General features: G+C 43.2%; 2 protein-coding genes across 6 annotated transcripts; both read left to right on the forward strand.

The window, feature by feature from the left end:
* The first annotated feature begins 30,644 nt into the window (after positions 1-30,644).
* Positions 30,645-81,113, forward strand: LOC121572738 (paired box protein Pax-6-like). Of its 3 annotated transcripts, none has more exons than XM_041884764.2 (5): positions 30,645-30,832; positions 31,615-31,849; positions 32,214-32,420; positions 80,277-80,402; positions 80,753-81,113. In XM_041884764.2, exons 2-5 carry the CDS (start codon positions 31,744-31,746, stop codon positions 80,848-80,850), a joined length of 537 nt encoding a protein of 178 aa, XP_041740698.1. In that variant the 5' UTR covers positions 30,645-30,832; positions 31,615-31,743; the 3' UTR covers positions 80,851-81,113. The 3 variants fall into 3 exon arrangements, 1 of the variants encoding a protein (XP_041740698.1); XR_006001901.2 differs by having other exon boundaries at positions 30,646-30,832; positions 80,273-80,402; XR_006001902.2 differs by having other exon boundaries at positions 30,647-30,832; positions 80,339-80,402.
* A 42,515-nt stretch (positions 81,114-123,628) lies between these two features.
* mmp25b (matrix metallopeptidase 25b) lies at positions 123,629-144,050 on the forward strand. 3 transcript variants are annotated; one of them, XM_041884781.2, is made up of 11 exons: positions 123,629-123,710; positions 123,852-123,981; positions 125,183-125,315; positions 125,428-125,572; positions 125,868-126,178; positions 126,322-126,501; positions 127,759-127,858; positions 130,566-130,648; positions 140,640-140,792; positions 141,069-141,356; positions 143,545-144,050. In XM_041884781.2, exons 2-11 carry the CDS (start codon positions 123,871-123,873, stop codon positions 143,808-143,810), a joined length of 1,770 nt encoding a protein of 589 aa, XP_041740715.1. In that variant the 5' UTR covers positions 123,629-123,710; positions 123,852-123,870; the 3' UTR covers positions 143,811-144,050. The 3 variants fall into 3 exon arrangements, with proteins under 3 accessions (XP_041740715.1, XP_041740731.1, XP_041740722.1); XM_041884797.2 differs by having other exon boundaries at positions 141,069-141,396; positions 143,545-143,615; XM_041884788.2 differs by lacking the exon at positions 140,640-140,792.
* Positions 144,051-144,179: the final 129 nt, after the last annotated feature.

The following is a 144,179-nucleotide window of genomic DNA, read 5'->3' on the forward strand; positions in this document are numbered from 1 at the left end:
TTAGTGTGAATGAAGTTTTATTTTAGTTGAATGATGATGTAATGATTAGAAAGGTGTAGGCTATTATTTGGGGAGAGAAATATGATGGCGCATCTAGTGATGACAGCTCTTTAAAAGTATGGTACTTGAAGAACTATGTAGAATAGGTTTGTATGTATACCTACTGACAGCTAGCTGTAGTTATATCTAATAAATAAACTCTTTAGGCTAAAAGTACATTTCCTGAAGAAAATGTGGTGTGTTTGCTAGCTTGTTTTAAAAATATGTATGGTTTTGAAATACGTTATAGTAGTGGTAGTGTCTGCAGTAGTAATGATGGTGACTGGTTATAGTTGAACAAGTAGGTAGATGAAAAGTTAGGATAGCCTGAACATGTGAAAGTTGGGTTGGTGTCTTTAGCTTGAACGGTTCAAGAATGACTGTTGGTACATTATTTTATGCAAATTTATATAGTTATAGTTTATATAAAGTTTTAAAGAATTTGAAGGTAGGATAGCCTGAACATGTGAAAGTTGATTTGGTGTCTCTAGCTTGAACGGTTCAAGAGTTACTGTTTAGTTGGTTATTTATGCATATATTTAAGCAAATGTATATACACTACCAGTCAAAAGATTGGACACACCAACTTATTCAAGGGTTTCTTCTTTATTTTTACTATTTTTTTTACATTGTAGAATAAAAGTGAAGACATCAAAACTATGAAATAACACATATGGAATCATGTAGTAACCAAAAAACTGTTAAACAAATCAAAATATATTTTATATTTGAGATTCTTCAAATAGCCACCCTTTGCCTTGATGACAGCTTTGCACACTCTTGGCACTCTCTCAACCAGCTTCATGAGGTAGTCACCTGGAATGCATTTCAATTAACAGGAGTACCTTCTTAAAAGTTAATTTGTGGCTCTGGGTGAAAGGATGATCTCTGAATGTGTATTTCCCACCGTAAAGCATGCAGGAGGAGGTGTGATGGTGTGGGGGTAATTTTCTGGTGACACTGTCTGTGATTTATTTAGAATTCAATGTACACTTAACCAGCATGGCACCACAGCATTTTGCAGCGATACGCCATCCCATCTGGTTTGGGCTTCGTGGGACTATAATTTGTTTTTCAACAGGACAAGGACCCAACACCAAAAAAGTGTTGAACATATAAAAAAATATGTTATATTTTAGAGTCTTGATGACAGCTTTGCACACTCTTGGCATTCTCTCAACCAGCTTCACTGGGAATGCTTTTCCATCAGTCTTGAAGGAGTTCCCAAATATGCTGAGCACTTGTTGGCTGAATTTCCTTCACTCTGTGGTCCATCTCATCCTAAAACATCTCTATTGGGTTGAGGTCGGGTGACTGTGGAGGCAAGGTCATCTGATATAGCACTCCATCACTCTCCTTCTTGGTCAAATAGACCTTACACAGCCTGGAGGTGTGTTGGGTCATTGTCCTGTTGAAAATAAATGATAGTCCCACTAAGTGCAAACCAGATGGGATGGCGTATCACTGCAGAATGGTGTGGTAGCCATGCTGGTTAAGTGTGCCTTGAATTCTAAATAAATCACAGACAGTGTCACCAGCAATGCACCCCCACACCATCACACCTCCTCCTACATGCTTCACAGTGGGAACCAAACATGCGGAGATCATCCGTTCACCTACTCTGCGTCTCACAAAGACACGGTGGTTGCAACCAAAAATCTCAAATTTGGACTCATCAGACCAAAGGACAGATTTCTAATGTTCTAATGTCCATTGATCGTGTTTCTTGGCCCAAGCAAGTCTCTTCTTCTTATTGGTGTCCTTTAGTAGTGGTTTCTTTGCAGCAATTCAACCATGAAGGCTTGATTCACAAAGTCTCCTCTGAACAGTTGATGTTGAGATGTGTCTGTTACTTGAACTCTGTGAAGCATTTATTTGGGCTGCAATTTCTGAGGCTGGTAACTCTAATGAACTTATCCTCTACAGCAGAGGTAACTCTGGGTCTTCCTTTCCTGTGGCGGTCCTCATGACAGCCAGTTTCATCATAGCGCTTGACATTTTCCGGATTGACTGAACTTTATGTCTTAAAATGATTGGAACCTTTTTTTCAATTTTCGCCTAAAATGACATACCCAAATCGAACTGCCTGTAGCTCAGGACCTGAAGCACGGATATGCATATTCTTGATATCATTTGAAAGGAAACACTTTGAAGTTTTTGGAAATGTGAAATTAATGTAGGAGAGTATAACACATTAGATCTGGTAAAAGATAATACAAACAAAAAATATGTGTGTTGAATCATCTTTGAAATGCAAGAGAAAGGGCAGACAGTAATGTCGGATTCTAGATGTTGTCCAACAGATGGCAGCAGTGTGTTTGCAAAGTTCCAGACTGATCCAGTGAAGAATTGTATCTCTACACAATATGTTGTATTACAACCAAATAATTGCAGCCTTACCGCAAAAATGGAAGAGGAAAGTGGAAGGAGGAGAAAGTAAGGAACTTGTCTGTCAGCCTTGCATTAAAGAACATAATTGGTTAAGGAAAAATGTGATAAATAAAAAAGTATATCAGTTTCATTTAAGGACCAAAGGATTGACAGCCGTCCCATATAGATTGCAAAATAGTTGGGAAGATATTTTTGACATACCGATCCCATGGCATAGTGTTTATGAACTGATACGCAAAACGACACCGGATTCAAAACGTAGAATTTTTCAATGTAAATTATTATATAAAATTCTTGCTACCAATAGAATGTTATTTATTTGGGGGATACAATCTTCCCAGCTCTGCAGATTTTGCTGCGAAGAGACAGAATCATTAGATCATTTGTTTTGGTACTGTCCATTTGTAGCTTATTTTTGGACACAGGTCCAGGAATGGCTAAAGGATTGCAATATTTACCTGGAGCTAACCCTGCAGATAGCACTACTGGGTGATCTGAAAAGTCATTGTCAATCGATCAATAACATAATAATACTATTAGCAAAATTGTTTATTTTCAATTCACAATCTGTAGAAACAATGAGAATAGAAAGGTTCAGAACTTTTGTAAGACATCACAGTACAGTTGAAATATATATGGCAAATAGAAATCGTATATGGATGGTGTTAAAAGATAGATGGGAGGTGTTGAATGGAATTGAAGGATGGGAGTAATAACAACTAACAACAAACAATAACAAGATAACTACACATTTAGGCACGCTGTGTCCATAATAAGTGTATGGGTTGTAGGTTGGGAGCTTTTGTGAAGGAGCACAGTTAGAAAGATATGGCATATAGAAGCAAACCGGATGGACATCATGAAAATGATCGGAGAGGTTGAGAGTAGAAGAAGTTCAGGAGAAAGAACAAACAAAATGTAATTATTGTAAAATTGACTGTGTCCATAAAATGTAGATAGTGGGTATGGGTAAGTTTTCCTACTTACAAAGCATGTAGAGGTCTGTAATTTGTATCATATGTACACTTCAAATGTGAGAGACGGAATCTAAAACAAAAATCCAGAAAATCACATTGTATGATTTTTAAGTAATTAATTTGCATTTTATTGCATGAAATAAGTATTTGATCACCTACCAACCAGTAAGAATTCCGGCTCTCACAGACCTGTTAGTTTTTCTTTAAGAAGCCCTCCTGTTCTCCACTCATTACCTGTATTAACTGCACCTGTTTGAACTCGTTACCTGTATAAAAGACACCTGTCCAAACACTCTCAATCAAACAGACTCCAACCTCTCCACAATGGCCAAGACCAGAGAGCTGTGTAAGGACATCAGGGATAAAATTGTAGACCTGCACAAGGCTGGGATGGGCTACAGGACAATAGGCAAGCAGCTTGGTGAGAAGGCAACAACTGTTGGCGCAATTATTAGATAATGGAAGAAGTTCAAGATGACGGTCAATCACCCTCGGTCTGGGGCTCCATGCAAGATCTCACCTCATGGGGCATCAATGATCATGAGGAAGGTGAGGGATCAGCCCAGAACTACATGGCAGGACCTGGTCAATGACCTGAAGAGAGCTGGGACCACAGTCTCAAAGAAAACCATTAGTAACACACTACGCCGTCATGGATTAAAATCCTGCAGCGCACGCAAGGTCCCCCTGCTCAAGCCAGCACATGTCCAAGCCCATCTGAAGATTGCCAATGACCATCTGGATGATCCAGAGGAGGAATGGGAGAAGGTCATGTGGTCTGATGAGACAAAAATTGAGCTTTTTGGTCTAAACTCCACTCGCCGTGTTTGGAGGAAGAAGAAGGATGAGTACAACCCCAAGAACACCATGCCAACCGTGAAGCATGGAGGTGGAAACATCATTCTTTGGGGATGCTTTTCTGCAAAGGGGACAGGACGACTGCACCGTATTGAGGGGAGGATGGATGGGGCCATGTATCGCGAGATCTTGGCCAACAACCTCCTTCCCTCAGTAAGAGCATTGAAGATGGGACGTGGCTGGGTCTTCCAGCATGACAACGACCCAAAACACACAGCCAGGGCAACTAAGGAGTGGCTCCGTAAGAAGCATCTCAAGGTCCTGGAGTGGCCTAGCCAGTCTTCAGACCTGAACCCAATAGAAAATCTTTGGAGGGAGCTGAAAGTCCGTCTTGCCCAGCGACAGCCCCGAAACCTGAAGGATCTGGAGAAGGTCTGTATGGAGGAGTGGGCCAAAATCCCTGCTGCAGTGTGTGCAATCCTGGTCAAGACCTACAGGAAACGTAGTATCTCTGTAATTGCAAACAAAGGTTTCTGTACCAAATATAAAGATCTGCTTTTCTGATGTATCAAATACTTATGTCATGCAATAAAATGCAAATGAATTACTTAAAAATCATACAATGTGATTTCCTGGATTTTTGTTTTAGATTCCGTCTCTCACAGTTGAAGTGTACCTATGATAAAAATTACAGACCTCTACATGCTTTGTAAGTAGGAAAACCTGCAAAATCGGCAGTGTATACAAAATACTTTTTCTCCCCATTGTAAACACCATATGTCTGGATTTGATTTGAGATTTGATCAGCATGAAAATTCAAATCTGATGCTACCTAAGCCTGATGAGCCATATATTAAATACATTTTATGAGCCTACATTAAAGACATTTAATGAGCCCAAGCCCAAAAAAGCCCAAATGATTGTGCCATTATCCAATTCATATATGATATAAGCTACTGCACATTACGCACGACAGAAAAACATAAAAGCCCATAGACGTAGCTAGCTATATGCTCTCTTGGGTAAATAAATTAAACTAGCTCCAGTAGGATAGTCTTTTTGAGTGTGAACTGTACAGTGGGGGAAAAAAGTATTTAGTCAGCCACCAATTGTGCAAGTTCTCCCACTTAAAAAGATGAGAGAGGCCTGTAATTTTCATCATAGGTACACGTCAACTATGACAGACAAAATGAGATTTTTTTTCTCCAGAAAATCACATTGTAGGATTTTTAATGAATTTATTTGCAAATTATGGTGGAAAATAAGTATTTGGTCAATAACAAAAGTTTCTCAATACTTTGTTATATACCCTTTGTTGGCAATGACACAGGTCAAACGTTTTCTGTAAGTCTTCACAAGGTTTTCACACACTGTTGCTGGTATTTTGGCCCATTCCTCCATGCAGATCTCCTCTAGAGCAGTGATGTTTTGGGGCTGTCGCTGGGCAACATGGACTTTCAACTCCCTCCAAAGATTTTCTATGGGGTTGAGATCTGGAGACTGGCTAGGCCACTCCAGGACCTTGAAATGCTTCTTACGAATCCACTCCTTCGTTGCCCGGGCGGTGTGTTTGGGATCATTGTCATGCTGAAAGACCCAGCCACGTTTCATCTTCAATGCCCTTGCTGATGGAAGGAGGTTTTCACTCAACATCTCACGATACATGGCCCCATTCATTCTTTCCTTTACACGGATCAGTCGTCCTGGTCCCTTTGCAGAAAAACAGCCCCAAAGCATGATGTTTCCACCCCCATGCTTCACAGTAGGTATGGTGTTCTTTGGATGCAACTCAGCATTCTTTGTCCTCCAAACACGACGAGTTGAGTTTTTACCAAAGTTCTATTTTGGTTTCATCTGACCATATGACATTCTCCCAATCCTCTTCTGGATCATCCAAATGCACTCTAGCAAACTTCAGACGGGCCTGGACATGTACTGGCTTAAGCAGGGGGACACGTCTGTCACTGCAGGATTTGAGTCCCTGGCGGCGTAGTGTGTTACTGATGGTAGGCTTTGTTACTTTTGTCCAAGCTCTCTGCAGGTCATTCACTAGGTCCCCCCGTGTGGTTCTGGGATTTTTGCTCACCGTTCTTGTGATCATTTTCACCCCACGGGGTGAGATCTTGCGTGGAGCCCCAGATCGAGGGAGATTATCAGTGGTCTTGTATGTCTTCCATTTCCTAATAATTGCTCCCACAGTTGATTTCTTCAAACCAAGCTGCTTACCTATTGCAGATTCAGTCTTCCCAGCCTGGTGCAGGTCTACAATTTTGTTTCTGGTGTCCTTTGACAGCTCTTTGGTCTTGGCCATAGTGGAGTTTGGAGTGTGACTGTTTGAGGTTGTGGACAGGTGTCTTTTATACTGATAACAAGTTCAAACAGGTGCCATTAATACAGGTAACGAGTGGAGGACAGAGGAGCCTCTTAAAGAAGAAGTTACAGGTCTGTGAGAGCCAGAAATCTTGCTTGTTTGTAAGTGACCAAATACTTATTTTCCACCATAATTTGCAAATAAATTCATTAAAAATCCTACAATGTGACTTTCTGGATTTTTTTTCCTCAATTTGTCTGTCATAGTTGACGTGTACCTATGATGAAGATTACAGGCCTCTCTCATCTTTTTAAGTGGGAGAACTTGCACAATTGGTGGCTGACTAAATACTTTTTTCCCCCACTGTATTACTGTACTCTATGGTATTATACTGTATTATATGGACTGGAACTACACACATCGTTGAAACCACGATAGAGCAGAAGACAACATGTGATTCTGGTGCAGCACATGCAGCCTGCAAAGTTAAAAGTATAGGCTAGCGAATTTGATTTTAATTTTGAAACATTATAGTGCCTATTTGTACAGTGGCTTGCGAAAGTATTCAACCCCCTTGGCATTTTTCCTATCTTGTTGCCTTACAACTTGGAATTAAAATGGATTGTTTGGGGGGTTTGTACCATTTGATTTACACAACATGCCTACCACTTTCAAGATGCGAAAAAATATATAACTTGAGCGTGCATAACTCTTCACCCCCTCAAAGTCAATACTTTGTAGAGCCACGTTTTGCAGCAATTACAGCTGCAAGTCTCTTGGGATATGTCTCTATAAGCTTGGCACATCTAGCCATTGGGATTTTTGCCCATTCTTCAAGGCAAAACTGCTCTATGTCCTTCAAGTTGTACAGTAATCTTTAAGTCATACCACAGATTCTCAATTGGATTGAGGTCTGGGATTTGACTTGGCCATTCCAAGACATTTAAATGTTTCCCCTTAAACCACTCGAGTGTTGCTTTAGCAGTATGCTTAGGGTCAGTGTCCTTGCTGGAAGGTGAACCTCCTTCCCAGTCTCAAATGTCTGGAAGACTGAAACAGGTTTCCCTCAAGAATTTCCCTGTATTTATCGTCATCCATCATTCCTTCAATTCTGACCAGTGTCCCAGTCCCTGCCGATGAAAAACATGGTGGGATGGTGTTCTCAGGGTGATGAGAGGTGTTGGGTTTGCGCCAGACATAGCGTTTTCCTTGATGGCCAAAAAGCTAAATTTGAATCTCATCTGACCAGAATACCTTCTTCCATATGTTTGGGGAGTCTCCCACATGCCTTTTGGCGAACAGCAAACATTTTTTCTTTAAGCAATGGCTTTTTTCTGGCCACTCTTCCGTAAAGCCCAGCTCTGTGGAGTGTACCAGCTTAAAGTGATCCTATGGACAGATACTCCAATCTCCGCTTTGGAGCTTTTCAGCTCCTTCAGGATGATCTTTGGTACTTTGTTGCCTCTCTGATTAATGCCCTCCTTGCCTGGTCCGTGAGTTTTGGTGGGCTGCCCTCTCTTGGATTTAATGGTGCTCCGTGGGATGTTCAAGGTTTCAGATATTTCTTTATAACCCAACCCTGATCTGTACTTCTCCAGAACTTTGTCCCTGACCTGTTTGGAGAGCTCCTTGGTCTTCATGGTGCCGCTTGCTTGGTGGTTCCCCTTGCTTAGTGGTGTTGTTGACTCTGGGGCCATTCAGAACAGGTGTATATGTACTGAGATCATGTGACAGATCATTTGGCACTTACATTGCGCACAGGTGGACTTTATTTTACTAATTATGTGACTTCTGAAGGTAATTGGTTGCAACAGATCTTATTTAGGGGCTTCATAGCAAAGGGGGTAAATACATATGCACGCACCACTTTTCCGTTATTTATGTACTTTTTTTAAAATAGTTATTTTTTTCATTTCACTTCACCAATTTTGACTATTTTATGTATGTCCATTACATGAAATCCAAATAAAAATCCATTTAAATGACAGGTTGTAATGCAACAAAATAGGAAAAACGCCAAGGGGGATGAATACTTTTGCAAGGCACTATATAATTAGTAGGCTGACGCATATATAACTTTCATAAAATTTTCCCTAATGTTATTAGCCTACTCTTTCTCTCTCTATTTGTAAGTCACTCTGGATAAGAGCGTCTGCTAAATGATGTAAATGTAAATGTAAATGTATTGTTGATTCCTTCCTTCCTCGCTTTCAACAGTTAAATGAAATAAGTTTCATTGTCCTTATCTTCATCTTTGAATATTATAGGACTAGAATTAGATGCAAAAGGCTTTCACTTCTCTCACGAAGATTGAATGGTTATGGGTCTGAATAAATAACTGCTATAGCCTACCACCATCGCACATGCGCTCTTCTTTCAAACTAACTGTGAGTTCTATTGGCTGCTGTATTTAACGTTCAGCAAAAAAGAGCTTGCGTCCCTCTTCGAATAGTCTATTGGTATTCTAGTCTAGCTTTTTCTGCATGGGACTCCAAGAGCTAAGGAGCATTTTTTAAGGTGAGGCAAGCAGAGCACAGGTGCTTGCGTATTGAGCAAGAGACAGAGGCTATAAGTTAGAAGCTCATTATGCATAACCCATCACTAATTAACTAAATATAAGGCTAATACTTCAATGAATGTAATACCTGAAAGAGGTAGCCTAGGACATCTACAGTGGGGAAAAAAAGTATTTAGTCAGCCACCAATTGTGCAAGTTCTCCCACTTAAAAAGATGAGAGAGGCCTGTAATTTTCATCATAGGTACACGTCAACTATGACAGACAAAATGAGAAAAAAAAATCCAGAAAATCACATTGTAGGATTTTTAATGAATTTATTTGCAAAATATGGTGGAAAATAAGTATTTGGTCAATAACAAAAGTTTCTCAATACTTTGTTGTATACCCTTTGTTGGCAATGACACAGGTCAAACGTTTTATGTAAGTCTTCACAAGGTTTTCACACACTGTTGCTGGTATTTTGGCCCATTCCTCCATCAAGATCTCCTCTAGAGCAGTGATGTTTTGGGGCTGTCGCTGGGCAACACGGACTTTCAACTCCCTCCAACGATTTTCTATGGGGTTGAGATCTGGAGACTGGCTAGGCCACTCCAGGACCTTGAAATGCTTCTTACGAAGCCACTCCTTCGTTGCCCGGGCGGTGTGCTTGGGATCATTGTCATGCTGAAAGACCCAGCCACCTTTCATATTCAATGCCCTTGCTGATGGAAGGAGGTTTTCACTCAAAATCTCACGATACATGGCCCCATTCATTCTTTCCTTTACACGGATCAGTCGTCCTGGTCCCTTTGCAGAAAAACAGCCCCAAAGCATGATGTTTCCACCCCCATGCTTCACAGTAGGTATGGTGTTCTTTGGATGCAACTCAGCATTCTTTGTCCTCCAAACACGACGAGTTGAGTTTTAACAAAAAGTTATATTTTGGTTTCATTTGACCATATGACATTCTCCCCAATCCTCTTCTGGATCATCCAAATGCACTCTAGCAAACTTCAGACGGGCCTGGACATGTACTGGCTTAAGCAGGGGGACACGTCTTGTACTGCAGGATTTGAGTCCCCTAGCGGCGTAGTGTGTTACTGATGGTAGGCTTTGTTACTTTGGTCCCAGCTCTCTGCAGGTCATTCACTAGGTCCCCCGTGTGGTTCTGGGATTTTTGCTCACCGTTCTTGTGATCATTTTGACCCCAAGGGGTGAGATCTTGCATGGAGCCCCAGATCGAGGGATATTATCAGTGGTCTTGTATGTCTTCCATTACCTAATAATTGCTCCCACAGTTGATTTCTTCAAACCAAGCTGCTTACCTATTGCAGATTCAGTCTTCCCAGCCTGGTGCAGGTCTACAATTTTGTTTCTGGTGTCCTTTGACAGCTCTTTGGTCTTGGCCATAGTGGAGTTTGGAGTGTGACTGTTTGAGGTTGTGGACAGGTGTCTTTTATACTGATAACAAGTTCAAACAGGTGCCATTAATACAGGTAACGAGTGGAGGACAGAGGAGCCTCTTAAAGAAGAAGTGGTGGAAAATAAGTATTTGGTCACCTACAAACAAGCAAGATTTCTGGCTCTCACAGACCTGTAGTCTGTGAGAGCCAGAAATCTTGCTTGTTTGTAGGTGACCAAATACTTATTTTCCACCATAATTTGCAAATAAATTCATTAAAAATCCTACAATGTGATTTTCTGGATTTTTTTTCCTCAATTTGTCTGTCATAATTGACGTGTACCTATGATGAAAATTACAGGCCTCTCTCATCTTTTTAAGTGGGAGAACTTGCACAATTGGTGGCTGACTAAATACTTTTTTCCCCCACTGTATTACTGTACTCTATGGTATTATACTGTATTATATGGACTGGAACTACACACATCGTAATTTTCATCATAGGTACACGTCAACTATGACAGACAAATTGAGGAAAAAAAATCCAGAAAGTCACATTGTAGGATTTTTAATGAATTTATTTGCAAATTATGGTGGAAAATAAGTATTTGGTCACTTACAAACAAGCAAGATTTCTGGCTCTCACAGACCTGTAACTTCTTCTTTAAGAGGCTCCTCTGTCCTCCACTCGTTACCTGTATTAATGGCACCTGTTTGAACTTGTTATCAGTATAAAAGACACCTGTCCACAACCTCAAACAGTCACACTCCAAACTCCACTATGGCCAAGACCAAAGAGCTGTCAAAGGACACCAGAAACAAAATTGTAGACCTGCACCAGGCTGGGAAGACTGAATCTGAATAGGTAAGCAGCTTGGTTTGAAGAAATCAACTGTGGGAGCAATTATTAGGAAATGGAAGACATACAAGACCACTGATAATCTCCCTCGATCTGGGGCTCCACGCAAGATCTCACCCCGTGGGGTGAAAATGATCACAAGAACGGTGAGCAAAAATCCCAGAACCACACGGGGGGACCTAGTGAATGACCTGCAGAGAGCTTGGACCAAAGTAACAAAGCCTACCATCAGTAACACACTACGCCGCCAGGGACTCAAATCCTGCAGTACAAGACGTGTCCCCCTGCTTAAGCCAGTACATGTCCAGGCCCGTCTGAAGTTTGCTAGAGTGCATTTGGATGATCCAGAAGAGGATTGGGGAGAATGTCATATGGTCAGATGAAACCAAAATAGAACTTTTTGGTAAAAACTCAACTCGTCGTGTTTGGAGGACAAAGAATGCTGAGTTGCATCCAAAGAACACCATACCTACTGTGAAGCATGGGGGGTGGAAACATCATGCTTTGGGGCTGTTTTTCTGCAAAGGGACCAGGACGACTGATCCGTGTAAAGGAAAGAATGAATGGGGCCATGTATCGTGAGATGTTGAGTGAAAACCTCCTTCCATCAGCAAGGGCATTGAAGATGAAACGTGGCTGGGTCTTTCAGCATGACAATGATCCCAAACACACCGCCCGGGCAACGAAGGAGTGGATTCGAAGAAGCATTTCAAGGTCCTGGAGTGGCCTAGCCAGTCTCCAGATCTCAACCCCATAGAAAATCTTTGGAGGGAGTTGAAAGTCCATGTTGCCCAGCGACAGCCCCAAAACATCACTGCTCTAGAGGAGATCTGCATGGAGGAATGGGCCAAAATACCAGCAACAGTGTGTGAAAACCTTGTGAAGACTTACAGAAAACGTTTGACCTGTGTCATTGCCAACAAAGGGTATATAACAAAGTATTGAGAAACTTTTGTTATTGACCAAATACTTATTTTCCACCATAATTTGCAAATAAATTCATTAAAAATCCTACAATGTGATTTTCTGGAGAAAAACAATCTCATTTTGTCTGTCATAGTTGACGTGTACCTATGATGAAAATTACAGGCCTCTCTCATCTTTTTAAGTGGGAGAACTTGCACAATTGGTGGCTGACTAAATACTTTTTTTCCCCACTGTATATATAGGGCTATATATCAAGGTAGAACAAGATTGTCTATTTTGGATTCATTTTGAATGGAGTTGATGGAGAGAGAGAAAGACTGTCAGAGAGTGCTTGAGCGTGCACTGATTTAAAGCAACAATATTTGAGTGATAGGCTGTTTTAAAACTCTGCAGCTGCAATTAAAAAAATTATAATCTTTACTATAAAAAAACAAGGTAAAGCCAGATGGAGATGGGTAAATTAGACATGCATTCGGTCTTTATATTATTGTAGCATAGGCTATGCTGCAGCAAATGTAGGCCTAACTGTCACAAGAAAAAAATTTACCATGAACTGCGCTCCTTACTGAGATGGGCTGTCTGTCCTCACCCTGATCGTTGATTCATTATGCAGAGGTCGTAGAGAAGCCATATTTAGAGATCGCATATCATTTAACAGCTGCAATTCACGCCATACTGTTCATGTAAATAATTTTTTATAATTGACCGGTTTCTCGCAGTTATTTATACTGGGAAAAGGGAGTGGTTTTGGGCGGTAAATCCTGGTAACCGGGTTCCCGCCATTCAACCCTACTGTGTGTGTGTGTGTGTGCGTGCATGCATATCTGCATGTTTGTGTATGTGTGTTTCCCTGCAAAGATTCATGTAGCTCCAAGGCATGCATTTTTGGGGATCTTGTTAGTTCATTCCTGTCACCCATCTCTTTCTCTCTCTCTCTCTATCCCTCTCTTTTTAGTGCTGGAAGGGGGGGTATAGGCGCAGGGAGGAGGGAAGAAGAGTGGTCACCATAGCAACAGTGCCACAACAAATATTCATCAAGTCCTTAAAACAAAAACAAATGGAAGTGCATTATAATGGCTCTTACTGACTGGATCCTGTTATGCATTCATATATTATAAATGAGAGAGCTGAAAGAGAGAGGACACATCATCAGTGTCAATGTGAATAAGAGTCTTTGGCCAAATATTTATTGTACTCTCTAATTTTTCATCATTTTATTACTTATATCTACCACACCATTTCTGCTTCCGTCAAATCAACAAACAACAGATGTAGACTCCAATAATGCGTAGTTAAAGATTTAAAAAAATGTATAATAATTGAAAATTGTCCCTCCATTCTCTCTCTCTCTCTCTCTCTCTCTCTCTCTCTCTCTCTCTCTCTCTCTCTCTCTCTCTCCGCTCTCTCTCTCTCGCTCTCTCTCTCTCTCTCTCTCTCTCTCATATCCTCGGGCGACACTGTGATGCCGCCGCCCTCCATTCCTCCTTTTCGCTCTCCCTCTCTCTGTCCCTGTCACCTTCAATTGCTCTGTGAAACTAGACACACCGCCAGGAGCAGGGAGAGGAATCAGAGGTTGTATGGTTAGGGAAAATACTGCAATGATGACTGTATCTAGAAAGGTAGGGATAAGCAAGGACAAACCTGAGATACAGTGGCCATCCATTATAATAGGCTAGCTAGTGCAAGTCTGGACCAATATATGATATACTATGCCATAAAGACAGATGTACTGTATGTCTACAAGTTAGTCAATATCAGACAAACGTTAAAATGTTTTGCCACTGGAAATAGTACAGTATTCTTTCATATTAATTATTTATTGTACAATGCACATACTGAAACAGAGGCAAATACTCACACACACACACAAAATAATAGTGATTTTTTAATGAATACCTAATCTCTGTACCCCACAAATACAATTATCTGTAAGGTCCGTCAATCGAGAAGTGAATTTCAAACAGATTCAACCACAAAGACCAAGGAAAAAACACAAAGCAAAATCTACACTAGAGTTGCTTACCAAGAAGACAGTGAAAGTTCCTGAGTGGCTGAGTTACAGTTTTTACTTAAATCTACTTGAAAATCTATGTCAAGACCTGAAAATGGTTGTGTAGCAATGATCAACAACCAATTTCAAAGAGCTTTTCTTTTGAAAAGAATAATGGGCAAATGTTGCACAATCCAGGTCTGGAAAGCTTTTAGAGACTTACCAATAAAGACTCACAGCTGTAATCGATTCTACAAAGTATTGACTCAGGGGTGTGAATACTTACAGTACGTACATTTGATATTTCTGTATTTCATTTTCAATAAATTTGCAAAAAACATGTTTTCACTTTGTCATTATGGGGTATTGTGTGTAGATGGGTGAGAATATATATATATATATATATGTGTGTGTGTGTACACTACCGTTCAAAAGTTTGGGGTCGCTTAGAAATGTCCTTGTATTCGAAAGAAAAGCTATTTTTTTGTCCATTAAAATAACATCAAATTGATCAGAAATACAGTGTAGACATTGTTAATGTTGTAAATGGCTATTGTGATTTGTAATGGAATATCTACATAGGCGTAGAGATCCCATTATCAGCAACCATCAGTCCTGTGTTCCAATGGCACGTTGTGTTTGCTAATCCAAGTTTATCATTTTAAAAGGCTAATTGATCATTAGAAAAGTATTTTGCAATTCTGTTAGCACAGCTGAAAACTGTTGTGCTGATTAAAGAAGCAATAAAACTGGCCTTCTTGAGACTAGTTGAGTATCTGGAGCATCAGGTTTGTGGGTTTGATTACAGGCTCAAAATGGCCAGAAACAAATAACTTTCTTCTGAAACTCGTCAGTCTTTTCTTGTTCTGAGAAATGAAGGCTATTCCATGCGAGAAATTGCTAAGAAACTGAAGATCTCATACAACGCAGTGTACTACTCCCTCCACAGAACAGCGCAAACTGGCTCTAACCAGAATAGAAAGAGGAGTGGGAGGCCCCGGTGTACAACTCAGCAAGAGGACAAATACATTAGAGTGTCTAGTTTGAGAAACAGGCGCCTCACCGGTCCTCAACTGGCAGCTTCATTAAATAGTACCCGCAAAACACCAGTCTCAACGTCAACAGTGAAGAGGCGACTCCGGGATGCTGACCTTCTAGGCAGAGTTGCAATCTTAATCTTTTATTTTTATTGGCCAGTCTGAGATATGGCTTTTTCTTTGCAGGGACAAAGGGTGTGCTTATGAAATCTTTTTCTATTCATTTCTGGTTGCTCCCAAGATTCCTACCTGTGTGCAAACACTTTAAAAAGGCATGTCACGCAAATGTGTGTCTTGTCAAACTATGATCAGCTTACATGACTGTGGGATATGCAAAGCCCTATATTGAGAGCCAGTATAACTGACAAATATAAAATAAATATAAATATATGTTTTTATTTTATTTGTATTTGTATTTTATTTATATAACTATTAAATATACATTTCCAAATACAAGGCTATATGGATGGATACTGACTGTTGGCCTACACCTTTTGTGTCAACTCTCAGTTTACATTGTCTTTCTCCCTACAGTACCTTAAATATTTAAAATACATCACCTATTGAAACCCTTTGAACATACAATACATATGGAAATGTTATCGTGTAGACTAGAGGCCTGTAAGCCAATACTCAATGGTGTCACTGCCACTGTAATGGAGACACCCTCGAGAGGTCTATGCTATAGCTGTACACGTGCACATTAGTTTGTAATATTTGCCTTTACTTGTAATACTGGTGTAGTATAATTTTTTGCTGCCTTGTCATTTTTTTCCTACCCAAGTCGAAAACAGAAACATGTTGACATTTTGTAAACTTTTGCGATTATCTGATTTCCAAAATGAAGCCCTCAATAAAATATGCCAATAGCCATGCAAAGTTGTTACATTTTAGGAATTATTCGGTGAAGAAAAGGTACATTAGCCATATGCCACTAAAACCTTCCAGGAGCATATTTTGTGTTTAAAACATTTTACATTGATATTTTCCCAACAATTAGGCTATTATTAATAGAATATGTCTGAAATGATTGTCCAACAAGCTTTTTTATTATTAGTTTGGGAGTATTGGGAGTTTATTTAATTTGTGTAGCTCAGTTGGTAGAGCATGGCGCTTGCAACGCCAGGGTTGGGGGTTCAATTCCCCATTGGGGACCAGTATGAAAAAACAAAACAATTTAATCAATTTTAGAATAAGGCTGTGACGTAACAAAATGTAGAAAAGTCAATTGGTTTTAATATTTTCTGAATGCCCTGTATATTGCATTATTTTATGGCTGGTTATGACACCTACATAAGAGTGTCAAAACCCACATAACCTACCACACAAGAAAAAACATTCCATTACACCTACATGTCAACAGAATATTTATGTTATGTAACTTTTTTTCTAAATTGATCATATTAAATTATCATTGTAATTGCAAACACAATGATATCAGACATGCACCTACCCCAAAGCTCTGATGCTGATGACTGGGATGAATGCAGGACCAGATTTCCGGAGCAGGACAAGACATCCTCTTTTTGAGTGATGACTGATATAAGGGCATGTAGATGATAGTCAAGGGGTCTGAGCTTAGTATTGAGCTTGGAAGGCACTATGATGTTGAAGGCTGAGCTGTAGTCGATAAACAGCATTCTTACATACAGTGAGGGAAAAAAGTATTTTATCCCCTGCTGATTTTCTACGTTTGCCCACTGACAAAGAAATGATCAGTCTATAACTTTAATGGTAGGTTTATTTGAACAGTAAGAGACAGAATAACAACAAAAAAATCCAGAAAAACGCATGTCAAAAATGTTATAAATTGATTTGCATTTTAATGAGGGAAATAAGTATTTAACCCCTCTGCAAAACATGACTTAGTACTTGGTGGCAAAACCCCTGTTGGCAATCACAGAGGTCAGACGTTTCTTGTAGTTGGCCACCAGGTTTGCACACATCTCAGGAAGGAATTTGTCCCTCTCCTCTTTGCAGATCTTCTCCAAGTCATTAAGGTTTCGAGGCTGACATTTGGCAACTCGAACCTTCAGCTCCCTCCACATATTTTCTATGGGATTAAGGTCTGAAGACTGGCTAGGCCACTCCAGGACCTTAATGTGCTTCTTCTTGAGCCACTCCTTTATTGCCTTGGCCGTGTGTTGTGGGTTATTGTCATGCTGGAATACCCATCCACGACCCATTTTCAATGCCCTGGCTGAGGGAAGGAGGTTCTCACCCAAGATTTGACGGTACAAGGCCCTGTCCATCGTCCCTTTGATGCGGTGAAGTTGTCCTGTCCCCTTAGCAGAAAAACACAGCCAAAGCATAATGTTTCCACCTCCATGTTTGATGGTGGGGATGGTGTTCTTGGGGTCATAGGCAGCGTTCCTCCTCCTCCAAACACGGCGAGTTGAGTTGATGCCAAAGAGCTCGATTTTGGTCTCATCTGACCACAACAATTTCACCCAGTTCTCCTCTGAATCATTCAGATGTTCATTGGCAAACTTCAGACGGCCCTGTATATGTGCTTTCTTGAGCTGGGGGACCTTGCCGGCGCTGCAGGATTTCAGTCCTTTACGGCGTAGTGTGTTACCAATTGTTTTCTTGATGACTATGGTCCCAGCTGCCTTGAGATCATTGACAAGATCCTCCCGTGCAGTTCTGGGCTGATTCCTCACCGTTCTCATGATCATTGCAACTCTACGAGGTGAGATCTTGCATGGAGCCCCAGGCCGAGGGAGATTGACAGTTCTTTTGTGTTTCTTCCATTTGCGAATAATCACACCAACTGTTGTCACCTTCTCACCAAGCTGCTTGGCGATGGTCTTGTAGCCCATTCCAGCCTTATGTAGGTCTACAATCTTGTCCCTGATATCCTTGAAGAGCTCTTTGGTCTTGGCCATGGTGGAGAGTTTTGGAATCTGATTGATTGATTGCTTCTGTGGACAGGTGTCTTTTATACAGGTAACAAACTGAGATTAGGAGCACTCCCTTTAAGAGTGTGCTCCTAATCTCAGCTCGTTACCTGTATAAAAGACACCTGGGAGCCAGAAATCTTTCTGATTGAGAGGGGGTCAAACACTTTTTTCCCTCATTAAAATGCAAATTAATTTATAACATTTTTGACATGCGTTTTTCTGGATTTTTTTGTTGTTATTCTGTCTCTCACTGTTCAAATAAACCTACCATTAAAATTATAGACTGATCATTTCTTTGTCAGTGGGCAAACATACAAAATCAGCAGGGGATCAAATACTTTTTTCCCTCACTATATATATATATATATATACACCACCGAAATGTCCTTGTTTTCGAAAGAAAAGCAATTCCAATGACCATTTAAATAACATAAAATTGATCAGAAATACAGTGTAGACATTGTTAATGTTGTAAATGGCTATTGTAGCTGGAAACGGCTGATGTTTAATGGAATATCTACATAGGCGTACAAAGGCCCATTATCAGCAACCAAAGAAAAAGCCATATCTCAGACTGGCCAATAAAAAGAAAATATTAAGATGGGCAGTCTGAGATAGGGCTTTTTCTTTGCAACTCTGCCTAGAAGGTCAGCATCCCGGAGTCGCCGCTTCACTGTTGAGGTTGAGACTGGTGTTTTGCAGGTAGAATTTAATGAAGCTGCCAGTTGAGGACCTGTGAGGTGCCTGTTTCTCAAACTAGACACTCTAATGTATTTGTCCTCTTGCTCAGTTGTGCACTGGGGCCTCCCACTCCTCTTTCTATTCTGGTTAGAGCCACAAAACTACCTCTATACTTCCATTCATTTTTTAAACTGGTAACGGTTACCTTCAGATGAGTCCTGTGACACTTGTGGGGGACGTAGAGCAAAAGGGAGAGCACCACATGTTCGTGAGAATCTATCCTAACTTCGAATTCTTAATAACTTTGATCAACTATACCTATAACAATGTGCATATACTGTATTTCCCTTAAATAACCCACCAACAGTAACTCTTGAACTGTTCAAGCTAGATACACCAAACCAACGTTCACATGTTCAGGATATCCTAACTTCAAATTGTACTTTTTGTAAAAGACTATAACTATATACAGTACCAGTCAAAAGTTTGGACACCTACTTATTCCAGGATTTTTATTTATTTTTACTAGTTTCTACATTGTAGAATAATAGTGAAGACATCAAAGCTATGAAATAACACATTTGGAATCATGTAGTAACCAATAAAAAAAAAAAAAATCCAAATATATTTTAGATTCTTCAAAGTAGCAACCCTTTGCCTTGATGAGAGCTTTGCACACTCTTGGCATTCTCTCAACCAGCTTCATGAGTTAGTCACCTCGAATGCATTTCAATTAACAGGTGTGAATTGTTAAAAGTTAATTTGGGGAATTTCTTTCCTTCTTGATGTGTTTGAGCCAATCAGTAGTGTTGTGACAAGGTAGGGTTGGTATGCAGAAGATAGCCCTATTTGGTAAAAGACCAAGTCCATATTATGGCAAGAAAAGCTCAAATAAGCAAAGAGAAGCAACAGTCCATCATTACTTTAACTTCTATGGAATCAGTGTCCCTTATACGGGACGGTTGTTGCTCAATATTCGTTTTTTGTAGGGAAGCTAATGATCCATCATTTATAACATTCCTGGAAGTGTGCAAACATAAAATGTTGTATTACTATAGTATTTTTGTATGTTCTCTATAGTTATGTACTTGAAAACAAATTTGGCACATTTGGGAAAACTCCCGGCAGACTTGATACAACATATTTTTTATTTTATTTTTCCCAAAAAAAAATTGGGGGGTAGATCAGCTTAATATTGCAGATAGATTGTAACTTCCATCAATGTAAATGTCTGAATCACTTCCAATCCCCCATGTTTTATATGTATATTGACCCGTGGGGTCAAAATGATCACAAGAACGGTGAGCAAAAATCCCAGAACCACACGGGGGGACCTAGTGAATGACCTGCAGAGAGCTGGGACCAAAGTAACAAAGCCTACCATCAGTAACACACTACGCCGCCAGGGACTCAAATCCTGCAGTGCCAGACGTGTCCCCCTGCTTAAGCCAGTACATGTCCAGGCCCGTCTGAAGTTTGCTAGAGTGCATTTGGATGATCCAGAAGAGGATTGGGAGAATGTCATATGGTCAGATGAAACCAAATTAGAACTTTTTGGTAAAAACTCAACTCGTCGTGTTTGGAGGACAAAGAATGCTGAGTTGCATCCAAAGAACACCATACCTACTGTGAAGCATGGGGGTGGTTACATCATGCTTTGGGGCTGTTTTTCTGCAAAGGGACCAGGACGACTGATCCGTGTAAAGGAAAGAATGAATGGGGCCATGTATCGTGAGATTTTTAGTGAAAACCTCCTTCCATCAGCAAGGGCATTGAAGATGAAACGTGGCTGGGTCTTTCAGCATGACAATGATCCCAAACACACCGCCTGGGCAACGAAGGAGTGGCTTCGTAAGAAGCATTTCAAGGTCCTGGAGTGGCCTAGCCAGTCTCCAGATCTCAACCCCATAGAAAATCTTTGGAGGGAGTTGAAAGTCCGTGTTGCCCAGCGACAGCCCCAAAACATCACTGCTCTAGAGGAGATCTGCATGGGAGGAATGGGCCAAAATACCAGCAACAGTGTGTGAAAACCTTGTGAAGACTTACAGAAAACGTTTGACCTGTGTCATTGCCAACAAAGGGTATATAACAAAGTATTGAGAAACTTTTGTTATTGACCAAATACTTATTTTCCACCATAATTTGCAAATAAATTCATTAAAAATCCTACAATGTGATTTTCTGGAGAAAAAAAAAGTTGACGTTTACCTATGATGAAAATTACAGGCCTCTCTCATCTTTTTAAGTGGGAGAACTTGCACAATTGGTGGCTGACTAAATACCTTTTTTCCCCACTGTACATACATACATACATACATACATACATACATACATACATACATACATACATACATACATACATACATACATACATACATACATACACCTACAGTGGGGAGAACAAGTATTTGATACACTGCCGATTTTGCAGGTTTTCCTACTTACAAAGCATGTAGAGGTCTGTAATTTTTATCATAGGTACACTTCAACTGTGAGAGACGGAATCTAAAACAAAAATCCAGAAAATCACATTGTATGATTTTTAAGTAATTAATTTGCATTTTATTGCATGACATAAGTATTTGATACATCAGAAAAGCAGAACTTAATATTTGGTACAGAAACCTTTGTTTGCAATTACAGAGATCATACGTTTCCTGTAGGTCTTGACCAGGATTGCTCACACTGCAGCAGGGATTTTGGCCCACTCCTCCATACAGACCTTCTCCAGATCCTTCAGGTTTCGGGGCTGTCTCTGGGAAATACAGACTTTCAGCTCCCTCCAAAGATTTTCTATTGGGTTCAGGTCTGTAGACTGGCTAGGCCATTCCAGGACCTTGAGATGCTTCTTACGGAGTCACTCCTTAGTTGCCCTGGCTGTGTGTTTCGGGTCTTTGTCATCCTCGAACACCCAGCCACGACCCATCTTCAATGCTCTTACTGAGGGAATGAGGTTGTTGGCCAAGATCTCGTGATACATGGCCCCATCCATCCTCCCCTCAATACGGTGCAGTCGTCCTGTCCCCTTTGCAGAAAAGCATCCCCAAAGAATGATGTTTCCACCTCCATGTTCTTGGGGTTGTACTCATCCTTCTTCTTCCTCCAAACACGGCAAGTGGAGTTTAGACCAAAAACCTATATTTTTGTTTCATCAGACCACATTACCTTCTCCCATTCCTCCTCTGGATCATCCAGATGGTCATTGGCAAACTTCAGACGGGCCTGGACATGCGCTGGCTTGAGCAGGGGGACCTTGCGTGCGCTGCAGGATTTTAATCCATGACGGCGTAGTGTGTTACTAATGGTTTTCTTTGAGACTGTGGTCCCAGCTCTCTTCAGGTCATTGACCAGGTCCTGCCGTGTAGTTCTGGGCTGATCCCTCACCTTCCTCATGATCATTGATGCCCCACGAGGTGAGATCTTGCATGGAGCCCCAGACCGAGGGTGATTGACCGTCATCTTGAACTTCTTCCATTTTCTAATAATTGCGCCAACAGTTGTTGCCTTCTCACCAAGCTGTTTGCCTATTGTCCTGTAACCCATCCGAGCCTTGTGCAGGTCTACAATGTTATCCCTGATGTCCTTACACAGCTCTCTGGTCTTGGCCATTGTGGAGAGGTTGGAGTCTGTTTGATTGAGTGTGTGGACAGGTGTCTTTTATACAGGTAACGAGTTCAAACAGGTGCAGTTAATACAGGTAATGAGTGGAGAACAGGAGGGCTTCTTAAAGAAAAACTAACAGGTCTGTGAGAGCCGGAATTCTTACTGGTTGGTAGGTGATCAAATACTTATGTCATGCAATAAAATGCAAATTAATTACTTAAAAATCATACAATGTGATTTTCTGGATTTTTGTTTTAGATTCCGTCTCTCACAGTTGAAGTGTACCTATGATAAAAATGACAGACCTCTACATGCTTTGTAAGTAGGAAAACCTGCAAAATTGGCAGTGTATCAAATACTTGTTCTCCCCACTGTATATATTTTATAATGCTTTTGAATGATTCTTCCGTTTTTGGCAGGAAATTCCGGTTTTGGCGGAAAATACCGGGTTACCCCGGAGAAAAGTGATTTATTCTCGGGATGGAACATTTGTAAAATACCGGATTGGATCAAGGCACACCTCAGCTAAAATGTTGAAAGACTGGAATACATGTAAGCTAATAGAGTTTTAACTTATAACATTCAAACACTGTTTTCTTCCTGTTTCTTCTTTCCACTCTTTATTTTTACTTTTCCTCCCTTCACCGTCTTCCTCATCACTCCATTTCCCCTTGGTCTCTGTCATTTGTCACATTTTCATTATCTTAGGCCAGTCTTGAAGGCCAGTAACAGAGTAAGAGGGAGAGAGAGAGAGAAAGTGAGCAAGGAAGGGGGGGGTTAGAGAAAAAACAGGCGAGCATGAAAGAGAGAGGGAGGGGGCAACAGAGAGAAAGAGAGCGCAAAGTCTTGTCAACTGGAAATAAAAGAGGTTGGGACCCTCCCCATCACCAAGCCCCCTCAACCCATCCAAAGTCACAGACTTCCTCGTTCTCTCTCTCTCTCTCTCTCTCTCTCTCTCTCTCTCTCTCTCTCTCTCTCTCTCTCTCTCTTCAGCTGCTACAATTTATTCATCCACTGCTTCCTCTCTCCTCTCGTTATTTCGCTCACACGTCATACCTGCGTCATTACTTACTCCTTGCATCAGATTTGGTATCCATTGCAGTGGTATCTATATAATAATAATAATAATTATTATAATTATAATAATAATAAAGTGCTTTTCATTAAGAAAATAATCTCAAAGTGTTTTTGTTTTTTTACACAGCTAGACAGGGCATCTGACACAAAGAACACAGCTGATGCTACAACGGACAAGGACTCTAAGGAGCACAGCTATCAACAGAAAGCCTTCCTAAAGAGAAACATTTTTATGCCCGTTTTAAAGGAGCCCAGAGTATGTAGTGCCTTCAGGTTGTCCGGGAGGGCATTCCAGAGGCTGGGGGCTGTCGAGCTGAAAGCCAGATCCCCCAAAGAGCAGAGCTTGGTCCTGGTGGCGTGGAGGAGCATATATATACTGTATATCCATACATCTACAGTGCATTCGGAAAGTATTCAGACCCCTTGACTTTTTCCACATTTTATTATGTTACAGCCTTATCCTAAATAGTTTTTTTCACTCATCGATCTTCACACAATACCCCATAATGAAATAACAAAAACAGGCTTTTAGAAATTGTACCAAATATATAAAATAATAAAAACTGAAATATGATATAAGTATTCATTTACATAAGTATTCAGACCCTTTACTCAGTACTTTGTTAAAGCACCTTTTGCCAGCGATTACAGCTTCGAGTCTTCTTGGGTATGACACTACAAGCTTGACACACCTGTATTTGGGGAGTTTCTACCATTCTTCTCTGCAGATCCACTCAAGCTCTGTCAGGTTGGATGGGGAGCGTCGCTGCACAGCTATTTTCAGGTCTCTCCAGAGATGTTCGATCAGGTTCAAGTCCGGGCTCTGGCTAGGCCACTCAAGGACATTGAGAGGCTTGTCCCGAAGCCACTCCTGCGTTGTTGTGGCTGTGTGGTTAGGGTTCTTGTTCTGTTGGAAGCTGAACCATCGCCCCAGTCTGAGGTCCTGAGCGCTCTGGATCATGTTTTCATCAAGGATCTCTCTGTACATTGCTCCGTTCATCTTTCCCTCGATCCTGACTAGTCTCCCAGTCCCTGCCGCTGAAAAACATCCCCACAGCATGATGCTGCGACCACCATGCTTCACCGTAGGGATGGTGCCAGGTTTCCTCCAGACGTGACGCTTGGCATTCAGGCCAAAGAGTTCAATCATGGGTTCATCAGACCAGAGAATCTTGTTTCTCATATTCTGAGAGTCCTTTAGGTGCCTTTTGGAAAAATCCAAGCGGGCTGTAATATGCCTTTTATTGAGGAGTGGCTACCATAAAGGCCTGATTGGTGGAGTGCTGCAGAGATGGTTGTCCCTCTGGAAGTTTCTCCCATCTCCACAGAGGAACTCTGGAGCTCTGTCAGAGTGACCATCGGGTTCTTGGTCACCTACATGACCAAGGCCCTTCTCCCCTGATTGCTCAGTTTGGCCGGGCGGCCAGCTCTAGGATGAGTATTGGTGGTTCCAAACCTCTTCCATTTAAGAATGATGGAGGCCACTGTGTTCCTGGGGACCTTCAATGCTGCAGAAATGTTTTGGTACCCTTCCCCAGATCTGTGCCACGACAAAATCCTGTCTCGGAGCTCTACGGACAATTTCTTCGACCTCATGGCTTGGTTTATGCTCTGACATGCACTGTCAGCTGTGGGACCTTATATAGACAGGTGTGTGCCTTTCCAAATCATGTCCAATCAATTGAATTTACCACATGTGGACTCCAATCAAGTTGTAGAAACACCTCAAGGTTGGTCAATGGAAACAGGATGCACCTGAGCTCCATTTCGAGTCGCATAGCAAAGAGTCTGAATACTTATGTAAAAAATGTATTTTTGTTTTTTATTTGTAATAAATGTGCAACAATGTCTAAAAAACCGTTTTTCCTTTGTCATTATGGGGTATTGTATCTAGATTGATTAAGTAAAAAAAAAATCCATTTTAGAACAAGGCTGTAATGTAACAAAATGTGGAAAAAGTCAAGGGGTCTGAATACTTTCCGAATGCACTCTATATCCGTTTTTTATTTGATTTCCTCTAGTCTTACTGGGGTCCGACGCATTACAAAAAAGACATTACAGACAAAATACTTTACAATTTACATACAATACCAGACAAAAGTTTGGACACACCTACTCATTGAAGTGTTTTTTTTTATTTGTACTATTTTCTTCACTGTAGAATAATAGTGAAGACATCAAAACTATGAAATAACACATATGGAATCATGTAGTAACCAAAACAGTTTTAAATATTTCAAATAGCCACCATTTGCCTTGATGACAGCTTTGCACACTCTTGTCATTCTCTCAATCAGCTTCACCTGGAATGCTTTTCCAACAGTTTTGAAGGAGTTCCCACATATGCTAAACTCTTGTTGGCTGCTTTTCCTTCACTCTGTATCCCAAACCATCTCAATTGAGTTGAGGTCGGGGATTGTGGAGGCCAGGTCATCTGATGCAGCACTCCATCACTCTCCTTCTTGGTAAAATAGCCCTTACACAGCCTGGAGGTATGTTGGGTCATTGTCCTGTTGAAAAACAAATGGTAATCTCAATAAGCCCAAACCTGATGGGATGGCGTATCGCTGCAGAATGCTGTGGTATCCATGCTGGTTAAGTGTGCCTTGAATTCTTAATAAATCACAGACAGTGTCACCAACAAAGAACCCCCACACCATAACACCTCCTCCTCCATGCTTTACGGTGGGAACTACACATGCGGAGATCATCCATTCACCCACACCGCGTCTCACAAAGACACAGCAGTTGGAACCAAAAATCTCAAATTTGGACTCCAGACCAAAGCACACATTTCCACCGGTCTGATGTCCATTGCTCGTGTTTCTTGGCCCAAGCAGGTCTCTTCTTGTTATTGGTGTCCTTTAGTAGTGGTTTCTTTGCAGCAATCTGACCATAATCCCCTCTGAACAGTTGATGTTGAGATGTGTCTGTGACTTGAACTCTAATGAACTTCTCCTCTGCAGCAGAGGTAACTCTGTGTCTTCCATTCCTGTTTCATCATAGCGCTTGATGGTTTTTGCGACTGCACTTGAAGAAACTTTCAAAGTTCTTGAAATGTTCCGTATTGACTGTCCTTCATGTCTTAAAGTAATGATGGACTGTCATTTCTCTTCACTTATTTGAGCTGTTCTTGCCATAATATGGACTTAGTCTTTTACCAAATAGGGCTATCTTCTGGTTTCAAAAAACAAATAAATCAATACCTCACGGCGCAACACCTCACGGCACAACACCTCTCCCCCATGTGACCTACTTGTTATATGTATGTACAGACATATATGTGTAACTGATAGATACAAAAACACACAAAACTGATTGGCTGAAACGCATTAAGAAGGATAGTAATTCCACAAATTAACCTTTAAGAAGGCACACCTGTTAAATTAAATGCATTCCAGGTGACTACCTCATGAAGCTGGTTGAGAGAATGCAAAGAATGTGCAAAGCTGTCATCAAGGCAAAGTGTGGCTATTTGAAGAATCTCAAATCTCAAATATATTTTGATTTGTTTAACACTTTTTTGGTTACTACATTATTCCATATGTTTATTTCATAGAGGTGATGTCTTCACTATTATTTTACAATGTAAAGAAATGTAAAAATAAAGAAAAACCCTTGAATGAGTAGGTGTGTCCAACCTTTTGTTTGGTAGTGTACATTTAAAAATATGAACTTGTAGTGTGTGTGTGTGTGCATCTATCAGTTACACATACATGTCTGTACATACACACAACAAGTAGGTCACATGGGGGAGAGGTGTTGTGCCGTGAGGTGTTGCGCCATGAGGTGTTGCTTTATTTGTTTTTTGAAACCAGGTTTGCTGTTCACTTGCGCTATATAAGATGGAAGGGAGTTCAATGCACTCATGGCTCTGTATAATACTGTAAGCTTCCTTGAATTTGTTCTGGACCTGGGGACTGTGAAAAGGCCCCTGGTGGCATGTCTGGTTGGGTAAGTGTATGTGTCAGTTAGGGCTGTGGCGATCATGACATTTTGTCAGCCGGTGATTGTCAAGCAAATAATGGCCGGTCTCACGGTAATTGACCGTTAATTAACGTAAACATTCCATGCGTAGCCTACAAGCCATTGATGCAGACCTTTCGAACATTTACATTTACAAAAAAATCAAATAAATCCATGTAATATAGCCTACACCATCACAATAAATCCATTCTTTATTTTAGACAGGTCTAAAGAAACATGATATAAAGAAATGTAGTCTATTTCAGAAGAACAGAATAACATACTCTGAGTTGTCCTTATTTTAGGCCATGATATGGCTGTGCCATATTGCTGTTGGCTACACTAGTTTATTTAGCAGACAAGTTTTGCTTAGAATTCCGTGGCATTATTTTATATTATTGTATAGTATGACGAATACAATTGAACATATCTGAATAAAATATAATGGATATTTTCTGCAAACTATTTGAGGGAGTGCGCACATGCAGCTATTCTGTGTTGAGCAGTTAACAAAGAAACAGGTCCTCCTATATGCATAACTTAGAGCTATTTATGTAACCTTAGTTGTGATGCAAATGTTGGGCTAAATGTTTAGATTTTTTATACATTCTAAGGCTGCATGATGCGACTCTAATGATGATTTGAAAAAAGTTGCATGAAAGGCATGAGCTCTGCTTTGTCTCTCAATTACAATTTGACAAGCACTTGATAATGCCTCAAATTTCCTGACTGCATCCCGTTTGTGTGGCCGTTGTGCCCTTGGGCTTAATATAATAATTATAATTCCCTTCTCCTGGCTGCATGCCGATGCACCTCTCATTCACATGGCTCTCTCACTCACATGGCTCTCAGTCACATGATTGGGTCTTTTCACAGGCTACAAGTGAAGACAGACACATCGGGAACGTAACTGTTTGGGTCATATTGAAGATATTGGAAGAACTGCCTACATTTACTTTAGTCCGCCAGCAAGATGAGTAGGCCTAACGAACAGCAAAAGCACTAGCCTATGTCAAACTACTATCCCCCATAGTACAAAAGTTGACCTATTCTATTCTCTGCGAGAATTAAGTATTCCAAACATAGTCCGGGACTATATAACCACTAGCATCAAAACACCTGTTTTAAGCTATGAGCCTGACGCAACAGATGACAATGTTTAGCTTAAAATGTTGCTAAACTATTAGGATATTTCATTACATTCTAAGCGCAGCAATGCGCACACGGCAGTAGGCTATATGCGCGAATGTTCCATTAGCAGGAAAACACCATTCTCAAAAGTGAACACAAATGTGATTATGCATGTAATTATTTTATTATAAAGGTGCATTTTTATGGTGAAAATGATCTTCCCCAAACTTGAAACTCAAGTGCTGTATGCCAGTTAGGCTCTACACCAGTTCTAAAGCGGATTAATGTGCTTCATTTTAAGAAGTTATTTGGCCACTTTAGTTGTGATACAAACCTTAGAAAAACATATAGGCCTATGGGCTAGGCTACATGAGGTGTGCGACTATGATTTGAAAAAGTCACAAAAAAAGCATGCAGTTTGCCCTAAGCTGGGCTTCATTCACAAATTATTATAATATATTATGCACAAGTGATAGGATAATATTGTCACCCATCACACTCTTCTTGATTTAATTTTGTTTTTACCTATTCTAAATAATATAGGTGTGAAATTTGTTTTGATTTAGAATGGAGAATTATCATTCACCTGTCTCAAAACAGGGGAAAAAAAGACATATCATCTATGCACTTAAACAGCGAATGGAGGACGCTTTTCCCGTCATTCATTTTCATGCCAGCCAGGTAGGCTATATTCTTGTTCAAAAGAGAAGAAATTGTGCTTAATATTAGGAAAGCTGAGAAATGAATATAGTAGGCCTAGCTGATGGGATCCTCCTCTTTTTAAAGGAGGCCATCACTGTTTTCTCACGCAATTGCATAGCCTATAGAAATGTTGCGCAACATGAGCTCATGGGCTCTCATTAAGTGTTTGATTAGATTTTCAAATACATTTGCATTGATGTCAGAGTGATTAGAGGGACAATCGAGTGCAGAGTACCAGGCAGTTAGCAAATTTGGTAGGCTACTAATGACCATCAGCAGCATCAGAGCTTGGAGAAGCCTAATTAGCGTGACTAAATGGTCACATGGAATTTAACTGCTGTCATGACTCGTGACTGCCGGTGTGGCGGTAATACAGTCACCATAACAGCACTAGTGTCAGTGCTATGTGTAAATTGACTATGCAAACAATTTGGAATTTCCAACACATTCATGTTTCTTATGTGTGATGCTACTGATTTTATGTGTGATGTTACTTTGACATGGTTTTGGGAAACAGACACTATACACAGTGGTCCATCACTGGTTAGAGTATACAATGGTGACTGACAGAATATTGATAGAACAATTTCACAATTGTCAGTGGACGTAATACTCCAACACAAATAATTTCACAGGCCTTATGTTTATTTTAGAAATTAAATGTTCACATGCCATACAAGCACTTCTAAACTGAAATAATTACAATACAAAATCTGAATTTAGATATTATTAAGCAGATTATCTACCCCTCTGCTATTGGTTGCACTGATGCAAACAATACGAGTAATGGTGTTTAAGTGTTAAACATATGATATGACTTTTTGTTTTATACTACCCTCATCAAACAGAAAAATAAAGATCAATTGACAGATAAAAGTAACATATAACATCAGCATGCAGTGATAGTGGTTATGACAAAGTATACATCACTGTGGATGACTAGTTTTATGAAAAAGTGGAGTTGTCCATATCCACATTATTTTACATAATGTCTATTAAACTAATACCCATATCTCTCTGACTATTTACACTTGTTCTATACCTAAAGATTAATTCCTTCTATTTATCATCCACTATCTCTCCATTATCTCTGCTTTTTACCCTCCTCTCTCGTTTCCCGTTCTCCTCTCCCTGGCATTAAGTTCAAACTTGACACTGACGTTGACTTACTTTGTCACCTCTCTCTCTCTCTCTCCCACTCTCTCTCTCTCTCTCACTCTCTCGCGCTTTCGCTCTCTCTCTCTTTTACCCCCCTCTCTCTATCCATCTTTCTGAGGACACTCTCGCATTTCTCTCTTGAGCACTCCATCTCTCTCTCTCTCTCTCTCTCTCTCTCTCTCTCTCTCTCTCTCTCTCTCTCTCTCTCTTTCTCTCTCTCTCCCCATCTCTCTCTCTTTTACTCTCTCCTTTGCACACATAGTATTGTCAACAAAGCCAGAGAACAAGGGAGAGGGGTGAACGAGGGAATAAAAGAGTGCAAAGTGGAGTAATAAGTGTTTTTTTCCATCTCAGAAGTACATATCTTTCACCACATCCTATGGTGAGTTTGCATCTTTTAATCATTTTGTGTCATGAAATACCAATCAAATCAAATGTCGGTAGATTTCGTGGCTATAACAAAGATTTAAGGGAAGGTTTGAGGAGAGACACAACTTAGTGAGACACATCAGATGAACAGACATAGAAAGTAAAAATAAAGAATAATACAGCGACAGAGGACAGAGTTGATTAGTTTTGGTTGAAGCACTTTCGGGAACCTTTCGGCAGCCAAAGCAGTGCGTGACCTTTGACTCTGGCTTGTCAGGGTTGGAGAAAACAGGCTCTTATTGTTACCTGCATACTGTGCCTTTGCATGTGTCTGTTACATGAATTGATGCCGTGTTAGGATTTACAGAAGAGGACACAAGAATAGTTATACTATATGCATGTAAAATGGAAGTGTTTGTGTACAGATGAAGATATATACCGGTGTGTTTGCGTGAAATTATTTTAACCACTGATATGAGTGGGTTTAGAAGGTGGTTTAGTGGTGACTTCTCAAGAAAATACACTGTGTGTGTGTGTGTGTGCTTAGAAGTTATGATGATGGAGCTAAAAGCAAGAAGCATAATAAATGTAATTCCTCTCAGAGTGGGTTCTAATGTACCGCGTGGTTCCCTGTGGTATACTAGCATATGAATGTACAACACACGTGTTATGACAGCATGCCTGTAACTAACTCCATTTCTGTCTGTCATCGTGAGGCTAATTTGCCACAATGCCGGTCATGTCTGAACTCATGTGATATCAACCCCCCTTCTTTCTCTTCTCTTCCCACCCCAGCTTTTCCAGTCTCTAAGGGAAGGCGAGAGGGGCGAGGGTCAAGGGTGAGGCGAGAAGCGAGAGAGGGCTGGAAGAGCTCGGGTTAAGGTGTTTGGCGTTCCTATTTCTGGCGGAGGGGGAGAACGTATCATGTATGAGAAGTTAACCATAATGAACCTGCAAAGCGGCTTGAACTGGACTGAGCCCAACAACTGGTACCATGACCTGACCACAGTACAAACACAACACAGCACAGGTGAGTTGAAATTCAACGCATTCACTAAGGAAGGATAAGACAATGTAACAATTAACATATCAACCCATTACACAACCCTATGAAATGCTGTCTCGTTTTCATGGCCATTGCCTTAGAATTCTTAACCAACTCTCTCTCAGTCTAAATACTGTCTGTTTATTGTTTGTAAATATTACCAGCAGGATTTAGGTCAAATTACATTTTAAATCAGTCAAAGCAATGAGAAAAATTGGAATTGGAATTTCAGTTCACTTCCTGTATTGACTGAAATTAAATGGAATTGACCCCAACCCAGAATAACAGTGCATGTGTCAATGTAATTCGTCTGACATTTTAATGTTTGTCCACCGCCTCTCTCCGTCAGTGCCCGAGGGCTGTCTGTCGGACACAGATGGAGGCCTGGGAGACGAAGGTGGTGGTGGAGGAGATGGGGGAGGAAGAGGAGGAGTAGGAGGAGGGCCGGTGGAGAGGGATGAGGGTGAGGAGTCACAGCTGAGGCTGCAGCTGAAGAGGAAGCTACAGAGGAACAGGACCAGCTTCACTCAAGAGCAGATTGAGGCGCTGGAGAAAGGTCAGACAGGTTTCAGCCAATCACAATTCACCATGCTTGAGCTTCAGCCAATCACAATGTGTCTTGATTGAGCTTCAGCCAATCACAGTGTGCCTTGCTGGAGCCAGAGCGTCACAGAGTCAGTCACTATGGTGGCAGTGTTTTTCCTGCCTCGGTCAGAGGCCTCAATTCATGCATTTGGTACTTGGATCTGTGCATAAGTCAAGATATTCTGACCCGCCTCGTAACGGTTTCAGGGTCTGTAAAATGGGCTATACATTAGATCTGAAAAATGTCAGTCACTCTTGGACAGGGTTCCCCAACTGGGGTGATTTTATTTGGCCCCCCAAGTTTTCTGAGCAAATTATTTTTTATATATACACTACCAGTCAAACGTTTGGACACACCTACTCATTCAAGGGTTTTTCTTTATTTTTACTATTTTTTACATTGTAGAATAATAGTGAAGACATCAAAACTATGAAATTACACATATGGAATCATGTAGTAACCAAAAAAGTGTTAAAGAAATCAAAATATATTTTATATTTGAGATTTTTCAAATAGCCACCCCCTTTGCCTTGATGACAGCTTTGCACACTCTTAGCATTCTCTCAACCAGCTTCACCTGGAATGCTTTTCCAACAGTCTTAAAGGAGTTCCCACATATGCTGAGCACTTGTATATTGTTGGACATAAAACACTGTAAAAACACCAGCAAATCAGCTCTATGTGATTTTCATTTTCCACATTATTCTGATGCATAATAGAAAGATATACACGCAGTGGGCAGTTTATTAGGTACAACCAGATAGTACCGGGTCGGACCCCCCTATGCCTCCAGAACAGCCGGAATTCTTCAGCATGGATTCTATAAGGTGTGGCGTTCAAACGTTGATCAATTGGTATCAAGGGAACTAACGTGTGCCAGGAAAACATTCCCACACAATTATACCAATGCCACCAGCCTGTACCGTTGAAACCAGGCAGGCTGGGACCATGGATTCATGTTGCTTATGCCAAATCCTGACTCTTCCATCAGCATGACGCAACAGGAACTGGGATTCGTCGGACCAGGCGATGTTTTTCCTCAATTGTCCAGTGTTGGTGATCGTTTGCCCACTGGAGCCGCTTCTTCTTATTTTTAGCTGAAAGGAGTTGAACCCGGTGTGGTCGTCTGCTGCAATAGCCCATCCGTAACAACGAGTTTTACATTCCGAGGTGGCGTTTTGCACACCACTGTTGTGCTGCGTCGTTATTTGCCTGTTTGTGGCCCGCCTGTTAGCTTGCACGATTCTTGCCATTCTCCTTCGACCTCTCTCATCAACAAGCTGTTTTCGCCCACAGGACTGCCGCTGACTGGATGTTTTTTGTTTGTCACACCATTCTTGGTAAACCCTAGACACTGTCGTGCGTGAAAAGCCCAGGAGGCTGTCCATTTCTGAGATACTGGAACCAGCACACCTGGCACCGACGATCATACCATGCTTAAAGTTGCTTAGGTCACTTGTTTTGCCCATTCTAACATTCAATCGAACAGTAACTGAATGCCTCGATGCCTGTCTGCCTGCTTTATATAGCAAGCCATGGCCACGTGACTCACTGTCTGTAGAAGCATATCATTTTCGTGAACGGGGTGTTGTACTTAATAAACTGGCCACTTAGTGTATGTGATTGTTTACAAATGAAAGCAAGGTTTGAAATTAGTCAATATTATATCTGTTTGGGCTTCTTGCGGTCAATTTGCAGTCTACAAATGATTAGTAATTGTGTTCCGGCCCCTTGACCATCCACTCAAGAAAAAAATTGTCCCGTGGCTGAATCTAGTTGATGATTCCTGCTCTAGGAGGTAGGGAAACTGGGAAACTGAGGTTATTAGGTATATCTGTTTCTGCAAAATAATAACAATAGCTGGACAAAAAGGTCAAATTCATAGAAAAAAGGGAATGTCCGCTCACTTTTTTGCTGCTCAAAAACCTGCTCTTTTCATTAAGCTTATAGAAAGGGCTCCCGAGTGGCGCAGCGGTCTAAGGCACTGCATTTCAGTGCTTGAGGCATCACTACAGACCCTCTGGTTTGATTCCAGGCTGTATCACAACCGGCCGTGATTGGGAGTCCCATAGGGCGGCGCACAATTGGCCCAGCATCGTCCGGGTTTGGCCGGTGTAGGCCGTCATTGTAAATAAGAATTTGTTCTTAACTGATTTGCCTAGTTAAATAAAGGTAAAATACATTTAAAAAAAATAAAAATAGGTTACAACGTACAGTGGTACAGTGGTACAGTGGTTTGACTGACATGGTCTTCGTCATTTACTTTGTAGCCTGATGTGGACCCGAAAACAATTCCGTGACCCTGGTGTAACTATCCCTTGAGGTGGATGGGGGGGGGGACAGTGTCCGTTATGCGGCCAACTGTAAACATATTGTTATGGTCGCTCCAGGCAAATTACTTTAATGAGACAAACTGGCCTAAATGCAAGTAAGAGGGAGGCACGGTTGGACAGATAAAAGGCCAAAATCAGGCCAAAAATCTGATCTTCACTAATCAGATGGGAAATCTGATGCTGGGTGTGAACACATATCAGTGATTCAAATTAATTAAAATTAGTTTACTTGAGATTTATTCATGTAGTGGCTAGCCTATACATTGGCAGCGAAAAGCTAAATTTCAGTATAAAAGAGACTAAAAGAGAAAAATCCTTTGTGTTTTAGAAATGCTCTATCAAAACCCATCTATTAAAATAAAATAAAGAATAAAAAAATGTTTTACTGTGATACAGTGATTACTGTATCTTTGAAAGACACTAGTTATACACCTCAATTACTTATAATCTGAAACATCAATCAAGACACACCTGAATGACCATCCGAATGACTTAGTCGCAGACACAGCAGTTACACGCTTTTAGAATGCGGCTAGCCGAGTACGTGGCAGGGTCAACAGACAATCACGGACTACAAAAGGAAAACCAGCCATGTTGCCGACACAGATGTCTTGCTTCCGCGCAAGATAAACACCTTCTTCGCCCGCTTTGAGGATAACACAGTGCCACCGACGCGGCCCACTACCAAGGACTGTGGGGTCTCCTTCTCTGTGGCCGACGTAAGTAAGATTTTAAGCGTGTTAACCCTCGCAAGGCTGCAGGCCCAGACGACATTCCTAGCCGCGTCCTCAGAGCATGCGCAGACCAGCTTGCTGGTGTGTTTACGGACATATTCAATCTTTCCCTATCTCAGTCTGCTGTCCCCACATGCTTCAAGATGGCCACCATTGTTCCTGTACCCAAAAAAGCAATGGTAACTGAACTAAATGACTATCGCCCCGTAGCACTCACCTCTGTCATCATAAAGCGCTTTGAGAAACTAGTCAAGGATGATATCACCTCTACCTTACCTGTCAACCTAGACCCACTTCAATTTGCTTACCGCCCCAATAGATCCACAGATGATGCAATCACCATCACACTGCACACTGCCCTATCCCATCTGGACAAGAGTAATACCTATGTAAGAATGCTGTTCATTGACTATAGCTCAGCATTCAACACCATTGTACCATCCACGCTCATCATTAAGCTCGAGACCCTGGGTCTGAACCCCACCCTGTGCAACTGGGTCCTGGACTTCCTGACGGGCCGCCCTCAGGTGGTGAAGGTAGGAAACAATACCTCCACTTCGCTGATCCTCAACACTGGGGCCCGACAAGGGTGCGCACTCAGCCCACTCCTGTACTCCCTGTTCACTCATGACTGCGTGGCCAAGCACGCCTCCAACTCAATCATCAAGTTTGCAGATGTCACAACAGTAGTAGGCTTGATTACCAACAATGACGAGACAGCCTACATGGAGGAGGTGAGGGCTCTGGGAGTGTGGTGCCAGGAAAATAAACTCTCGCTCAACGTCAACAAAACAAAGGAGATGATCGTGGACTTCAGGAAACAGCAGAGGGAGTACCCCCCTATCCACATCGACGGGACCGCAGTGGAGAAGGTGGAAAGCTTCAAGTTCCTTGGCGTACACATCACTGACAAACTGAAATGGTCCCCCTACACAGACAGTGTGGTGAAGAAAGCGCAACAGTGCCTCTTCAACCTCAGGATGCTGAAGACATTTGGCTTGGCACCTAAAACCCTCACAAACTTTTACAGTTGCACAATTGAGAGCATCCTGTTGGGCTGTATCACCACCAGGTATGGCAAATGCACCCCCCGCAACAGCAGGGCTCTCCAGAGGGTGTTGCGGTCTGCCCAACGCATTACCAGGGGCAAACTACCCGTCCTCCAGAACACCTACAGCACCCAATGTCACAGGAAGGCCAAAAAGATAATCAAGGACATCAACCACCCGAACCACTGCCTGTTCACCCCGCTATCATCCAGAAGGCAAGGTCAGTACAGGTGCATCAAATCTGGGACCGAGAAACTGAAAAACAGCTTCTATCTCAAGGCCGTCACTGTTAAATAGCCATCACTAGCACATTAGAGGCATTTTGCTACACCCACAATAACATCTGCTAAACACGTGTATGTGACCAATACAATTTGATTTGATTTGATTTATTAAGCTGTTCTTAACGCAATCAGTGTAGAAAGATTTGTACAATATCAGTAACTGCGATCGAATGTATTGCTTAGACCAGTGTTGTAGGGCGGCAGGTAGCCTAGCGGTTTAGAGCGTTGGGCCGGTAAACGAAATGTCGCTTGTTCAAATCCCCAAGCAGACTAGATGAAAAATGTATCGATATGCCCTTGAGCAATGCGCTTAACCCTAATTGCACACTAAATATAACAATTACATTTGAGAAAAACAATGGCAACACCAGCTATTCTCTCGTGGAATTTGAAAAGCCATAATATTCCTATCCAGCTGTCTTGATATTCTAGCAAGAAACAATGTTGATATAGCAAAGCTCCAAGAAACACACCTGCTCCAAAAGGACACACATAGAAAAAAGAACCATTTGTACAAACTGGCTGCTTTTTCATCAGCCCCAAACAAAACTAAGGGTGTAATCATAATGATACATAAGAAACTCTAAATCACCATCCTTGGTAAAAGCGAAGACCAAGAAGGAAGAATAACTTTCCTTAAATGTATCCATAATGGAAAGAAGGAAACACTTTACTTGACACCCAGAGTCAAAACACGTTATGACACGGTCATAACAATGTCATAACAGCTGACATAACTTGTCATAACCTGTTATAATATCGTAATAACACTGTCATGACACATATTTAGACCTGTTGTGACATACAGTGCATTCAGAAAGTATTCAGAACCGTTGACTTTTCCACATTTTCTTATGTTACAGCCTTATTCTAAAATTGATTAAATAAAACAATTCCCTCATCAATCTACACACAATACCCCATAATGACAAAGAGAAAACAGGTTTTGAGAAATCTTGGCATACATATCAAAATAAAAATATGACTTATTTACATAAGTATTCAGACCCTTTGCTGTGAGACTCGAAATTAAGCTCAGGTGCATCCTGTTTCCATTGATCAACCTTGAGTTGTTTCTACAACTTGATTGGAGTCCACCTGTAGTAAATTCAATTGATTGGACATGATTTGGAAAGGCACACACCTGTCTATATAAGGTCCCACAGTTGACAGTGCATGTCAGAGCAAAAACCAAGCCATGAGGTTGAAGGAATTGTCCGTAGAGCTCCGAGACAGGATTGTGTCGAGGCACAGATCTGGGGAAGGGTACCAAAAAATGTCTGCAGCATTGAAGGTCCCCAAGAACACAGTGGCCTCCATATTCTTAAATGGAAGAAGTTTGGAACTACCAATACTCTTCCTAGAGCTGGCAGCCTGGCCAAACAGAGCAATCGGGGGTGAAGGGCCTTGGTCAGGTAGGTCACCAAGAACCTGAGGCAAAGATGAATGGAGCAAAGTACAAAGAGATCCTTGATGAAAACCTGCTCCAGAGCGCTAAGGACCTCAGACTGTGGCAAAGGTTCACCTTCCAACAGGACAACGACCTAAGCACACAGCCAAGACAACGCAGGAGTGGGTTTGGGACAAATCTCGGAATGTCCTTGAGTGGCCCAGCCAGAGCCCGGACTTGAACCCGATCTAACATCTCTGGAGAGACCTGAAAATAGCTGTGCAGCGATGCTCCCCATCCAACCTGACAGAGCTTGAGAGGATCTGCAGAGAAGAATGGGAGAAACTCCCCAGATACAGGTGTGCCAAGCTTGTAGCGTCATACCCAAGAATAGTCAAGGCTGTAATCACTGCCAAAAGTGCTTTAACAAAGTACTGAGTAAAGGGTCTGAATAGTAACAGTTTTTATTTGTAATACATTTGCAAACATTTCTAAAAACCTGTTTTTGCTTTGTCACTATGGGGTATTGTGTGTAGATTGATGAGGGGAAAAACTATTTAATCAAATTTAGAATAAGGCTGTAACGTAACAAAATGTAGAAAAAGTAAATCGGTTTGAATATTTTTTCCAAATGCCCTGTATATTGCATTATTTTATGGCTGGTTATGACACCTACATAAGAATGTCAAAACCCACATAACCTACCACACAAGGCAAAACATTTCATTACACCATAGCCTACATGTACAGTATGTTTATGTTATATATATTTTTCTAAATTGACCATATTAAATTGTCATTGTAATTGCGCCCACAATGATATCAGACATGCACCTACCTTTGATGCTGATGACTGGGATGAATGCAGGAGCAGATTTCCGGAGCAGGACAAGACACCCTCTTTTTGACTGATGACTGATATAAGGGCATGTACATGATAGGCCTATCTTGCTTATATGATTATGATGGTCATAATGCTTCTTGACAGTGTCATAAAGTTTATTTTCTTAGTCAAAGTAAAGTGACACAGGATAGTCATAATGCTTCTGGACAGTGTCATAATGTGTATTTTCTTAGTCCAAGTGAAGTGACACAGGATGGTCATAGCGCTTCATGAAAGTTTCATAAAGTGTATTTTCTACCAGCTATTTCAATTATTTAAAATATGATGAAAAAACATGTCTGTAAAGAATTCATTAAAAACAACAAAGGATTCGTTTGAAAGGTGCTTCAACAAAGTATTGAGTAAAGGGTCTGAATACTTATAAGGTATTATTTGTATATTTTTTTTATACATTTTCAAACATTTCTAAAAACTTTTTTCACTTTGTCATTATGGGGTATTGTGTGCAGATTGATGATTTTTATTTATTTTTTAAATCAATTTTAGAATGAGGCTGTAACGTAACAAAATGTGGAAAAAGCCAAGGGGTCTGAATATTTTCCGAATGCACTGTATGTCTTGGGGAGGGTGGGGGGCTCTACTAAGCTATATGGAATTACTTTAAGAAGGTCATACCAAGGATCATTTTGCTATTTGATTTTGAATTTTAAGACACCTTGAGGTATAAAGATTGTATGATATTTAATGAACATTATTATTTGGCCTTACTGCTATTAGCCAATGCAAACACATTGAATAACAGATTCATTACATGGAACAACAGATCTAAAGGAAGATTGTTCTGAAGTGTCTGTCCTATATCTTAGAGATACACTCAGTCGCGAAGTGGTAGGCCACACAATCTCACAGAACGGGACCGCGTAAAAATGGTCTGTCCTCGGTTGCAACACAACTACCGAGTTTGGTATTTGGTATTTTATTAGGATCCCAATAAGCTGTTGCAAAAGCAGCAGCTACTCTTCCTGGGGTCCACACAAAACATGAAACATGACATAATACAGAACATTAATAGACAAGAACAACTCAAGGACAGAACTACATACAGTGGGGAGAACAAGTATTTGATACACTGCCGATTTTGCAGGTTTTCCTACTTACAAAGCATTTAGAGGTCTGTAATTTTTATCATAGGTACACTTCAACTGTGAGAGAAATCCAGAAAATCACATTGTATGATTTTTAAGTAATTCATTTGCATTTTATTGCATGACAAGTATTTGATACATCAGAAAAGCAGAACTTAATATTTGGTACAGAAACCTTTGTTTGCAATTACAGAGATCATACGTTTCCTGTAGGTCTTGACCAGGTTTGCACACACAGCAGCAGGGATTTTGGCCCACTCCTCCATACAGACCTTCTCCAGATCCTTCAGGTTTCGGGGCTGTCGCTGGGCAATACGGACTTTCAGCTCCCTCCAAAGATGTTCTATTGGGTTCAGGTCTGGATACTGGCTAGGCCACTCCAGGACCTTGAGATGCTTCTTACGGAGCCACTCCTTAGTTGCACTGGCTGTGTGTTTTGGGTCGTTGTCATGCTGGAAGACCCAGCCACGACCCATCTTCAATGCTCTTACTGAGGGAAGGAGGTTGTTGGCCAAGATCTCGCGATACATGGCCCCATCCATCCTCCCCCCAATACGGTGCAGTCGTCCTGTCCCCTTTGCAGAAAAGCATCTCCAAAGAATGATGTTTCCACCTCCATGCTTCACGGTTGGGATGGTGTTCTTGGGGTTATACTTATCCTTCTTCTTCCTCCAAACACGGCGAGTGGAGTTTAGACCAAAAAGCTATATTTTGTCTCTTCAGACCACATGACCTTCTCCCATTCCTCCTCTGGATCATCCAGATGGTCATTGGCAAACGTCAGACGGGCCTGGACATGCGCTGGCTTGAGCAGGGGGACCTTGCGTGCGCTGCAGGATTTTAATCCATGACGGCGTAGTGTGTTACTGATGGTTTTCTTTGAGACTGTGGTCCCAGCTCTCTTCAGGTCATTGACCAGGTCCTGCCGTGTAGTTCTGGGCTGATCCCTCACCTTCCTCATGATCATTGATGCCCCACGAGGTGAGATCTTGCATGGAGCCCCAGACCGAGGGTGATTGACCGTCATCTTGAACTTCTTCCATTTTCTAATAATTGCGCCAACAGTTGTTGCCTTCTCACCAAGCTGCTTGCCTATTGTCCTGTAGCCCATCCCAGCCTTGTGCAGGTCTACAGTTTTATCCCTGATGTCCTTACACAGCTCTCTGGTCTTGGTCATTGTGGAGAGGTTGGAGTCTGTTTGATTGAGTGTGTGGACAGGTGCCTTTTATACAGGTAACAAGTTCAAACAGGTGCAGTTAATACAGGTAATGAGTGGAGAACAGGAGGGCTTCTTAAAGAAAAACTAACAGGTCTGTGAGAGCCGGAATTCTTACTGGTTGGTAGGTGATGAAATACTTATGTCATGCAATAAAATGCAAATTAATTACTTAAAAATCATACAATGTGATTTTCTGGATTTTTGTTTTAGATTCAGTCTCTCACAGTTGAAGTGTACCTATGATAAACATTACAGACCTCTACATGCTTTGTAAGTAGGAAAACCTGCAAAATCGGCAGTGTATCAAATACTTGTTCTCCCCACTGTATATATTTTTTATAGGCACACTTAGCCTACATATCAATACATACACACAAACTATCTAGGTCAAATAGGGGAGAGGCATTATGCCATGAGGTTTGATTAATCTGTTTTTTTTAAACCAGGCTTGCTGTTTATTTGAGCAATATGAGATGGAATGGAGTTCCATGCAATAATGGCTCTATATAATACTGTACGCTTTCTTGAATTTGTTCTGGATTTGGGGACTGTGAAAAGACCCCTGGTGGCATGTCTGGTGGGGTAACTGTGTGTGTCAGAGCTGTGTGTAAATTGACTATGCAAACAATTTGGGACACATAAATATTTCTTATGAAAAGAAGAAGTGATGCATTCAGTCTCTCCTCAACACTTAGCCAAGAGAGACTGGCATGCATAGTATTTATAGCAGCCCTCTGATTACAATGATGAGCAAGACGTGCCGCTCTGTTCTGGGCCAGCTGCAGCTTAACTAGGTCTTTCCTTGCAGCACTCATCCACACGACTGGACAACATTCAAGATAAGACAAAACTAGAGCCTGCAGGACTTGCTTTTTGCAGTGTGGTGTCAAAAAAGCAGAGCATCTCTTTATTATGGACAGACATCTCACTATCTTTACAACCATTGAATCTATATGTTTTGACCATGACAGTTTATAATCTAAGGTAACGCCAAGTAATTTAGTCTCCTCAACTTGTTCAACATCCACACCATTCATTACCAAATTCAGCTGAGGTCTAGAACTTAGGGAACGATTTGTACCAAATACAATGATCTTAGTTTTAACGATGTTTGGGACCAGTTTATGACTGGCCACCCATTCCAAAACAGACTGCAACTCTTTGTTAAGGGTTTCAGTGACTTAATTAGCTGTGGTTGCTGATGCGTATATGGTTGAATCATCAGCATACATGAACACACATGCTCTGCTTAATAATAATAATAATATGCCATTTAGCAGACGCTTTGCCAGTGGCAGGTCATTGGTAAAAATAGAAAAGAGTAGAGGGCCTAGAGAGCTGCCCTGCGGTACACCACACTTTACATGTTTGACAATAGAGAAGCTTCCATTTAAAAAAAAAAAACTGTGAGTTCTGTTAGATAGATAACTCTGAATCCACGATATGGCACTTTTACACCCTGATCTGTTTCACCTGTCTTTTTGATTGTCTCCACCCCCCTCCAGGTGTCGCCCAATTTCACCATTATCCCCAGTGTATTTATACCTGTGTTCTCTGTCTGTTGCCAGTTTGTTTTGTTACGTCATACCTACCAGCGTTTTTCCCCTTGCTCCTGTCTTTTTCAAGTCCCTATTTTCTATTTTTCCCGGTTTTGACCATTCTGCCTGCCCTGACCCTGAGCCTGCCTGCCTTTCTGTAACTTGTCCACCCTGGATTATTGACCTCTGCCTGCCCTGATCCTGAGATTGCCTGCCATTCTGTACCTTTTGGACTCTGATCTGGATCACTGATCTCTGCCTGCCCTTGACCTGTCGTTTGCCTGCTCCTGTTTTTGTAATAAACTTTTCTTACTTTGACACTGTCTGCATCTGGGTTTTCTCCTGAAACGTGATAAACACATGCGTTTTTTCAACAAGAGGTTATGGTCAATAATATCAAAGGCTGCACTGAAATCTAACGGCACAGCTCCCAACATTTTCTTCTTATACATTTCTTTCAACCAATCATCAGTCATTTGTGTCAGTGCAGTACATGTTGAGTGTCCTTCTCTATAAGCATGCTGAAAGTCTGTTGTTAATTTGTTTACAGAGAAATAGCATTGTATTTGGTCTAACACAATTTTTTCCAACAGTTTGCTAAGAGCTGGCAGCAAGCTTATAGGTCTGAGTTCCAAACTGTCAGCACAAGAACTGTTCTTCGGGAGCCTCACACAAGTCTAAGATCACCATACGCAATACCATGCATCGGCTGGAGTGGTGTAAAGCTTGCCGTCATTGCACTCTGGAGCAGTGGAAACGCATTCTCTGAAGTGATCAATCATGCTTCACCATCTGGCAGTCCGACGGACGAATCTGGGTTTGGAGGATGCCAGGAGAACGCTACCTGCCCGAATGCATAGTGCCAACTGTAAAGTTTGGTGGAGGAGGAATAATGGTCTGGGGCTGTTTTTCATGGTTCGGGCTAGGCCTCTTAGTTCCAGTGAAGAGAAATCTTAATGCCACAGCATACAATGACATTCTAGATGATTCTGTGCTTCCAACTTTGTGGCAACATTTCCTGTTGTCATGTTTAAGCATGACAACACCCCCATGCACAAAGCGAGGTCCATACAGAAATAGTTTGTCACGATTGGTGTGGAAGAACTTGACTGGCCTGCACAGAGCCCTGACCTCAACCCCATCAAACACCTTTGGCATGAATTGGAACGCCGACTGCGAGCCAGGCCTAATCGCCCAACATCAGCGCCCGACCTCACTAATGCTCTTGTGGCTAAATGGAAACAACTCTCCGTAGCAATGTTCCAACAACTAGTGGAAAGCCTTCCCAGAAGAGTGAAGTCTGTTATAGCTGCAAAGGGGGGACCAACTCCATATTAATGCCCATTTTCGAATGAGATGTTCGACGGCAGGTGTTATTATTTTTGGCACTAAACAGTCTCCATATACTTCCATTAATTTTTTCAACTGGTACCGGGGGACCTTCAGACAAGTCTTGTGAGGCCTGTGGACGTCCTAGAGCAAGACAATTGCCATGTACGTGTTTGTGAGAGTCTCACCTTTCCACCTTTCAATAGTGTGTAGCCCAAACTGTTCGGACGCTGCAGACAGAAGTTGGAAGATCGGCTGTATCGACTTCAGATTAGTCCCAAGACGCTTGTGGGGGATGTAGAGAAAAACGTAGAACACCATTGTGTTCATGAGAGTCTCATCTTTCCACAGATGTTTTTGTAGGCCAAACCGTTCGGATGCTACAGACGTTTTTGTGAGAAGAATGGGATGTCTCATGGTCTGACAAACACCGCTCTAGCTCTGTCACCTTTGACCGCAGAGGCGGAAGTGCGACATCGGCGGATGCGATGGATTGAGATGCATCCAATGCAAAAAATATATATATTTAGAATAAATTGACAGATTTTTATGGGGATTTTGTTATTATGCTAATTAGATTTCAGCAGGGGCGTGGACATCGACTCTATAGGTTTTAACCTGTCTCCTCCCCTTCATCTATACTGATTGAAATGGATTTAACAGGTGACATCAATAAGGGATCATCACTTTCACCTGGATCCACCTGGTCAGTCTATATCATGGAAAGAGCATATTGTGTACACTCAGTGTATAACCTAATATGAAAATGATTTGAGGGTAAACATTATTAAAAATAAATATATGTAATCAAACAAGCTCTTGACTGGTTAAGTTATATCATATTTACCTGAACAGGCTTCCTAGGCACATCATGCTGAAATGATGAAGGAAATAAAGCAAAAAAATGTATATGTGATATTTAAAACATGACACACAATTGTTTTTCTCGATCATGTTTTGATTGATGTAAGTTCTAGGTATTAGTTCTAAAATGACAACAGTTCATGATGTAGTAGGCAAAATGCCACTTATAGACAGCGGTGTAGGGATTGGGGCACTCGCAGACACCGTGTAGGGGTGGGGGCACTCACAGAGGCCAGAGGAAGGGTGGGGGCAGTCACAGAGGCTGTAGACAACTTGGCCGGGCTACGGACATTTGTCTGTAAAAAAATATGTACAGTATATAGTTGCATTAAGATTATTTAAGATTCAACAGCTTTTGACAAGTCAGCTTGTATTTTATTTACCTGAGCAGGCTTCCTTGCCAAGTTAAGGTTTGGTCTTCCTGCAGACACATGTGAGCCCCCAAAACCTTTACTTATTGAACTGGAAAAGAGAGAGAAAAACCTAGTAGTCAAAATGAACAGATGAGGAAACCAAGTCACCTGTCAAAAGGATTTTCTGAATCAGTGTTCTATCATGGCAGCAGAGCCATAGTGGTTGAGGAAAAATAATGTGACAAAAAATGTAATATTTACCATTGACAACAAGTTCAATGCAGTCCTCAATGGAGCAGACACAGAGCTGTAGGTGCTGGCCCAGCAGGTACACTGGTAGGTAATGTTAGCTATGGCTAGACATGTTTATAACAAAGTTCGTCCCCTGGATATCAAAGCATTATCTAACTTAGCTGGCATAATAATATAGCTACCTAGAAAAAACAAATTATAATAATTGTTGACACTAACTCTGACAGCTCCCCCCATTGAAAGTGAATGCTACTGTAATGTTACCAAATTATATGAGTGACCATACTGTAAGCTGTTTACATAGATAGCAAACGTTAGCTAAATAGGGAACAAACTTAGCTAGCTGAAGAGCATTTACTAAAATGGGCAATAACCTAACCTTGGTAACGTTAGCAGATTGCATTATATTTTAGATCTCACCAACTTTGACAGTTCTCTTACCTATGAAATCGAATGTTAGAGCTACTGTAACTTTACTGCACCGTTACCATGCTAGCTAGCTTCCCAGGCAGCTAAGCTAAGCAGGAACTATTGATAGCAGCAAGTTATTTAAATTGCTATTTGGAAAACAAGTTGGCTCTGGGTTAATATCACCATTGCAGTATAATTCATATTTTTTATTTTACCTTGTTGTATGAAAAGCTGAAAGTCCAGGAGAAAGTTGGAGAGGGTTGGCTAGCTAGCTAGCTACAGTTCTGTCTCGATCCTGCACTGTCTGGATGTCTGGATATTTTTTTCCAGGTGGTTGGCTGAGTCAACCAATAGCGTCGCACCCCTCCATCTTTCGAAAGATATAGGGTGTGTCCTTCTTCCAAAGAATGAGAAGCTATACATGATTGTATTTTGAAAAATGGACAAGGAGATGGTGATTGGACATGTTTGACAGCCTAACGTGAGTAAAATAGCGCCATGCTCTACCAACTGAGCTACAGAGGACTGTATTAATGTGTATGCTCCAAATTCATATGATCCTACATTTTTTATTCTCTGAACAGTATATTGTTAGAATTAACTAAATTCCAACTGGTTATTGGGACAGACATGAATGCCATTCTGGAAATGCGGGACAAGTATAATAAAACCAACTACAATCCACAGGCAACCAAGGCTCAACATATACTCTCTGATTACAACCATTGATGCCTGGCGAGCTCATAACCCTAAATCAAAAGAGTACACTTTCTATTCAAACAGGCACAAAACATTCTCCTGAATCAATATTGTACTATTATCTACTCCTCTTTTTCTTGAATCAAGAAAATAGAAATTCGATATATGAGCCTTGCTGATCATCATGCTTATTACTGCCAGATACAAATTTAATGGCGCTTTAATGTTTCCTTACTACAAAATTATACTTTCTGTGAACAATTTTAAACTGAATTTAATGAATTCATAATGATTTTTAAAAAATCAGTTGATGAACCTCAGTTTGTATGGGACGCAATTAAAGATTTGATTAAAAATAATGCAACTGCATTTGCATCTGGGCTGAATAAATCACAATTAAAGAAGATATCAGAATTTGAAAAATTGGTAACAACAGAGCGTTCTCAACAAACACTTTTTTTAAGAGTTCTATTTTACACAAAGGCTTGGTGGTTATCGGGGGGTTGGAAAGATTTTTTGCATTGAGAGAGGAACTGTTGTCATTCAAAATGGATGTAAAAAAAACAGACATGGTTGACTTTCTGTGTAATGAAAATAAAATAACAGAAAACAGCATCAGTAAGTGTCTGACACGAGTGATTACTGCTCACCTCCAACGCTTGGAAGAGCACTTTGGGACGGACCTACTTCCCAATCCTGGCTCATTTGACATGCCGGTAAGTGAAATCGAACAGCTGATCGAGCTATAATGTGACCGAATGCTGCAGACAACGTCTTGACGGGTCACTACGGAGAAGTTTTGGTTCCTGACCCAAAGGGAATACCCTTCCGTCTCCCCCGAGCATTAATGCCGCGTTCAAAACTACTGGGAACTCGGAACTGGGAACTCGGAAATCTCAAACTTCCGACTTCAGTGCATTCAAGACAACTGGGAACTCGGAAAGAAAAATCGTTTTGAACGGTCATCCAACTCGGAATTCCAACTCGGGAACTCAAGCCTCTTTCTAGAGCTCTGACTTTCCGACCTAAAGATCACTGATGTCATGATTTGACCTTGAATTTTTCAGAATTCCCAGTTGTCTTGAAAGCACCCTAAAACTCAAGGTAGGCTACCCTTCGCCAGCTCATATCTGTGTGAAGCTGGATACAGTGCTCTCGTCTGCATTAAAACCAAATATCGATCCAGGTTGGATTTGACAGCAGAGATGAGGTGCGCACTGTCGACCACGCCCCCTGACTTTCAGAAGCTCCGACGTGACATGCATCAAACACACCAATCTCATTAGCGGTGGTGAAATTAGAGACATTATGTCAGACTCATTTGCAGTTGACTGCCCCACATTAAAAGTATGTGATGGTGAGTTGAGAAGACAATCAGAAATACTGTTAGAAAGTTTTTCAATTAACTTCCGTAGCCCCAACAAAAAAAAGTAAACATTGGCTGTTAATTACATCATTTTCTTCACATGGGTGGGGTCACGAGAATTTTCAGATGGGGTCGTGGGCCAAAAAAGTTTGGGAACCCCTGGTCTAAACCCATTACAATTTGCATAACACCCCAACAGATCCATGGATAACGCAATTGCCATCACACTGAACACTGCCGTATCCCATCTAGACAAGAGGAATACTGTACATTTTAGTCATTTAGCAGACGCTCTTATCCAGAGCGACTTACAGTTAGTGAGTGCATACATTTTCATACTGGCCCCCCATGGGAAACGAACCCACAACCCTGGCGTTGCAAGCACCATGCTCTACCAACTGAGCTACAGGGGACTATGTACCTATGTAAGAATGCTGTTTATCGACTACAGCTCAGTCTTCAACACCATAGTGCCTTCCAAGCTCATCACTAAGCACAGACCCCTTGACTATCATCTACATGCCCTTATATCAGTCATCAGTCAAAAAGAGGGTGTCTTGTCCTGCTCCGGAAATCTGGTCCTGCATTCATCCCAGTAATCAGCATCAGAGCTTTGGGGTAGGTGCATGTCTGATATCATTGTGTGCACAATTACAATGATAATTTAATATGATCAATTTAGAAAAAAGTTATATAACATAAACATACTGTTGACATGTAGGTGTAATGGAATGTTTTGCCTTGTGTGGTATGTTATGTGGGTTTTGACACACTTATGTAGGTGTCATAACCAGCCATAAAATAACTACCGTGGTAGGTTTTGTGTGTTTTTACACTTTTATGTAGGTGTCATATCCAGCCATAAAATAACGCAATATACAGGGCATTCGGAAAATATTCAAACCGATTGACTTTTCTACATTTTGTTACGTCACAGCCTTATTCTAAAATTGATTAAATTGTTTTTCCCTCATCAATCTACACACAATACCCCATAATGACAACGCGAAAACAGGTTTTGAGAAATGTTTGCAAATGTATTAAAAATCAAAAACAGAAATACCTTATTTACATAACTATTCAGACCTTTTCCTATGAGACTCGAAATTTAGCTCAGGTGCATCCTGTTTCCATTGATCATCCTTGACATGTTTCTACAACACTCTGTACTTTACTCCGTTTATCTTTGGCAAGATCCTGTCTGCCAGTCCCTGCCGCTAGAGTGGCATCTGTCTGGCCACTCTACCATAAAGGCCTGATTGGCGGAGTGCTGCAGAGATGGTTGTCCTTCTGGAAGGTTCGCCCATCTCCTCAGACGAACTCCAGAGCTCTGTCAGAGTGACCATCGGGTTCCTGGTCACCTCCCTGACCAAGGCCCTTCTCCCCCGATTGCTCAGTTTGGCCGGGCGGCCAGCTCTAGGAAGAGTCTTGGTGGTTCCAAACTTCTTCCATTTTAGAATAATGGAGGCCACTGTGTTCCTGGGGACCTTCAATGCTGTAGAAGTTTTTTGGTACCCTTCCCCAGATCTGTGACTCGACACAATCCTGTCTCGGAGCTCTATGGACAATTCCTTTGACCTCATGGCTTGGTTTTTGATTTGTAATACATTTGCTAACATTTCTAAAAACATGTTTTTTTTTGTCATTATGGGGTATTGTGTGTAGATTGATGAGGGAAAATGCTTTTTAACATGACCCAGGTTATCACTCAACCAACTAGAGTGTATACAAATAGTGTTGGATCTGTGAAATCCACTTGTATTGATCATATCTTCACCAATGCTGCAGAGCTTTTCACCAAAGCAATATAATTTGCCATTGTGGCAATAACAAGGCCAAAGTACCAAAGGCAGGGCCTAAAGTTATTTATAAAAGATCATACAAAATGTTTTCTTACATTTACCAGACGCTCATATCCAGAGCAACTTACAGTTAGTGAGTGCACACATTATTTTTTTTAGTTTTTTCATACTGCCCCCCCGTGGGAATTGAACCCACAACCCTGGCGTTGCAAACGCCATGCAACCCTGGCGTTGCAAACACCATGCTCTACCAACTGAGCTACATCCCTGCCAGCCATTCCCTCCCCTACCCTGGACGACGCTTGGCCAATTGTGCGCCACCCCATGGGTCTCCCGGTCAGCTACGACAGAGCCTGGATTCAAACCAGGATCTCTAGTGGCACAGCTAGCACTGCGATGCAGTGCCTTAGACCACTGCGCCACTCGGGAGATAAATGTCTTAGGACTCTTTTGTTGAAGTATTTGGAGTATTTGTAAAATTATTATTGCCAATTGTTGACAAAATGCACCTGTGAAGAAACTAACTGTGAGAACTGTTAGAGCACCCTTGATTGATGATTAATTGAAAGATTGTATGGTTCAAAGAAATTATGCAAAAAAGGTGGCAAACAAGTCAAGCTGCTCAGCTGTCAATTGAGAAACGATGTGTCTAAACTTAACAAAAAAAAGAAAGAAGAAATTATATTACCAAAACAAGATAAATTACATTAAAATAAACAATGGGAAAAGACTTTGGAGCACCTTAAATGATATTATGGGCAGAAAACTCAATTCATCGTCATCGTTCATTGAAGTTCATACTAAAAACTAGGGCCTGTAGGACCTGCCTTGTTGATAGTGTTGTTAAGAAGCAGTGGTGGAAAAAGTACCCAATTGTGATACTTGAGTAAAAGTATAGATACCTTAATAGAAAGTTACTCAAGTAAAAGTAAAAGTCACCCAGTAAAATACTACTTGAGTAAAAGTCTAAAAGTATTTGGATCTAAATATACTTAAGTATCAAAAGTAAATGTAATTGCTAAAACTTACTTAAGCATCAAAAAGTAAAAGTATAAATCACTTCGAATTCCTTATATTAAGCAAATAAGACAGTACCATTTTATTGTTTTTAAAATGTACGGATAGCCAGGGGCACACTCAAACACACAGACATCCTTTACAAATTATGCATTTGTGTTTATTGAGTCCGCCAGATCAGAGGCATTAGGGATGACCACGTGTTCTCTTGATACGTCTGTGAATTGGACCATTTTCCTGTCCTGCTAAGCATTCAAAATGTAATGAGTACTTTTGGGTGTTTGGGAAAATTAATTGAGTAAAAAATGCATTATTTTCTTTAGGAATGTAGTGAAGTAATAGTAAAAGTTGTCCAAAAAAAAGTAAAGTAAAGTACAGATACCCCAAAAAACTACTTAAGTAGTACTTCAAAGTATTTTTACTTTAGTACTTTACACCACTGTTAAGAAGGCAGAGCAGCACTATATTATGGACAGACTTCTCCCCATCTTAGCTACTGTTGCATCAACATGTTTTGACCATGACAGTTTGCAATCCAGGGTTACTCTAAGCAGTTTAGTCACCTCAACTTGCTCTATTTCCACATTATTCATTACACGATTTAGTTGAGGTTTAGGTTTAGTAAATGATTTGTCCAAAGTAAAATGCTTTTAGTTTTTGAAATATTTAGGACTAACTTATTTCTTGACTGCAGCTCTTTGTTAAGTGTTGCAGTGATTTCACTCGCTGTAGTAGCTGACGTGTATAGTGTTGTCATCTGTATACATAGACACACTGGCTTTACTCAAAGCCAGTGGCATGTCATTAGTAAAGATTTAAATAAGTAAGGGCATAGACAGCTGCCCTGGGGAATGCCTGATTTTACCTGGATTATGTCTGAGAGGCTTCCATTAAAGAGCACCCTCTGTGTTCTGTTAGACAGGTAACTCTTTATCCACAATATAGCAGGGGGTGTAAAGCCATAACACATATGTTTTCCCAGCAGTAGACTATGATCGATAATGTCAAAAGCCGCACTGAAGTCTAACAAAACAGCTCCCCACAATCTTTTTATCATCAATTTCTCTCAGCCAATCATCAGTCTTTTGTGTAAGTGCCGTGCATGTTGAATGCCCTTCCGTATAAGCATGCTGAAAGTTTGTTTACTGTAAAATAGCATTGTATCTGGTAAAAAAAATCAAATCAAAAGGTTTACTAAGGGTTGGTAACAGACTGATTGGTTGGCTATTTGAGCCAGTAAAGTGGGTTTTACTATTCTTGGGTAGGATAATGACTTTTGCTTTCCTCCAGGCCTGAAGGCACACACTTTTTTGTAGGCTTAGATTGAAGATGCAGTGCATTCGGAAAGTATTCAGACTCCTTGACTTTTTTCACTTTTTCTAAAATGGCTTAAATAATTTTTTCCCCTCATCAATCTACACACAATACCCCATAATGACAAAGCAAAAACAGGTTTTTATAAATTTTAGCAAGTAAAATGTTAGTAGTAAAAATAAACTTTATCTTGTCCTTGGCCTATATCCTAATCTGACTTTGGTGCAGGTCATGTTGTTCTTCACATTATCATCTCTGGTAAACACACATCATATAAAATAAAATCAAAGTTTATTTGTCACATACACAGGATACAGAAGGTGTAAACAAAATAGTTATTTGAATAGTAGCAATATCAAAAATAGAAAGTGTCCAGATAAAAATATTTTATAAATATTAGATGATTCTTACTCCGACACACTTGTCTAAATTGATGTGAAAGAAATGCTATATCCACCCCCCAGCCACATCTAGCTAAGTGGATGGGTCACTATTTTCTAGACATGTACACATGTTCATGAAATACAATAGATGGCCGTAATCACCCCCAGACACAAGTGGAGTCTTTAGACATGTAGCTAGCTAGCTAAACAATTAACCATAATTACCAACCCATACAGTACTAGCAATACAAACTGATTGTGATAGCTAGCCACCATGCATGAATCTGCAGGTAGCTAAAGCTAACCAACTAGGTTCAATGTTAGCTAGCTACGTAACAATAGGCTATAACTAGCATTAATAATATTACTACACAGATCATACATGTAACGTTAGCTAGCGAGCCAGCAAGCTAACGTTAGCTAGCTACCTAACAGTACGCTTTAACATGCAATGAAAACGACTTTCTGACAAAATTAGAAACTTATAATATCTGAAAATGTAGCTAGACTCTTACCTGTATGCATGGATGACCGCTTCACGGCAGACTGCTACCCCTTTAACTCCATTTTGTTTGTAGTTACAGCTTGTTTAGCCCGCATTGTGTCAAGTTACTCCGATTCACACTGACCGTAGTAGTAGTCCATCACAACTTTTTCACACAGATCTTTGTCTATAGCGCCTGCTAAAATTCAGGGCAGTAATGTTGTTGAGAGCAGTCCATGTTGTTGAGAGCAGTCCATGTTGTTAAGAGCAGTCCAACATGATATATTTCTAAAAAGCTGTGGAAGCCAGATTATCTTCACACACTGAGCAGCTCACGTTATAGACAGAATCATGCTACATTGCAGACCAATCCGAACTCATCTCTCAGCATGTCCAGCCCATCTATTATCTCAGCCAATCATGGCTAGCGGGAAGGTTCCTATATTTTTCTATGGCTAAAACAACTAGGCTCATCATTTTTCTTTATTTTTCATATTTACAGATGGCATACAAGTTTGTTAAAACACATTTTGATTAAAAAAAGTAAAACATTCAAATAACTATTCTGTGAAGAAATGACGTGCGACATATGCTTAGCTTCTTGAAATGGATCACAATTTGTGATCACTACATCTGATGGATCTGGATACTGCTTTAAAGCAGATTTCTGCAGGATTAGTAAAGATGTGATCAATACATGTGGATGATTTCATTCCTGTGCTGTTTGTAAATAGCCTGGTAGGTTGACTGATAACCTGAACCAGGTTGCAGGTACTGGTTACAGTTTTAAGCTTTTTCTTGAGTGGGCAGCTTGATAAAAGCCAGTCAATATTTAGGTCACCCAGAAAATATTTATCTCTGTTGATATCACATACATTATCAAGCATTTCACACATATTATCCAGATACTAACTGTTAGCACTTGGTGGTCTTTACCAGCTTCCCACAATAATGGGCTTTAGGTGAACCTGTAGCCATATTACTTTAACAGTATTTAACATGAGATCCTCTCTAATCTTTACAGGAATGTGATTCTGAATAAAGACCGCAACATCACCTCCATTGGCATTTCTGTATTTTCTGTATAAGGTATAACCATATATTGCTACCACTGTATCAAAGGTATTATCTAAGTGAGTTTCAGAGATAGTCAGAATATGAATGTCATCTTGTTGCTAGCAAGTTATTGATTTTATGAACCCTGTTTCTTTGGCTACATACAGTGCCATCTGAAAGTATTCAGACCCCTTGACTTTTTCTACATTTTGATAGGTTACAGCCTTATTCTAAAATGTTATCCCTCATCAATCACACACAATACCCCATAATGACAACGCAAAAACAGGTTTTTATATATTTTTGCTAATTTATTACAAATAAAAAAAATCACATTTTTATAAGTATTCAGACCCTTTACTCAGTACTTTGTTGAAGCACCTTTGGCAGTGATTACAACCTCGACTTGGGTATGATGCTACAAGCTTGGCATACCTGTATTTGGGGAGTTTCTCCCATTCTTCTCTGCAAATCCTCTCAAGCTCTGTCAGGTTGGATGGGTAGCGTTGCTGCACAACTACTTTCAAGTCTCTCCAGAGATGTTAGATCGGGTTCAAGTCCGGGCTCTGTCTGGGTCACTCAAGGACATTTAGAGACTTGTCCCAAAGCCACTCCTGCATTGTCTTGGCTCTGTGCTTAGGGTCATTGTCCTGTTGGAAGGTGAACCTTCGCCCCAGTCTGGGGTCCTGAGCGCTTTGGAGCAGGTTTTCATCAAGGATTTCTCTGTACTTTGCTCCGTTCATCTTTGTCTCGATCCTGACTAGTCTCCCAGTCCCTGCCGCTGAAAAACATCCCCACAGCATGATGCTGCCACCACCATGGTTCACCGTAGGGATGGTGCCAGGTTTCCTCCAGACGTGATGCTTGGCATTCAGGCCAAAGAGTTCAATCTTGGTTTCATCAGACCAGAATCTTGTTTATCATGGTCTGTGAGTCTTTAGGTGACCTTTGGCAAACTCCAAGCGGGCTGTCATGTGCCTTTTACTGAGGAGTGGCTTCCGTCTGGCCACTCTACCATAAAGGCCTGATTGGTGGAGTGCTGCAGAGATGGTTGTCTTTCTGGAAGGTTCTACCATCTCCACAGAGGAACTCTAGAGCTCTGTCAGAGTGACCATTGGGTTCTTGGCCACCTCCCTGACCAAGGCCCTTCTCCCCCGACTGCTCAGTTTGGCCGGGCGGCCAGCTCTAGGAAGAGTCTTGGTGGTTCCAAATTTCTTCCATTTAAGAATGATGGAGGCCACTGTGTTCGTGGGGACCTTCAATGCTGCAGAGATGTTTTGGTACCCTTCCCCAGATCTGTGCCTCTATACAATCCTGTCTCAGAGCTCTACGGACAATTCCTTCGACCTCATGGCTTGGTTTTTGCTCTGACATGCACTGTCGACTGTTGGACTTTATATAGCCATGTGTGTGCATTTCCAAATCATGTCTAATCAATTCAATTTACCACTCAAATCAAGCTGTAGAAACACCTCTAGGATGATCAATGGAAACAGGATGCACCTGAGCTCAATTTCGAGTCTAATAGCAAAGGGTCTGAATACATATGCAAATAAGGTATTTCTGTTGTTTAATTTGTAAAACATTTGCAAAACATTTTAAAAACCTGTTTTTGCTTGGTCACTACAAGGTATTGTGTGTAGATTGAGGAGGGGAAAAAAACTATTTAATACATTTTCGAATAAGGCTGTAACCTAACAAAATGTGGATCAAGGGGTCAGAATACCATCCGAACGCACTGTATGTTAATGTGGGCTATTTTTTAGCACTTTTCTGGTGTGCTTGATTGTTTTTATTGCTTTACTGGGAAGTTTACCGGAATTAGACATGAGAATGTTATTTATGTTTGAGCTGATAGTGCAGGGTGAGCTGCACACAGTGGACTTCCTACTGGGGCAAACCACCTCAGTGCTAACAGTAGAACTCTGGTTCTCTGCAGGATTACTGCATACAATAGCTGTTGGATCGACAGAGGTATTCAGGGGAGTTAGAGGGACATATATTAGGTTATTTTTGTTATTTTTATTTTTTATTTTTTTAGGGGTTAGATCAGCTTTAATATTGCAGATAGATTATAACTTCCATCAATGTAATTGTCTGCATCACTTCCAATCCCCCATATGTTTTTTTCTCTCAAATATATATACAGTGGGGAAAAAAAGTATTTAGTCAGAAACCAATTGTGCAAGTTCTCCCACTTAAAAAGATGAGAGAGGCCTGTAATTTTCATCATAGGTACATGTCAACTATGACAGACAAATTGAGAAAATTTTTTCCAGAAAATCACATTGTAGGATTTTTAATGAATTTATTTGCAAATTATGGTGGAAAATAAGTATTTGTTCACCGACAAACAAGCAAAATTTCTGGCTCTCACAGACCTGTAACTTCTTCTTTAAGAGGCTCCTCTGTCCTCCACTCGTTACCTGTATTAATGGCACTTGTTTGAACTTGTTATCAGTATAAAAGACACCTGTCCACAACCTCAAACAGTCACACTCCAAACTCCACTATGGCCAAGACCAAAGAGCTGTCAAAGGACACCAGAAACAAAATTGTAGACCTGCACCAGGCTGGGAAGACTGAATCTGCAATAGGTAAGCAGCTTGGTTTGAAGAAATCAACTGTGGGAGCAATTATTAGGAAATGGAAGACATACAAGACCACTGATAATCTCCCTCGATCTGGGGCTCCACGCAAGATCTCACCCCGTGGGGGTCAAATTTATCACAAGAACGGTGAGCAAAAATCCCAGAACCACACGGGGGACCTAGTGAATGACCTGCAGAGAGCTGGGACCAAAGTAACAAAGCCTACCATCAGTAACACACTACGCCGCCAGGGACTCAAATCCTGCAGTGCAGGACGTGTCCCCCTGCTTAAGCCAGTACATGTCCAGGCCCATCTGCAGTTTGCTAGAGTGCATTTGGATGATCCAGAAGAGGATTGGGAGAATGTCATATGGTCAGATGAAACCAAAATATAACTTTTTGGTAAAAACTCAACTCGTTGTGTTTGGAGGACAAAGAATGCTGAGTTGCATCCAAAGAACACCATACCTACTGTGAAGCATGGGGGTGGAAACATCATGCTTTGGGGCTGTTTTTCTGCAAAGGGACCAGGACGACTGATCCGTGTAAAGGAAAGAATGAATGGGGCCATGTATCGTGATATTTTGAGTGAAAACCTCCTTCCATCAGCAAGGGCATTGAAGATGAAACGTGGCTGGGTCTTTCAGCATGACAATGATCCCAAACACACCGCCCGGGCAACGAAGGAGTGGCTTCGTAAGAAGCATTTCAAAGTCCTGGAGTGGCCTAGCCAGTCTCCAGATCTCAACCCCATAGAAAATCTTTGGAGGGAGTTGAAAGTCCGTGTTGCCCAGCGACAGCCCCAAAATATCACTGCTCTAGTGGAGATCTGCATGGAGGAATGGGCCAAAATACCAGCAACAGTGTGTGAAAACCTTGTGAAGACTTACAGAAAACGTTTGACCTGTGTCATTGCCAACAAAGGGTATATAACAAAGTATTGACAAAACTTTTTGTTATTGACCAAATACTTATTTTCCACCATCATTTGCAAATAAATTCATTAAAAATCCTATAATGGTGTTTTTCTGGATTTCTTTTCTCATTTTGTCTTTCATAGTTGACGTGTACCTATGATGAAAATTACAGGCCTCTCTCATCTTTTTAAGTGGGAGAACTTGCACAATTGGTGGCTGACTAAATACTTTTTTGCCCCACTGTATCTATATACATATACATACATACACATACATATACACATACATACATATAAATACATATACATATATATTTACACATCCTTTTTTAAAATATATTTCCCTTTATTACTTTCCAACTCCACCACCCCTTCCCTAATTGGAGTAAACTAGTGAACAACAATGCGTATGTCTCTACTTCCAGGTTATACATACTATATACATTTTATGGACACAGTCAATTTTACAATAATTCTAATTTGGTTGTTTTTACTCCCGAACTTCCTCTACCCTCAACCTCTCTGATCATTTTCATGATGAACATCCGGTTTGCTTCTATATGCCATATCTTTCTAACTGTGCTCTTCCACAAAAGCTCTCAACCTATAACCTGTATACTTATTATAGACACAGTATGCTTTACATTAGTTATCTTGTTGTTATTAGTTGTTGTTAGTTGTTATTAGTCCTATCCTTCAACTCCATTCAACACCTCCCATCTATCTCTTAACACCATCCATATTGGATTTCTCTTTGCCATATATTTTTCAACTGTACTGTGATGTTTTACAAAAGTTCTGAACCCTTCTATTCTCAATCTACATATTGTAAATTGAAAATAAACATTTTTGCTAAAAGTATTATTATATTATTGATCGATTGACTATGACTTTTCAGATCACCCAGTAGTGCTATCTGCAGGGTTAGCTCCAGGTAAATATTGCAATCCTTTAGCCATTCCTGGACCTGTGTCCAAAAACAAGCTACAAATGGACAGTACCAAAACAAATGATCTAATGATTCTGTCTCTTCGCAGCAAAATCTGCAGAGCTGGGAAGATTGTATCCGTCATATGAATAACATTCTATTGGTAGCAAGAATTTTGTATAATAAATTAAAGTTTTGAATCCGGCATTGTTTTGCGTATCAGTTCATAAACACTATGCCATGGAATCGGTATGTCAAAAATCTCTTCCCAACTATTTTGCAATCTATATGGGATGGCTGTCAATCCTTTGGTCCTTAAATGAAACTGGTATACTTTTTTATTTATCACAATTTTCTTTCCTCTTCAATTTTTGCGGTAATGCTGCAATTATTTGGTTGTAATTTTGGGTAGAGCAGACATTTCCATATGTTTTTGTTAGCTGCATCTTCGTAAATGGTATCGTTTACGAAGATTATACATTTTTTGAACATTTTTTTCAAAAAATAACGTTTTTTTATCAATTAGTATATTTGAGTTTAACCACAATATTTGTTGCATTATTTGTTCTGTCGTTTCTGGAGGATTCAATTTAAATTGGAACCAACTTTCTATGGCTTGTTTTAGAAATAGTGATATTTGGGAGATTATTTCCTTTTCAAATAACTGAAAGTGAGAGGTTGTAATCTGAATAAAGGGGAAAAGGCCATTCTTGAACATTGGGTGAGACAATCTTACTAATTTGCTAGAGAACCAGTTTGGATTTAAGTATAACTTTTGTATGACTGAAGCTTTTAGTGATAGGTCTAATGCTTTAATACTTAATAATTTCTATCCTCCGAATGTATATTCATTATATAAATAGGCCCGTTTGATTTTGTCTGGTTTGCTGTTCCAAATAAAATTTTATATTTTTTTCTCATATAATTTTAAAAACTGCTTGGCGTAGGCAAGACCATAAGCAAATATGTAAACTGGGATAATACTAAAGAGTTAATCAGGGTGATTTTTCCACAAATTGACAGTTATTTACCTCTCCATGGTAGCGAGATCTTATCTATTTTTGCTAACTTTCTATTAAAATGTATTGGAGTGAGACCATTTATTTCATTTGGGATATGTATTCCGAGTATATCCACATTTTCTTTAGTGATCCAATACGTAATTTTGTACATTTATCATAATTTGGTTGTAATCCAGAGAGGTTAGAAAATGTATCTAGATCCTCTGTGGAGGGATTCAAATTGTAGATTTAAAAGACAACATGAATAATCAGCGTACAATGACACCTTTGTTTTTAAGCCCTGGATTTCTAATCCCTTGATATTATTGTTGGATCTGATTTTAATAGCTAACATTTCGATGGCCATAATATATAGATATGCCGATAGTGGACAACCTTGTTTCACTACTCTTGACAATTTAAAACTTTCGGAGAAATAGCCATTATTTACTGTTTTACACCTAGGGTTACTATACATGATTTTAACCCATTTTATAAGAGATTCTCCAAAATTGAAATGCTCCAGGCATTTATATGTAAACCCCAGTCGTACTTTATCAAATGCTTTTTCAAAGTCTGCTGTGAATAGCATGCCTGGTTTCCCAGATTTTTCAAAGTGTTCTATTGTTTCCAGTACTTGCCTTATATTATCTCCAATGTATCGTCCATGTAAAAAACCTGTCTGATTACAATGAATAATGTCCGACAAAACCTTTTTAGTTCTATGCGCTATACATTTTGCTAGAATTTTTGCATCACAACACTAAAGTGTAAGGGGCCTCCAAATTCTTTAATCGACTGGATCTATATATTTTCCAGTTATATCCTGTTTCAGTAATAATTAAATCAGACCTTCTTTTTGAGTGTCTGATAATCTACCATTTACATAGGAGTGGTTAAAACATGCTAATAACGGTCCTCTGAGTATATCAACAAAGGTTTGGTATACCTCGACTGGTATGCCATCCAACCCTGGAGTTTTCCCGGACTTAAAGTCTTTAATTGCATCCAGAAGTTCCTCCTCTGTAATTTCACCTTCACATGAGTCTTTCTGTATGGCTGTTCATTTTACATTATCAATAGAAAAAAAATCTTTACATTTAGCTTCAGTTAGAGGAGATGGAGGCGACTGAAACAAAAACATATGCTTAAAGTACTTTGCTTCCTCCTTCAAAACATCATTTGGTGAATCATGGGTGACTCCGTCATTTGTAAAATTATTTTTGGTAGCATTTCTATGTTGAAGATTAAAAAATATTTTGGTGCATTTTTCCCCATATTCCATCAAGTTTGCTTTATTTTTATAATATATTACACTTGATCTTTCTTGAATAAGTTTCTCCATTTCTTTTTGTTTTTCCTCTAATTTATTCTGTTACAGTTTTTATTGCTATCTATCTGTTCTGTTAGACCTTATATTTATTTTGTTAGTGTGGACTCTTTTGACCTAAATTGCTTTTGTTTTCGAGATGAGTACTGAATTGCATGGCCTCTAAAGGCACATTTAAAAGTGTGCCATACAATAAGGGGATTTGCTGTATCTATGTTATGTCGGATAAAAATCAGTTCGACATTCCTCTGTCCTAGTTAAAAACAAGTTATCATGAAATAGGCTTTGATTAAATTTCCAATATCCTCGCCCACGTGGAAATTCAGTAAGAGTAATGTATTTGCCAATTATATGATGGTCCGACGACATTCTATCCCCTATCAACACTTTTTAAACTTTTGGTGCCAACGAGAATGACATAAGAAAAAAGTCAAGACGGCTAGCTTGATTGAGTCTCCGCCATGTATATCTCACTTGATCAAGATATTTAAGCCTCCATATATCTACTAATTTTAATGTGTCCATGACATTCACAATTTCCTTAAGAGCATGAGTGTGATAGTTTGTAGTGTGATTTCGTTTCCGGTCCATTGAGCTATTTAAAACAGTATTATAATCTCCCATCAAAATAATAGAGTATTGTATTGCTTGCAGGGTTGATCATTTATTATATATATTGTCAAAGAAGTGTCAATTATCATTATTTGGTCCGTAAAGGTTAATGAGCCATATCTGTTTATGGTCCAATAACATATTAAAAATAATCCATCAACCTTGCGGATCTGTTTGGACAATTTGCACATTCGGATCGAAATTACTGTTAATTAATATCATCACCCTTTTCAGTTTCTTCATTCCTTTCTCCACGCAACTTCATCTAGAATTGTTGAATGAGTTTCCTGTAAACAATAGATATTATATTCCTTCTCTTTGAGCCATGTAAATATTGTTATTCTTTTGTTATTATCTGTTAAGCCATTACAATTATTACTGCCTATACTTATTTCACAACATAACATATTGAGATACAAGTTTCACATCTATTTATCATTATATATGTTTGTAAATTTACCAATAAAAAATACCATAGTGATTGAGTGTCCATATAGCTGTACCATGATATTTGCATTGCTACTAATTAACCCTCTATTTGTTCTTCACTATTCCCCCCGCTAAAGTCACTCCCCATCCCAAGTTGGGCCGTCAACCCAGTGATCGGCATACCACCCCCGTCCCCCCGGATCCCTAGGCCCCCGAGAGGCCAGGACCCATCCATCGAAAACAGCACACAGTGCCACCCACAAAACAGAAGCAGGTCAACCGCCAAAAGCATTTCCAATGCTCTCACCTCAATATATATATAGCTATTTAAAAATATATATCTATTCAAATATCTTGCATATCTTAATTTCCATCATTATCAATTAATATGCGTAATAATGTCAGCAGTTCATGCGTAGGATTGTTACCTATAACCCGGATTGCCATTGTATTATAGTGGTTCTTCCTATATTCTCCCTAACATCCTTACCCCCTTGCAACAGATGTGGGATAAACACACACACGCGCACATACTCTTACACACTCAACCCCTTTCCTCCAAATCAACCATTAGATCAGATGCTCAACGGTTGTTACATCCCAGAGCCCAACTCAAGAAAGGACCTAATTTACAAATGCATTTACAGTTACTGCTGTTTGAGAAAGCATGCAAGATTGAGCAGATATTGACAACAATGTGAGATTTGATTAATCTATGTCAAGTCCTAGGTGATGGAGATCAGAGCCACCCTCTTCCCCTGAGACACAAACACTCTGGTCACCCGTTGTAACAATTTTTCCCAAGCATCTCCGTGCAGTCAGACCTTTGATTATTTTGTGCCACCAGAGCCACAATAATATGCCCCTTCTCTGATTGTCCGAGTGTGACCCCCTCCCCATGGATTGCTGCAGCCAGTGTTGCCAGCACTGACACTACCTGGGTGGGGGTACCCCACCGGAATCCCCACTGGCTAGGTACAAGGTCGTCAAGGTTCTCATTAGCAGTTTGGAGAATTTCCTTGTATATTATGCTCTCCCATCAGGGGGCTCTGGCTTTGTAGGACCAACCCTGCCATTCAGGCTCAGAATCTTGAGGGGGCGGTGCTGCTCAAGTAGGTCTCTGACCGCATTTATTTTTCTGTTTTGGCTGCATATAGGCAACTCACAGCAGGGCCTCAAAACAGATGGGGACTTCTCTTTGGTGTATGGGTCGCTCAGGTGGGTGTCTAGGGGTTGGGGACCGTCCCATCATGATAGGACAATAAAAAAAATTGATTAGATGTATACTTTAGTTTAAAATGTATATCCCTCATGTGCACAAAATTGAAAGCTCTCTCTCACAACCCCTGCTCACAGACACACGTTGGTTCTGGGATATGCAACCATTTCCTTTCTCACTCACTTAACGGCACACTTTTCCAAACAAAAAAACGCACACCACACCTTCCATCGAAATACATCCACACAAACCCACACACTGTGCCTTCTATGTCTTCTGTTTGCTATGTTTTTATCTCCACTATGTTGATTGAGTACTTGTGTTCTAATTAGTTGTATTTGAAGATGTATTATTTTGCTTGTTATCTTTTCTTTCATACCGTCTTATCCCTTTATAAAAAACTATAAATACTATAAATGTGCTTTATTATTACAATCCCTACAATGGCTAGAATTGGGTGTTATTCGACTCCTCTATTAGAACTTTCAGAATAGCCTTGGAGTATTCTTTGTTTCGCAGAACATTTGGTTGTCAACATACAGTTTATCAACAACGAAAGCAACACGCTTCCCTTTTAATCTATTTTCCTTGAAGATTGGGTACAGAACTTTGCGCAGTTCTGCAATCTCCCTTGGGAACTGATCATTCATGCCTATTTTCGTGCCAGCAAGTCTTTTACCTAGGCTTTTAACCTGTACTTTATCCTTAAAGAAAGCAAATTTGGCAACGATTGGATGCTCATATCTCTGTCCTCTTTGTCCGAAATGGTGTACATGTTCGAGTTGGATTTTATTGACAGCATCGAGTGGGATTTGAAGCACTGTAAGAAAGAAGTCCTTCACAATTTTTTCGGTAACCTTTCCTTCCTTTTCTTGGATACCCGTAAGTACTAGATTTTCTCTCATTGATCTAGTTTGTATGCCTAGTAAGGCTTCTCTCAGAAAGTTGTTCTCCTTTTTAAGTTCCTTAACGTCCATTTCTATCTTAGTGACTGTCACATTTAGTTTTTTTTGTATCTTTCTCCATTATTGCAGCTTTTTCGTCACTCATTTTAAGACTCGCCTTCATTAGGTTACTTAATTGTGACTGCCAACACCCCTGGGATGATGTACATTTTCTGCAGCATTACAACAACTCAGCAACACAATGGTAGGGATTATCTGAGCTGTGCTTCGGTCATTAGTAAATCATTGTCTCAACATAGCCTTAAAATACATGGACAGAGTCCAGGAGCCAAGATGTCATTCCTGTGGAGCATCTTCTGTTTCCAGTTATTCCAAAAGTTATTCCAACAGAGCTACAGTAATCTTTTAGCCAGGTGTGTAATGCCAGTAGCCTGCTGAATCTTTCACACCCGCGGCCCAATGATGGTACCGGACCTGAAATAATTGGCTGCTTTTTGGAATCTTTCAGAGCTAGAATCAATTCTTTAATATCAATTTTCAGTAGTTCCGAGCTAGCCCTCCTAATGTCGTTTGACCCCACATGGACTATGACAGCGCCAGTTCCCGGCAGCTGTCTTAGAACGGTTGGAAGCAGCCTTGTAATGGCCTTTACTCATGCTCCAGGATAGCACAGGGTTTTTGCCCTGGGAACCGAGATGTTTATTTCCATAGAGCTGCCGATGACGACTGCTGGTGCAATGGCTGAGGAGGTCCGGCCGTTCTTTTGCCTTGTGTGGTTTTGCAAACCCCTCGAGGACCAAAGGGTGGTGGGGCACGATGGACCTGAGCCAGCTGTAGTATCCATCGTGGATGATGAATGGGCCGGAGTCTCAGATAGCCTATGGTCTGAAGAGGGGGAGCTTTGAGGATCTGAACCCGAGGTGGAAGCCACCGGAGCGGGAGACAGAACAGAGGATGAAGGCGCAGGTATCTCCGGATCCGAAAGTCACTCATTTTAAATGGATAATGTACATGTAACCCCCAACAAAAAATAACAAAAAAAATACAATACTACCCACAAAACACCAGTCTCAATGTCAACAGTGAAGAGTCGACTCCGGGATGCTGACCTAGGCAGAGTTGCAAAAAAAAGTCCAGTGTCTGTGTTCTTTTGCACATCTTAATCTTTTATTTTAATTGGCACGTCTGAGATATGGCTTTTTATTTGCAACTCTGCCTGGAAGGTCATCATCCCGGAGTCGCCTCTTCACTGTTGACGTTGAGACTGGTGTTTTGTGGGTACTATTTAATGAAGCTGCCAGTTGAAGACCTGTGAGGCGCCTGTTTCTCAAACTAGACACTAATGTATTCGTCCTCTTGCTCAGTTGTGCACCGGGGCCTCCCACTCCTCTTTCTATTCTGGTTAGAGCCAGTTTATGCTGTTCTGTGAAGGGAGTTGTACGAGATGTTCAGTTTCTGAAGCCTGTAATCGAACCCACAATTGCTGATGCTCCAGATACTCAACTAGTCTCAAGAAGGCCAGTTTTATTGCTTCTTTAATCAGCACAACAGTTTTCAGCTGTGCTAACATAATTGCAAAAGGGTTTTCTAATGATCAATTTGCCTTTTAAAATGATAAACTTGGATTAGCAAACACAACGTGCCTTTGGAACACAGGACTGATGATAATGGGCCTTTGTACGCCTATGTAGATATTCCATAAAAAATCAGCCGTTTCCAGCTACAATAGCCATTTACAACATTAACAATGTCTACACTGTATTTCTGATCAATTTGATGTAATTTTAATGGACAAAAAAATTGATTTTCTTTCGAAAACAAGGACATTTCTAAGTGACCCCAGACTTTTGAACGGTAGTTTAAATGTTCATACATTTGCATAAAATAACCTACGAGAAGTGACTCTGGAACCGTTCAAGTTAGAGACACCCAACCAACTTTCACTTGCTCAGTCTATCCTATCTTATCCTATCCAATCAATCTTTCCAACGACCTACTTTTTCAACTTTAACTAGTACTACCATTACCACTGCAGCCACTACCACTACTATAACTACTAAAACCATAAATACTTTAAAACAAGCTAGCAAGCACACCACATTTTCTTTAGGAAATGTACTTTTCTAGGTATTATTATTATGTTTCTTCTGCAGATTGTTGAAAAAAATCAAATTCCCGTGAGATGGTAAGGCATACGAAGTTGCAACCTTGCATGGTGGTAAAGGGCGAAGAGCCACACCCTTTCATGTAATGCCATGCCAATTGGCCACATGGTGGCGCTATAACAAGTGATTGAAAATGCACATTTTCTGCCAATTTTGAATTTAGTGAAAATCACAAAAAACACTATTCCTCTGGCACCGAATGATCGATATGCACAAAACTTGAAAAATGGCATCTATGGACCAAGCTTTTTTTTAGGCCACTACTGACCAATAAACATTGACATGGGCAAGGTCTTTCACATAAATGCATATAACTCCGACACGGATAATCGTATTGTAAAAAACTTGGTACACATCTTCCAAACACTGTCAAGACTCAGTATCTCTAAGCACATTCAGATCGACCACACAGTGGCGCTATAACGGGGACATGTTTATATCTCTTGATTTGTTGGAAATTTGGCACACATGCTCAGGGATATGAGATATCCTGTAAAGTTTGGTTCAGTTTGGCCACATTGTGACGCTGTTGGACAGAAAAAATCATTCATGCAAGCACATTGGCTCATATCGGCCATATTGTTTGAGCAAGAGCCTTGGAAAATATTTGAAGATATCCATCTATAGATGCTACATACCAAGTTTGGTGACGATCGGTAGAGCGGTTCTGTATATGTTTTAAAGCAATCAACCTCATAAAGATGGTCGAGAGAATGCCAAGAGTGTGCAAAGCTGTCATCAAGGCAAAGGGGGGCTACTTTGAAGATGATCAAATATAACATATATTTTGATTTGTTTAACACTTTTTGGGTTACTACATGATTCCATATGTGTTATTTCATTTTGATGACTTCACTATTATTCTACAATGTAGAAAATAGTAAAAATTAAGTAAAACCCTTGAATGAGTAGGTGTGTCCAAACTTTTGACTGGTACTGCATATTGTAGCACATCCTAGGGAAATTTCCAGTTGTCCTAATGGCAGCAAAGTGGGCCTACAGCTTGAACGCCGACATTGCTGCTTGCAGCTTTAATTATTATTATTATCATTATTATTATTAATATTATTATTATATGTCCTGTTCCCGTGAACCAGTGCTGATGTTTCCATTGTTAAGTGGATCACTCTATTATTTATGTGTTTGACTGACAGTTGTGGTTCATGCGTTCCTCAGAGTTCGAAAGAACACATTACCCAGACGTCTTCGCGCGAGAGAGATTAGCCAACAAGATTGACCTTCCAGAGGCACGGATACAGGTATTTTAGTTTTTTACCCTGGGTCGTGTTCATTAGGCCAAGCACAGGAAAACATTTGATGAACCCTTTACAATCATGGGAATTGGCCTATATGGATAGGGCTAAATTCAAATGGAAATGCATAACTATGGTAGCAATTAAAAGGGAATAGTTTGGAAATTATGGGGAAATTATTAGACTAAAGTTGAGCACACAACAGTTCACCTGACGCAAGACTGAATCTAAACATATTACACTGTTGATTTTATGAGCATTTTACACATTTTCGCCGCATTTGTTGATAGCCACATCTTAAAATATGATAACAATATTACTGGAAAATTTGGGGTAGGTGCAACATAAGACAAAAAACTACAAGGGTTTGTTTGAGTGAGAGGTCTAACTGGTGTCTCCAAGTAATTTCAATGCACTTTTATGACTCAAAGAAGAGTCTTCTCCTAGCTGTGCTGTTGAGGAATTAGAGCAAGCACACTTGTATATGTTTTGTTTGGAACACAGCCCTGCATTTTCCCTACTCTGCTGACAAGATTTTTGCTCCACTCCGCTCATACAGGAGAAATAAAGGCCTAGTGCAATATTTGTTTTTGTTTTATATTAATTCTCTTTTAATTGTGGTTCATCAGGGGGTTCTGCAACAGCCTCGGCACCCCTACTTCCCGCGGCTATGCTACCTGGAACCAAAAAATGTTCTGCTATGGGGACAGCCGAAGAACCCTTTTGGAACCCAAAATGTACAATGGAGTCATGAGTGCATTCAGATGCCTGGTTTGCTGCAAATTTTCTTCACAATACAACAAACATAGGCTCATTCTGTTCAGGACAACCCAGGGTATAACGCCTTGTCATCTTTTAACTGTACATCAAACATAGTGATTATAAATGTTGACACTATATTACATGAGTTTTAAGATATGGAAATGTGAAGTGCACATTTGGACTCACAGGTGTTTGGCTTGCTTGTATGACATCAAAGCGGTATTTATTATAATCCTCAACATCTCATCTTTAAAAATACATAGAGTCCTCTTAATTTACAGCATTTCCCTCACCCAGACAACAAAACATTTGCAAAAGTTGCCAAATTAGAGGGAGGGATTGGGGCAACTTCTTGTCACTCGCGGTGCTCAAGTTCAGAACGGCTGTCAGTCAAAACCCATACAGCGCTGTGAAGCAGATACCCTGAGCTCTGATGTCATGTATAGCATGTTACTGTACAGCCACATGCTTATCAGTGTCCAAATCTGCCATTTCAACCCGTATACGGGTACGAGTGTAAAGGGCTACAACATTTTGCAACAGAAAACGAAAATGAGTCCAGATAGTCTTTAGCTGTTTCCGTCTGTTTGGTACCTAATGAACACAACCCTGCTTTCTCATGCCATGTGGAAATAACTTGGCATAACTGAGATCAGCAACATGACAGTGTTCATTGACACATCTCTGTGATTGACAGGTATGGTTCTCCAACCGAAGAGCCAAGTGGAGGAGAGAGGAAAAGCTTCGCAACCAGAGGAGGTCAGGGGGTGGGACTTTCGGTTCCCAGGCTCACGCCCCCCTAAGCACTTCCTTCAACACCTCTGTCAACCACCATCAACATGGCAGTAGTTCAGGTTAGTGATGACTTCGTGTGTGATATCATTGACAGCGTCTTTATGTTCATTTATCCAATTATACTTAATTTCAAAGACAGAAGACAAAGGGGACAGTGGTACTTACAAACTGCATTCTTGTCTTCTACTTTGCAGCAATAGTCCAGGTGAATTCTTTCTAAACCAATATGCCAAGTCATTTCCATCAAGCACTGTCAAAATACTTTTTTGTGCCAGTTTCCCTAACAGAGATTAAGTCCTGCAATCTCCAATGAAAGTGATTTTTAGTCCAGGACTAGGCTGGGGCACCCCCTAGTGGGTCTAGACACTGTGTCTGGGAAACCGGTCCTTAGTGAATAAGTCCAGGACCAAAATATGCATCATGAATTATAATTAGTGGTAGTAAAATAACAGAATCCCACAGAACTGACCTTTTCAATATGATGTACTAGATTACTAAATAGGGGGAAATAGATCTATATAGCTCTGTCTATATCATTGCCCCTATCACATTTACCTAATATAATTGTATATGCTGATTAGCAGATACCAAAGCAACCTACAGTAAAGTGAGTTCAAACATTTTTGAATGTGTATCATGGTCCCTGCAGGAAATGAACCCACAACCGGGCCGTCGCTAAGTTCTTACCAACTGTGACACTCAGTGTTTGGGTATGTCTCTCTCATTAGGTTCTATGCTGAGTCAGAGCGTGTCTACCCTGCCCAGCTACAGCTCTCTGTCCGTCCTCTCCACTGGAGTCCAGGTGGGCCGTTCATCATTCACATCATTAGAACCTATTGACTATCCTGGGATGAGTTTGTTTCCTCAAAAGCTTAATTTGTAGCACTGTATTTGTCTCAACAACCCAGCAGAGAATCTTAATTGAACATGCTTCTTAGTTAATAGCTAAGGATAGTGGCAGATCTTACTTCATATATTTTGTTTGTGTAAAAAGGCCCGAAATTCAGGACTAGGATTAACTGGCCCATGAAGTTCTGTGTTTTTATAGAAAAAGGGAAAGGGGGAGAGATGTCAAACTAACAACCTGAAATTATGTAAATAGGGATTGTATGGGTCTCAAGAGGAAGATGCCAAAGGAACTGGTGTTTTGGATGATTTACATTCGAGGTATCAGTGTTGGATGACTGGTTTCATAAAGGTGTTTTGAATACCCCTTTCAAGTAAGGTGTTACTGATTAAACAATATAGGCCTACAGTGCCATCATTATGTGCCACCATCAATGAAGGGCCACCATACAATTGCGCTGCTATCTTTAGTCCTTGGGCCAGTGGAACAATTTGTCCACTTTGGGGTGGCAAATGTTTGATGGTATTAAATTGTTTTCCACAAGCCCCTGATCAAATGTACACTACTTGACCAAAAGTATGTGGACAACTGCTCGTCGAACATCTCATTTCAAAATCATGGGCATTGATATGGAGTTGGTCCTCCCTTTGTTGCTATACCAGCCTCCACTCTTCTGGGAAGGCTTTCCACTAGATGTTGGAACGTTGCTGCGGGGACTTGCTTCCATTCAGCCACAAGAGCATTAGTGAGGTTGGGCACTGATGTTGGCCGATTAGGCATGGCTCGCAGTCTGCGTTCCGATTCATCCCAATGGTGTTCGATGGGGTTGAGGTCAGGGCTCTGTGCAGGCCAGTCAAATTCTTCCACACCGATCTCGACAAACCATTTCTGTATGGACCTCGCTTTGTGCATGGGGGCATTGTTATGCTGAAACAGGAAAGGGCCTTCCCCAAACTGTTGCCACAAAGTTGGAAGCACAGAATTGTCTACAATGTCATTGCATGCTGGAACTAAGGGGCCTAGCCCGAACCATGAAAAACAGCCCCATAATTCCTCATCCACCAAACTTTACAGTTGGCACTATGCATTGGGGCAGGTAGCGTTCTCCTAGCATCCGCCAAACCCAGATTAGTCTGTCGGACAGCCAGATGGTGAAGCATGATTCATCACTCCAGAGAACGCGTTTCCCCTGCTCCAGAGTCCAATGGCAGCGAGCTTTACACCACTCCGGCTGCGCATGGTGATCTTAGGCTGCTCGGCTATGGAAACCCATTTCATGAATCTCCCCCGATTAACAGTTATTGTGCTGACGTTGCTTCAAGAGGCAGTTTGGAACTCCGTAGTGAGTGTTGCAACTGAGGATAGACGCACTACGCGCTTCAGCACTCAGCGGTCCAGTTCTGTGAGCTTCTGTGGCCTACCACTTCGCAGCGGAGCCATTGTTGCTCATAGATGTTTCCACTTCACAATAACAGCACTTACAGTTGACCGGGGCAGCTATAGCATGGCAGAAATTTGACAAACTGACTTTTTGGAAAGATGCCATCCTATGACGGTGCCCGTTGAAAGTCACTGATCTCTTCAGTAAGGCCATTCTACTGCAAATGTTTGTCCATGGAGCTTGCATGGCTGTGTGCTCGATTTTATACACCTGTCAGCAACAGATCCAAATCCACTCATTTGAAAGGCTGAACACATACTTTTGTATATATAGTGTATATACGATAGACTCTCCCAAAAAAATGGCTTTCTATATTTTTCACACCTTTATGTACTGTATCTTGTTGTATGGGAGTATATGCAATAGAATGTTCGCAAGCTGATAAAGGAATGTTGAGACAAGTTGGAATGTTCATATGCTCATTTAAACTACAATGTTACAAATAGCAGAACTAGACATTTCTTTTAGGGAAATCGGTATTTTAGGGACAGTTCAAGAGATCCAAATCTGGTACCGTATTTGTTTTATAGTTGCCATCTTTAATTGGTTGTTGTATAGCAATACTCAGCATGTGTTAAGTATACACCGGGAGTCAGGAAGCAGGTGCAGAAGGTGAGTTTAATCATGATAAATGCAGATAAACAAAACAAGAGAACCATACAGAACGTGAATCAAAACAAAACTACCTAGTGACTGATGGCTACTGAGGGCTAAATAAAGGGAGCGTAATCAAGGAAATAATGATGTCCAGGTGTGCGTAATGATGGGGAGTAGGTGTGCGTAATGATGGTTGCCAGGACATGTGGTTAGTAGACCAGCGACGTCGAGCGCCAGAGCAGTGGCGCGGGAGTAGGCTTGACAGTACCCCCCGACGCGCGGCTACAGCCACAGGACGATGCCGGCCAGTAGGATGGCCCCGAGGGCGAGGAGTGGGCCGGTCCGGGTGGTGGAGATGGAAATCCCGGACAATGTTGAGGTCCAGGATGACGGCCACCGGGACCCAACAGCGCTCCTCAGGACCGTACCCCTCCCTGTCTACCAGGTACTGGAGCCGACCCCCACGACGTCGGGAGTCCGGGAAGGACCTGACGGCATAGGTGGGGTTCCCCTCGATGTCCAGGAACCACCGGTCTGAGGAGGGAAAAATGAAAAGAGTAGTTCCGGTAGTTGGTGGGGGGTTGTAGACGATAAGTTACCTCATTGACCCTCTGGAGTACCTAGTAGGGACCCACAAACTGGGGGTTCAGCTTCCGGTAGGGCAGGCGGCGAGGGAGGTTCCTGGTGGAGAGACAGACGCGATCACCAGGATGGAACAAAGGAGCCTCACTGCGGTGGCGGTCCGCTTGATCCTTCTGACGGCGGACGGAACCACTCGTCCACTGCAGGGGCCTCAGTCTGGCTCAGAGTCCACGGAGCCAGGGCCGGCTGCTATCCCAGGACACACTGGAAGCGAGTCAGCCCGGTGGAGGAATGACGAAGTGAGTTCTGGGCGTACTCCGCCCAGGGAAGGAACCGGGCCCACTCCCCCTGTCGGTCCTGACAGTGACTCCTAAGGAACCTCCCTAGCTCCTGGTTGATCCTCTCCACCTGCCCGTTGGACTGAGGCCGGTACTCAGATGTGAGGCTGACCGTGTCGCCCAGCTTCTCCATAAATGCTCTCCATACCCGCGACGTGAATTGGGGACCACAGTCAGAAACTATGTCCTCTGGTAGTCCATAGTGCCAGAAGACCTGCTGAAATAGTGCCTCAGCGACCTGGAAAGCGGTTGGCAAACCCCATAAACTGTTGGAGACACTTTATTGTGGTTGGGACTGGCTATGACCTGACTGGTTCGACCTTCCTTTCATCCATGCTCACCCCCTGCGGGCTGATCCGGTATCCCAAGAAGGAGACATCGACCTGATGGAACTGGCACTTCTCCGCTTTAACATAAAGGCGGTTATCCAGGAGGTGTCTCAAGACTACTCGGACGGGAGTGATGTGATCCTCCAAGGTGGCCAAATAGACCAAGATGTCGTCAATATACACGACCACCTGGCACCAATCATGTCCCGGAACACCTCGTTCACGAACGCCTGAAACACTGACGGAGCATTGGGTAGTCCATAAGGCATCACCAAGTACTTGTAGTGCCCAGACATCGTGCTGAAGGCAGTTTTCCACTCATCCCCCTCTCGGATGTGGATAAGATTGTAGGCGCTCCGCAGGTCCAGCTTCCTAAAAAATCGGGCCCCACAGAGCTGTACGATGGCGACCGGTACCAACGGGAGAGGGTAGCGGTACTGAGTTGTGATGGAATTGAGACCTCTGTAATCGATGCAGGGATGCAGACCCCCGTCCTTCTTGGTCACGAAGAAAAAGCCTGCCAATGCAGAAGAGGTGGATGAGCCGCCTCTCTGCTCTCATGGATCCCGGGTTGCTGAAGCTGGTGCCCCTCCTGACCACAATAGGCGCAGAGCCCCCAGCTGTTTCCTGCGACGCCGCTCTGCTGTGGGGAGGTGTGTGGACCCTATCTCCATGGGTTCAGGCTCTGCCTCAGGACGGCCAAAGGAGGGAGGCGAGTGGCGAGGTGGGCACGGGCGGTCCCAAAGAAGGTTATCCAGATGGATGGCCTTTGCAATGAGTGCGTCCAAGGAAAGGTTGTCATCCCGACACGCCTACTCCGTCTGGACCTCTTCATGCAGTCCTCTCAGGAATAAGGTGCGGAGCGCCGGCTTATTCCATCCACTGGAGGCTGGCACACTCCGAAAGGTGATGGCGTACTCCGCAGCGGTCTGGGCACCCTGATGGAGTTGGAGAAGTTGCTCACCTCCCTCTCTGCCCTCTGGAGGATGGTCAAAGACCGCCCAGAACAGAGCCATGAACCTCTCGTAGGAACACAGCTCCTCCGCTCCTCTCTTCCAGACTGCCGTAGCCCACTCCAACGCCCACCCGGCCAGCAGGGAAATGACTGTGGCAACCTTGGACCTCTCGGCGGTGGGGGCTCCCGTCTGATGGGAGAAATGGAGGGAGCACTGGAGTAGGAAGCATGGCATTTCGATGTATTACTGTCATGCTTCTCCGGAAGGGACAGTCAGGTATCACTGACCTGGGTGGACTGCTGGGTAGGCTGGGGGACTGGCTCACTGTGACGATCCATGGTAGGAGGCCCTCTGATGGTGGTATGAAGATCTTCTCTGGTGGTGTTGAGGTGGTGGAGAACGCGGAGGACCTCCTCCATAACCGTACCCAGTTGCGTCAGCTGGTCGTGGAGCGTCTAGAACATGGTTTTATCTTCTGCTGCTTCCATATGTCGAGGTAGTATTCTGTTACATATACGCCGGGAGCCAGGAAGAAGGTGAGTTTAATCATGATAAATGCAGATAAACAAAACAAGAGAAGCGTACAGAACGTGAATCAAAACAATACTACCAAGTGACTGATGGCTACTGAGAGCTAAATAAAGGGAGAGTAATCATGTAAATAATGATGTCCAGGTGTGCGTAATGATGGTTGCCTGGACCGATGGTTAGTAGACCGGCGACGTCGAGTGCCGCGGGGGGGAGCGGAAAAAAGGCGTGACAGCATGCTAAAATGAAAGGTGTGCTCTGTCATTTGTTTAGTTGTCCCAGCAAGTTAACACAAAGATTTAGTTAAAAACAAATTATTTGTAAAAAGGAACATTGAAAAAAAGATTACGATCCCCAATAGCTAACGACGCAATGTTAGCTAATCTTCCTAGGATCTAACACCAATGAATAAGACATTACAAACAATTACAAATTAAGACTTTACAAACATTTAACAAGTAGACAAAACAGACAATTAAAATACCTGACAGGTAACACATTTAACATTCAGTTGATGCTTTCTATTTCCTGTCCAGTCATATGGTCTATTTCATTAGATGTTATTTAAAAAATGTCTTGAAGGTGGATTTACTTTTTGCCTGAGAAATATGGATTGGTAAAGAGTTCCATTCAGCTATTGCTCTTTTTAAAACTGTAGATTTGTCCTTGGCTTGGGTTGTCTTAGATGCCCTGAATTTACCTGTCTGGTTTGGTGGTTATGCGTGTTGCTAGTATGTACTAACTGGTCTGAGAAATACTGTGGTTTTTTGAAAAATATAACATTCCTAAAGAAAATCAGAAGACTGGATAGTAATTTGCTTTCAACGTGAAGCCGTGAGAGATTCTGATAATATTCATACGGATAGAGCAATGAAGAGCTAATCTGACAGCCCTGTTTTGAGGGATTTTGATATATATCTTTATTTTCTGCAGATGACCACATATCTGGACTGGATGATGTGATAGGACCAGGGATTGAATCACCTGATTCAGAGTGCTATACGTTACATACTCTGAACATTTTCTTGTAACAGAAATTCTGACCATGATAAAGCTGCGTACAACATGATGCCTAGTAGTTTAGTTTTTGTCACGCTCTACATGCGTTCCATTCATTGACAAAATAAATTGGGGATCATCAGCAAGCATATATCTTGAACCAAGTACAATACATTTAGTTTTAGAAATGTTCAACACCAATTTGTTCATATCAACCCACTCAGACACCATTCTTAGTTCACTACTCAGTACATCTGTTAACTCATTACATTCTGATGCTGCGCTATACATTGTAGAGTCATCAGCATACATTACCACTCTTGCTTTGTTCATTACTGAAGGTGTAGAGAAGAGTAGAGAGTAGAGTAGAGAATGGTGATTATAATCTCTTCTGTCCCTGACCATCATGATCTTAAAATGATGCTCGCTAACCTTCAACCTTACAAGTTATTTAATGAAATATGTTACTTAATACCTTTGTAGCCATTAGCTCATTGGCTAGTTGACTAATTTAATAGAAATTATGCAATTGGTGATTAGAAAAAATCCAGCCTTTTAACAATTGGACCATTGCTGAGGCCCTCAACATCAACAACCCTGTCACGCCCTGACCTAGAGAACTCTTGTTGGTTGGGTCAGGGTGTGAGTTCAGTTTGAGATTCTATGTTATTGTATTTCTATGTTGGATTCTAGTATTTGTATTTCTATGTTTGGCCGGGTGTGATTCCCAATCAGAGGCAGCTGTCGCTCGTTGTCTCTGATTGGGTATCATACTTAGGTAGCCTGGTTGCCTACCTTAGTTGTGGGATCTTGACTCGCGTTTGGCTTGTTGTGTTGTAGCCACTGTTTGAGCTTCACGTTTCGTTGTTTTGTTATTTTGTCAAGTGTTTATTCGTATTAATAAACATGTACGCATACCACGCTGCACTTTGGTCTGACCCGTCTCTCAACGATCGTGACAGAAGATCCCACCAAACAAGGACCAAGCAGCGTGCCCAGGAGCAGCAGACACCCTGGACACAGGTGGGAAAGACATTTTGGACTTGGGAGGAGATATTGGCTGGTAGAGGACCCTGGGCGAAGGAGGAAGCCCAGGAAACGGCGACTCAAAAGGACTCGGTCACGAAGAAAGCCCGAGAAGCAGCCCCAAGAAAAACATTTGGGGGGGGCACACGGGGTGGACGACGAGGCAGCAGGAGGCCGTGAAAGGGCTGACTGTAGAGGAGGAGGCCGCTATTTTAGGGGTCCTCCAAGACCTGCGGATCGACAGTTTAAGAGAGGATTGCGGGGGCTGATAGGGAGAATAGAGCAGGAGAGCTCCCTTAAAGAGGAGGCGCTGCAGGAGGCCCGTAGGAAGAAGGAAGTAGTGGAGGCACGGAGAGAGGAGTTGGTCAGGCAACAAAAGGACTGTGTGTTCATTGAGGAACCTAGGTATGCGGAGATACGCACTGTGTCGCCAGTGCGCATGCACAGCCCAGTGCGTCCTGTGCCAGCGCCCCGCACGTGCCGTGCGAAAGTGGGCATCCAGCCAGGACGGGTTGTGCCGGCTCAACGCTCCTGGTCTCCAGTGCGCCTCCACGGTCCAGTATATCCTGCGCCAGTCCTACGCACTGTGTCGCCAGTGTGCGTTCACAGCCCAGTGCGTCCTGTGCCAGCGCCCCGCACGTGCCGTGCGAAAGTTGGCATCCAGCCAGGACGGGTTGTGCCAGCTCTAAGCTCCAGACCTCCAGTGCGCCTCCACAGCCCGGTACGGCCAGTGCCAGCTCCCCGCACCAAACCAGTGGTGTGCATATCCAGTCCAGTACGGCCCGTACCTGCTCCCCGCACCAAACCAGTGCTTCGTGTAGCCAGCCCGGTAAGCCCCGTAGCTGCTCCCTGCACCAAACCAGTGGTGCGCGTATCCAGTCCAGTACGGCCCGTACCTACTCCCCGCACCAAACCAGTGGTGCGTGTTGCCAGCCCGGTACGCCCCGTACCTGCTCCCTGCACCAAACCAGTGGTGCGTGTATCCAGTCCAGCACGGCCCGTGCCTGCTCTTCGCACCAAACCAGTGGTGCATGTCGCCAGCCCGGTACGCCTCGTACCTGCTCCCCGCACCAAACCAGTGTTGCGTGTCGCCAGCCCGGTAAGCCCCGTACCTGCTCCCCGCACCAAACCAGTGGTGTGCGTATCCAGTCCAGTATGGCCCGTACCTGCTCCCCGCACCAAACCAGTGGTTCATGTCTCCAGCCTGGTACGCCCCGTTCCTGCTCCCCGCACCAAACCAGTGGTGCGCGTATCCAGTCCAGTACGGCCCGTATCTGCTCCCCGCACCAAACCAGTGGTGCGTGTCGCCAGCCCGGTACGCCCCGTACCTGCTCCCCACACCAAACCAGTGGTGCGTGTATCCAGTCCAGTACAGCCCGTACCTGCTCCCTGCACCAGACCAGTGGTGCATGTCTCCAGTCCGGCACGACCCGTGCCTGCTCCCCGCACCAAACCAGTGGTGCGTGTATCCAGTCCGGCACGGCCCGTGCCTGCTCCTCGCACCAAACCAGTGGTGTGTTTCTCCAGTCCGGCACGACCCATGCCTGCTCCTCACACCAGACCAGTGGTGCATGTTCCCAGTCCAGCTCCAGTCAGCGGCTCCACTCCGGAGCCAGAGTAGTCCGCTCCACCAGTGCCTAGTCCCACTCCGGTCAGCGGTTCCACGCCGGAGCCAGAGCAGTCCGCTCCACCGGTGCCCAGTCCAGCTCCAGTCAGCGGCTCCACTCCGGAGCCAGAGCAGTCCGCTCCACCGGTGCCAAGTCCAGCTCCGGTCAGCGGTTCCACTCCGGAGCCAGAGCAGTCCACTCACCGGGGTCCAGTTCAGCTTCAGTCAGCGGCTCCACTCCAGACCCAGAAGTCAGCCCCTCTCCAGGGTCGTCCCACACCAGGGTCCAGACAGGGCTTGGTGCATCGCGGGAGGATTGCCGATCCAGGCCCAGACGTCAGCCCCCTCCAGGTTCGGGGTCTCCCACACCAGGGTCCAGACAGGGCTTGGTGGACCACGCTGCACCTTGGTCTGACCCGTCTCTCAACGATCGTGACAAACCCTCAGCAGCCACTAAACAATACATATTTCAGAAGACCCTATACTACAATATACTTCTATTTTCATAAATAGTGTAACTAGACACCATCTATAAAGGCTGTAAACCTAAGGATTTAATACTTCACCAGCTATGTAAGTTGATGCCCTCATCATCAAGTGGTTTGTTATAACGTTATTGGAATGCAGTGTATATGACAGGATTCAAGACATAGATTTTGTATTTAACAAGATAGATGCCTTTAGGAATGTTAAAGATCAATTTTTAATTGTTTGAAAATTTGGGATGCAAATACTGACCAAAAAACAGTTATATTAAGTGTTTTTTGTATATACACATTTTTTTTGCTAATATAGTACTAAGATGATATATTTTGCAAACCTGGCCAAATTGGTTGTGTTATCGGCATGATTATAAAAATGTTTTAATTATCATTAGGTATATTCCACCTATTATTGAAAGAGTTGTAGCAATGGCAGACCAATACAATTAAAACCAAAGGAGCTGGTTGGCGGCCATATTGGAAAATGTGTACCCTATGGTTAAATCAGCAATAGCTAGGCATCATTGTTTAGACTTTTCCTAGCTTTATGTTAAGTTTGGTGCAGTCATTATGAAGGCATTTTGCGAAAATGGGTTACCTGTACCTCTTTGCTGGATGTACTACATTCCAATGGGATTATATATAGGGTGCAATGTACGGGGCCGGTTTCACGTCACATTTCTTGATGTAAACACAATTTATAGAATCATATTGCATATCATTTTAATTAATAGACGTCAGTGAATGCTTCTACAACATGATATATTGGAAACAGCTACAACACTCTGGAATTCTGACATCTTTTGGGGGATATTTTTACCACTATTCTGGTAATATTTTGCTAAATACATATAACTGACATACTTGGGCCATCATTTTGGGTTGTCCTCATTGTAACACACATTTTAAGGCATTATTGGTCTTATTATACCAGTTATTTATTCAGTTATGTACATGCAAAATCAATGCAGTTCCTCCTCATTGAAATTAATGGTGGCTGGGACTGATTATAGATTAAATCTATGATGAATCTATGTAGCTAAAAAAACTTCCTCAAAGGGTCTCCTTGTTCTGTGTGAAATGTGTGTAGTTATCATCTAGGGTGCCATGTGATAATAGAGCACATCTCAAAAGTGTCCATTCTAGGACTATGTACCCCAAAATGTACATTTTGCATACAAAAATCAAACATCTAATTTCTATTCTCCTTTTCTATTCACTTTTCTATTGTGCCTCATCCTTCCTTTGTTGCTCATGTTATTGTCTTTTCATTCACTGTCTTTGATTCACTGTGTCTGTGATTCCCTGTCTTTAAGTAGACAGTGTCGTCCCAGTCTGCCATCTCTTACTCTTGCATGTTACCCCCGTCCCCTTCCACCCCGCAGACCTTTGACTCTTCAGCATATCCCTCCCATATTCCTCCACCGTCCTCTGCCAACTCAAACACTGGTGAGTTTTACAGTGTGTGTGTGTGTGTGTGTGTGTGGGTCGGTCAATCGGCAATACAATTATATTCTCTTCGCTATACTTTTACTGGTAAAAGGCTTCAAATCTTATCATTGTCTGCATCCAACAACTTTTATGAAATTCAACTTTTCTGAAAACACACTATCTTTTGTTCTCCCATCCTATATTTTTATTTCACTCTCTCCTTCTTCACTCTCATTCTCTCTCTCCTTCCTCTTTCTCTCTCATCTGTCCGTCTTTCTTTCCTTCCTCCTCCTCTCATATCTTTCTCCCTCTCTTATATTCTCTCTCTCCAACCCTGTTCTCTCTCCTTGCCCCCCCCAATCTCTCAGGGCTAATTTCTCCCAGGGTTTTGGTACCGGTGCAGCTTCCTGGGAACGAGCAGAGCATGGGCCAGAACCTCGGTCAGTACTGGGCCAGACTACAGTGAGAGAGGGGGAACGAGAATCGACTGAGGGGACCATCAAAAAAACAAAGGCATATTATGAGAACGAGAAGCATAGAAGCTCATTGATATGGCGTGGCTAGTTGTTCCCTAAGCATCAGTGGTGAGAGGCTGCATATACTGTGAAGATTCCTTTTTTGACTCGATTATCATAAAACAATCACCTTTTACAAACATGTTTAACCTCTACGGGATCGGTGTCCCGTATACGGGACGGTTGAGCTAACGGGCTCAAATTTGATATGCATGACTGTTGTAAGTAACAGCAAACTTTCCAGGACATAGACATGTCTTATATGGGCAGAAAGCTTAAATTCTTGTTAATCTAATGGCACTGTCCAATTTACAGTAGCTATTACAGTGAAAAAAAGACCATGCTATTGTTTGAGGAGAGTGCACAAAAACAAAAAACGTATCACGGCAACTGGTTTGATACATTCACCTCTGAAGGTAAATAATGTACTTACATTCATCTTGCTCTGATTTGTCATCCTAAGGGTCCCAGAGATAAAATGTAGCATAGTTTTGTTTGATAAAAACCATTTTTGTATTCAAATGTAGGAACTGGGTTCTACAGTTTGAACCCCTGCTGTCTCTGGCTCCACACCCACCCCGCCAGGCCATCTAGATGTGTTAGTGTATAAGCTAATGATCCATCATGTATGACAATCCTGGAAGTGTGTAAACTTACATTTTGTATTACCATATAATTTTTGTATGTTCTCTATAGTTATGTACTTGAAAATGTATCAATTGACCAATTCGGCACATTTGGGCAGACTTCATACAAAATAGTCCAGTATTGCAATGCTTCACTGGATCAATCTGAAACTTTGCACACACACTGCTGTAATCTAGTGGCCAAAATCTAAATTGCGCCTAAACTCCTATATTATATTGTGGCCTTTCTCTTGCATTTTAAAGATGATGGAACAAAAAAAAATCTAATGTGTTATATTCTACTACATTAATTTAATTTCACATTTCCACAAACATCAAAGTGTTTCCTTTCAAATGGTATCAAGAATATGCATATCCCTGCTTCAGGTCCTGAGCTACAGGCAGTTAGATTTTGGTATGTCATTTTAGGCAAAAAATGAAAAAAAAAGGGTCCGACCCTTAAGAGATTAAAGCCTATCTCTCCTATCTGCAATCAGCTAGAGCCAAACAGACTATTTTGTGGTGAAACAAATGTTGTGAAACAATTAAATTCCAATGGACGCCCAAGTCAGGGTTGGAGTCAATTCCATTTAAATTCCAGCCAATTCAGAAAGTAAACCAAATTCAGATTCCAAGTTTTCCTCATTTCAAAAGCATTGAAGAGAATCGGAATTGGAATTACAGTGTACTTCCTGAATTGAGTGGAATTGAAATGGAGTTGAACCTCACCTTGGCCACAGTATTGATGTATAACAATACAGTTATAGAGAATATCACATTTATGGAAGGAAGAATGCAGCACATTTTAGAACAACAATCATCCTCAGATTCGTAACAAGGACTTCAATGATAGAGCCATCAGTTTACATATTCATCAGCCAATGACAATCAAGTATCATCAGCCACCATGCAATAAGAGGTGGTGTTCAGGTTAGCAACCAATCAAAAGCAAAGACCTTAGCGATTGATAATCAAGAAGAGCCAATGATCAACCACGATCTTGCATTGACAGCAATGCACGGTTTAAAGGTAATTTCAGATTGAGCAGACATATGCAGCGTCTACCATGAAAGCGGTCTCCGTGAATGCGGGAACATTGCCTTTAAAAGGTGCATTGTCGACAAAACACGATCAGATTGAATCCCGGCCTAACTAAAACTACAAAAGCAACAATATTATGAAGAGCACTGGATCAATGACCAACTGAGCATGACCAAATATTACATAGCACTCAATCAATCATTCATAAACATTAATCAAACACATTGTTGAGTTTATGACTCTAAACCGTATAATTATTTTTGTCTAGACATCTCCGTTGCTTCTCTCTTTAATGAACTGTAATTTATTTATCTATTTGTCATTTCACATTTGTCACATGACCCCTGTGTGTTTTTTTTTTTATCGTTGTGGGACTTTGCTGTGTTAGCACTATGTATAAGAAAAGTAATCCCTTTTGCGAAGGCATTTGAACCCTTTAATGAAAATAAAACTATGTGGAATGAGAAACTTAGTTTAACTTTTATTTTGGAGTTGATACCTACAGTAGCCCGGGATTCAATCAAATCCGCCATATCAATGTTTGCAGTGTCTTAGATGAGAAACTTCACACCATGCCACACACTTCCTGTTCTGAAAAGTGAATGGATAGGCTACCTGTGAGGGGAGTTTACCTGGTAGTAGTTGTAGGTTTTATAGAGTACCAAGACCAGTACCCAAGACATTTTTAAAAAATGCTACAGTATTTTAAATGAGTAAATGATACTGAAGCAAATTTTCCCTAAGGGGACAATAAAGTCAGTAAAGTAAAGTATTCTATTTTTTTTACCACGGGAAAAAGAGCTAATGCGTGAATACTGCAATGTGTTTTTGATTGATTTGAGCCTAGCCTACTTCTGTTTGTGTGCCTCATTTATTGTGGACTGGACCAATTGGTCCTGCATCCCTACCTTGTGCAACCTTGTAATTCAAACCCCAGACTAATGTAACCGGGTAGGAACCCAAGTTTTGGTCTGTGTTTCATGTGGGACCGTAATTAATGTTGGACAGATAGAAGGTATTATACAAAGATTATCTATTATATTGACAACATAGTAGAGAGACCGCTTTAAGACGGAAGGAGGCAGATCAGGTTGGACCATTCTAGCCAATGAGAAGGTAGATACGCATGTGAACAACAAGCACAACTCCGATATAAAGGAATTTCTTACTTCGTGGTCTTATTTTAATTCACAGATTTTGGGTGGAGTAAACCCTCTCGCTTCGTCTCTTCTCCTCTCTGTATAAAATCACCTCTTCGTTTTCTCCAGGGTACTGGGTAGAGCTTTGTACCTGAAGGTCCTTTGTGCATAGCTGCAGGAAGTAGGGGTGCTGAGGGCACCCGCTGAAATGTTTTAATTAAAATAAAATAAAATAAACATATACACTACCAGTCAAAAGTTTGGACACACCTAGTCATTCAAGGGTTATTCTTTATTTGTACTGTGTTTTACATTGTAGAATAATAGTGAAGACATCAAAACTATGAAATAACACATATGGAATCATGTAGTAACCAAAAAAAGTGTTAAACAAATCAAAACACTGCTCAAAAAAATAAAGGGAACACTTAAACAACACAATGTAACTCCAAGTCAATCACACTTCTGTGAAATCAAACTAGGCAATTAGCAAGACACCCCCAATAAAGAGACCACTTCTCAGTTCCTATCCAATGCGAGCTGTGGCAAGAAGGTTTGCTGTGTCTGTCAGCGTAGTGTCCAGAGCATGGAGGCGCTACCAGGAGACAGGCCAGTACATCAGGAGACGTGGAGGAGGCCGTAGGTGGGCAACAACCCAGCAGCAGGACCGCTACCTCCTAATATTTCTTGGTCCGTGGTGTGTAATGAGGAGCAAACAGACGCTGCACTTGACACATTTATGAAATTGCTTATTCCAGTTACTATTAAGTATGCACCCATTAGGAAAATGACTGTACAAACTGTTAAATCCCAGAGGATTGATGAAAAATTGAAAAACTGTATGGTTGAGAGGGATGAAGCAAATGGAATGGCAAATAAGTCTAGCTGCACAACCGATTGGCAAACATTTTGCAAATTGAGAAATCATTTGTTTAAACTGAATAAAAACAAGAAGAAACGACACTATGAAACAAATATAAGTTACATAAAGAATGAGAGTAAAAAGCTTTGGAGCACCTTACATGACATTTTGGGAAAAAAGGCAAACTCAGCTCCATCATTCATTGAATCAGATGGCTCATTCATCACAAAACCAACTGATATTGCCAACTACTTTCATGATTTTTTCATTGGCAAGATTAGCAAACGTAGGCATGACATACCAGCAACAAACACTGGCACTAAAAAATCCAAGTATATCTGACCAAATTATGAAAGACAAGCATTGTCATTTAGAATTCTGTAAAGTGAGTGTGGAAAAGGTGAAAAAATTATTGTTGACTATCAACAATGACAAGCCACCGGAGTCTGACAATTTTGATGGAAAATTACTGAGGATAATAGCGGACGATATTGCCACACCTATTTGCCATATTTTCAATTTAAGCCTACTAGAAAGTGTGTGCCCCCAGGCTTGGAGGGAAACAAAAGTCAGTCCGCTACCTAAGAATAGTAAAGCCCCCTTTACTGGCTCAAATAGCCAACAAATCAGCCTTTTACAACCCTTAATAAACTTTTGGAAAAAATAGTGTTTGACCAGATATAATGCTCTTTTACAGTAAACAAATTGACAACAAACTTTATAGGTTAGGACATTCAACAAGAACAGCCCTTACACAAATGACTTATGATTGGAAAAATTGATGAAAAATTGATGATAAAAAGATTGTGGGGGCTGTTTTGTTAGACTTCAGTGTGGCTGTTGACATTATCAATCATAGTCTGCTGCCGGAAAAACGTATGTGTTATGGCTTTACACACCCTGCTATATTGTGGATAAAGAGTTACCTGTCTAACAGAACACAGAGGGTGTTCTTTAATGGAAGCCTCTCCAACAAAATCCAGGTAGAATCAGGAATTCCGTAGGGCAGCTGTCTAGGCCCCTTACTTTCTTAAATCTTTACTAATGACATGCCACTGGCTTTGACTCTATACAGTGGGGGGAAAAAGTATTTAGTCAGCCACCAATTGTGCAAGGTCTCCCACTTAAAAAGATGAGAGAGGCCTGTAATTTTCATCATAGGTACACGTCAACTATGACAGACAAACTGAGAGAAAAAAATACCAGAAAATCACATTGTAGGATTTTTAATGAATTTATTTGCAAATTATGGTGGAAAATAAGTATTTGGTCACCTACAAACAAGCAAGATTTCTGGCTCTCACAGACCTGTAACTTCTTCTTTAAGAGGCTCCTCTGTCCTCCACTCGTTACCTGTATTAATAGCACCTGTTTGAACTTGTTATCAGTATAAAAGACACCTGTCCACAACCTCAAACTGTCACACTCCAAACTCCACTATGGCCAAGACCAAAGAGCTGTCAAAGGACACCAGAAACAAAATTGTAGACCTGCACCAGGCTGGGAAGACTGAATCTGCAATAGGTAAGCAGCTTGGTTTGAAGAAATCAACTGTGGGAGCAATTATTAGGAAATGGAAGACATACAAGACCACTGATAATCTCCCTCGATCTGGGGCTCCACGCAAGATCTCACCCCGTGGGGGTCAAAATGATCACAAGAACGGTGAGCAAAAATCCCAGAACCACACGGGGGGACATAGTGAATGACCTGCAGAGAGCTGGGACCAAAGTAACAAAGCCTACCATCAGTAACACACTACGCCGCCAGGGACTCAAATCCTGCAGTGCCAGACGTGTCCCCCTGCTTAAGACAGTACATGTCCAGGCCCGTCTGAAGTTTGCTAGAGTGCATTTGGATGATCCAGAAGAGGATTGGGAGAATCTCATATGGTCAGATGAAACCAAAATAGAACTTTTTGGTAAAAATTCAACTCGTCGTGTTTGGAGGACAAAGAATGCTGAGTTGCATCCAAAGAACACCATACCTACTGTGAAGCATGGGGGTGGAAAATTCATGCTTTGGGGCAGTTTTTCTGCAAAGGGACCAGGACGACTGATCCGTGTAAAGGAAAGAATGAATGGGGCCATGTATCGTGAGATATTGAGTGAAAACCTCCTTCCATCAGCAAGGGCATTGAAGATGAAACGTGGCTGGGTCTTTCAGCATGACAATGATCCCAAACACACCGCCCGGGCAACGAAGGAGTGGCTTCGTAAGAAGCATTTCAAGGTCCTGGAGTGGCCTAGCCAGTCTCCAGATCTCAACCCCATAGAAAATCTTTGGAGGGAGTTGAAAGTCTGTGTTGCCCAGCGACAGCCCCAAAACATCACTGCTCTAGAGGAGATCTGCATGGAGGAATGGGCCAAAATACCAGCAACAGTGTGTGAAAACCTTGTGAAGACTTACAGAAAACGTTTGACCTGTGTCATTGCCAAAAAGGGTATATAACAAAGTATTGAGAAACTTTTGTTATTGTCCAAATACTTATTTTCCACCATAATTTGCAAATAAATTCATTAAAAATCCTACAATGTGATTTTCTGGATATTTTTTCCTCATTTTGTCTGTCATAGTTGACGCGTACCTATGATGAAAATTACAGGCCTCTCTCATCTTTTTAAGTGGGAGAACTTGCACAATTGGTGGCTGACTAAATACTTTTTTCCCCCACTGTATATGCGGATGACTCAACGCTATACATGTCAGCTATGTGTCACGGATTCTGCCGAGGCTGCCCCTCCTCCTTGCTCGGGCATGCTGCGGCATTCGTCATCACCGGAATACTAGCTACTGCCGATCTATGTTATATGTGTCTATGTTGCACCTGTTGTCTATGTCACACACCTGTTTCCCATTTGTGTAATCACGCCTACCCTATTTAACCCAGTGGCTCCCAATGTGTTTTGTGCGTGGTTGTTTTTCGTTTCGTGTGTCGTATGGTGAGCGGGTTAGTTCCTTCCTGCGTGAAGGTATTGCTGTGTTGTTTTCTTTACTCAAGTTCAGTAAAGTATGTTTCCTCGAGTTCTGTGTCCTGCGCCTGACTTCGATCCACCGCATTACACTGACACTCGTTACAGAACCACTCACCATCTATGGAGTCAGCAGGTACAGCTCGTCAGTCCGAATCTATGGAGGAACGTTTTCAACGACAGGAGAGTGTCATCGAGGCGCACAGCACCGCCATGGAGAGGGTGATGAACACAATGGACCGTTGGGAGAGAGGTGGCCTTCCCACACCTCCTCCAACCACTCTACCACCCATACCACAGTCCACCTCTTCTCCACCTGGGCCCAGTGGGATTCGGCTCTCGCTCCCGAGGGCATATGACGGTACACCAGCTGGGTGTAGGGTTTCCTGCTCCAGGTGGAGCTCTACCTGGCAACTATCCACCCGGCACCCTCGGGATACGAGAGCGTGTCCGCCCTCATCTCCTGTCTGTCGGGGAAGGCGCTCGAGGGGGCCAACGCCGAGTGGGGAGGAATTGACGCTGCATCGGTCCGCTACGAGGAGTTCACCCGCCGCTTTCCGGCCGGTATTCGATCATCCACCAGAGGGGAGAGCAGCGGGCGAGCGTCTGTTCCACCTACGACAGGAGAGGAGGAGCGCCCAGGATTTTGCGCTGGAGTTCAGGACATTGGCAGCCAGCGTGGGATGGAATGAGAGGGCCCTGATCGACCACTATCGGTGCAGCCTAAGACAGGACGTTCGGCGGGAACTGGCCTGCAGGGATACCAATCTCAATCTGGACCATCTGGTGGAGATGTCCATCAGGCTGGATAACCTGTTGGAGACCTGTGGACGTTCTGATCAGGGCTCATTCATTCCATCCCCCAGCACCTCCGACTCTACCCCCATGGAGCTCGGAGGTGCTGCACTTAGGGAGACCAGGAGAGGGGCCGTCCCCTGCACCAACTGTGGCCGCAGAGGACACACTGCGGTTTGGTGCTGGGGAGGGTCCCCAGGGAGTCGAGGCAGTAAGCAGAGCACTGGTTGACCATCTCAGGTGAGTAGGCACCCGACTCACGCAGAGCTCCCTGTTGGTCAGTTGTTTATAGAGGTTGTGTTTCCGGAGTTTTCTCCTCATTCCCAGCATAAGGCGCTAGTAGATTCAGGCAGCTGGGAATTTTATTGATCGTCAATATTCTCTTAGGTTAGGGATCCCTACTGTTCGTGTTGATGTGCCTTTTCCTGTCCACACGTTAGATAGTCGCCCGCTAGGGTCAGGTCTAATCAGGGAGGTTACCGCACCACTCTCCATGAGGATGCAGGGGGGTCATGAGGAGAGGATTAGTCTCTATCTGATTGATTCTCCTGCGTATCCTGTGGTGTTGGGACTTCCCTGGTTAACCACTCATGATCCCACTATTTTCTGGCAACAGAGGGCTCTCAATGGATGGTCCAGTCAGTGCTCGGGGAGGTGTGTAGGGGTTTCCCTGGGGGCTACTACGGTGGAGAGTCCAAACCAGGTCTCCACAGTGCACATTCCTTCTGAGTATGCCGATTTGGGTCTCGCCTTCAGTAAGAAGAGGGCGACTAAATTACCACCCCATCGTCCAGGGGATTGTGCGATAAATCTCCAGGTAGGCGCTGCACTTCCCCGGAGTCACGTGTATCCTCTGTCACAGGCGAAGAAGGCGGCTATGGAAACATATGTCTCCGAATCGATGAGACAGGGATACATTCGGCCTTCCACTTCACCTGTTTCCTCAAGTTTCTTTTTCGTGAAGAAGAAGGATGTTGGGTTACGCCCGTGCATTGATTACCGTGGGCTTAATCAGATCACTGTCAAGTAAGCTATCCCTTACCTCTGATAGCATGTATGACGGAATCACTGCACAGGGCGCGCTTCTTCACGAAATTGGATCTCAGGAGCGCGTACAATCTGGTGCGTATTCGGGAGGGAGATGAGTGGAAGACGGCTTTCAGCACTACCTCAGGACACTATGAGTACCTCGTCATGCCATACGGGTTGATGAATGCTCCATCAGTCTTCCAAGCCTTCGTCGATGAGATTTTCAGGGATCTGCACGGACAGGGTGTAGTGGTGTATATTGATGACATCCTCATATACTCCGCTACACGGGCCGAGCATGTTTCCCTGGTGCGTAAGGTACTTGGACGACTGTTGAAGCATGACCTGTATGCCAAGGCAGAGAAATGCCTGTTCTTTCAGGAGTCCATCTCCTTCCTAGGGTACCACATGTCCGCGTCTGGGGTGAAAATGGAGAGTGACTGCATTTCGGCCGTGCGTAATTGGCCGACTCCAACCACGGTGAAGGAGGTGCAGCAATTTTTGGGATTTGCCAATTACTACCAGAGGTTTATCCAGGGCTTTGGTCAGGTAGCGGCTCCCATTACCTCATTGCTGAAGGGGGGACCGGTGCGTTTGCGGTGGTCAGCTGAGGCGGACAGGGCTTTCAATCGTCTGAAGAGCCTGTTTACCTCGGCTCCAGTGCTGGCTCATCCGGATCCCTCCTTGGCCTTCACGGTTGAGGTGGACGCGTCAGAGGCTGGGATAGGTGCTGTACTTTCCCAGCGCTCGGGCACACCACCCAAGCTCTGCCCCTGTGCGTTCTTTTCTAAGAAGCTCAGTCCGGCGGAGCGCAACTATGATGTGGGGGACCGAGAGCTGTTGGCCGTGGTCCAAGCCCTGAAAACGTGGAGACATTGGCTTGAGGGGGCTAACCACCCTTTTCACATTTTGACTGACCACAGCAATCTGGAGTACATCCGAGCGGCGAAGAGATTAAACCCTCGCCAGGCAAGGTGGTCAATGTTTCTCACCCGTTTTTGTTTCACCCTTTCGTACAGGCCAGGTTCCCAGAATGCTAAGGCAGATGCTCTGTCCCGACTGTATGGCACAGAGGGGAGTTCCGTGGAGCCCACTCCCATACTTCCGGCGTCGTGTCTGGTGGCACCGGTAGTGTGGGAGGTGGACGCGGACATCGAGCGGGCGTTGCGTAACGAACCCACTCCTCCCCAGTGTCCAGAGGGTCGTGTGTACGTTACGCTGGAGGTCCGCGATTGGTTGATCTATTGGGCTCACACGTCACCCTCCTCTTGTCATCCTGGTAACGGTCAGACAGTGCATTGTCTTAGTGGGAGGTATTGGTGGCCCACCTTAGCTAAGGACGTGAGGGTTTATGTTTCTTCCTGCTCGGTGTGCGCCCAGTGTAAGGCTCCTAGACACCTGCCCAGAGGGAAATTGCAACCCCTACCCTATCCACAACGACCGTGGTCCCACCTATCGGTGGATTTCGTGACGGATCTTCCTCCCTCACAAGGGAATACCACGATCCTGGTCGTTGTGGATCGGTTTTCTAAGTCCTGCTGCCTCATTCCTCTGTCCGGTCTCCCTACGGCCCTACAGACGGCTGCCCCTCCTCCTTGCTCGGGCAGGCTGCGGCGTTCGTCGTCACCGGAATACTAGCAACTGCCAATCTATGTTATATGTGTCTATGTTGCACCTGTTGTCTATGTCACACACCTGTTTCCAATTTGTGTAATCACGCCTACCCTATTTAACCCAGTGGCTCCCAATGTGTCTTGTGCGTGGTTGTTTTTCGTTTCGTGTGTCGTTTGGTGAGCGGGTTAGTTCCTTCCTGCGTGAAGGTATTTCTGTGTTGTTTTCTTTACTCAAGTTCAGTAAAGTACGTTTCCTCGAGTTCTGTGTCCTGCGCCTGACTTCGATCTACCGCATTACACTGACACTCGTTACACTATGACAGTCACTGAAATGACTGCAACACTTAACAAAGAGATGCAGTTAGTTTCAGAGTGGGTGCCAAGGAATAAGTTAGTCCTAAATATTTCTAAAACTAAAAGCATTGAATTTGGGACAAATCATTCACTAAACCCTAAACATCAACCTCAAATGACTGCCTCGCCTGGTTCACCAACTACTTCTCAGATAGAGTTCAATGTGTCAAATCGGAGGGCCTGTTGTCTGGACCTATGGCAGTCTCTATGGGGGTGCCACAGGGTTCAATTCTTGGGCCGACTCTTTTCTCTGTGTATATCAATGATGTTGCTCTTGCTGCTGGTGATTCTCAGATCCACCTCTACGCAGACGACACCATTTTGTATACATCTGGCCCTTCATTGGACACTGTGTTAACAAACCTCCAAACGAGCTTCAATGCCATACAACACTCCTCCCGTAGCCTCCAACTGCTCTTAAACACAAGTAAAACTAAATGCATGCTCTTCAATCGAACGGTGCTGGCACCCGCCCACCCGACTAGAATCACTACTCTCGACGGGTCTGACCTAGAGTATGTGGACAACTACAAATACCTAGGTGTTTGGTTACACTGTAAACTCTCCTTCCAGACTCACATTAAGCATCTCCAATCCAAAGTTAAATCTAGAATCGGCTTCCGATTAAGCAACAAAGCCTCCTTCACTCATGCTGCCAAACATGCCCTCGTAAAACTGACTATCCTACCAATCCTTGACTTCGGTGATGTCATTTACAAAATAGCCTCCAACACTCTATCAGCAAATTGAATGTAGTCTATCTGTCACGAGAATTCTTTCTCTAATACTCAAACTTTGAATAATCCCCAGAGGGTGTAAGACTCTAGTTAAGAATGAATTAAACAAATTGTCCAGTCTGCAAGGGATCAGCCATCTTTATTCAATGAGAGAGCTCTCCTGCTAAAAACATACACAGCCTTTTTATATGCCTTCACACAAAGGAACTTTGCTCCGCCCACCTTTAGGCGGCATGTACATTTCCACAGTATAGAATGTTTAAATAGGACAGTTTCTAAGTCTCCTTTCTCCTGGAATGTCTGTCTCAGCTGTTTCTATCCCCCTTCTCTGTTAGCGGGTTTATTGTCTTATAACTCTAACACAGTTCACACAGTCATACAGTATTGGGGTGGAAATCTTTTAGTCATTAATCTACACATACAAATTCCTCTATCAATCCACCCTTTGACTAAACATTTTTACACTCAGTATAAATGTATTTACAAGCATGATTAACCTCAGAGATTAGTTATATTTAACTACATCCAATCATAGGCCTTCTTTTTGAGATTTTCCCTATGACCTTTACACGTCAGAACCAATAAACGTTTTATCTAATTGCAGGTTATCAGGGTCAAAGTCCTCGTTATCCACCGAGCCTGGAGGATCGTTTTTCACATTCCACTGGTCAGAGTCCGGAGTCGGTCCATATCTCATCATCTGTTGAGACACTGCAATCTCTAACGCCTTACTCACCAACCCTCGGACACAGGGAATAAGACAACAACCACATAATACAAGAATACCAATATAAGCGATGGCAGCCCCCAAGATGGTGGCTGCTATGGTTTTCCATTTACCAAACATTTCATCAAACCACCCTATCAAAGACGTATTAACTCCTGAGTTCTCAGCCCATTCTTCACTTAGAGCAGTCAATCCTGCAAGAGCTCTGGTGACCGTCCCATGCGGTGCGGTGTTGTTAGGGATAAATGTGCAACAATGGCCCCCCATTCTATAGACACCGCCCCTTTCTGCCTGCAACATATCTAGAGCCAACCTATTTTCCCAAGTCATGAGTGAGGTGGCGGATAATTGTTCAGAGATCCCCTTTACTGCATCCCTAGTCTGGCCAATAAATTGTTGTTGGTTGTAATAGATCTCATTAATCCAATCCACATTTTTGTTTATTATCACCCACCAGAAGAACGTTGTAGTAAAACCCTTCCCCTACTTGTTTCATAGCTTTGTATTCATCCGGTATCCCCCTTGGTATCCCAGTCACATTCATCTAAATAGGGCGATTCTCCTTCTTTGTTAAAACTCCTCCTATGTCTGTTTAACCCTTTCATTGGTTCCTGGTGACTAATTCTAACTAGCTGAACCAGTAGAACCGGGGCTCACGTACCTAGCCACCCTTTTGGCATTCTCTGCCTTATACTGCCTTTACTGTCACACGCCTACCACACATCGGTTTCAGGGGCTGTACGGTTCAGAATTCTCTCCTGTTCTTCCAAACCTGAGTCAGTCACATTACTACTATCTCCAATTGATAATTGGTGATGTCTTTGTTTCTCTTTACCCCCCTTCTGGATGTCCCGCCTGGTCTCATATCCCCGTCCCCAAGTATGTTTAAACACTTGAGTCCAGGAACAATCCGCTGTGGGGCCCGAACACGAATATTATGGGATTTTATAATACCAAGTTGCTTGTTAACTTGTACCCCACCCGTTGGTTACGTCCCTAACCTTTATTTTGAATCCTACAGTCTGCCCTTCTCTGACTCCCATTTTGTAGGCCACTCGTCCTTGATGGTCAGTATGTCGGGTCGCTTCTCTTCTCTTTTAACAATGGTAAGGGCATAGCGTAATTGGTGCGGTGTGGTGGTGGATCTTGACATATCAGGACCATTGCTGAGACTATGATGCAGCTCAGGTTACCCATATTCCCAAAAAACGCCACCCTCTCCTGCCCTCAGCCTTTCTGCTTGGTACCACCCCATACTCACACCCTGAGAACACACTACAGTGATGATAGGTCGGGGTAGGAGATCTTCGTTAACAGAGGTGATCCCCAGACCCTATTGGTCCAGTTCTTCTCTCTAACTCTGCGTGTGTTCCTACCTTTTTGCAGTGGGTAACGTGGACCCAGGTTGCTCTTTCTACTATTCTCATGGCAAAGGCAGTGACCAATATAACCTGATAGGGCCCTTTCCATCAGGCCTGCTTCCAGTCTTTCTTCTTTAGGGACTGGATCCACACCAGTCACCTGGTTGGATAGAGTGGGTTACCCTCTCCTTTAGTTCACCTGTGGGGCACAAAACCTCTGACATACGGGTGTGGTTAATAAACAACCTTCTCATGTGTTCTGCTTGGGTGTTCTCAGTTTCTATCTCTGCCTGCTCTGGTCCTCCTACCTCTGCCATTCTGTATGGTCTACCAAATAATTTCTCAAATGGCAATAACCCTTCTTTATCTGGAGTTCTCCTGATCGTCATTAATACTATCGGTAGACATTGTACCCCATTTCTTCCTGCTCTCCTGTGTGTTTTTGACCCTAGTTCAGATTCCCACTTCACTCACACACACCCCCACAGTGCAATAACCCAATGTCGTTCTGTATTTCGTCTTGGCCTTTATTCCTTAACTCATCCTTTTTTGTCTATATCTGGACAGCTAGTCCTTATCTTAAATTATTCTACCTAGATTTCTATCATTATCATCATCCTGGTCTCATTACGGAATACATGACCTAGGTAAAAGCTGTTTCACATTAGATTGTGCCTTTTTCTGATTACTGCAGCCCATTGCATTAATTTAGTTTCAAATACCAACTTGTTGTTTAACAAATCTAGAACCTACATAAAGTTGATGCTATCCCATCAGCATAATATTTAAAACTACCTACACTCCACTACATTCTACCTTATACCAAAAATACATTTTCACCTAAAACATTTAATCTAACCCATAACACATTAATTACTACTGCTCATATTCTTGCTACAATATGCAAATGTACCAATAAATCCTCTTACCATCATTACTACCCCATTTTCTGAACACATGAGTCACAACGTGATTCATGCTTTCAAAACAAATACCAACATTGTTTATTAAACCATACCAACTTACTTGTAAAGTAATCCAAGATTAGTACAATTGACTAGCAACAAGTATCTCTCATTCAGGGAAAGCTCTCTCTCTCTTTTGTTATTTTATGGTTTGAATCATATATATTATTATCAAATTATAAACTTCTTCACACTTTCACAGTATTATAAATTACCCTCAACTCGGTAAAATAAACTATCTTAAAGTCCTCCTCTCATGCCTTTAGAATTACCAGTGTGGATGATCAATTCAGAGTTCAGAGGTCATTGAAATCATTCAACGAAATGGTCCATCCCATAGTATACTACACATTTCCATCATTCAAAACATTTCATAAATGTTACTTATCCCAAGTGTACATTAAGTCCTCATGACATTTATTCTCATAAGAAATCATGTATACCCAAAACTCAGTCAAAACAGAAAAACTTCATAAAATTCACTGTGTGTGCTCGTTTAAGACTTATCACCTTTGACCTGATAAAAAAAAACCTAAAATCAAAATAACAAACCTTTATAAACCTCATACTAGGTGTGTTGTGTTTTATTTCAAAAACCCAATTGAAAACAACAAACAAAAATAGCCAGGCCTTACTTAATGTGGTAGCTCCCTTTTACGACCTAAAACTGCCTAACTCCACTAAACTGCTCCCCCTAGCCCTGGGCAACATCCCAATGAGATAAGCAAATCCCTCTCTCCTGGAAGAGAAATTATACATTTTGTTAACATTCAATTACAATCAGTAATCCAAAGATAGTAAGTACACACAAAACATGATACAGATATCCACCGTCCTATCTCATCAATAATCGTTTGTATCAATCTAATTCCTCATATCTACTCCATAAAAAGATTATAGAAAATCTCTCAAAAGATGAAAACCACTCAAATTTCTCTGAGTTTACAATGATTCTTTTAATTTGATTACCCTTCAGACTTCATCCTCTGTAATTCTCACGATGATTATTCAACCCCTAAATCTGCTCCTTTTGATCCCATATCAAATTATCCTAGTATCGTTACTAAATCAATCAACATAGGAAATATCTGTTTCCCCTGATATGTCATATTTTATTCATTCGCCACTATAATCAATTACTCCGTGTAAGGAAGCCATGGTATTTTATCCCAGGCATCCATTTAAAAATTGTTTGAAACGTTGTCTCCTACTCTCCCCTTAACATAATGCTATAGGAGACTTCCATCAATCCTGGAAGACACTATATAACACCACGTTTCATTAAGTTCACTACACCTCCTAATATAAACCTATAACCCCTTTCTATTAATGTTGGCTTGATTTTTTTTAAATTTTAAACTTCATACTTACAAAAAATGTTTATTTAATCCATCATCCTAATAGTAACAACTATATCCCATTGTTCAACGTACCATAAACAGATTATCGTTTTTAGAATTAATGAACTGTCTGCATAACCCCATTAACTTACTTACTTTGTAAACCCTCTACAATATCTATTATTCTCTATCGCTAACTTTCCATATAACAGTACTTTAACGGATGACAAATTATTGTAAAGTTATAGTCAAAACTAACAAAACATCTATTCACCGATATGCAACTTTAATTACTATGTTATACTATTCGCTATGTGCTGGTAAGACAATTCCTTTCATGTAATGTTATCAATTCATCTAGTAATCTAGGTCAATAGCATCAATGCAAAATATTTGCTTGCTGTCCCTACCTGCGCTCGAACCAGGGACCCTCTACACATATCAACAACATTTACCATCGAAACACCATTACCCGTCGCTCCACAAAATCTGCGATCCTTGCAAAGCAACTACTTCCAGTTCACAGAGCAAGTTACGTCACCAAATGAAACCCCACTAGCTTTCACCTCTAACCAGCTAGCCATTTCACACGATAACATTCAACCCCCTATGACTTCCTTCTCCATAGCAACCACTGATTCCTGTACTCCTAATTTAACCCATTATGTCCCTTACAGCATTCTCACGTTTCAGCGAGCCCCAATGATTAACATCCGCAGACAAAAACATGGAACCTCTTCCATTTTTTCCCCCTAGTAGCCAAAATAAAATACATTCTCAAACTGCGTTCTGCCTTTACATTTACATTTACATTTACATTTTAGTCATTTAGCAGACGCTCTTATCCAGAGCGACTTACAGTTAGTGAATACATATATATATATTTTTTTAGTCTTTTTTTTTTTTTAGTCTTTTTTTTTTTCAAACTGGTCCCCCGTGGGAAACGAACCCACAACCCTGGCGTTGCAAACGCCATGCTCTATCAACTGAGCTACATCCCTGCCGGCCATTCCCTCCCCTACCCTGGACAACGCTAGGCCAATAAAGCGCCGCCCATGAGTCTCCCAGTCGCAGCCGGCTACGACAGAGCCTGGATTCGAACCAGGATCTCTAGTGGCACAGTTAGCACTGCGATGCAGTGCCTTAGACCACTGCGCCACTCAGGAGACTCAGGAGACTTTACCTCTATCGTAGGGTTCAAAAACTAACGTAACAACATCAATCATCCTAAATTGCTGTAGTAACGTCATGTTTGGTTCAGTTTATTTATTACGATAGTATGTCCATAATACTTCTCTATTCTCAGTAGGTTTTTAACTCTCACCTCATTCGACAACACAAAAACTATCTATTTAAACCAAAACACGCTACAAATCTTCCATTCAACATCACCAAACCAAATACTCAGTAGTATCTGGTCAAGCAACCAATACAAGCAGTTGAATTACACTCATAAATACAGATTTCACTCTATGCCATTGAAATGACAAATAAATCATAATAGTTCAATGGAACCCTATATTGGCTTTGTACTATATTATACATTACGTCTATAACCACATTACTTGTGGTCCGATTATTCATTAAACCTTATCACATGATCCAACAACGGTACAAACTTAGAAAACCCTTATTAAGTTCTTTCCCAACCATGACGTACGTTTACGTTTGGGTGAGCAAGTTAATACATACAGTATATAATGTTAGAATTGTATAGGTACTCACATCAAATAATCTCTTAGTAGTGTTTTTAACCAATTCTTAATCCACCTAAATCACTTCCTCTCGTCACCTTTCCTATTCTGCCTCCTCGCTTGGTAGCCTCGCTCTCTCTTCTCGGCTATCTCTCCCAATGTGGCCATCAAATACTCCGCTCCCTTCCGTTCTTTTCTTGCTCGGTCTCTAAGTTTTCTGACTAGATATAACCTTTCTGCCCTCTGCTATTCTCTACTGAGTATTTTATACCCCCCTTTACTATATTGCTCCGAAGTGATGGATAGTTATTACAATTATTCCACTTTTATCCACTCTTTAATAATCAATTTCATAATTTTTTAATATATCTCTATCAACTAACCCATTCGTATTTCTAATGATTCTTTATTGCCACAAGTTAATCTAGTTCCTATCGGACCAACGTTAACTACCTAGACCCTTCCCCCTCAGGTCATAGAATCCTCCCAGAATCCTATAGACTAGTAATAATTCACTCAATAATTATTTTCCTTTGGACTTATTATTAGGTGCGACTTTTTAGCAAATGTTATGATCAGCTTTTATAATTAACCATTTAAATTATTCAACCCGTAACCCAGAGTGTTTTATGACCCCGGTTTCATGAAACGGATGGGACAACCATTCTTTCTCACGCAACCTATTTTAGTCCCTTCCTTGAAACAATTAATTATCGCGACTTTCGATGGATCATTAGATCTCACACGTATACAACCTTATATGATTATTAGTTAACACTATCGGTAACCCGGAGATTGTAAGGCTCAATTTTCATGAAACGGATAGAGTTACAGCAAATCTCCAGTTGTTTATGACTCTTGACTTGTTTAATGTATCTATCTCACACGATGATAATTATCTCCCTTCCTGGTTATATTGTAAAGACTGTATCTTGTACAATCTCAATATTAACTAGTTTATATTGGTATTGGCCTATTACCTTAAGTCAATTGCGGACCCACTTCCTTCCTCTCTTTTTATAAACGTCTAAAAACGGGCTACCGGGATGTCGATCTTTTTGGATTATCGACGGATTACTACCCTCACTACAGCAGATTTAAATTATACATTTTTTCCTACTGCAGTGTCAAGATATAAATTCCCCCCAAAATCCATGAATAAAAATTACTGACCTTATTCTTGCAGCTGGGATATACATTTTGGTTAGATCTCGTCAACGTTTCTGTCATTTAATCAGTTTACCACCGGCCTGTAAAGAACCCCCCTGTCTCAGAGGCCAGGACTTAGTCTATTTACGGATATATTATCCACCCATGCACGGTTTTCGGTGTCCCCCAGAACGACAAAAACGTATATTTGAGTTCCGGCACGAAGGACCAATTGTCACGAGAATTATTTCTCTAATACTCAAGGGTGTAAGACTCTAGTTAATAATGAATTAAACAAATTGTCCAGTCTGCAAGGGATCAGCCATCTTTATTCAATGAGAGCGCTCTCCCGCTAAAAACATACATAGCCTTTTTATATGCCTTCACACAAAGGAACTTTGCTCCGCCCACCTTTAGGCGGCATGTACATTTCCACAGTATAGAATGTTTAAATAAGACAGTTTCTAAGTCTCCTTTCTCCTGGAATGTCTGTCTCAGCAGTTTCTATCCCCCTTCTCTGTTAGCGGGTTTATTGTCTTATAACTCTAACACAGTTCACACAGTCATACAGTATTGGGGTGGAAATCTTTTAGTCATTAATCTACACATACAAATTCCTCTATCACTATCACAGTGCCATCCGTTTTGTTACCAAAGCCCCATATACTACCCACCACTGTGACCTGTACGCTCTTGTTGGCTGGTCCTCACTACACATTCGTCGCCAAACCCACTGGCTCCAGGCCATCTATAAATCACTGCTAGGCAAATCCCCGCCTTATCTTAGCTCATTGGTCACCATAGCAACACCCACCCGTAGTATGCGCTCCAGCAGGTATAGCTCACTGGTCATCCCCAAAGCCAACACCTCCTTTGGCCACCATTCCTTCCAGTTCTCTGCTGCCAATGACTGGAAAGAACTGCAAAAACCTCTGAAGCTGGAGACACTTATCTCCCTCACTAACTTTAAGCATCAGTTGTCAGAGCACCTTACCGATCACTGCACCTGTACACAGCCCATCTGAAATTAGCCCACCCAACTACCTCATCCCCATATTGTTATTTATTTTGCTCATTTGCACCCCAGTATCTCTATTTGTACATCATCTCTTGCACATCTATCATTCCAGTGTTAATACTAATTGTAATTATTTTGGCCTATTTATTTATTGCCTTACCTCCATAACTTGGCCTATTTATTGCCTTACATCCATAACTTGCTACATGTGCACACACTGTATATATATTTTCTGTTGTATTTTTGACTTTATGTTTTGTTTTACCCCATATGTAACTCTGTGTTGTTGGTTTTATCGCACTGCTTTGCTTTATCTTGGCCAGGTCGCAGTTGTAAATGAGAACTTGTTCTCAACTGGCTTACCTGGTTAAATAAAGGTGAAATAAAATAAAACTAAAAAACTAAATCTTGTAATAAATAATGTGGAAATTGAGCAAGTTGAGGTGACTAAACTGCTTGGAGTAACACTGGATTGGATCTGAACAGGGCAGCATGGCTGGCACTTGGATGTACACAGAGAACTAATATTAATAACATAATAATAATATGCCATTTAGCAGACGCTTTTATCCAAAGCGACTTACAGTCATGCGTGCATACATTTTTGTGTATGGGTGGTCCCGGGGATCGAACCCACTACCCTGGCGTTACAAGCGCCGTGCTCTACCAGCTGAGCTACAGAGGACCACAACATGCATGGCAATCTCTCCGGCTCAAAGTGGAGGAGAGATTGACTTCATCACTACTTGTATTTATTAGAGGTATTGACATGTTTAATGCAATGAGGTGTCTTTTTGAACTACTGGCGAACAGCTCGGACACCCATGCATACCCCAAAAGACATGCCACAAGAGGTCTCTTCACAGTCCCCAAATCCAGAACAGACTATGGGAGGCGCACAGTACTACAGAGAGCCATGACTGCATGGAACTCTACTCCACATCAAGTAACTGATGCAAGCAGTAAAACGTGATTTAAAAAACAGATACAAATACACCTTATGGAACAGCGGGGACTGTGAAGCAACACAAACATAGGCACAGACACATACATACACACACACGCTAACATATGCGCTATACACACACGTACACATTAATTTTGTACTGTAGATATGTGGTAGTGGTGGAGTAGGAGCCTGGGGGCACACAGTGTGATGTGAAATCTGTGAATGTATTGTAATGTTTTTACAATTGTATAAACTGCCTACATTTTTGCTGGACCTCTTGGCTGCAGCTAATGGGGATCCATAATAAATACAAATAAAAATACAACTTGATTGGAGTCCACCTGTGGTAAATTCAATTGATTGGACATGATTTGGAAAGGTACACACCTGTCTATATAAGGTCCCACAGTTGACAGTGCATGTCAGAGCAAAAACTAAGCCATGAGGTTAAAAGGAATTGTCCGTAGAGCTCCGAGACAGGATTCTGTCAAGTCACAGATCTGGGGAAGGGTACCAAAACCAAACAAATTCTGCAGCATTGAAGGTCCCCAAGAACACAGTGGCCTCCATCATTCCTAAATGGAAGAAGTTTGGAACCACCAAGACTCTTCTTAGAGCTGGCCGCCTGGCTAAACTGAGCAATCGGGGGAGAAGGGCCTTGGTCAGGGAGGTGACCAAGAACCTGATGGACACTCTGACAGAGCTCTAGAGTTCCTCTGTGGAGATGGGAGAACCTTCCAGAAGGACAACCATCTCTGCAGCACTCCACCAATAAGGTGTTTATGGTAGAGTGGCCAGACGGAAGCCACTCCTCAGTAAAAGGCACATGACAGCCCTCTTGGAGTTTGCCAAAAGGCACCTATGTGGTAACCAAGATTGAACTCTTTGGCCTAAATGCCAAGAGTCACGTCAGGAGGAAACCTGGCACCATCCCTACGGTGAAGCATGGTTGTGGCAGCATCATGCTGTGGGGATGTTTTTCAGCGGCAGGGCCTGGGAGACTAGTCAGGATCGGGGCAAAGATGAACGGAGTAAAGTACAGAGAGATCCTTGATGAAAACCTACTCCAGAGCGCTCAACACCTCAGACTAGGGCGAAGGATCACCTTTCAACAGGACAATGACCATAAGCACACAGTCAAGACAATGAAGGAGTGACAAGTCTCTGAATGTCCTTGAGTGGCACAGCCAGAGCCTGGATTTGAACCCGATTGAACATCTCTGGAGAGACCTGAAAATAGCTGTGCAGCAACACTCTCCATCTAACCTGACAGAGCTTGAGAGGATAAGCAGAGAAGAATGGGAGAAACTCACCAAAAACAGGTGTGCCAAGCTTGTAGCGTCATGTTTTTTTGCTTTGTCATTATGGGGTATTGTGTGTAGATTGATGAGGGAAAAAAAACAATTTAATCAATTTTAGAATAAGGCTGTAACGTGACAAAATGTGGAAAAAGTCAAGGGGTCTGAATACTTTCCGAAAGCACTGTATATACCGTATTGGTCCGAATATAAGACGACCCTGATTATAAGACGACCCCCCGTTTTTCAACACAAACATTTAGAAAAACAGATTTGCAGACTAGATTTGCCGAACAAAGAACTTCATTTTATTTTAAAATAACAATATTAAAAACACAGTGAATTAAACACAAAGGCAAACTATGTACAGTATGATTCAAAATTAATATCAAGCAATAATAAAGCAACATTTTTAAATAACAGAGAAAATACAGGCCACACATTTAACTAAACTTAACAAAAATTCGCCAAACTTCTCCTCCGATGTCTCTCTATCCCTCACACACGTCCTCTGCCCCGCTGTGTTCGCTCTCGCTGTCATCGCTCCCCAGCTGCTCCGCTTCCACCGGCTCCTCCCAAAGCACGTCGTCCTCGCTGCCGTCCAATGCATTTGAGATGCAACATTTTTTAAAGCCATCGATGATGCTCTGTGAGGGAATAGCATCCCATGCATGCAGGATCCATTCACACAGTAGACTTCTCTCCGAAGTCTGACGGCAGGCGTTGGGCCAAACTCGTTCTCCGTCTAAGTGACAGTCCATTACGCCGCATCATCCTACGACACCAGCCGAGGCTGGCTTTAAATCCAGTGATGTTGAGCTCTCTGGCGATTTCCAGGGCCTTAACCTGGATGACAGCTCTGGTAATGGGCATTCCCTCACTTCTTTTTTCCCTGACATATTCAAAAACCCTCCGGTCAACCTCAATGAAACGACCACTTTGAGGACCACGGAAGGATTTTCGCTGACTGTTAGCATCTTTTAGACGTTGTTTTTCTGCTCGCCATCTTCTTACATTACACTCAGTGACCCCGAATGTCTTGGCAGCTTGGCAGTTGTTAGATGACTCTGCCTTATTGACAACCATTATTTTGAAATTGGCATCATAGCTCCTCCGCTGTTGTTTATTGACCTGGCCCACTTTTGAGCCACTTGTCTCTAAATGGTCAGCCTGTCTTTCCATCTTTAAACACCGGTAACGGGCTGGTTGTTAAGGACGCCTCTTCCCTCCGTCCGGAACGAATTTTTGGCGCCATCTGTGCCCGCGAATGTGTATTGACATTTAAAGGGAGCGCCGAAGAAGAGAAACTGCGCTCTGAATACTAGACCCCGAATATAAGACGACCCGACTTTTTTGGACCTATTTCGAGGGGAAAAAAGGCCGTCTTATATTCGGACCAATACGGTATACAGTATATATAGTCCACTGTAGCTCAGTTGGAGGAGCATGGCACTTGCAACGCCAGGGTTGTGGGTTCGTTTCCCACGGGGGGCCAGTATGAAAATGAAAATGTATGCACTCACTTACTGTAAGTCGCTCTGGATAAGAGTGTCTGCTAAATGACTAAAATGTTAAATGTATATATATATATATATATATATATATATATATATATACACACACACACACACACAAATATATATATATATATATATGTATATATATATATATATATATATATATATATATATATATACACACACATATACAGTTGAAGTCGGAAGTTTACATACACCTTAGCCAAAATACATTTAAACTCAATATTTCACAATTCCTGACATTTAATCCTAGTATAAATTCCCTGTCATAGGTCAGTTACGATCACCACTTTATTTTAAGAATGTGAAATGTCTGAATAACAGCAGAGAGAATGATTTATTTCAGCTTTTATTCCCTCGGCCACGGCCAGGAGGACGCGGAGCAGGGCTAGCCGGATCGCAACGGTGGAAATCCCGCAACAGGGAGGGATCGAGGACAGCCCTCATCTCAGACTCCTGGAGCGGACCAGCCACCACCGGCCTGAGGAGAGACACGTGAAACGAGGGGTTAATACGGTAATCAGGACAGAGTAGTAACCTATACGTAACCTTGTTTACTCTCCTGAGGACTTTGAACGGCCCCACAAACCGTGGGTTCAGCTTCCGGCAGGGCAGGTAGAGGGGCAGGTTCCGGGTCGAAAGCCAGACCCGATCACCCGGTACAAAGACTGGGGACTCACCGCGGTGATGGTCAGCGTTGGCCTTCTGGCGACGCACGGTGCGCTGGAGGTGGACGTGGGCAGCGTTCCACATCTCCTCCGCACGCCGAAACCAGTCGTCCACCGCAGGAGCTTCGGTCTGGCTCTGATGCCACGGTGCCAGGACTGTCTGATACCCTAAAAGACATTGAAATGGAGATAGTTAGTGGAGGAGTGGCGGAGAGAGTTCTGGGCATATTCGGCCCATGGCAAGAACACCGACCACGTGGGGAGACCGGGCAGAGGAAGGAGGCGGCAGGCTTTAGAAAAGCGGTCCACAACGACCAGGATGGTGGTGTTACCCTGAGAGAGGGGAAGATCAGTTAAGAAGTCAATTGATAAGTGGGACCATGGCTGTTGTGGAACTGGTAAGGGATGTAGCTTACACGCTGGAAGGTGCCTAGGTTCCTTACTCTGGGCGCACACCGAGCAGGAGGAGACATACACCCTCACGTCCTTAGCCAAGGTAGGCCACCAGTACTTCCCAGTCAGACAGCGCACTGTACTGCCGATGCCTGGGTGACAGAGGAGGGGGACGTGTGTGCCCAATAGATAAGACGATCGCAAACAATAGACGGCACGTACCGCAGCCCAGCTAGGCACTGAGGTGGAGATGGATCTGTGGGTAACGCCCGCTCTATGTCCGCGTCCACACTACCGGAGCCACAATGCAGGAGGCCGGGGGTATGGGGGTGTTATCTATGGGCCTCTCCTCTGTGTCGTACAGCCGTGACAGTGCGTCTGCTTTCACGTTCTTTGTGCCTGGTATGTAGGACAGCATGAAATCAAACCGGGTGAAGAACAATGCACACCTGGCCTGGCGAGGGTTCAGCCTCCTCGCTGCCCGGATGTACTCCAGGTTACGGTGGTCAGTCCAGACGAGGAAAGGGTGTTTCGCCCCCTCGAGCCAGTGCCTCCACGCGGTCAGGGCTCTGACAACAGCCAACAGCTCCCGATCACCAACATCATAGTTCTGCTCTGCCGGGCTGAGCTTCTTCGAGAAGAAGGCACAGGGGCAGAGCTTGGGTGGCGTGCCCGAGCGTTGGGATAGGACAGCGCTTACCCCTACCTCAGACGCTTCCACCTTCACTATGAACAGCAATGATGGATCGGGATGGGCCAGTACCGTGGCTGAGATGAACAGAGCCCTCAGGTTACTGAAAGCCCTGTCAGCCTCAGCAGACCAGCGGAGCCGGGACGGCCCACCCTTCAACAGAGAGGTGATGGGAGCTGCGACCTTGTCAAATGTCACGCCCTGACTTATGGAACTCTTGTATGTTGAGTCAGGGTGTGGAGATCTATGTTATTATTTCAATGTTTACATTCTAGGTATTGTGTTTCTATGTTTGGCCGGGTGTGATTCCCAATCAGAGGCAGCTGTCGCTTGTTGTCTCTGATTGGGGATCATACTTAAGTAGCCTGTTTGCAATCATTAGTTGTGGGATCTTGTTCCGTGTATAGGCTTGTATTGTGTTTAGCCTGAGGACTTCACGTTACGTTGTTTTGTTGTTTTTGGTCGTGTGTTTTTAAGTTGATAAATAAACATGTATGCATTTCACGCTGCGCCTTGGTCTGACCCGTCCTTCAACGACCGTGACAGAAGATCCCATCAAACACGGACCAAGCAGCATGCCCAAGAGCAAACACCCTGGACACAGGTGGGGAAGATGTGGTCTTGGGAGGAGATATTTTCGGGGAAAGGACCCTGGGCGAAGGAGGAAGCCCAGGCAGGAGAGGAGCCACGGCAACACAGAAGGCGCCGGCCGAGGAGGAAGCCCGAGATGCAGCCCCAATAAAAAATTTTGGGGGGGCTAAAGGGGTGGTCGGGCAGCGAGAGAGAAGAGCCCCGACCACTGCACCCGTGGGTTTCCAGGTTGAGTCCCTACGACCATGGGAACAAGAGTGGGAACAGTTTTATACCGAGGAGTCGGAGGATGACGACGACGATGAGTTTCTGTTCCCTAACTCGTGGGGGCTCCCGGAGGAGTCCTCACTGGAGGAGGCTTGGGCGCGGAGAGTAAAGGACTGGTATAGTCGTAGACCTCCAGCGCCGGTTCCCAGTCCGGTAAGATCCGTGCCTGCTCCCCGCACCAGACCAGTGGTGCATGTCGCCAGCCCGGTACGCCCCGTACCTGCTCCCCGCACCAAGCCAGTGGTGCGTGTCCCTAGTCTGGCCCGGCCCGTTCCTGCTTCTCGCACCAAGCTAGTGGTGCGTGTGCCCAGTCCAGTATGGCCCGTCCCTGCTCCTCGCACCAAACCAGTGGTGTGTGTCCCCAGTCCGGCCCGGCCCGTGTCTGCGCTCGCACCAGACCAGTGGTGCATGTTCCCAGTCCGGCCCGGCCCGTTCCTGTTCCTCGCACCAAGCCAGTGGCCCCGTACCTGCTCCCCGCACCAAGCCAGTGGTGTGTGTCCCCAGTCCGGCCCGGCCTGTTCCTGTTCCTCGCACCAAGCCAGTGGTGCGTGTCGCCAGTCCGGCCCGGCCTGTTCCTGCTCCTCGCACCAAGCCAGTGGTGCGTGTTCCTAGTCCGGTCCGGCCCGCACCTAATCCTCGCACCAGACCAGTGGTGCATGTGTCCAGTCCGTCACGGCCCGTGCCCGTTCCACCGGTGCCTAATCCAGCTCCGGTCGGTTGCTCCACTCCGGAGCCAGAGCAGTCCGCTCCACAGGTGCCCAGTCCAGCTCCGGTCAGCAGTTCCACTCCGGAGCCAGAGCAGTCCACTCCACCGGTGCACAGTCCAGCTCCGGTCAGCAACTCCACTCCGGAGCCAGAGCAGTCCGCTCCACCGGTGCCCAGTCCAGCTCCGGTCAGCGGCTCCAGTCCAGACCCAGACGTCAGCCCCTCTCCAGGTTCGGGGTCTCCCACACCAGGGCCCAGACAGGGCTTGGTGCATCGCGGGAGGATTGCCGATCCAGGCCCAGACGTCAGCCCCTCTCCAGGTTCGGGGTCTCCCACACCAGTGTCCAGACAGGGCTTGGTGCATCGTGGGAGGAAGGAGAGGGGAAGCAGCGCGCAGAGGTCCAGACCAGACCAGGGGCGCAACGAGGAGGCTGAGAGAATGAGCTCATCACGCCCGGAGCCGGATCCGCCTCCGAGGCGGAATGCCCACCCGGACCCTGCCCTGTTATGTCAGGTTTGTGCGGTCGGAGTCCGCACCTTTGGGGGGGGGTACTGTCACGCCCTGACTTATGGAACTCTTGTATGTTGAGTCAGGGTGTGGAGATCTTGTTAGGCCTACTGCTGCTAGGTAGCTCTCTCTCTGCTCTCCCCCTCCCCTCTGTCTGTCCTTGATTGCAGGAGTGAAGTCTGGTGTGCGGGAGTCAGGGTTCCAGCTGCAGCTCATTCACCATAATCACCTCAGCCTTTAAGACCCGGTCAAACTTTCCACTCATCGTCAGATCATAGTCAAGACGACCATATTATGGGAACCTGACTTCTGCCTCCGCTTCACTCCTGCCACCACCATCCTGCTCCCCACTACCGGACCTCCCTTTTGGACTCACCACGGACACTAGGACATTACGGTACCACACCTGCCCTGACCTGGATCTGTTACCCTCCCTGTAACCTGGACTTGCTCTTCCCCTATTATTGGAAACCTGGACTTTTTGAACATTGTAAATAAACCTGTTAAACCTTCTCTGGCTTGGTGTACTTGTCTGCATTTGGGTTCTAATCCAGTTAAATCATGACAGTATGATCTGACCAACATGAACCCAGTAGACAGTAGCTCGGATACCACCCCAGAGTGCACTCAAATTCGGACTGCTATAGCCAATCAGGACATTTTACTTGGCCAACATGATACCCTGTTTAAGACTATTGCTGAGAACAGTCAGGTGCTGTTTAATCAGGTTCAATTACTCACCAATCAGGTGTCTGTCCTTACTACCCAAGTTAATAATGCAACCCTCGGGCATGGCATACAAACTGCCCCTTCTCCTGCTCCACCTGTTTTTCCTGGCCCTCCAGCCCAGATCAGAGAGCCTTTTGTTCCTGCTCCAGAGCGCTATGATGGGAACATGGGAACCTGTGGTGAATTTTTGACTCAATGCTCGTTAGTGTTTGAACAACAGCCCCTCACCTACGCCTCAGAAAGAGCCCGTATTGCCTACCTTATCAACTCTACTAGCGGTTCCGCTCGTGCCTGGGGATCCGCGGTCTGGGAGAGTCAGTCGGACATTTGCAACGCTTACGTGGCCTTCTCCACTGAGATGAGGAAGGTTTTTGACCACCCCGTACGGGGCAAGGAGGCTGCGAAACGGTTGTTGTCTCTTCGGCAGGGGGTTCGCAGTGTGGCGGAGATGGCAGTGGAGTTTCGGACGTTAGCGGCGTTGAGCGGTTGGAATGACGAGGCATTACAAGGAGTGTTCATCAATGCTTTGTCTGAGACTTTAAAAGATGAGTTGGTGTCATATAATGTATCGCCTACGCTGGATAATCTTATTTCACTCACAATCAGGTTGGATAATCGGATTCGGGAGCGCCGCCGGGAGAGGAGTGTTAGTTCCAAGCAACTGGTCTGTCGTCAACAAACTCCTTCCCGCATCTTCCCTACGGAGAAAGCCGAGTCTTCCCGAGTCGATACGAGGAGCACTGAACCCGAAGCCATGGAGGTGGGTCGGTACGGTTGTCCTCAGAGGAGCGTGCATGTCGTATTCAGGCTCGGGTCTGCCTGTATTGTGGAGAAGCTGGTCATTTCGTTCCTTCCTGCCCAGTTCGTCCGGGGAAAAGGGCCGGCTCATCATTATTGGGAGAAGTTTTGGTGAGCCGAGCAGCGGATTCTTCCTCTTCTCCCCGCATTCTGCTCCAGGCATCCCTCCAGTGGCAGTCCCAGAATTTCTCGGTTAGTGCGCTGGTTGACTCTGGTGCCGATGAAAGCTTTTTGGATCGAGAGTTGGCTCAACAAATGGAGTTAGAGACTGTTCCTATGGACTGTCCGCTGCAGGCTAAGGGTCTAAATGGACAATTGTTGACCCGTATTACTCATCAGACTGTTCCTGTTTGTCTCAGAGTGTCGGGTAATCATCAGGAGAACATTCAATTCCATATAATTGACTGCCCACAGACCCCCCTGGTCCTTGGTCTCCCCTGGCTCATAAGACACAATCCACACATTGATTGGGTGACCGGTAGAATTGTTTCATGGAGCACATTTTGTCATGTGAATTGTTTGTGTTCTGCTCAGACCCCTGCCAGCACTGTGCCTCAACCTCCACTGGAGTCCATGGATCTTTCTGCTGTCCCTGACGTGTATCATGACCTGGCATCCGTTTTCAGCAAACACAGAGCTACTTCTCTTCCTCCTCACCGGCCTTACGACTGCGCCATTGACCTCCAGCCAGGAGCCCCTCTCCCCAGCAGTCGCCTGTACAATCTCTCCCGCCCGGAGACGGAGGCTATGGAGAACTACATTCGGGACTCCTTGGCGTCAGGTATTATTCGTCCTTCCTCGTCACCTGTAGGAGCGGGATTCTTTTTTGTTGCTAAGAAGGATAAGACCCTCAGACCCTGTATTGATTTCCGTGGACTTAACAACATCACCATTAAGAACAAATATTATCTGCCTTTAATTAACTCTGCTTTTCCCCTCCTTCATGGTGCAACTATCTTCACTAAACTGGATCTACGAAATGCGTATCACCTGGTGCGCATTCGTAAAGGTGATGAATGGAAGACTGCCTTCAACACACCTTTGGGACATTTTGAGTACCTGGTTATGCCTTTTGGGTTGTCCAATGCCCCTGCCGTTTTTCAGGCACTAGTCAATGATGTCCTTCGGGACATGTTGAATCGGTTTGTTTTTGTCTATCTGGATGATATCCTGATTTTTTCAGAGTCCTCCCAGGAACACGAACTGCATGTGCACCAGGTGTTGCAAAGGTTGTTGGAGAACAAACTGTTTGTGAAGATGGAGAAATATGAATTTCATGTGTCTGAGACCTCTTTTTTGGGTTACATAATAGCTCAGGGGGAGTTGCGGATGGACCCAGCTAAGATCTCTGCTGTCACGGACTGGCCAGCCCCCTCCACCCGCAAACAACTTCAACGATTCCTGGGGTTTGCGAACTTCTACAGGAGGTTCATCAAGGACTACAGCCGCATTGCGGCGCACTCACCGCTCTCACCTCCATCGCACGACCGTTCGCTTGGAATGAAGGGGCCGAAGCAGCGTTTGAAGAACTGAAACATCGCTTCGCCTCGGCTCCCATTCTGATGCAGCCGGACCCCGACCGCCAGTTTGTCGTGGAGGTGGATACATCCGACACTGGGGTAGGTGCGGTGTTGTCACAACGTTCACCGGAAGATAACAAACTGCATCCCTGTGCTTTCCTTTCACGGAAACTTTCTCAGGCAGAGAGGAATTATGATGTTGGCAATCGTGAACTGCTCGCCCCGTGAAGCTGGCTCTCGAAGAGTGGCGGCATTGGCTGGAGGGGGCGGAACAACCCTTCATCGTTTGGACGGATCATAAGAATCTGGCATACATCCAGTCAGCGAAGCAGCTCAACCCCCGTCAAGCCAGGTGGGCACTATTTTTTGGTAGATTAAATTTTTCTCTGTCTTACCGTCCTGGGTCACGCAACGTCAAACCTGACGCCCTGTCTCGTGTTTTTTCTGCTGTTGATACTGGTAGTAACCCTGAACCCATCTTGCCTCCTACCTGCAGTATTGCGGCCATTACATGTGACATCGAAGGGATTGTTAGACAGGCTCAACATCATCAAGCTGACCCTGGGAGCGGTCCTCCTAACCGGTTGTTTGTCCCTGAGTCTGTTCGCTCCCAGGTACTTCAGTGGGCTCACTCGTCTCCCCTTACCTGTCACCCTGGAGTTACTCGGACCCTTGACTTTGTGCGACGGAAGTTCTGGTGGCCCAGGATGGAGGCGGACACTCGAGCCTTCATTGCTGCTTGTACCGGTATGTGCACGTAGTAAGAACTCCACCCAGGCCAGCGCTGGTCATCTAAGACCTCTGCCAATACCCAGCCGGCCCTGGTCCCACATTGCCTTGGATTTTGTCACTGGACTTCCCCCTCGTCTGGAAAGACTGTCATTCTTACTGTTATTGATCGTTTTTCTAAGTTTGCTCATTTTTTGGCCCTACCTAAACTGCCCACTGCCAGAGAAACGGCTGATATTTTGGTTGAACATGTGTTCCGCTCTCATGGTCTACCCACGGATATTGTCTCTGACAGGGGTCCCCAGTTTGTCTCCCAGGTTTGGAAGGCTTTCTGTAAAGCTTTGGGCATTACATCCAGCCTGTCCTCTGGATATCACCCCCAGACCAACGGGCAAGCCGAGAGAGCGAACCAGGAGATGGAGACCGCTCTCCGCTGTGTCACAGGGTCTAACCCTGGGTCGTGGAGCTCCATGCTCCCCTGGGTGGAATATGCTCATAACACCTTGACTAACGCTTCCTCTGGTTTGTCTCCCTTTCTGTGTGCTCTGGGTTATCAACCTCCCCTGTTCCCTTCTCAAGAGAGGGAACTGGCGGTACCCTCGGTGCAGTCCCACATGCGCCGCTGCTTCAAGGTCTGGAGGAAGGCCAGGGTAGCTCTGTCCCGAGCTTCAGGCGTACATGCAGAGGCAAGCCAACCGTCACCGGTCCCAGGCTCCCGGTTACTCTCCTGGTCAAGAGGTATGGCTTAAGTCACGTGACCTTCCGTTGAAAGTGGAGTCTAAGAAGATGGCGCCTCGTTTTATAGGACCGTTCAAGATACTGTCTATTGTTAACCCCCTGCGCGGTTAAGCTACAGCTTCCTGCCTCCCTACGGGTTCATTCCACCTTTCATGTTTCCCAGATTAAGCCTGTGTCGGTTAGCCCTCTGTGCCCGCCCTCTCGTCCCCTCCTCCGCCCAGGATCGTGGGTGGGGGTCCGGTCTACACTGTCCGGCGACTTCTGGATGTTCGCCGCCGGGGTCGTGGTTTCCAGTACCTGGTGGATTGGGAGGGTTATGGTCCTGAGGAACGTTCCTGGGTGCCCAGGAGCTTCATTGTGGATCCTGCTCTGGTCCGTGAGTTTCATAGGTTACATCCTGATAAACCCTGTCGGTCGCCAGGTGGCGCCCATAGAGGGGGTACTGTTAGGCCTACTGCTGCTAGGTAGCCTCTCTCTGCTCTCCCCTCCCTCTCTGTCTGTCCTTGATTGCAGGAGTGAAGTCTGGTGTGCGGGAGTCAGGGTTCCAGCTGCAGCTCATTCACCATAATCACCTCAGCCTTTAAGACCCGGTCAAACTTTCCACTCATCGTCAGATCATAGTCAAGACGACCATATTATGGGAACCTGACTTCTGCCTCCGCTTCACTCCTGCCACCACCATCCTGCTCCCCACTACCGGACCTCCCTTTTGGACTCACCACGGACACTAGGACATTACGGTACCACACCTGCCCTGACCTGGATCTGTTACCCTCCCTGTAACCTGGACTTGCTCTTCCCCTATTATTGGAAACCTGGACTTTTTGAACATTGTAAATAAACCTGTTAAACCTTCTCTGGCTTGGTGTACTTGTCTGCATTTGGGTTCTAATCCAGTTAAATCATGACAGATCTATGTTATTATTTCTATGTTACCATTCTAGGTATTGTGTTTCTATGTTTGGCCGGGTGTGATTCCCAATCAGAGGCAGCTGTCGCTCGTTGTCTCTGATTGGGGATCATACTTAAGTAGCCTGTTTGCAATCATTAGTTGTGGGATCTTGTTCCGTGTATAGGCTTGTATTGTGTTTAGCCTGAGGACTTCACGTTACGTTGTTTTGTTGTTTTGTTTGTGTATTTATGTTGATAAATAAACATGTATGCATTTCACGCTGTGCCTTGGTCTGACCCGTCCTTCAACGTCCATGACACCAAAGCCCTGGATAAACCTCCAATAGTAATTGGCAAAGCCAATGAAACGCTGCACCTCCTTTACCGTGGCTGGAGTCAGCCAATTACGCACGGCTGAAATGCGGTCTCCCTCCATCTCCACACCTGAGGTGGTGATGTGGTATCCGAGGAAGGAGACGGACTGTTGGAAGAACAGACACTTTTCTGCCTTGGCATATAGGTCATATAGGTCATATAGCTCCAACAGTCGGCCCAGCACTCTGCGAATCAGGGACACGTAATCGGCGTGAATAGCGGAATACACCAGAATGTCATCGATGTGGACCACCACACCGCGACCAAGCATGTCCTGAAACACCTCGTTCACAAAGGACTGGAAGACTAATGGAGCATTCATCAACCCGTACATTATCACCAGGTATTCATAATTCCCTGTGGTTGTGCTAAATGCTGTCTTCCACTCATCCCCTTCCCGGACACGCACCAAGTTGTAAGCACTTCTGAGATCTAATTTTGTGAAAAAGCGCGCCCCATGCATTGATTCGTTTTGGAAAATGCGTGCGCCAAGTTGTGGTATTCGGGGGGAATGCGAACAGTGGACGTAGTGTCTGGACTTTCCACCGTGGTTGCACCAACGGAAACAGCTAGACACCAACCCTGACACTCTCGCGACCACCCCGCGAGAACACTCTGCGGCCATGAAAAGGTGGGGTCGTGTAGTGCTAGCCAGGGAAGACCCAACACAACAGGGAAATCAGGGGACTCAGTAATAAAAAAGGTGATTTACTCCCTGTGGGTCTCCTGTGTAATCATTGTGACTGGTGCTGTAACCTCCCTAACAAAACCTCACCCTAATGGTTCGACTGTCAAGTGCTTTGATGGGCAATGGAATGGATAGGGGAACCAATGTAGTACATAGACTATTAGCTAAAGACCTGTCCATAAAGTTCCCAGCTGCGCCTGAATCGACCAGCGCCTTACACTGGGGAACTATCGTGTAATCAGGGAAGTGGACGTGGATGGTGAAGTGCGCAGGGGAGGGCTCTGAACGAGTGTGGGTTTGCGCTACCTGGGGTGATGTGAGAGGCCCTGCCTGCTGCCTCCAAACCCAGAAGAACGCTGACGACAGTGTGCAGCAGAATGTCCTCTCTTGCCACAAGAGTGACACTGGATATGTCGTCTTCCGTTCTCCCGGATCGCTGCACCACCCAGCTCCATCGGCACGTGATCCGGGTTGAAGGTGGGTGAAACAGGCAGGCCCCTTCCAGGACGTCCTCTCGAAGCCAGCAGGTTGTCCAACCAGATGGCCATGTCCACCAGTTAGTGGAAGGTCAACGTGGTATCCCGGCAGGCTTGCTCCCTTCGGACATCCTCTCGCAGGCTGCACCGGAAGTGATCGATGAGGGCCCGCTCGTTCCACCCGGACCCAGCCGTTAGAGTTCTAAACTCCAGGGCAAAGTCCTGCGTGGTCCTCATCCCCTGCCTCAGATGGACCAGCCGCTCACCCGCCTCTCTCCCTTCGGGGGGGGGGGGGGATCGAAGACTGCCCGGAAGAGGTGAGCGAACTCCCCGTAGTTGTCCAACACGTCTCCTCTTTCACTCCAGACCGCGTTGGCCCACTCCAGGGCATTCACCGAGAGGCAGGAGACGACAGCGGACACCTTCTCCCGCTCCGATGGAGCCGGGCTGATGGTGGAAAAATAGAGGTCCATCTGCAGGAGTAAACCCTGGCAGCGGGCCGCTGTCCCGTCGTATTCCCTCGGTCGAGATAGGTGAATACCTCTGGGTGCTGGGGTGTGGGTGGCAGGATCCAGTCGCTCAGCTGGTTCCGAAGGGTCAGTTCCTCTCATCTCCAGGCACTGGACGACCTGGAGAACCCAATCCATTGCTTCGCCCAAGTTGGCTAACATGTTGGAATGCTCCCGGACCCGCTCAACGACCCCAGGCATATTCTCCGCTCCTGCTGACTCCATGCTGTTGGGTGTGTGATTCTGCAGCGGTTGATTTGGACGGAGTCAGGCGCAGGAGGGTAAATCACAGAATAAATGGTTTATCCGGCAAACACAGCGGAACGCAGCAATGCGTAAAACACTGCAGTGCGGTATAACGGCGCACTGGAGAAAACAAAGGACACGGGTGAATATCCCGGCGATACAAATATATAAACCTCCACGAGCTATCGTCACCTCAACAATAAACAATCACACACAAAGACATGAGGGGCAGAGGGAATACTTATAAAGGTACTGATGAGGGGATATGAACCAGGTGTGTGTAAAAACAAGACAAAACAAATGGAATGATGAGATGAGGAGCGGCAGTGGCTATAAGGCCGGTGAAGACGAACGCCAAAGCCTGCCTGAACAAGGAGAGGAGGCAGCTTCCGAGGAAGTCGTGACAGGTATCTACATGATAGAAAATAGTAAAAAATACTTCTGACTGGTACTGTATATATATTCATCTTTTTACTTTCTTTGCTTTCAGGCCCACAGGGAAGGGGTGGTATGGGGAGGGTTTTCTCTGGTCGGCGGGAGTGGGGGCGGGAGGATCTATGTACATTTGGAATATTATTGCCTGTCTGTGATCTGAACCCCTCACAAAAAAATTAAATAAATAATAATAATAATAAAAAACGGGTCAAATATGTTGAAAGTATGTTCGTTTATTGATATCAATGTTTATTTGAGTTTACAAATATTCAAGATGATAATTATTATCACAGGGTATATAAAGTTATGCCATTGCAATGTTTGGAGGGGCTTTACTGGCTTTGAGGTCCAAGCGGTTTATTGAACGTCACGCCCTTAAGGTGAATTTTAAAAATATTGTGCATTTATATTTCAATTAATATGTACTGTTTATTTGTAATGCCGTGACAAACTGCCTTTCTATTCTTTCTGCAGTGACGTTTTTTGTAAATGTTTTTGATTGGTTTTGTGAACTCGGTCAGTTGTCTCTGTGAAAGCACTGGGTAGGCCTACTACAGGGAGCGATAGAGCTGTCAAGGTAGATGTAGGTGGGTGTGGTGGTGGAATCAGGCGCAGGATGCAGAACGTTAGTCCAACAGACTTTAGTAGATGCACACAAAAACAATCACGAATAAATGCCCTGAGGCGAAAACTCCGCACGTAGGCGAAAATAACGGGCGCACTAACAGGTGCGACAAAACACTCCAAACAATATGGAGGGTGAAATGGATGGACCCCCCTCGGGACGTCCGCAGGTAGCTAGCAGGGTATCCAGCCTGATGGACATGTCGACCAACTGGTCGAACGAGAGGCTGGTGTCCCTACAGGCCAGCTCCCTACGGACGTCCTCACGTAGACTACATCGGTAGTGATCGATGAGGGCCCGCTCATTCCACCCTGCATCCGCCGCTAGAGTACGGAATTCTAAGGCGAACTCCTGGGCACTCCTCTTCCCCTGCCGGAGGCAGAACAGACGCTCCCCCGCCGCTTTCCCCTCCGGGGGATGGTCAAACACCGCCCTGAAGCGGCGGGAGAACACGTCGTAGGTGATGGTGGTAGCGTCGATTCTCCTCCACTCTGCGTTGGCCCATTCCAACACCTTACCGGAAAGGCAGGAGATCAGGGCGGACACGCTCTCGTGTCCCGAGGGCGCCGGGTGCACGGTGGCCAGGTAAAGCTCCACCTGGAGAAGGAATCCCTGACACCCGGCAGCGGTCCCATCGTAGGCCCTCGGGAGCGAGAGTCGAACTCCTTTGGGTTCCGGAGCGGGAATGGGCTGACTTGCCGATGGTGCGGGCAGGGAGGATGGTGGTGGAGGTGTCCCTCGGGTCTCCCAGCCTCGGATGGTGGTGATCACCTCCTGCAGTGCGGACCCCATCCGCAGGATCTGGTCATTCTGCTCGCGGACCCCGGTCCTCCAGCGTCGCCTGTGCTGCTGCGGCTCCTGCTGATTCCATTCTTGTGGTGTGTTATTCTGTCAAGGTAGATGTAGGTGGGTGTGGTGGTGGAATCAGGCGCAGGACGCAGAACGTTAGTCCAACAGACTTTAGTAGATGCACACAAAAACAATCACGAATAAATGCCCTGAGGCGAAAACTCCGCACGTAGGCAAAAATAACGGGCGCACTAACAGGTGCGACAAAACACTCCAAACAATATGGAGAAATAGCTCAACCGAGCAAACAGTAGAATAACAGCCTACCGGCACGACAGTCAAACAATAACACACAACACTAGACAAACACAATGAGAACTTATAGGACACTAATTACACTAAACGATAACAGGTGTAACAACAATCAGACAAAAGCAAACGAACATAGAAACATGCAACGGTGGCAGCTAGTATTCCGGAGACGACGAACGCCGAAGCCTGCCCGAGCAAGGAAGAGAGGCAGCCTCGGCCGAAACCGTGACAGTACCCCGCCCTTGACGCGCGGCTCCAGACGTGCGCCGACTCCGGCCTCGGGGACGACCAGGAGGACGCGGAGCAGGGTTCGTCGGGTGCCCACGATGGAATTCCGTCAGGAGAGACGGGTCCAAAATGTCTCTCCTCGGCACCCAGCACCGTTCCTCCGGGCCGTACCCCTCCCACTCCAGACGCAGACAACTGACGCAGACAACTGATAACCCAAAAAGGAGACCGACTCCTGGAAGAACAGACACTTCTCTGCCTTGACATACAGGTCGTGCTCCAACAGCCTCCGCAACACTCGGCGCACCAGGGCCACATGCTCGACTCGGGTAGGCGAGTACACGAGAATGTCATATATGTACACGACCACCCCCTGCCCCTGCATGTCCCTGAAGATCTCATCCACGAATGATTGGAAAACTGAAGGAGCGTTCATCAACCCGTATGGCATGACAAGATACTCGTAATGGCCCGAGGTGGTACTAAAGGCTGTCTTCCATTCATCGCCCCCCCTAATGCGCACCTTTCAAGTTGTACGCGCTCCTGAGATCTAATTTAGTGAAGAAACGCGCCCGATGCAATGACTCCGTCATGGTCGCAATCAGCGGGAGTTGATAACTGTACTTCACCGTGATCTGATTGAGACCACGGTAGTCATTGCACGGGCGTAACCCCCCATCCTTTTTCTTCACAAAAAAGAAACTCGAGGACGCAGGGGAAGTGGAGGGCCGTATGTATCCTTGTCTCAGAGATTCGTCTATGTAAGTTTCCATAGCTCTCTTCTCCTCCTGAGACAGAGGATACACATGGCTCCGTGGGAGCGCAACTCCTGCCTGGAGGTCTATCGCACAATCTCCTGCCTATGGGGGAGGCAACTGCGTCGCCCTCGACTTACTGAACACAATAGCCAAATCCCCATACTCAGGGGGAACGTGCAATGCGGGCACCTGGTTTGGACTCTCCACCGAGGTAGCCCCTACGGAAACGCCTAAACATCGACCCACACACTGGGCAGACCACTCCATCAGAGCCCTCTCCTGCCACGAAATAGATGGGTTATGGGTACTCAACCAGGGCATGCCCAGCACCACCGGATACGCAGGCGAGTCGATCAGAAATAGCTGGATCATCTCCTGATGACCCCCCTGCGCACACATCCTAAGTGGCGTCGTGACCTCCCTGATCAAGCCCGCACCCAACGGACGGCTATCTAGGGCATGAACGGGGAAGGGAACGTCAACAGGGAGAAGGGGAATCCCTAAGGCTAAACAAAATTTCTTATCAACAGAATTCCCAGCCGCGCCTGAATCTACCAGCGCTTTATGCTGGGAATGAGGTGCTACCTGTGGAAAACGCACAGGCATACAGAAGTGTGCAACAGAGAGCTCTGGGTGAGTGGGGCGCCTACTCACCTGGAAGGACTCCCCAGTGCGGGACCTGTCGTCTTCTCCCCTAGGAGGCCATCCCCAGCACCTAGCCGCGGTGTGTCCTCCCCGACCACAGTTGGTGCAGGAGATGGACCCCCTCGTCATCCGACCCCTCCTCTCTCTAGCGCCAGCGCCCCGAGCTCCATGGGGGCACGGCTCGGAGGCGCTGGAGGGTGAAATGGACGGACCCCCCTCGGGACGTCCGCGGGTAGCTAGCAGGGTATCCAGCCTGATGGACATGTCGACCAACTGGTCGAACGAGAGGCTGGTGTCCCTACAGGCCAGCTCCCTACGGACGTCCTCACGTAGACTACATCGGTAGTGATCGATGAGGGCCCGCTCATTCCACCCTGCATCCGCCGCTAGAGTACGGAATTCTAAGGCGAACTCCTGGGCACTCCTCTTCCCCTGCCGGAGGCAGAACAGACGCTCCCCGCCGCTCCCCTCCGGGGATGGTCAAACACCGCCCTGAAGCGGCGGGAGAACACGTCGTAGGTGATGGTGGTAGCGTCGATTCTCCTCCACTCTGCGTTGGCCCATTCCAACGCCTTACCGGAAAGGCAGGAGATCAGGGCGGACACGCCCTCGTGTCCCGAGGGCGCCGGGTGCACGGTGGCCAGGTAAAGCTCTACCTGGAGAAGGGAATCCCTGACACCCGGCAGCGGTCCCATCGTAGGCCCTCGGGAGCGAGAGTCGAACTCCTCTGGGTTCCGGAGCGGGAATGGGCTGACTTGCCGATGGTGCGGGCAGGGAGGATGGTGGTGGAGGTGTCCCTCGGGTCTCCCAGCCTCGGATGGTGGTGATCACCTCCTGCAGTGCGGACCCCATCCGCAGGATCTGGTCATTCTGCTCGCGGACCCGGTCCTCCAGCGTCGCCTGTGCTGCTGCGGCTCCTGCTGATTCCATTCTTGTGGTGTGTTATTCTGTCAAGGTAGATGTAGGTGGGTGTGGTGGTGGAATCAGGCGCAGGACGCAGAACGTTAGTCCAACAGACTTTAGTAGATGCACACAAAAACAATCACGAATAAATGCCCTGAGGCGAAAACTCCGCACGTAGGCGAAAATAACGGGCACACTAACAGGTGCGACAAAACACTCCAAACAATATGGAGAAATAGCTCAACCGAGCAAACAGTAGAATAACAGCCTACCGGCACGACAGTCAAACAATAACACACAACACTAGACAAACACAACGAGAACTTATAGGACACTAATTACACTAAACGATAACAGGTGTAACAACAATCAGACAAAAGCAAACGAACATAGAAACATGCAACGGTGGCAGCTAGTATTCCGGAGACGACGAACGCCGAAGCTTGCCCGAGCAAGGAAGAGAGGCAGCCTCGGCCGAAACCGTGACGAGAGCCATACAGAAAGTAACTAAGATCTGAAAAGCCATTTGTGTAATCGTATCTATGTGTTTCATTGTAAATCCATTTTATAAACAAGGAAACCTACACCTGAATTATTTAATCAACTTTGCTTGATTGTTACAGTGCCTTGCAAAAGTATTCATCCCCCTTGGTGTTTTTCCAATTTTTTTGTATTACAACCTGTAATTTAAATTGATTTTTTTTGGAATTTCATGTAATGGACATACACAAAATAGTCAAAATTGGTGAAATGAAATGAAAAAAATAACTTGTTTCAAAAAATTCTAAAAAATAAATAACGGAAAAGTGGTATATGCATATGTATTCACCCACTTTGCTATGAAGCCCCTAAATAAGATCTGGTGCAACCAAATACCTTCAGAAGTCACAAAATTAGTTAAATAAAGTCCACCTGTGTGCAATCTAAGTGTCACATGATCTCAGTATATATACACCTGTTCTGAAAGGCCCCAGAGTCTGCAACACCACTAAGCAAGGGGCACCACCAAGCAAGCCACACCATGAAGACCAAGGAGCTCTCCAAACAGGTCAGGGACAAAGTTGTGGAGAAATACAGATCAGGGTTGGGTTATAAAAAAAGATCAGAAACTTTGAACATCCCATGGAGCACCATTAAAATCCATTATTAAAACATGGAAAGAATATGGCACCACAACAAACCTGCCAAAAGAGGGCCGCCCACCAAAACTCACGGACCAGGCAAGGAGGGCATTAATCAGAGAGGCAACAAAGAGACCAAAGATAACCCTAAAGGAGCTGCAAAGCTCCACAGCAGAGATTGGAGTATCTGTCCATAGCACCACTTTAAGCCGTACACTCCACAGAGCTGGGCTTTACGGAAGAGTGTGCCAGAAAACAGCCATTGCTTGAAGAAAAAAAGAAGCAAACACGTTTGGTGCTCGCCAAAAGGCATGTGGGAGACTCCCCAAACATATGGAAGAAGGTACTCTGGTCAGACGAGACTAAAATTTAGCTTTTTGGCCATCAAGGAAAACGCTATGTCTGGCGCAAACCCAACATCTCTCATCACCCCGAGAACACCATCCCCACAGTGAAGTATGGTGGTGGCAGCATCATGCTGTGGGGATGTTTTTCATTGGCAGGGACTGGGAAACTGGTCAGAATTGAAGGAATGATGGATGGTGCTAAACACAGGGAAATCCTTAAGGGAAACCTGTTTCAGTCTTCCAGAGATTTGAGACTGGGACAGAGGTTCACCTTACAGCAGGACAATGACCCTAAGCATACTGCTAAAGCAACACTCAAGTGGTTTAAGGGGAAACATTTAAATGTCTTGGAATGACCTAGTCAAAGCCCAGACCTCAATCCAATCGAGAATCTGTGGTATGACTTAAAGATTGCTGTACACCAGCAGAACCCATCAAACTTGAAGGAGCTGGAGCAGTTTTGCCTTGAAGAATGGGCAAAAATCCCAGTGGCTAGATGTGCCAAGCTTATAGAGACATACCCCAAGAGACTTGCAGCTGTAATTAAAGGTGGCTCTACAAAGTATTGACTTTGGGGGGGTGAATAGTTATGCACGCTCAAGTTTTCTGTTTTTTTGTCTTATTTCTTGTTTGTTTCACAAAAAAAAATATTTTGCATCTTCAAAGTGGTAGGCATGTTGTGTAAATCAAATGATACAACCCCCCAAAAAATCTATTTTAATTCCAGGTTGTAAGGCAACAAAATAGGAAAAATGCCAAGGGGGGTGAAGCCACTGTATATCTGTCTCAGACTGTTTCCCTAAATGGGCCTAGAGAACCTGTGACTTTGATTAGATAGATGTTATAATATGTAATATAATAATAATATAATATGCCATTTAGCAGACGCTTTTATCCAAAGCGACTTACAGTCATGTGTGCATACATTTTTACGTATGGGTGGTCCCGGGGATTGAACCCACTACCCAGGCGTTACAAGTGCCATGTTCTACCAATTGAGCTACAGAGGACCCTAATACAGTGTATTTTCCTTACGGTGAATATCTTCTCTGGTTGAACTGGAGTTAGCTAATTGCTGATTTCTAGCCATTATCATCCATGCAGCATTATTTATGTGATACAATATTCTCCCATTGCACAGTTGACAAAATCACAATGGTGTAAGTGGCAAAGTTTTAAAATGATTTGTCATCACAAAATGCGGAAAAGGCTAATGTGATTTATTGCTTCTTTTTCTTCTGATGCAATCTCCTCTCACCCCCCAAACCCTGTTGCGGGGGGTATATGGCCAATATACCACGGCTAAGGGCTGTTCTTAGGCACGACGCAAAGCGGAGTAATAAGGCACCTCGGGGATTTGTGGCCATATACCACAAATCCCCGAGGTGCCTTATTGCTATTATAAACTGTTTACCAACATAATTAGAGCAGTAAAAATAAATGTTTTGTCATACCCGTGGTATACAGTCTGATATACCACGGCTTTCAGCCAATCAACATTCAGGGCTCAAACCACCCAGTTTATAATTCAAAACAATGGACAAAGGCACGTTTGTTGCCAGATTGTGATGATACAGATACAAGATCTTGAAAACATCCTAAAACATTGGCATTTCTGTCAGAAGTACAGATACACACAGTATCAAGTTCTTATTGATGATGACTCCAAAACAAAGATTACTGATCATATTGTAACTTTATCTCATGCAACTACTTTTTTAAGCATGTTTAACTGACGTTCTACAGGATGTGGTATAAAATACTCTGAACAAACGTAGATGTTTTTCGCAGTTTTTTTTATGTGTGTGCGCAATGATAAAGAGGAAGTGAGGGTAGAAAACCATTTACCACATCGATCAATTTCTTTTTGCCCTGCCTAGTTCTTCGAGGAAACTAACACAGCAGGAGATAAAGAAACGGTATAGTACAACGATTCACAAAATATCACTTCATAATAGTGAAGTGAAAAGGCATGGTTGTTTTAAGTTTCTGTAGGATGACAGCCTGTGCTGAGTTTGGAAATGTTTGGGCAGATTTCTAATGGTAAATGTGTGATACAGGGTTGATTTTCACGGGCAAATGTTTGGCACTGTGTATGGACTGATATGGATGACCGTTACCGCGAGCTTGTTCATCTCAACGGGACATCCCGCGTCCGCACCGATGCCTGACCAGTATACCAGAGGACTGGTGAGTTGTCCTATGTTGTCTTAATTCTTTATCTTATCATAACCGCTTTACTTAGTATGAAATAAATGTGCTCCATCCAAACCATTCATATTTTTTTGTTTATATACTTTTTTTGTTTTGTTTATAGCCTATGTATGTAAATAATTGTTGTATTGTATTGACTGAAAAAAAAGGAACAGACAACTTTGGGATTTCAGACGTAGCCACAACGATATTTTGAAAATATATAGCCTATATTGTTTAGGGAAAATAAACTAAAAGCGTCTGCTATATGGCATATTATATTATTATTATTAATACCACCCATAGTGTTTGACATCTAAAATGTAACCAACCATTAAACCTTATTTGACTTTAGAAACAATGTGTGGTAAACCACTATAGGGCGCACCCTCTTTTGACAGTTGACAAACCCAGATTTCATAATGAAACGGTCCCAAGAGTTAACTCCCTCAGTGCTGTAGTGCACTTACCAAGAATCGCTACAATACACAGTAGGCCTATGCATTAACTCGCTCTGCTCCAGCGAGTTAGTGCACATAGACTAGATGAACGTGCAACATTACGCCTTGGATAAGAGCTAGCATTAACCCTGCATAACCTCATTTACCCTCTTTCTGACAGTGACCACACCAGGTTATGAAATATTTTAAGTAAAGTAATGAACAGATTCTTCATCGCTTAAGAGCCACACAAAACAATAGAAAATACCCCTTCTATCACCACTGTTGTATCTAATGCGTTGAAGCTACATCAGTGTGTGTAGGCCTATAGGGCTCGGTCTAGCTAGTTAGCTATCCTGAGAGCGATCAGCTTCAGTGATCAGGGATTCACAGTCTGGTTTCACTCAGGATTCACTGAATTACAGCAAGACCTGAAGAGAGAGACACATTATGTTGATAGGTAATTGGGTGGTGCTAGAACATCTGGGGGCTGAACACATACCAACATTTTTACCAAAATACATAAAATATCAAAGTGCAGTTTATTATTGAGATATTGTCTCAGGCCATATTGTCTGTTTTAAGTGATACCGGGAATGTCTCTGGTTAAAAAGGTGTATAACACTGGGTAGGAAAAAGTCCCTGGTGGTTTGTCCCTGGAGTGCTGTGTGCAGGGGGTGGCTTTCATCAGCTGTGATGCTCCTTAACATCACAACAACTGACATCAAAGTCTGCTCTCTTCCTCTGCTCTCTGTTAGGATTGGTTGAGCCGGTATGGGTACCTCCCTCCTCCTGACCCTCGCACGAGCAAGCTGCAGACGAAGGATGGGGTCGAGCGGGCGATCCGCGAGATGCAGAGATTCGGAGGGCTCGAGGAAACGGGCAGACTGGGTAACCCTCTGTCAACTTACAGTAAAGCTTCGTCACTTGACACTTTAAGCCAGCTGTTAAGTCTTTAAGTCACTGGGTGTCATGTGTGAGTGTTCTGCCTCTGTATTTTCAGATACAGACACTCTCAATCTCATGCAGATGCCTAGATGCTCTCTCCCTGACATTGTGGGATCAGAGGACATGTTGAAAAGGAAGAGGAGGAGGAAGAGATACGCCCTGTCAGGCCTTCGCTGGGATAGGACCGACCTCACATGGAGGTGTGCAAAATGTGTAGTTGATACAAACAGACACACACATTCTGACACTAACACATTTTAGTGTTCTTCTGTGTAGCGTAGTACTGTGCAGACCTGTTTTCAAATAGTATTTGTCATCTTTCAAATAATTTGAGCATTTGATTGAGCCTGCCTGGAGTGTCAAATGGGTGCTTTTTTGACTTTTGGCACTATTCCATTGGTTCCTTTGCACCAGGTACTGTGCCATACCTGGTAAGCAGTATCATAGTGTGTTTTATTTATTTATTTGTACTACTGATGTCCTTCCTGTATCCAGTGTCCACAGTTACCCAAACCCCTCCCTCTCGACCTCTGTCTCCCGCCCGGAAGTGGTGGAATGGATCCTGACTCTGGCCTTCAAGGCCTGGAGTGACGCGGCCCCCCTCAGCTTCCAGCAGCTCTCTGTGAGCGACAGAGAAGGGAAGGGGCCCATAGGGGACATCCGAGTGTCTTTTACCCACTCGCTCCATGACGATGGGTACCCTTTCGACGGTAAAGGGGGCACCCTCGCCCACGCCTTCTTCCCGGGGAAGGACGACGTCGCCGGGGACACGCACTTCGATGACGATGAGTACTGGAGCTATGGAGGTATTTAAAGATAGTCAGATGGATGGATGGATAGATGGATTCATGGATGGGTGTAAGGATGGATCTTCAATTACCACAATAGATACAGACAGAGAGAGATAATATTGACCGACTGATTAACACAGCACCTGCTGGTTTCTCAGGGGACAGCAGTAGCACAGACCTCTTCACAGTGGCGGTGCATGAGTTTGGCCACGCCCTGGGCCTGTCCCACTCCTCCTCGGATCCCTCCATTATGAGGCCATACTACCAGGGAGCTGTGAAAGACATCTCATCCTACAACCTCCCTCTAGACGACAGGATGGCCATTCAAGAGCTCTACGGTAGGGTGTCTTATTTTTTAAGGATTCTGTATTATTTTGAGAGGTGTGGGAAAGATAGACAGAAAATGTGTCACAAATGCAGTGGGCTGGATTCGAAACCCACGCCGGAACCTACAAACATGTGTGCTGTATGCAGCGGCACTAACTGCTAGACTCCCCAGGCCACACCAACCCATAACTCTAACCCTAAACCCAACCCAACTCTAATTCTAACCCTAACCCAAGACCTTAACACTAACCATAACCCAACATAACTTAACCATAACTAATTGGGTAATTCAATGTAGGTTTCTTGGTCAGTCATGTCTCTTAGTTTTTCCCCTTGGTGCCACATCCGTCCATGGCTTTTATGGCACCTCTATTTGCATAACCCAAACCGCCCTCTTTCCTCAGCCCTTTTCCTTTCGCTTTCTGGCTTAACAGTCGTGTGGTTAATTCCTGCCATCACTCAATTAGTTGTTGTTTACGCCAAGTAATAAAATACGATATAAAGTGTTAGGTTTTCACAATGGAATTCAGGGAAACAGATCCTAATTTTGGTGCACATAGAAAGGAGTCATGAGTGCATTCAGGTGCGTGTGCCGCAGCAAATTTTCTTCACAATAGACAAACATAGGCTCATTCTGTTCAGAAAAATCCAAGGTATGACGGCATGTTATCTTGTAGCTGTACATCAAACATAGTGATCATACATTTTGACACTGTATATGACATGAGTATTATGATATGAAAATGTGAAGTGCACATTTGGACTGTTTGTCTTGCTTGTGTGACATCAAAGTGGTATTTATTATAATACTCAACGTCTCATCTTTGAAAGTGCATAGAGTCGTCTTAATTTACAGCATTTCCCTCAGACAAAAACATTTGCAAAAGTTGCCCAATTAGCGGGAGGGATGGGGGCAACTTCATGTGGCGTGAGGTGCTCATGTTCAGAATGGCTGTCAGTCAAAACCTATACAGCACAGAGAAGCACAGAGCCAGAGCTCTGACGTCATATATATAATGTTACTGTACACCCACTGCATTCCAATTTAGCCGTTTATCTGTGCCCAAATCTGCCATTTTCAACCGATATACAGGTATGAGTGTAAAGGGTTAATTATTTGTGTCCTTTCTCATGTCCACCTCAAAACGCATTGGAGAAGGTCCAAGGTTCCTCCCTTCTGACCTTTTCCACCAATGCGTTTTGAGAAGGAGGCGAGGAGAGAGGATGCGAGGAAATAAAAGTAAGATTCACCCTTTCTCTCTCCCCAGGGAGGAAGGAGAGCAAGCCTACAGTGCACCCTGGTGGCAGTGGTTCAACGCCCAGTCACCCTCGTCTGCCCAGTACTCCACCTCCAAGGCCAACAAAACAGTGAGTGGAGCCAGAGAGAGTTAGGTCTCAGCTATTTCTATGCCTGATTCACACTATAGACCAGACTGGAACCATACTGTGCTGGCCCGAATGGTTTCTTTTCACATTGTCCTTTCCAGCATGGTTCTAGCAACTATGGTAACCAGGCCAGCCCAGTACAGCTTGGCTTGGCTCAGCTCGGTTTGACTGAGTAGTGTGAAAAGGGTACAATATTTCTTATCTGTCCAAACAGGATTAAGCTAATTGTTTCTCCGTGGTTCTCATATGCTGACATATGACGGAGATGAAGGACAGCCATCAAACATTTTTGTCCATCCTTTTTCACGTGCATCATCAATCCAAAGTGTTACCTAGCTAGATACATAGATGATAGCTTCTGAGATTTGACCTGATAAGAAAATAATTATTAGACATTTCATAACTGTAGCTAAGGTTATCATTATGACACAACACCTTCCTAATATTGAGTTGAACCCCCCATTTTGCCCTCAGAACAGCCTCAATTCGTCGGGGCATGGACTCTACAAGGTGTTGAAAGCGTTCCACAGGGATGCTGGCCCATGTTGATTCCAATGCTTCCCACAGTTGTGTTGGCTGGATGTCCTTTGGGTGGTAGACCATTCTTGATACCCACAGGGAACTGTTGAGCGTGAAAAACCCAGCAGCGTTGCAGTTCTTGACACAAACCGTTGCGCCTGGTACTACTACCATACCTCGTTCAAAGGCACTTACAGTGAGGGAAAATAGTATTTGATCCCCTGCTGATTTTGTACGTTTGCCCACTGACAAAGAAATTATCAGTCTATAATGTTAATGGTAGGTTTATTTCAACAGTGAGAGACAGAATAACAACAAAAAAATCCAGAAAACGCATGTCTAAAATGTTATAAATTGATTTGCATTTTAATTAGGGAAATAATTATTTGACCCCTCTGCAAAACATGACTTAGTACTTGGTGGCAAAACCCTTGTTGGCAATCACAGAGGTCAGACGTTTCTTGTAGTTGGCCACCAGGTTTGCACACATCTCAGGAGGGATTTTGTCCCACTCCTCTTTGCAGATCTTCTCCAAGTCATTAAGGTTTCGAGGCTGATGTTTGGCAACTCGAATCTTCAGCTCCCTCCACAGATTTTCTATGGGATTAAGGTCTGGAGACAGGCTAGACCACTCCAGGACCTTAATGTGCTTCTTCTTGAGCCACTCCTTTGTTGCCTTGGCCGTATGTTTTGGGTCATTGTCATGCTGGAATGACACTGGTGGGCCAGCTCGTGTCCCACCACCAGGGCAACCCACTGCTGTGAGGACGAGCACGAGTTCTTCGAGTCAATCAGCAGCGCCATTTTCAATGCCCTGACGGTACATGGCCCCGTCCATCGTCCATTTGATGCGGTGAAGTTGTCCTGTCCCCTTAGCAGAAAAACACCCCCAAACCATAATGTTTCCACCTCCATGTTTGACGGTGGGGATGGTGTTCTTGGGGTCATAGGCAGCATTCCTCCTCCTCCAAACACAGTGAGTTGAGCTGATGCAAAGAGCTCGATTTTGGTCTCATCTGACCACAACACTTTCACCCAGTTCTCCTCTGAATCATTCAGATGTTCATTGGCAAACTTCAGACGGGCATGTATATGTGCTTTCTTGAGTAGGGGGACCTTGCGGGCGCTGCAGGATTTCAGTCCTTCATGGCGTAGTGTGTTACCAATTGTTTTCTTGGTGACTATGGTCCCAGCTGCCTTGAGATCATTGACAATATCCTCCCGTGTAGTTCTGGGCTGATTCCTCACCATTCTCATGATCATTGCAACTCCACGAGGTGAGATCTTGCATGGAGCCCCAGGCCGAGGGAGATTGACAGTTATTTTGTGTTTCTTCCATTTGCGAATAATCACACCAACTGTTGTCACCTTTTCACCAAGCTGCTTGGCGATGGTCTTGTAGCCCATTCCAGCCTTGTGTAGGTGTACAATCTTGTCCTTGACATCCTTGGAGAGCTCTTTGGTCTTGGCCATGGTGGAGAGTTTGGAATCTGATTGTTTGATTGCTTCTGTGGACAGGTGTCTTTTATACAGGTAACAAACTGAGATTAGGAGCACTCCCTTTAAGAGTGTGCTCCTAATCTCAGCTCGTTACCTGTATAAAAGACACCTGGGAGCCAGACATTTTTCTGATTGAGAGGGGGTCAAATACTTATTTCCTTCATTAAAATGCAAATCAATTTATAACATTTTTAACATGCGTTTTTCCTAATTTTTTTGTTGTTATTCTGTCTTTCACTGTTCAAATAAACCTACCATTAAAATTATAGACTGATAATTTCTTTGTCAGTGGGCAAACGTACAAAGTCAGCAGGGGATCAAATACCTTTTTCCCTCACTTTAAATATTTTGTCTTGCCCATTCACCCTCTGAATGGAACAGATACACAATCCATGTCTCAATTGCCTCAAGGCTTAAAAATCCTTCTTTAATAACCTGTCTTCTCCCCTTCATCTACTCTGATTGGTGGATTTAACAAGTGACATTTATAAAGGATCATAGCCTTCACTTGTCATGGAAAGAACAGCTGTTCTTCATGTTTTGCATACTCAGTGTATACAGTAAATATGTCCTTAATCAATCACTAAAATCACTCACCGCATTGAGTGTCAGGTTGCCATTGGAGTCCAGTGTCTTTACTCATGCTTCCCTTTCTTTCTTCCATGACCAGTTCAGACCGTTCTTTCCAGAATCGTTGTGAGGGCGGCTTTGATGCTGTGGCAAATATCAGAGGAGAGGTCTTCTTTTTTAAGGGTAAGACAAATACAACAGTAGTGACAACAGCAGTGACAATGTGTTTACACAATTACACAAAAATACATGCTTTGTTGAATGGGCTATTTTGTCTGCAGAATTACCATCGTCACAAAATAAATCTTCAGAGGGGACGGTTTTTCTTAACAGTAAAGAGTTTTCATACAGAAGTGCTCTTCAGCTAAAAGGGATCTCCTACATGGACAGAAATACTTCCCAGAAATGACTTAATTGAACAGAAGGGGGCACACCTACCCATGCCCATGATAACTAGCCTAATAACTGAGGATTGAGTGGTTTCATGATTTAAAACATTGATTAATGTTATATCATATGTGTATGGGTCGTTCTTGCTATGGCATTTGCATGTCTCACCTTTGCGACCATGAAAAACACTTTAAAATGACAAAATAGTTACATGGGATGGAAGTAACGAATTACAAATACTCTCGTTACTGTAATTGAGCATTTTGTTTGAGTACTTGTACTTTTTGGAGCATTTTTCAAAGTCAGTAATTAAACTTTCACTTAAGTATGTTTTGATGGAAGAAGTGTACTTCGCTATCTTTTTAAAACCATCCGTTACAGAATACAATTTTGTAGGCTATCCATAATAGTACAGTAGATCATGAGGGCACGGAGAGTTTGCGAGAGCCCCTCGGAGACAGAAAAAAACAGCTCATCGTTGTTTAGTCAGTGACCAATTAAATCAAATTTCACGCATCGCACCAGTACAGGCCAATCAAATCAAGCTATGCATACAATCTGAGCAATGATGGTCGGAAGGTTTTCAAAAAGGCAAAAATAACTTAGTTTAGTTCGAGATGTATCGTGAAAAAGAGGAAACGTTTTTATCAAAGCGGTGAGTGTGAAAAACAATGGAGACGGAGGAGACTGTGACGAGTTCTCCTTCAAGCACATGGGACGCGAAGGGATGGAGGAGGTGGCAGTCTACAAAAACTCTACCTTGAACTTGAGGAAACATTATAGAGGTAAGATAACTAGCTAGCTATGAATTATTTTAAAAAATGGCTTTAGCAGCTAGTATAGCTAGCTATCTAATAGTCTAACTTATGCACGATAGCGTTAGCCTAGTTGTCTAACATGCTAACATTAGCAAGCTATCCATTTCCTAATTCAATTACAAAATACAGATACAAAATATCATAAACATCAATGTATCAAAATAAACTACAAAATGCTTGTATTTTGTAATGTATCTAATAAAAATACATGCAACAATGTTCTTAGTAACACCTACAATTATTTTTTTGTTATGACTGTGATATGTTGTTGTTTATCTACTTTAGTTTAATAAGTCACTCTGGATAAGAGTGTCTACTAAATGACCAAAAAGTAAATGTAGATGTGAAAATGAACATTCAAAAATGAACTGCAAAGCACACTGGGTATTATTATTGGCCTTGTTTCAGGGCGGAGCTCATTTAAATAATACTCAGCATGCTTTGCAATTGTTCATTTTTACATTACATTTACATTGTAGTTATTTAGCTGATGCTCTTATCCAGAATGACCAACAATTAGTGCATTGATCTTAATATAGCTAGGTGAGGCAACAACATATCACAATCGTATCAAGTACATTATCCCTCAACAATATACAGTACCAGTCAAAAGTTTGGACACAGCTACTCATTCAAGGGTTTTTCTTTATTTTTACTATTTTCTACATTGTAGATTAATAGTGAAGACATCAAATCTATAAAATAACACATATGGAATCATGTAGTAACCAACATTTTTTTAAACAAATCAAAATATATTTTATATTTGAGATTCTTCAAATAGCCACCCTTTGCCTTGATGACAGCTTTGCACACTCTTGGCATTCTCTCAACCAGCTTCACCGGGAATGCTTTTCCAGCAGTCTTGAAGGAGTTCCCACATATGCTTAGCACTTTTTGACTGCTTTTCCTTCACTCTGCCGTCTGACTCATCCCAAACCATCAGGCCAGGTCATCTGATGCAGCACTCCATCACTCTCCTTCTTGGTCAAATAGCCCTTACACAGCCTGGAGGTGTGTTGGGTCATTGTCCCGTTGAAAAACAAATGATAGTCCCACTAAGCACAAACCAGATGGGATGGCGTATCGCTTCAGAATGCTGTGGTAGCCATGCTGGTTAAGTGTTGAGATGTGTCTGTGACTTGAACTCTGTGAAGCATTTATTTGGGCTGCAATTTCTAAGGCTGGTAACTCCAATGAACTTATCGTCTGCAGCAGAGGTAACTCTGGGTCTTCCTTTCATGTGGCGGTCCTCATGAGAACCATTTTCATCATAGCGCTTGATGGTTTTTGCGACTGCACCTGAAGAAACGTTCAATGTTCTTGAAATGTTCCCTATTGACTGACCTTCATGACTTAAAGTAATGATGGACTGTCGTTTCTCTTTGCTTATTTGAGCTGTTCTTGCCATAATATTGACTTGGTCTTTTACCAAATAGGGCTATCTTCTGTATACCACCCCTAACTTGTCACAACACAACTGATTGGCTCAAACACATTAAGAAGGAAAGAAATTCCACAAATTAACTTTTAAGAAGGCACACCTGTTAATTTAAATGCATTCCAGGTGACTACCTCATGAAGCTGGTTGAGAGAATGCCAAGAGTGTGCAAAGCTGTCATGAAGGCAAAGGGTGGCTATTTGAAGAATCTGAAATATATAATATATTTGGATTTGTTAAACACTTTTTTGGTTACTACATGATTCCATATGTGTTATTTTATAGTTTTGATGTCTTCACTATTATTCTACAATGTAAAAAATAGTACAAATAAAGAAAAACCCTTGACTGTGTAGGTGTGTCCAACCTTTTGGCTGGTAGTGTACATTTATATTTAGTTAATTTAACAGACGCTCTTATCACACCAAAGTGCTATCAGACTTCTGATACTAATGCAGTGTAAAAGGGGGGCCACAAAATGTGAACCGCAAAAAAAAAAATGGTATAGAAAGGATTTTGTATTTTGAAAATACAAATTACAGTATTTTGAAAATACGAAATACGTTGGAGTGTAGTTCATCCCAGTGTAATTCAAATTGCAAAATGTTGTGGAAATTCTAATCAAAAGGAAGAGAGACTGTAGATTCTTCAAACAACTTTATTATTAGATTTGCAAATCTGGAGCAGTTAACAATCCACTCAACAGTGCAGAGTTAAGAGCCCAACGAACAAGAGTTGGGTCTCAGCTTTTATAACCTTTGTCTACGTTGCAGTTCCTGACATCCTTGGAGAGCTCTTTGGTCTTGGCCATGGTGGAGAGTTTGGAATCTGATTGATTGATTGCTTCTGTGGACAGGTGACTTTTCTACAGGTAACAGACTGAGATTAGGAGCACTCCCTTTAAGAGTGTGTTCCTAATCTCAGCTCGTTACCTGTATAAAAGACACCTGGGAGCCAGACATTTTTCTGATTGAGAGGGGATCAAATACTTATTTCCCTTATTAAAATGCAAATCTATTTATAACATTTTTGACATGCGTCTTTCTGGATTTTTTGTTGTTGTTCTGTCTCTCACTGTTCAAATAAACCTACCATTAAAATTATAGACAGATCATTTCTTTGTCAGTGGGCAAACATACAAAATCAGCAGGGGATCTAATACTTTTTTCCCTCACTGTAAGATCTTCTCTATGCATTACAGGGATATGGCTCTGAATATATACTGAAACACCTCCCCCATAAGCATTTTTGTCTCGTCTATACATGTTATATCCTTGTATCGCTACTGCTCTATCATCAAATTAATTATCTAAGTGAGTCTCAGAAATGGCTAATATATGAATGTTATCTGCTGTTGTCAAGTTATTGATTTCATTAACCTTATTTCTAAGGCTACATACATTCATATGGGCTATTTTCAGCACTTTCCTGGGTAGCTTATCAGAGATAGACATAATATGGAAAAGAGCAAACAAAGCAAGACAAAAAAATATACATTCAGCAGTCCATTAATCAATTGGTGTGTGTGTGCTGCGGTGTTGAAGCTATGAACCCATAGGCTTGGCTCTCTCATCCCTTCCAGGCATCTGGGAGGGAGGGTGGATAATGAGCCTGCCATAGCGGATGTAAGCAATGTCCCCACACGCTCTGGCAGCTTTCATGGCTTGGGATAAGTTCTTTCCTATTCTGGCGCACAGCTTAAGGATAGTCCTCGTTGAGGAAGATATACGTTCCTCTCAAATTCTTCGCTCTTTCCAGAACCGCTACCTTGTCCTTGAACCTCAGGAACTTCACCACTATCACCTGGGCCTGGGCCGGTTTCCGGTTTTCCAGTTCTGTGGGCGCGCTCCACCTCAATCTTCCTGTGGTCCATCTTCAATTTCTCAGACATCATTTCCCTCACTTTGTCCTCAGACTCCATCCAGGTCTCATATGGAGATTCTGAAATTCCGTCCACAACCATGTTTTTCCGCCTTGATTGTCCATCAAGTCTGATTTATCAGTCATTGTTATCATGGTATCACACACAGAACTGATGTCCTCTCTCAATGACTTACAGATTGTTGTCATCTTGCCGTTTTCCTGTTTCAACTCATCGAGCTGACCCTGGCAGAACTGCAAGCTGTTCCTCAGGTCTTGAACCTCTCTGGTCAGGTCGTCCATTCTTTTATTAGGTGAATCCACCAGTATTTGGACAAAACACTTGAAGCTATTTTCTTGTTGTTGTAACAACTGCTCGTAGAACTATTTTTGTTCGTTTAAAAGATCCTTCACCTGTGATAGAGAGACACCACTGTCCTGAACGGTACTCCCGCCAGCTTTGGTCTTCGTCATGGTAGCTAGCAACGAAGGTTACGCTGTTATTCCTCGCAGTTCCAGACAGGGCAGGCTCCTCAAACCCGGCCTTGGTCGGCAGGATCACTAGACTGAGAGTGGCAGTCCCAGCAACTGATGCCAACTGCGTCGCAGGATCCAAACTAAAAAGCTGAATCTAAAGAAGCTGTCACTCAAACTGAACACAGGCCTGCCTGCCTCTGCCGCCTGTGAGAGTAGTTTTAGCTGTGTTGGACTGCTCTTCACTACAAAGCAAGCCATGATAGATTTGATTCACTTTGAACATCAGCATCTGCTGAAACTGAACAGCAAGTTCCCCATAATGACAAAGTGAAAAAGGTTTTAGAAATATTTGCACATTTATTGAAAATGAAATACAGAAATATCTAATTTACATAAGTATTCATACCCCTGAGTTAGTATCACCTTTGGCAGCGATTACATCTGTGCATCTTTCTGGGTAAGTCTCTAAGAGCTTTGCGCACCTGGATTGTACAATATTTGCACATTAGTCTTCAAAACATTCTTCAAGCTCTGTCAAGTTGGTTGTTAATCATTGCTAGACAGCCATTTTCAAGTCTTGCCATAGATTTTCAACAGTGGAGGCTGCTGAGGGGAGGACGGCTCATAATAATGTCTGCAACGGAGCGAATGGAATGGCATCAAACACATGGAAACCATGTGTTTGATGTATTTGATACCATTCCACAAATACCGCTCCAGCCATTACCACAAGCCTAGTTACAGTGTTGACTTAAATCGTCTTGAAAATCCAAGGAGGTTGGTGGCACCTTAATTGGTGGCACCTTAATTGGGGAGGACGATTTTCAAGACGATTTAAGTCAACACTGTAACTAGCCCACTCAGGAACATTCAATGTCATCTTGGTAAGCAACTCCAGTGTATATTTGGCCTTGTGTTTTAAGTTATTGTCCTGCTGAAAGGTGCATTTGTCTCCCAGTGTCTGTTGGAAAGCAGACCGAACCAGGTTTACCTCTAGCATTTTGCCTGTGCTTACCTCTATTCTGTTTATTTTTATCCTAAAAAAATGCCATAGTCCTTGCTGATGACAAGCATACCCATAACATGATGCAGCCACCACTATGCTTGAAAATATGAAGAGTGGTACTCAGTGATGTGTTGTGTTGGCTTTGCCCCAAACATAACACTTTGTATTCAGGATTTTTTTTTGCAGTTTTACTTTAGTGCCTTATTTCAAACAGGATGCATGTTTTGGAATATTTTTATATATTTGTATTACTTTCTTCTTTTCACTCTGTCATTTAGGTTAATATTGTGGAGTAACTATAATGTTGTTGATCCATCCTCAGTTTTCTTCTATCACAGCCATTAAACTCTGTAACTGTTTTAAAGTCACCATTGGCCTCATGGTGAAATCCCTGAGTGGTTCAACTAAGGCAACTAAGTTACGAAGGACACCTGTATCTTTGTAGTGACTGGGTGTATTGATACACATTTTTTTATCCTAAACTTATTTAGGCTTGCCTTATCTAAGGTTTTGAATATTTATTGACACTTCCTTTTTAATTAATTTGTAAAAATGTCAACAGTGAAGAGGCGACTCTGGGATGTTGACCTAGGCAGAGTTGCAAAGAAAAAGTCCAGTGTCAGTGTTCTTTTGCCCATCTTAATTTTTTTTTTATTGGCCAGTCTGAGATATGGCTTTTTCTTTGCAACTTTGCCTAGAAGGTCAGCATCCCAGAGTCGCCTCTTCACTGTTGACGTTGAGACTGGTGTTTTGTGGGTACTATTTAATGAAGCTGCCAGTTGAGGACCTGTGAGGCGCCTATTTCTCAAACTAGACACTCTTAATGTATTTGTCCTCTTGCTCAGTTGTGCACCGGGGCCTCCCACTCCTCTTTCTATTCTGGTTAGAGCCAGTTTGCGCGGTTCTGTGAAGGGAGTAGTACACAGCGTTGCACGAGATCTTCGAAAACAAGGACATTTCTAAGTGACCACCATTACTTTTGAACGGTAGTGTACACCTTAGCCAAATACATGTAAACTCAGTTTTTCACAATTCCTAAAATTTTATCCTAGTAAAAATTCCCTGTCTTAGGTCAGTTAGGATCACCACTTTATTTTAATAATGTGAAATGTCAGAATAATAGTAGAGAGAATGATTTATTTTTGTTTCTTTTTTTTTTCATCACATTTCCAGTGGGTCAGAAGTTTACATGCACTCAATTAGTATTTGGTAGCTTTGCCTTTAAATTGTTTAACTTGGGTCAAACGTTTCGGGTAGCCTTCCCACAAGAAGTTGGGTGAATTTTGGCCCATTCCTCCTGACAGAGCTGGTGTAACTGAGTCAGGTTTGTAGGCCTCCTTGCTCGCACACGCTTTTTCAGTTCTGCCCACAAATGTTCTATAGAATTGAGGTCAGTGCTTTGTGATTGCCACTCCCATTCCTTTATTTTGTTGTCCTTAAGCCATTTTGCCACAACTTTGGAAGTATGCTTGGGGTCATTGTCCATTTGGAAGACCCATTTGCGACCAAGCTTTAACTTCCTGACTGATGTCTTGAGATGTTGCTTCAATATATCCACATAATATTCCTTCCTCAAGATGCCATCTATTTTGTGAAGTGCACCAGTCCCTCCTGCAGCAAAGCACCCCCAGAGCATGATGCTCCCACTCCCGTGCTTCATGGTTGGGATGGTGTTCTTCAGCTTGCAAGCAACCCCCTTTTTCCTCCAAACATAACAATGGTCATTATGGCCAAACAGTTATATTTTTATTTCATCAGACCAGAGGACATTTCTCCAAAAGGTACAATCTTTGTCCCCATGTGCAGTTGCAAACCGTAGTCTGGCTTTTTGTATGGCGGTTTTGGAGCAGTGGCTTCTTCCTTGCTGAGCGGCCTTTCAGGTTATGTCGCTATAGGACTCGTTTTACTTTGGATATAGATACTTTTGTACCTGTTTCCTCCAGCATCTTCACAAGGTCCTTTGCTGTTGTTCTGGGATTGATTTGCACTTTTCGCACCAAAGTACATTCATCTCTAGGAGACAGAACGTGTCTCCTTCCTGAGCGGTATGATGGCTGCATGGTCCATGGTGTTTATACTTGCGTATTATTGTTTGTACAGATGAACGTGGTACCTTCAGGCGTTTGGAAATTGCTCCCAAGGATGAACCAGACTTGTGGAGGTCTATATATTTTTTCTGAGGTCTTGGCTGATTTCTTTTGATTTTCCCATGATGTCAAGCAAAGAGGCACTGAGTTTGAAGGTAAGCCTTGAAATACATCCACAGGTGCATTTCCAATTGACTAAAATGATGTTAATTAGCCTATCAGAAGCTTCTAAAGCCATGACATAATTTTCTGGATTTTTCCAAGCTGTTTAAAGGCACAGTCAACTTAGTGTATGTAAACTTCTGACCCACTGGAATTGTGATACAGTGAATTATAAGTGAAATAATTTGTCTGTAAACAATTGTTGTAAAAATTACTTGTGTCATGCACAAAGTAGATCCTAACCGACTTGCCAAAACTATGGTTTGTTAACAAGACATTTGTGGAGTTTTAATGACTCCAACCTAAGTGTACATACACTTCCAAATTCAACTGTATATATATACACACACCAAAAAAGTGTTAAACAAATCAAAATATATTTTAGATTTTAGATTTTTCAAAGTAGCCACCCTTTGCCTTGATGACAGCTTTGCACACTCTTGGAGCTGGTTGAGAGAATGCCAAGAGTATTCTCCCATCTCCACAGAGGAACTCTGGAGCTATGTCAGAGTGACCATCGGGTTCTTGGTCACCTCCCTGACCAAGGCCCTTCTCCCCCGATTGCTCAGTTTGGCTGGGCGGCCAGCTCTAGGAAGAGTCTTGGTGGTTCCAAATTTCTTCCATTTAAAAATGATGGAGGCCACTGTGTTGTTGGGAACCTTCAATGCTGCAGAAATGTTTTGGTACCCTTCACCAAATCTGTGCCTCGACACAATCCTGTCTCGGAGCTCTACGGACAATTCCTTCAACCTCATGGCTTGGTTTTTGCTCTGACATTCACTTTCAACTGTGGAACCTTATATAGACAGTTGTGTGCCTTTCCAAATCATGTCCAATCAATTGAATACAGGTGTACTCCAATAAAGTTGTAGAAACATCTCAAGGATGATAAATGGAAACAGGATGCACCTGAGCTCAATTTCGAGTCTCATAGCATAGGGTCTGAAAACGTATCTAAATTAAATGTTTTAGTTTTAATAAATGTGCAAACATTTCTAAAAACCTGTTTTCGCTTTGTCAATATGGGGTATTGTGTGTAGATTGCTAAGGATATATATATATATATATATATATATATATATTTTTTTTTAATCCATTTTAGAATAAGGCTGTAATGTAACAAAATATAGAAAAATAAAGGGGTCTGAATAATATATCTATATAATTTTAATTTAATTTTAAATGCTTTAAAGTAAAGAAAATTGTTTAATATGTTGTTTAGATCAATCAAGACAAAGACCTAAAATAAAAATATAAAATAGTGTTCCTAAGTTTAATGTAATTGGTGTTACCGTCTTGAAAATCACCAATTACAAAGATGCACAAGGACCTTGAGCATTCCATTTCTAATGTCAAACTGTTATTGGGAGAATGGTTTCAATATAAGGACAATTATTAGCTAATCACACCATTCTTAGTATGTTATAAGTTTGAGGGTTCCATTGATAATTTTGTGTGTCTATATTACGAGCGTCATTGGTGTTACTCAATTTAAATGGGAAATTACATTGTGCACAAAATGATTGATCATATCATTTTAGTAAATGCTTTTTAAAGGGTTAATGACCTTAGATTTTAGCTTTTAAGAAAATCCTGAATTACCTAAAATGTGTCATTGGTTTGACCATCATTGGTGTTACTACTCCTACTGGTGCCACAATGTTATCATAATGGTTTAACAGTTTTGTAAGTCATTAAGCTGCCATATTAGTTGATTTAGAATGGCAAAATGTACCCAAATAAATTTAAATAAAATACAACATCTGGAAGTCCTTTTATTTTTGTATTTTTTTGCCATGCCCAAATGCCACCGCAATTCAAGAATGACCTGTTTATGAACCCATAAAGCCAACACTCAAGCCCAAATTTGACGTAAACAATTAGCAACTCAATTTCCGCACAGCCTCTTTAATTATTGTGTTGCTTGGGTCAGGTCCACATTTCTGGAGGATGCAGAGGACAGGTTATCTTGTCTCCTTCAACCCAGCCCTGATTAGAAACTTCTGGATGGGGCTCCCCCCTGAAACCAACAAGATCGATGCCGTTTACGAGAGGAAGAGCGACAGCTGCATCATCTTCTTCATCGGTGGGAAAGACAACAGCACTATTGTAGCCCTATGTCGTGTTCATTATGTCACGCAACGGAAACTTTTTGTAATGAAAAATGAAAATAATAATTTCTTATTGGAGGTACTCCCTCCCTGTTTCTGTCCATTTTCTTCTGTTTGGTGCCTAATGAACATGTCCCTAGTTAGAATTAAAAACATCAGAACTTTGCTACAGTGGCTAATATCCTTATGAATGTGGTTGTTGTTGTGTTGTAAACAAAGGTGATTTCCTCCTCCTATCTATGACTGTGCAGGGGCTCAGTACTGGGTGTTCAAAGACACTGTGGCCCTCCCCGGCTACCCCAGGCCTCTGGCAGAGTGGGGGATGAGGACCAAGGATGGCGGGATAGTGGAGAGAGTGGAGGCTGCCTTCGTGTGGGCCCACAACGGGAAGACCTACCTGTTCAGCGTGGGTGAGTTCTGGAGGTTCGACGAGGGCCGCAAGGAGGAGGGGAGGAAGCCGGAGGGGGGCTACCCCAAAGACGCAGCCCTCTGGAGAGGGGTGCCAACGGACCCCGATGACATCATCAGCTGGGGAGAAGGTGAGGCCTTGAGAAAGACTTGAGGCTTGATGAGATTAAGGTGGGCTGCAGTGTTAATGTAGAGAAAGTGATAGTTCAGTGTTGTTCTAAATGACTAGGGCCAGGTGTTTTTCTGGGCCGTGTGACCTGTCAGGGAAAAACTCTGCTTGGACACCTTGAGCTATTATTCAGTTGGTTGAAACTAAATAAAATAAAATAAAATCATATTTGTCACATATACTGAACGTGTTTAGCAGATGTTATTGCGTGTGTAGCTGAAATGCTTAATGCAGTAATATCTAACAAGTAATATCTAACAATTTCACAACATATACCCAATACACACAAATCTAAGCAAGGAATGGAATTTAAGAATATATACATATATGAACAAGCAATGACAGAGCGGCATGGACTAAGATACAGTAGAATATTATAGAATACAGTATATACAAATGAGATGAGTAGTGCAAGATATGTAAACATTATTAAAGTGACTAGTGTTCCATTTCTTAAAGTGGCCAGGGATTTCAATAAGCAGCAGCAGCCTCTAATGTGCTAGTGATGGCTATTTAACAGTCTGATGGCCTTGAGATAGAAGCTGTTTTTCATTCTCTCGGTCCCAGCTTTGATGCACCTATACTGACCTCGCCTTCTGGATGATAACGGGTTGAACAGGCAGTGGCTCGGGTGGTTGATGTCCTTGATGATCTTTTTGGCCTTCCCTGTGACATCGGGTGCTGTAGGTGTCCTGGAGGGCGGGTAGTTTGCCCCGGTAATGCGTTTGGCAGACCGCACCACCCTCTGGAGAGCCCTGCAGTTGCTGGTGGTGCAGTTGCCATACCAGGCGGTGATACAGCCCGACAAGATGCTCTCAATTGTGCATCTGTAAAAGTTTGTGAGGTTTTAGGTGCCAAGCCAAATTTCTTCAGCCTCCTGAGGTTGAAGAGGCTCTGTTGCGCCTTCTTCACCATACTGTCTGCGTGGGTGGACCATTTCAGTTTGTCAGTGATGTGTACGCCAAGGAACTTGAAGATTTCCACCTTCTCCACTGCGGTCCCGTCGATGTGGATAGGGGGGTGCACCCTCTCTCATCTCCTTTGTTTTGTTGACGTTGAGTGAGAGGTTATTCTCCTGGCACCACACTCCCAGAGCCCTCACCTCCTTCCTGTAGGCTGTCTCGTTATTGTTGCGAATCAAGCCTACTACTGTTGTGTCGTGCTCGGCCACACAGTCATGGGTGAACAGGGAGTACAGGAGGGGGCTGAGCACGCATCCTTGTGGGGCCCCAGTGTTGAGGATCAGTGAAGTGGAGATGTTGTTTCCTACCTTCACCACCTGGGGGCGGCCCGTCAGGAAGTCCAGGACCCAGTTGCACAGGTCGGGGTTCAGACCCAGGGCCTCGAGCTTAATGATGAGATTGGGGGGTACTATGGTGTTGAATGCTGAGCTATAGTCAATTAACAGCATTCTTACATAGGTATTACTCTTGTCCAGATGGGATAGGGCAGTGTGCAGTGTGATGGCGATTGCATCATCTGTGGATCTATTGGGGCGGTAAGCAAATTGAAGTGGGTCTAGGGTGACAGTTAAAGTAGAGGTGATATGATCCTTGACTAGTCTCTCAAAGCACTTCATGATGACAGAGGTGAGTGCTACGGGGCGATAGTCATTTAGTTCAGTTACCTTTGCTTTCTTGGGTACACGAACAATGGTGGCCATCTTGAAGCATGTGGGGACAGCAGGCTGGGAAAGGGAGAGATTGAATATGTCCGTAAACACACCAGCCAGCTGGTCTGCGCATGCTCTGCGCATGCCGTCTGGGCCGGCAGCCTTGCGGGGGTTAACATGCTTAAATGTCTTACTCACATCAGCCACGGAGAAGGAGAGGCCACAGTCCTTGGTAGTGGGCCTCGTCGGTGGCACTGTGTTATCCTCAATGCGGGCGAAGAAGGTGTTTAGCTTGTCTGGAAGCGAGACGTCGGTGTCGGCGACGTGGCTGGTTTTCCTTTTGTTGTCCGTGATTGTCTGCATACCCTGCCACATACTAGAGTGCAAAATACTGTCTCGATCTCAACTCTGCTTAATGTCCAACCAAATATCTTATCTAAGTCTGCATCTCGGCTTGCAATGTCATACGCAATCATTAAACAGCCCACCAGCTTTTCAAAGCATTTTAATCCAATTGTTTGATTATGTTACCTTCTAGGAGATGCTTACTTCTTCAAGGACAACCTCTATTGGGTGCTGAAGAGAGGAGGACTGGACCAAGATAATGTCACTCCAAAATCCATTGCGGTGGATTGGCTCAGGTGTCCACAAGTGTCCATGCCCACACCCCACCTTCCAGCCAATCCTCATCCAAAGGGAAAAGACTGCAGCTGTGACTTGAGCAGAGCATCTGCAAGGCCCATTTGTAGTTGGCTGATCCTGCTATCTGTCATGGTAGTATTCACCAGATTTGTTTTAAATTAACGAGTTAATAATAATAGTATAACACAGTCATGTCTACTAAGTTGAATGATCATTTGAAATATATGTTTTCAGTAAGGGTGATTCTCTCTCTCTCTGCTGTAGTCCTGCACTTATACCACTGATGGGTAACATTGTCCTTCAAGGTAAAACAAGGTTGCAGATGTTGATGCTAATGATGTTTGAAAATATACTGTACTGGGGTGGGTTTCCCAAAAACATAAAGATAATCTTCCACACTAAGATCATCTTAAGATATATTTTAAAGTCTCCAAAAAACATCTACACCTTATGTTAACCCTTATGTAATTGTAAAAAAAAAAACACCCATAGTTTCAACCCCTCCTACTGTGAAAGACAAGCATTTAATGA

Source organism: Coregonus clupeaformis, chromosome 1, assembly GCF_020615455.1.
Source record: "Coregonus clupeaformis isolate EN_2021a chromosome 1, ASM2061545v1, whole genome shotgun sequence".
Classification (NCBI taxonomy): Eukaryota; Metazoa; Chordata; class Actinopteri; order Salmoniformes; family Salmonidae; genus Coregonus; species Coregonus clupeaformis.

What these genes read in the sequence shown, in the direction of transcription:
- LOC121572738 (XM_041884764.2), top strand. Translation starts at nt 31,744, where the DNA reads ATGTATGAGAAGTTAACCATAATGAACCTGCAAAGCGGCTTGAACTGG. An exon ending in GATTGAGGCGCTGGAGAAAG is followed by an intron (nt 32,421 to 80,276) that starts GTCAGACAGGTT and finishes TTAAGTAGACAG; the next exon opens with TGTCGTCCCAGTCTGCCATC. An exon ending in CTCTGCCAACTCAAACACTG is followed by an intron (nt 80,403 to 80,752) that starts GTGAGTTTTACA and finishes CCAATCTCTCAG; the next exon opens with GGCTAATTTCTCCCAGGGTT.
- mmp25b (XM_041884781.2), top strand. Translation starts at nt 123,871, where the DNA reads ATGTTTGGCACTGTGTATGGACTGATATGGATGACCGTTACCGCGAGC. An exon ending in TGAGTACTGGAGCTATGGAG is followed by an intron (nt 126,179 to 126,321) that starts GTATTTAAAGAT and finishes CTGGTTTCTCAG; the next exon opens with GGGACAGCAGTAGCACAGAC. An exon ending in AGAGGTCTTCTTTTTTAAGG is followed by an intron (nt 130,649 to 140,639) that starts GTAAGACAAATA and finishes TGCTTGGGTCAG; the next exon opens with GTCCACATTTCTGGAGGATG.